Source organism: Colossoma macropomum, unplaced genomic scaffold (assembly GCF_904425465.1).
Source record: "Colossoma macropomum unplaced genomic scaffold, Colossoma_macropomum, whole genome shotgun sequence".
In the NCBI taxonomy this organism is placed as follows: domain Eukaryota; kingdom Metazoa; phylum Chordata; class Actinopteri; order Characiformes; family Serrasalmidae; genus Colossoma; species Colossoma macropomum.
The window spans coordinates 19,620,232-19,764,410 of record NW_023494808.1 but is presented as its reverse complement, the minus strand read 5'-3'; the positions used below and the strand labels follow the sequence as shown (position 1 = coordinate 19,764,410).

Here is a 144,179-nt window from a genome sequence, read left to right as displayed (position 1 = left end):
AGCGTGCACCCTATCCCGTTTTAAGAAGTTATTCCAGAATTTTGTGAGTACACAAATATCCTCATACATTTGCCAGCCAGTGCTCCCCAGATGTTAGTTTGTTGTTGTGACGAGCACGTCACACTACACACGCTGTGATTGGTCATTTTGTCAGTCAAATGGCCCTTTCAGAAACGGCAGTTCTCTAAACCTGCCCAGTCTGGCTTATGGGACTATATTTCAGCACAGTCGTACACAGCTTGCTGTGGAATTGGTTTCATGTAGTATTTCCACATGAACAAACTATTTTGGGCTTTGTGTTTAGCAGACAACATGACTCTTCACTGTTTTTACCAACTGCTGTATTTCAGGCAGTCCTCAACTAGACAACTCGATTAGTGGATTTATTAGTCAACGAGTCAACAAGTCTATACAGCCCCTACTTTGGGGAATGCATTTTTTGTTTCTGAAGAAATTGCTTTGTAAAGTTTGATATGGATTTGTATTCCTTATAGGTCAACCTGTGCCATTATGCTGTACTAGAATTGTTGGAGGATTGTAGAGCAGTAGTTCCCAATCCTGGTCCTGGATTTTTGTGTTCTCCATTCTCTAGTACACCCAACTCAGAAAGGGCTTGTTAATGATTAGTGTTTAGTTGTAACGGGTGTGTTAGAATAGGGAAGCTACCAAAATATGCAGGGCAGGGGTCCTTGCAGACCAGGATTGGGAACCCAGTCTTGCAGGAGTAGGTTACACTGGAGTATCTTTAAAATACAAAGCAACATGACTTCTGGATATAGAATGTAATAATGATTCTTTTGTTTCAGGCTTCTTGTGTGCTGACCTGGAATCCTCATCATGTCCTCCAAGTCGTCCCTGCTGAAGGTGATCCTGCTGGGCGATGGCGGTGTGGGCAAGTCGTCACTCATGAACCGCTACGTCTCCAACAAGTTCGACACACACCTCTTCCACACCATTGGTGTTGAGTTTCTAAACAAGGAGCTCGAGGTGGACGGACGGCTGGTCACTTTACAGATCTGGGACACTGCTGGCCAGGAGCGTTTTCGCAGCCTGCGTACGCCGTTTTATCGTGGGTCCGATTGCTGTTTGTTAACATTTAGCGTGGACGATAGCCAGAGCTTCCTCAACCTCAACCACTGGAGAAAAGAGTTTGCGTATTATGCCGATGTTAAGGAACCTGAGAGCTTTCCCTTCGTCATTCTTGGGAATAAAGTCGATGTGACCGAGCGGCAGGTGACGACAGAGGAAGCACAAAGGTGGTGCCATGAAAATGGAGGGCACCCCTACTTTGAGACCAGTGCGAAAGATGCCACAAACGTTGCAGAGGCTTTCGAGGAGGTGGTGAGGAGCGTACTAGCATCTGAGGATCGGCCTGAGCATATGCTGCCATCAGACACTGTGGATTTGCGTCGGAAACCACGGTCCAGAACTCGCTGCTGTTGATTTTTTATAATGGCAGTGGACATACACTCACTGGCTACTTTATTAGGAACTACTTTGTATCTGCTCTCATTGTCCATTTTATGTACAGTTACAGATTGTAGTACATCGGTTTCTCCGCATTCTTTATTAGCCCCCATTTACCCCATTCATGGGTCAGGACTGTCACAGGGCCACCACAGAGCTGGTATTATTTGGGTGGTAGATCACTTTCAGCACTGCAATGACACTTAAATTTTACTCACTTTTTTAAATAAAAGAGATTAATATATGTGCCTGCATAGCACTGCTATGTCTGATCCACTCATACCAGTGCAACACACATTAACACAACACCACCATGCCAGTGTCACTGCAGTGCTGAGAATGATCCACCATCCAAATAGCACATGCTCTGTGGAGGTCCTGTAGGGATCCTGATCATTGAAGAACAGTGTACAAGGGGGCTAACAAAGTATGTAGAGCAACAGATAAACTACAGTCTGCTGTAATTGTAGAAGTACTGTTACCTGATTGGTAAGAATAGCTGATAAAATAGACAATGAGTTTAGATAAAAAGAGGTGTACCTAAAGGAGTGGCCAGTCAGTGCATGTGCACATCGTAAAGCTGCTTAATGAAGCTTTTGTGCAGCAGGTGGAGCTAGTGAGCAAACAACTTTAGTTCAGAATTTCAACAAGTTTTCAAAAACTCATCTGGAGCAAAGACAAGTGCTTATTATGAGTGAAGTTTATATTGACAACAGTACAGTTGTCTGTGTTCTCCTAGTATTTTATTATGTACAAGCAAATGACTTAACTTTTAATTGAAAATGTAATAAATTGCAATGAAATTATCACCAAAAGTGAAGGGAGTTTAAGTCTGGACTGTCAAGTCTGGAGATTTCCTGTTGAAACTTAATCAGTCAATGAAATCATTAAATAAATAAATCAGTGTCTCATATCTGTAATTATGGTAAAGAGTAACTGTTCAAAGAAATCCAAGATTTTGAGCCAATTTTGTATTTTCTTGAACATTTTTTCCTGTGATTGTTTTGTATTTAGTTGGGATGCACCGATATGGGAATTGTGTGCTGATGCAGATATATATATATATTTTTTTCAGATATTTTTTTTTTTTTCATGTACATATCTGCTGATGCAGATTCCTAAACATCTTTAAAATGGAGAAATTTGGGCTTCATGTACCTGAATTAGCATTACAGAGAAATATATCATTAATGTGTGTGTGTGTGTGTGTGTGTATATATATATATATATCTGTACAGTTATATTATATGCAAAACCTTTAACATTCCTGGTCAAATGACATGTTTTATAGATTTAGTGAAAATAAGTTAACACATTCTCTACGAGTAACAAACTTGCATATTTTATTTTATTTTGCTTTTATTTATTTTTTTGTTGTTTTACTACACAATTTCTGTTAATTTGCTGGCTTTAACATATTGGGGAAAAAATTAAGCAGAAGATTTAGTTTTTTTTCTTCAGTGTATTAAATTCAGCAAATAAACAGTAGTTCTGCATTAAAATGTGCATAAATGTGTTCTCTGTAGATGATGTATTAACCTATGTAACTTTATCTGAACTAAAATGTAATTTGACCAGAGGCGCCCAAACATCAGCAGATATTGATTTGAAATGTCGGTCAAATCTAATCATTTTTCTCTAATCAATTATCTGCCAATCATTGTGGATTCCTAAGCTGCCTTAGAGAATTGTAAATGACATTATCAGTCATGAAAAGGCTAGTAAACTAAAAAACCTTTTGACTAGTGCTTTAAGTACAGACTCTTCAGGGATTTCTTTTTTTCGCTCAGTAGTGCCTTTTCACTCCCGATGGACAAATCTTCAGTTAGGCAGCTGTAATATATATGAACACTACTGAAACACATGGTGCATTGTTGCTAGCATCTTCCTTCTAGTTTGGCTAGACACAGTACATAAATAAAAACATACACACTCATTAATGTGAAATAATAAGAGGTCCAGCTGAGGACAAGTGTCAGACTTAAGAAACGTCCTGCACCAACAGTGCAGATCTTTCTTCATGTCTTATAAATGCATTGAACATCCATTTATCTTTGGACACCCTTAAAGGAAAATTCCACTGATTATTTTTTGTAAAATGTCTGTATATTTCAGTCGTTGAGAGTAAACAGATTTATTCAGAGTGGTTTGATGTGAAATGGTTCACTGTAGAGAAACATAGCAGCTATAATCAGCTTTCTGTACAGTGGTGTGGACAAGAAGCAGAGGTCATGAAAAAAAATCTTTGGGTTCCATTTTGCATTGCATTTGCATTTACTTCTCCACTATGAAGGTATTTTAAAAAGACATTTTAGCCAGAACCTTCTCAAAACTGTCGTAAAACAATCAGAACTTGGCAGCATATTCCCTGTATTTAATGTAATAACATTAAATCAGGAAGCTTTTAGAGGCATTAAAATCTTCAGATGTCTGGTTCCCTTCACCAACACTGTGAACAGTTCTGACTCTAAGTTTCTCTAGAACTGAAAAGTTCATATTGAACCACTCTGAAAGACTTTATGTACATCTTCTCTTGATTAAATTTTGATTACTTTTAAATGATCTTTCTAGCACCTGTTTCTGTAGAGACACTACATATGGCATCTTTTCATCTTAGAACAATTTACTTTTTTTGGTTCTTTTTCTTTTCGTTGCTTCACATATGCATGTGTCTGAACTGTTTCTTAATAAAAGGGCATCAGTTTCATCATAACAGCACATTATAAAAGCTTTTCCTACTTTAAAAAAAGACATGGAATGTAAACACTTTTCACTACTATATCACTAAATGACTTTATGAAAAAGCAATCAGCTTGTAAGGTTAGTGGCTAGAGGCCAAATGTGATCTTCATTTATGATTCATTTTTTTTGTCTTAGCTTGATGACAGAGAAAGTATTTGGTAGACTTTTCTGAATTAACGTATATTTTCTCCGTAGTTCTACTTTTTTCATGGTCATTCCATTTCCAGAGGACATCGAATAGGCTACTGCAGACAGAACTGTTTGTAAAAGTGTAGCATCGAATAGTGGTCATCTTCCACAATGTGCATTAGTCTTAGCACTTTAATAAGCAAAACTGCCATGAATACCGTGAATAGAGATGGGACAGCTGATGGTTTTAATGCTATATAATAGCATATTTTAATATTTTTAATATAATAATCCCCACAACCATTACCAGCATTTTAAAAAGTGGAAGTAAAATACACAACTGCCATTCTTCCACATGCCATACATAGTATAAACTGTAAATAGTAATAAAAGTGATAATAATTTCATATTTATTTGAACTGTAATAGATTTTATGTAAAGACATCAGACGTTCAATAGCTGATCAATGTAATACCTGTAGTGAAATGATTTGAATGTTTAATCCCAAAAACCATGATCATTTTCATCACTGATATAGGAAATTCTCATAACGTCTCATCCCTAGCCATGAATTCATACTGCCATAGGACCCTCTTCATATTTATGCTCCATGATAAAAGGGTAAGCCCTGATAAATGGATGATAATATCAACTGCTTATTGTAATTTACCACTCTGCAGAAAATCCACAGCAAAGCTGACAATGAGGATGTCTACAAGAGAATTTCTGCCACTTTCTCTTTTGTGCGCTGTATAATTTTTAGGCATCTTGTAATAAATTAAGCATTTGTGGAAACAGCTAGTACTGGTGTGGATTTGTCACTCTGAGCGCATGATTGTTATGAATTTTAACATGAAACTCACTTTGGAGGCCCTGTAGAATAAGAAAATATCTAGAAAGCACAGAACTTCAGGACCTGATTTAGATATACAGAGAAAACGTTCAGTAAAGGAAGTTCTGTTCTATATATTCCATACATATTCATATGTATGTTCTATACATGTTGACATTGTCAGTTCCAGTTAATGAATATTTACTTGCCAATAGATTCTGTTTAACTGCTTCTGTTTAACTGTTGGATGAGCAAAGGACACTCAATTCAGGCATGCATCTGTGAGTCAGTTCAACTAATTCTGTGTTACGTGTAATTAATGAATGCTAACGTGAAGTGATTTTGGACCATTTCTGTCGGTCTGTTTATTGTGGAATGAAGACTGATTGAGGGAGGGAGAGAAATCTGAGAACTTGGGCTGGAGTTCCAGGCTGCTTCTGCTTGGAGCTAGAAGGCCAGACCCCCTAGTTTGGGTGGTGTTTTGACTGACATAGGAATAGGGAAGGAGAGGTGGTGGTGCTTGGGATTAGGTAACTTTGTCACAGGAAACAGAAGGTAGAAAATGGCAATTATAGGGCGTTAGGCTGGAAGTAGAAGGGGTTTTTAGATTATCTCCTTTTCACAGTAGCCATTCGCATGTTTTGGAGGTCCCTCACTTGAACTATGCATTTTTTTCTTCAGTGACGTTGATGGAATATACTTCAATAGAAACTGTATTTCTGTCTTCACAGGTGAGCAAACAAGTCAGCAATTTTAAGTGTTTTGACTGTGTTTAAATGCTGTTTATTACTGTCGCAGTGCACATTGAAGCTGCAGTTGTCTGTTTTATTTTTTATTATTTTTTAACCCCTCACTGCTTGCTAGCAGCTCAACACCGAATCACAACATTTTTACACACACAGAGCCAAGAGAGTCTCAGATAACCTGGAAACCGATAGATCTTACTTGTCTTTATTAAAAATATGAGTCGATTTCCATTTCACCGGTGGAATTGGCACTAGGGGGTCTGCACAAAGAGACTACATCACCTAGAAACACATTACACTGAGGGTTATAAGGTTCAGTGAAGGGCAGTTCTGTGATAACTGGCCTTAAAGTTCCAGAGCACCCTAAGGCTGTTAAGAGAAACCATTTTCATTTTGTAATTGCTTTGGTCTCAAAAGCTAAAATGTCCTCTGTAATGGTTCAGTACCTTGACACAAATTCCAGATGATTTAGAACCTTATTATCCTATCATCTCAACCTGAGACTGCAGAAAGGAACCTGGGTGAGATTAAGTAAGTGATAAGAAGGCATTTGTGAAATGGTGTCAGACATGTAGACGTTCTCCACCAGATGGCATCCATGCACTTACTTCTGTTCAATTCTCTTCACGTTTTTGTAGAGGAGCCTTTCTCAACTGTTGCCATTCAGCTCCACTGTTCATGTATTTTAGAGCCACAGAATAGCCTAGGTTTTTATATGACAAACACTTTTTGTATAAAATCAGAATATTATCTTACAAAACACACAATTTTCCACTTAGCCCAAAATGCAGGCGCTCAGCCAAGACATGTTTGGTGCCTGAAGTTTGCCTCTTTAGTTTTACACTGGAGCTTACACCTCATCAGTTAGCATTAGCATTAGCATGGGAAAAAATAAAACTTAATATGTGGCCTGTGAAGATGTTTTGACGCATTTTATATTTTATCTTTGTCCAGCAAATAAATAACAACTGTCCATTAAAATACCATATTTAAGGTTGTTCAATGTAGAGGATGTGTTATTTTCACTTAGATAATCAACAAAATAATAATCAAATTTTGCATACAACTGTACCCGATGAAACAGTCACTGAACTCTTTTCTCAGAGAATATGGAATAAACACAGGAGACAGGCCATGTCGATCATAGAAAATATTATTTTACTAGAGAAGGTTACAAAAATCATCACTATACAGGATTCATAAAACATTTGACTTTTCAAATAAAATGGACTATGAAACATCTAGGACTACAATTTCCATCAACGTACAATGGATTATTATTTTTTTCTTTTAAAGGGAGGGTAGGCGGGGTAAAGGGGGGAAACACTGTCTACCATAGTTCGTCAGAACAGTGGACTACACATCACCTATGGAACCGCGAAAGAAAAAAAAATAGAATATTATCTCTCCTTCATGCAATAACGAGGGAACGATAGAACATTCAGGCACACATCTTCTTATACAAAAACAGGGCAAAAAAAGAAAAATAAAGAAGTAGTGGGCACATCCCTGCAGTCACGTCCCTTTAACAGAACAGAACATACAGCAAGAGAACAGTTTATAATCGGTAGTAAATACCACGGTATGGACAATACTAACATGCTTAAGAGTTCTGAGACGTCAGAAAGAAGAGTTAGTGTTTCAACGTTTTTAAAGCGAGAGCGAAGAAAAAGAGAATTGTGGTGAGAATCCATAGTGAGGAAGAGAGAAAAACCACTAACTATATATACTGTATATATATATATATATATATATATATATATACACACACTGTGAAAACAAGGCTCAGTCATAAAATCATGGAATTCCTGTCATGTCTTTTTTACGTGGCGGTCTCGGGATAACACATATCCACATACTGAAGGAAATCACTGATCAGCTCACAAAAACTCTCGGTAAATATCATCAAGCCAGCCATGAGAAGGTTCCACAAGAAGACAGCAAAAAATAAACCACCAGTATCGAAAGCATGTATATAAACAAAGTTGAATGTATTTTTAATAATCTGTTACAGATCCTTTTTTTGAACAGTTCTGAAAAAATATGCATTGAATTTACTTCTTTCTGTATCATTTCCACAACAAATATACTACATTAAAGTCATATTGGAATGAAAATTGACCTTTTTTAAATCTTCGATTGAATTGTACTGATTTTTGACCCATCTCTAAAACTCCACTGATTTTTGATTGCATCACTGTGCACCAGTGGGCAGAGCAAAAATAATAGAAGCCAATTAACAGCTTAACCTCCCCCAAGAGAAAATGTTTCATGTTGACTTTAACCACGATTTGCCTTTCAGTTCCCTTTGTTTTGGCAATAACTGGTTTAATGTAATAGATTGTATTTGTGTGGAAATGATGTTCACGTCTGAATCAGGTAAATTCAGTGCAGTTTCACTGCTTTAATAATCTGTGTTTGGACCACTAAAAGAAGAAGTGTTCATTGCCCCTCAAAGAACATCTACAATTGAGGAGAAATGAGGAATAGTTAAATGCTCTCTGTGCCTCTAAGTTCTTTTGTTTCCACTGAGAATATAATACTCCATACAGTTCTAAGTAATCAGATTATAACGCTGTTTGTGTAGTTTACGTTATTATTTCTCCTTCCAATTTAATATTAATTACTTTATCAACATAAATTGCAATGTTTTGTCACTATGTTAATACTACTATATTACACAAACAAACCAGTGCCCTCATTTTTTGTGTATATCAGTTTCACATGAATAAAATATATTATATCATTGACTAAACTAAGTAAATACATACAATATTTACTAAAGGTTGGCAATCATTATGTACTATGCAGTGTATAAAGCAATAATAATGATTCTATGTTAGGAGGTGTTGTTAAAATACGATAATTTGACAATTATTAGGTAATTTAATTTAGGCTTCTATTGATATTAATCACAGTAAACAACTCCACTGATAAACAGTACAGATTGCTAAGAGTAGGCTATGGCTGCCAAGCTGTATTCAACTTGCTGCATGAATACAGAATTCAGTTGATGATGTGCAGCCATAGGTGGATGTATTTTACCCCAGCTTCAAACCTGCCTCAGCCAGTCAGATTTTAGAACCAGTTCTATCCAGTTTCATAATAGTGATTTTACTCATGTGCAACTGATGTACAAGCTTCACTCTAGCAAATTCAAAGAACAATTTTTTTTCAATGTAGAATTATTCCGCAGTTCACGTTCCTTTTTCTTGAGTTATAATTAACAACAATTTACCAAGAAATTCACACTTTTTAGAGAAGTGTTTATAGTCTTGCCATTTTAGAATAGTGCAATGTATCAAGTACCAGTATAAAAAAGAAAAAGAAAGAAGGTTAGTAATACAAAAAAAGCAGTTCGGAAAAAAAACAGAAGTCGTGGTAACCAAGAAAGAGAGAGAAAGAGACCAGAGAAATATCATATTAAACCTGGCATACGTTAAGTATTAAAAAAACCAACAACATTCGTACACTTTCACACATTTATATATATTTATATATGTATAAAACACCAAAAAAGGAAGTTCCTGCAAAATGTCTGTATTGTGTTAGTGCAGACAGTAACAGCTGTGAGGTAGTGCTTTACTCCAACAGTGCGTCATGAAGCCAGAGACAACCCAGTTACGAGCACGGCTCAGCACTTTCAATATATTTTTTTAAGACATTAGCAACGAGCACTGAAATAATTACACATGCATTTTCATACAACCTTACCAACATCGAATAAAACACATCTATATCATCATTAACTGCACAATCTGCAAAATGGATTCTGTCATTTCTTATAACTTTTACATAAAACCAATAACCAATGTCATACCGTGGTCGTAACTGCTTATAACTGCATTGTTATAACACACTGTTGTTGCAGCGCACTACTAGGCCATGTTAGTTAGCATTGTATTGTATTTCTGTGTGTGTATGTGTGTGAAGTTGTGGGGTTAAAAGGAGGGTTAAGTCGATCTGCACTGGAAAAAATTATATGTTGGCAAGAGAAAATATCTTGAATGTAGGCCATATATTTGGCATTTCTCATTATGAGATTAGTGTAAAATTATTACAAAATAATTTCACCTACTTAGATCATATTATCGTATTTTAGGCAATCAGGTGAAATTACCCGACTAAACTGCTGTTGAGACAACAAAGCCTTGTATCTCCATTTTTGTCATTTTGAATTTCTTTTACATAATTTGGCAGCTGCATATTACATTATACTCAAATTTGATGCTGAATCGACCAATAGAAATGAATTCCCATTCAAAGGCAAGGTTTTTTCCTTCTGTAAAAGATATGAGGTTTTGTCTGACAGTCACAATTTACTTCCCTCAAACATTATTTCTTAAAATAAGCAAAAGTATCTGGCAGTGCAGTGTGAAAATGTCACTTAAAATAGGTAAAAAATATAGAAATAGACTGAATAATCTGATAATAATCTTACAATAAAGATATAATCAGCAATGGTCAATATTTTGCCTACATTCAAGATGTATTCTCTTGGAAAGATATAATTTTTCGCAGCATGTGGCGTGACTTCGCCTTGTTTATGAGTAAGAATTGAGGCCCTCCTTAGAGCGCGACTGCACATCTTGCAGTTCGGCGTCATCCTTGGTCTTGATGTCCTGGTAGGCATGGGTCTGCTGGCACGCCCCCTTCAGATATGCCCAGTTAGCCGACAGGATCATAAGATAGTGGATCTGTGGAGAAGTAGAAGGGAGAAAAAACAGAGAGAAGAAAAAGAGAGGAGAGAAAGAGGTAGGGAAAGGAGGTGGATTAGCAGTAAGTGGGTTAGTTAGGCAAAGCTAGCTACACTTAGTTAGTTTGCTAGCTTTCAGTTAGCTAGCTTTTTAGACTACAATTAGTGATAAAATCTTAATGAAACCTATTTAATATAATGAATGTTAATTAAAGTATGCAGTAACACATGAAGCATGGTTACGTAACCGATGTAAGATGAGTTAGCAAACAAGGAATGATGAATGGGTAGCTAACCAACAACAGTGCTAAGCGCTAAAGAATGCACGACAATCTGCAATTCGTTTGCTGAAATAACAAGTCAGAGAGTTCTTGTTCTACATATTAAATGTTTATTTTCGCATCATTATGACTTGGAAAAGTGCCTCTACTGGTCTGGAAGCCAAACTACATCTGAACGTCATGAACAAAAAATTGTCAGGCAAAGCCAAACGTCAGTGTTTGAACACCACAATAAAGGCGCTAATAGTAAGATGTGTTTACTAGTCCCAGTTCTGCAAAACATAAAATACTCTCAGGATCAGTGTAAAGTACAATTCATGCCCTTCACAGGTACAATTGACAAAAAGTGAAGATCGAAGTTGAATCATAACACCATAAACGAAACATTCCTATTGCCCTTCCATTCACCTTGTGTTATATACGCTAGATAGACTCTGCACAGCTACAGCACTTGACCTGCCATTTCTACCTGACCATCGCCTTGAATACTGGTGCCTCAGGGCGTGTACTGTATAATCCAATGGACAGAACATGTCCCTGAATACTGATCCTGGGCCTGATACTACTTGCCTGAGCTTAATTCTATTCATTAAATTCTACAGGACAGACGCCATCTAGTGGACTGGCATTGAGTTACACGTTAATACAAGAGGCCTTATGGGACCTAGTTGGCCGGCAAAGCTCTAAGGCGTAAAACTGGTCATCTTGAACACACAAAATGAACAGAGATGAGGATTAACAAAGAAATTCATGGCAGAACACAGGGTCAATGAATTAAATGTGCTTTCTCATCTAGGAACACACCGTTCTTGATTACGACAAGGAAGAAACGAGAAACGATTTACTGCACTACATCATCCTGATGATCAACGTAATCCTCAGTAAGCTACTGTATGGTCCATGGTGTCAGTAGTACTCTTTCTTAACTCTACCTCCCTTTTCTCTCTAACCCTCAACCCATTTCTACCTCCCCCTCTCCTCTCTCTCTCTGTCAGAGCACTTGTCCACACTTTGCGGTTGCCCTCTCGAAAGCTCCGGTTTAAAACTTAGTGGTGTGGGAGTGGTCATGGCTTTTAAACTTCAGCACGGCATAGTTATACGTGGTGGCCATCATGTAGATGAGCTGGGAGGAAGAGAGCAGAGAACAGAGCGAGTGGGTGACATGGATCTTAAAGCGATAGATGGGCAAAGAATCAAATTTACACATTTTCCCCTTATACCTAAAGTTTTTGAGGAGTATTGACTCAAAACATATAGAGTTGTTAGGCCACACATTATTATAGCAATGTGCTTCTAGCCACTAACACTGCGTACATAAAATAATTTAGATTTTTTATAAGCAATCATTTCTTATTGAAAAATAATTATTCTGAATGAAATACTAAACAATAACTGCAGTGTTCTCTCAAGTGGCTACATTATTGACACTTCACATGCTACACACTATATCCATTCCACTTTCGCACAATGTTGCTTTTAGGCAACATATTTAAGCAATTTCTCATGACGAAAAACATTTATATGATGTAAAAGTGAACTTCACACTCCAACATCTTTGTATGGACAAAGAAATGATGAAAATTTGTTTTTCTGAGGAAAACTTTCTGGTACAGAAACGTGTGTCATCTTCAAGCTGCACCATGCCATAAGGTCCTCTCTTCTCTTTTCATTTTTAACCATTTGATTGCCATTAAATATGTATCATGTCACTGTAAAGTGATTTAATTTTGAACTGGAACTATGAGGCTAATATAGCTAAAAAGGAATGGAAGCTTAGGTTCACCAACTATCATCACATTGTGGTGTCCGCCATAGGCCGCGCTGCCATGGGGAGCTTAGGGGGTGTGAAGTGGCTCTCAGGAGGTGGCAAGTTCCCGGTAGAAGAAAGATGGTTGTTGTAGCTGTTGTTGTTGGGTTGTTAAACTGTGTGGAGGGTGGGCTTTGTGTGTGACTTTGTCTACCCTCTATGCATGTTGTGCCATCCCGCGTTACCCCCTACATGGTTTCGTTTTGGGGTAGTGCTGGACTGCACATTTCTAGCGTTTGTAAAGACTCCTTGTTGAAGTGCCTGTTTCAATAAAGAGCATTTGCCCATACGTGCAGTGTTTTTCTGCATCTTCTTCTGCCCTGATGCTCCAACATAAATACATATCTAAGCCATCACACCTGCCTCAAACCATGTTCAGTTGTTAAGTAATCTTAAATAGACTTGCTAATGTAGTTACTGACGCTGTATGACATACTGTTACCAATAAAAATACAAGAGTATGGACAAATTTCTGGCAATGCAATGTATTTATGTCTATTTTTATAGAAACAATATATTATACAGAAGCAAGTCTATTAGAGATTGCATAACAACTCAATATGGTTTGAGGCAAATGTGCTATGACTTAGCAATTTAGCTTCATGCTATTTTAATCCAATGCTAATTACTGGGTTATAAACTTTCATTACTTGTTCGCTACATTAGCCTCGAGGCTCCAGTGTATAACTAACACCAAACATTTTCATAGCTGATCGAGTACATGTGGGGAAAACTGTGTAAATGTGATTTTTCATCAAACTATCCCCTTAAACATAGTCCTGGGTAAATGGGAGTCACATATACTCAAGCACACTGAGCATTATGTAACTATGCAATTACGTCATTGAGATAAACAGGAATGTTCTTAAGCAGAGCTGAATACTGAACTGAATACAACTGAAACATTACAGTAGTCCTAACATGACTCAAAGACCCAAAACACAACACCTAAAATCACAGCAATGTTATGGTATGTAAACATACGTCATGTGGACAAAACAGGTTTAAAAAGAACAAATTCAAATATTGTGTCTTTTGGCTTGTAAATGGACTTATTAAGACTGGAACCTTACCAGTGCAATCACAGTGGCTCCAGCTCCGGCACACGCAACAATGTAGAGATGGTAGGACAAATAGAACTGCAAAGGCAGGAAAGTAAGGAAGGACAGACGTCATGTTGGAGCTTTATTACACTAAAAGATTCAGTCTCTAAAAGGCCCAGGCTGTGCAACATATAAAATGGAGGCAGACGTGTTTTAGTAATTCATTTTTCTAACTGCTCTTTTATTAAATTAAATTTTTCTTCCAATATGTTTAACTATAGAAATTGTACACTAACATTTGCAGAAAAATGCCATATTTGAGTTGCTCCCTAGACAATGTGTTAACTTATTTTCACTTAGAAAATCAACAAAATGTAATTTGACCGGGGGTATTCAGACTCTGGCACATGTCACTTGTTCTGAATGGCTGCTGTGTATTGAGCCTTGTCCAAAAAGCAGTCTGAACTCAAACATGATTGGTGGGCTAACCTGCTGTATGCCACTTGTAAATGTGTTCACTGATGCTTTCAAAACAAGCTGTTTTTGGCACACAGTTTTAATACACTGTATATACTACTGTGACTTCTTATTTCAAAAACAAAAACAACAAAACATCATTTTTACATGATATGGGCCTTTTAATACAACAACTGTACTATAGCTTTACTATAAAGCTTTATACAGTTAAGACAAGGTAAAATGGGTTTAAATTTACCTCACTGGTGTTACAGATGTCAGCCAAGGTTTGTCCACATGCCTTACCAGGATCAGCATTCCAAGGAATGACTCCTGACGCAGGACAAAACAACAAACATTACTTTTCAAGAAAGCATTTCAAAGTTTTGTTTCCAAGGAAAAGAATATAAACCCTTCTGATTTTTCCTGCTCCATTCATCACAACAAATCCAAAACAGGGGCACTGAATAACACATTCTTCTTAAATCTCAACTTAAAGATCTCTAAAGATTTGTCACTTTCAAAAAGCTTTCCTTGTTTTCATTTTTTCCATTCCTTTTAAGAGTTTTTTCCATTACAAAATTGCTGCTCACCACAGAAGCTTTATAAAATGTATAAATAAAAAAACGTGAATTATCCCCCACTGCATAGATTATCCCAATTGGAAATTAGAAAGTGTTTAAATTTCCAAACTGGAACTGTCATATTGTTTTTACCATGGAGAAGCAGTAGATACAATTTCTGTAAATAGAAGCGTTATGATCCTGGATGAACCAATGTATTATTGAGAAGAGATACACACACACACACACACACACACCCACACACACACACACATCATCATCATCATCATCTAAACCGCTTATCTTTCTGGGTTGCAGGGGTGCACTGGTGCCCATGAGAAGAGATAGTCTTATGCAAAAGTTTGAACACCCAACACAAAAGACATGTTTTGTTGACTTTAGAGAAAATAAGTGAACAAATCTTCTAAATCAAAATGAATAAAGCATGTCATTTGACTAGGGGTACCCAAACTTTTGCATAAGACTGTATATTATGGTCCCTCTGCAACAAAGCACAGACTTGAGGGTACAGTCCTTTCCTTGGTTTAGCACTCTATAAGCCATTATACCTCCAGTCATTATACCTCCAGTCATAAATGTCTATTCACTGCAGATGTGGTCAGGTTTGGACATCAATTCTCAGATATTTTCTGAATTCAGGTCAGGATCAAATTCAAGTCCATATTTCTCATAGTCTAGTCTCAACCTCAGACACTCCACAAAGGTAAACGGAGTACCTGATATCTATTATATGCTAAGCTAAAACAAGAGTCTGTGGCTGGTCAGTTTACATGTGAGTCAAGTGGCCCTTTCCGGTTGAAGCAGGCAGTTCTTGGCTACACTGAGCAAGGAAACCCACCAGACTCTCGCACAATAGAAATCTGGAATTTAGCTTGTGTTTATCACTACTTTAATTAAAATGGGTTCACCTTAGAATTTAGAAAGAATTTGGTTGTGGCTACATTCAGGTTTAGATTCTACAGTCAGTGCTGTGGGTTGGGTCAGTCTCAAACAGAAGGTTCTCAGGCTATATTTGGGTTTAGTTGAAAAATTTCAGGCTCATTTAAAATTAGTGTACTTGAACCTTTTAATGCCAAAAAATGCTTTGAGGTCATATTTTGGACTCATGAGGGCACCAAGCTTAGGGATCTTTCTGTACACCACCAACAAATGAAGGCCTTTAATGTCTTTACTGATGATCATTCCAAATCACATTTATGCCACAGCGCTGTAGCTGTATCGCTTTTCACTTCCTCACTTCTCTCCTACTGTAAAATGACCTGCAGTAGAACATTTGGAACTCACTCACCGTACTGCCTCACGTCCACACAGATGTTGTCCACAGAGGTGAGGTTGGCGATGGGAGACTTCATGGCGGCGCATGTGGTCCACATGTTGTAGAAGAGGAAGACAGGCACTGCGGAAAAGCCGAAGATGCCCAGCCAAGCCAAGCCCAGGATGTAGGTCAGGAACACAAACTGAGATAAAAACGGAGAGAATGAGTTTACTGTCCATTCATATGGCCACTACAACTGTCTGAATATATGCACTTTAGCATTTAGGAGGTACAGTTATTACCAGCAACAGCAAAAGCATGTTACAATTTGTACTAACTATTTTTCACCCATAACTCATTGAAGCAAGCAGAGAAATTTTGTGGAAAGTGCTGTTTCTAATTCTTTGGGTTTTTAAGTGAAAGAAGAGATAATCTATTATGATTTGAATTATTACTTTTCAACATCAAAACAAATAGTAAAAAAGTCCATTTCATTGACTTGAAACTGTCAATACAAAATGAAAATGAAATGTAACTATATATCCTTATGTAACTACTTATATTTAATACATAGAGCAAAACAACAGTAATATATCTAGACCTCGATGTGGTCTCAGTAGAGCATCCTTTGTCTGAAATGCGACTGAATTAATGTAAATTGCATTTAAATTTAATAATCCTTACATTAAATGAATGTTAATGACTGGTTTAGCAAACTAACGACTATAGTGTTGTCATGAGCCATCGCTGTCTTAATGCTTATTTGGAATATGACCTAATATGATGGCCTATTTAAGACTAAGGCCTTATCCATGGGATTACAACAGTGGCACATGTGAACTTACACAACCACACACACACACACACACACACTTACACACACACACACACGCACACACATGCCTGCAAGGCTTTAAAGACTGATGTTACTGGACATCTGTAGCAATTAAAGGAATTAGGCTACATAGTACTAACTGTGCCAGAACAGTCCTCCGGGGCTGGGCTTGGCCCGCATGTGTACAGTATGTAGTATGTGTATATGTGTGTGTGTTTGTGTGTGTGCTAGGGGTGTAAAATGCACCAGTGCATCGTGATGCACAAATCTGAAAGTAGCAGTTCAACCACATCAATTTTGTGATGTTATGAGTCGATTATTCCATTATATTTCTTTATAATAATGTTAGAATTATAAGTACACATTCTAATACTAATACTAATAATAATAACAAAAGATTTATGTATTGTTTTGTAGTCTATATTGCACTACTGTGTAAATAGTAGTGTAAACAGCCATTACTGTCTGTGTTGTCTACATTCTATCATTGTATCTATGTCATTACTGTCTGTCGTCTATATTCCATTACTGTCTATGTTGTTTATATTCCATAGCTGTCTATGTTGTCTATATTCAATTACAGTCTATACTCCATTACTGTTTGTGTTGTCTATACTCCAGTACTGTCTATGTTGTCTTTATTCCATTACTGTCTGTCTTCTATATTCCATTACTGTCTATATTCCAGTACTATCTATGTTGTCTATATTCTGTTCCTGTCTATATCGTCTATATTCCATTATTGTCTATATCCCAGCACTGTCTAGGTTATCTATATTCTACTACTGCCTATGTCGTCTATATTCCATTACTATCTATTGTCTATATTCCATTACCATCTATATTCCAGTACAATCTATATTGTCTATATTCCAGTCGTGTCTATATTGTCTATATTCTATTACTGTCTATACTGTGTGCAAATAACTATATTCCGCAACGGTCTATATTGTGAATATTCCAGTACAGTCTATATTGAGCATATTCCACTACTCTGTAAATAGTCCTGCGTAAATAGTTCAGTCCCCATTCCATGACTTACTATATTCTCTATATTCTCTATAGTGTGTAAGCACTACTGTGTATATAGTCCAGTCAGCACTGTGCATTCTGTGTATCTTTAAAAAGAATTCTAATGAAATTTGAGCTTTTATAATGAACTATAATGAACAATATAATGAGCATGTGCATGCTTGTGTGTATCTCCACTCTTACCATGGCACTGATGCAGCGGCCACACACAGTGGTCTTAAATTCGCTGTGCATCTCTTTGACGGCGCTGGTCGTGTAGAAGCCCTCAGCCAACAGGATGATGCCATAGAGGAAGAAGAAAGAGGCGATGCCGTAAATGATGTACTGCAGAATCTGAACACTGCACAGAAAACAAGACAACACAGAAGAGAATGTTATTTAGAGCAACAGTGGGACAGAGAGACAGAGCTGTGTGCTGCATTATGCATAGTCTGTATCCAAAACAAATGCATATAGCCCTGAAGTCAAAAGCAATAACCCATTCCTTCTCTACAGGAACTGAATCTGTCAGGAACAGAAATATCAACACTGTGCTTCAGCAGGGCTGTGATGTCTATATGCTTATATTCAGTGACAATTTTTTGGAGCACATTACTCACTCCAGTCCATTTTTGGCCCTAGTACTTGGTCACACATATACAGGCACGTAAGCAAAGGCTGTAGCAGATGGAGAGGCATGATGACACTTGAGCTCTAAACCCAGAACACAATCTCACTCACTGAGGCGCTCACTTTTCCCTTTCTCGCCTTCTCCTTTGCTTCACCAGTGATTATTAAGTATACTTACATTAAACATAAAGGTACCACTTTAAAATAAGACTACCCTTATAAAGCGTTTATGAATGGTTTAAAAATACTTTGTTAATGGTTATTAGTTAAGTCATAAACGCTTTAAAAAGTATTAATAAGCAGTTATAGTACATTATTAAAAAAGGGCAAAAGTGAGCTGTTATAGCTGATGAATATGAATATGTGATGAAGCTGATGAGTTTAATGCTGACTGTTGGAGAAGACAAAGTAAGATGAGTGAACATCAAATTGTGAGGTTTAACAGTGTAAGTGAATGAGGGTTCACTATTAGCCAAATAACAGGTCACTGTTGCCCTTTTTATCTCTGTGTTGTAACTCTTGTCTTTGGTGTGCTCCGCCGTAAAGTTTTTCTGACTACCTATCCTGGGCATAGTTACAGTTGCTAGGTTATGATGGACCAATCGGGTGAACCAGTTTGCTACAGCGCCACCTTGAGGCACACCAGTGCTGCATCTGTAGTTAGTTAAGAATACCAAAGAGAAGCTCGCCAATTGTGAGTAAAGCATTATATATCTATCTATATATATATATAGATAGTACAAATTCAGGGAAAGGTCACTGTTTAGCTGCTTCACACACAATTGGCGAGCTTCTGTCTTTGGTAATTATATTTATTATATACTATATAATTATAATATAATAATAGTAATATAATACTGTAATTTCCAGGACGCCACAGAAATTTGATTTTGAGACATTCAGGGGTTTCAAGGGATAATTAGGGGATCCCGGATTCCCCCAGGACCCCCTGTATTTCGTACCTTGGTCATTTCCTATCAACCTCTTGGAGCAGGCAGCAATACTTTCCCCCATCACTCACTTCTCAAGCTGTGACATCTCCCACCCCCACTACACACACCCCCACACACTTACACGTTGATGAGGGTGGCGTGGTCTGATGTGATGCGGGAGAAGTGGTTCTCCAGCATAGTCACAGTGCCTGTCAGTGCCACATGCCCACAGCCACAAAACAGCGCCACTCCCGAAAAGCACAGGATGGTGGCCACCAATGAGGCGTACGGCACCCCGCCCAGACACTTAATGCAGCAGTCCAAGCAACCTGCAGCGGGAAAAAAGAAAAGAGTGTGTTAGATTTCACTAGGTGTTAATGTTACTGGGATAATGAAGCCAAATACACTGATGTGGCTAACAACACACCTATTCAGACTGGATTGGTTTATCAAAGGGACACCTGTAATGAAACGTTTACATCTCCTCAGTGAAAAACTACCACATTCCAATGGACGGACGGATGGAGGGCAGGATACGCACATTTCTAATGGGCTGTATTTTCTGTGAATCCAGATGTTTGTGTCACATGTGTTCATATGATCACAGAAAACTAAATCGATGGAGATGAAAAGCAAGTAAATGGTTGAGAAACTCTTGTAAAGCATCCATGGTTATGCAAGAAGTGTTTAACCCCTTAAATGGCATTTAATAATAAGCCTTAGTATGTAGTAAGCCTGGGATTTTAAGGGGTTAATATAGATACGTGTGCTATGAGATGCTCTTCAGGATGTAGGCAAATATATGGTTAGATTATGACAGATATGATTAGCATGAGGAGAGGATCATCACAGCCTCAAAAAGTTCACAACAAGATCCAAAACACCAGTAAACCCCAATGAACAGAACGACATAAGACATTCTCAAATACGACAGCCTGGGACAAAGTTTTGTGGACAAAGACGAAGATTAACCTGTAACAGACTGATAGACGTGGTGACAAAAGGGAACTGCTTACTTCTTTAAAGAACTCTTTTAAAATGGTTCTACATAGTACCAAAAAGGGTTCCATTATTGAAACATGTCAGAGAACCTTTTTTCATTACTATATAGAACCCTTTCTGCTAAGAGTGTACAGACGAATTTTCAACCTAAGCAATTATGGTAAACAAATTTTTTTATGCTATTTTATGTTCATTTTCAAGTTGATTTTGGTTCCTCAAACGTGCTGAACACAAAGGATGAAATTATGAAAATTTCCATATATTCATACAGATTCTGCACTCTTTCATAGTCACTGCTACATTTCCATTCCATTGTGCTGGACTACAGAGCCAAAACAACAACACTGAACAGTTGTTCATGAACTGCACTGTATGTTGAACTCTGAGCCCAGGTCTGGTATCCATATCATTTTCACTGCTACATCAAGCTTTCCTCCACATGGTTTAACAATGTAGGTTAGAAGCATCCAAGCTATTTCTAATTCTCTGGTTGTGGTGGAAAATTCTGGCACCCCCAGAGGTGAAACTCATGTAATCAGTGTCTTGACACCTCATTCTGACAGATTCATGTCAGATCAAATCAGCTGGCTATCCACGAAGAGCAGGACATCACACACTAGTCATGCAGTATTAGGCTGACAATCAGTGCTCTGTAAAATCTCTACAATCATAAGAACTTCTGTCAGTGTGAATCATATTTTTCACATAGACAGACTGCTAATTAGGAACATTGGATGATCTTCAGCCCTTGTTACTTGCAAGCACGGCTGTGCAATAAACCACATAATCATTAGCTTAGCGTTACACGACCTCTGCAGTTTGCTAACTGTGAAAAGTTTCCTTTCAGTAGCATTTACAGTAATACACTAGCTGCAAGGAGAATTCCTAGCAATTGCCAGATATCATCTTTTCTTGACTCATTGCACACTCTGATGAAGGCTTTCAGCAAGCGTAGCACTTAATGGAAACCACTAAACTGGGCCAATGTTTACATTTACGGCATTTAGCAGACGCGCTTCCCCAGAGCAACTTACAAAAGTGCTTTGTTGTCCAGTTCGAGAATGTATACTAGCTAGTACAAACAGTCAAAAGTACTCTTGAGCTAAGATGCTGCCAGAGTCAGTGCTGATACTTAGAAAGACCAGCAAGTAACACTTAACCCGAAAAATGCTTTTTAATACTGTTAAAAAGGTTCTAAATAGCACCAAAGAAGGGTGCTTACTGTAGAACCCTTTTAGCTAAGAGTGGGCAAAGTATTTTTAACCAAAACAAGTTGAGAACACAATTTTGAATATTAGTTTCTGTTACTCTGTCTGCTTGATGTCGGTTCCTTTAAGCCAAATGTGCTGAATAAAAGGAAGAAAGTATTAAAAAATCCTATATTGTTCATACAGATGTGAAAAGCAAATCAGTGCTTTCATTCAGCACTTAAACCTCATAGTCATTGCTTAATTTCCAATCCATTGTGCTGGACTACAGAGCCAAAATAACAAAAACTCTGTCACTGAACAGTTGTTCATGAACTGCACTGTTTGTTATACTCTGAGCATTGGCCTGGTATTCATATCGTGTCTAATTTCTATTCCATAGCTGACTGGCCAAATGAACACGTTCCATACATTTATATTTTAGAGGAGCTCACTGATTGGCAGGGTGGAAGCTCAGCAATAGGTGAAAAGGTTCTATATAAAACCATTTACAGCATACCTCCATCAATCTGAAGAAACACTAAGTATTTCCAGAGTGCTTACATACTACGTGACCTCTTCTGTTGTAATGCAGACCTACCTGCAAGTCCCAAAATACCTAATACTGATCAGGGTTGGTGATATGGTAAAAATATTATATCACGATTCTGTAAGACATTTACATGATATACAACATGCATCATGAGGTATAATAAGTTCCAACAGCCAAAACAGAACCTGTAGTGCCATATACTACAGTATTAAAAATACCTACAACTACATTTTTATTCAATGTTTCACAAACTGCACTTCACTAAATCCAGTTAAACAGGACTCATTACACTCACTTATTGAAATGTGCAGTGAAACATGCAGTTGGGAAGTGTTTTTAAGTACATAATTCATGATGATAATGATAAAAGCATCATATTGCCCACCTTTACTGCAATTAGTTTGTGTATCTTGCAGCTTTGAGTATTTTACAAGGCAAAGCATTTTGCTACATGTGCTGAGAAATAAGATAACACCCTAATAGATATGCATTCTAACCACAATGTGACCACAGTGACACAAAGTATGACCACTGAACAAATCTTTAAACCAAACTGAAGACCACAAAGCCACCTTCTCTCAACCTAATTGGTTCTTGGCTTGAAAGTATGCTTCTAGGAAAACCTTTAATTGGTATAGAATTACTACATTTACATTATGTGGAGGTTCTATGAACTCTAAAAGGAACGAACCATTAAAATGTTTTTCAGGGAGCTACAATGGGTTCTTCTAAGATGTCGCTCTAAAGAACCTTTTTAGTACATTTAGTTTTAAAAGTGTACATTTCTAAAACTTCTCTCTCAGAGAAAAACAGGGAAAGCAAGTTTCTGTTCTCTGTCAACTTTTAAGTCTCACTCAAAACTTTTCAACCTCACACCTGACGGGACCCTGTGGAACGTTAAATATTGAATAAGCGGTGCTGCTTCACTATCGGCCTGTGCTTTTCCCTGCCTTTTATCTTCTACTAGATACTCATGTCCAAAAGAATCAAAACAGCCCTTCTGATTGGTAATTAGTCACCAGTGGAAATTCTTTTTAGTCTTGGCTTAATCTGGGTCTGGGCCATAGTGTACATTAACTAGTCTCCTAGGGCCAGACGTGGTCTCATAACGAGAATACACATCTGCAGAGAACTTATTAAAGTTTTCAGCGCTAACAAAAGTATGCCCACCTCTAAATTCCACCCCAAAAATGCCTGGGTTGTTTTAATGTCCGGAGAACGATTTTCCCTTCCAAGAGGTTTATTTTTACCACATGTAATGTGTTCTCCGCACATACAACACATCTGCTTGCTAAATGAGTTTTTAGGGGAACCTTTCAGTCATGCTAACTTACATTACATCCATGTGCTAACGACAGGGTTGCTGTCTGTTGGACAATGTTAACGAGTGCACCATCGGCCTCAACTTCAACATCGGCCTTCTCAAGGTGCTGGATTGGTTTCCCAGCCACATTTAGCCTGAAATTTCATATGTTTCATCACGAGAACACATCTGGCCCTACATCTTATCCAATGACTCTGGTAATTGATTTTCTCCTTCTTCATAAAAGATGCATAAATCTTTTAACCTTTTGTCATTTCTGGGGCAGAAAGCAGCAGAGTGAAAATCCATTTGCATATGTTCACCAGAAGTGGCCAACAACCCTGGTCCTGTAGATCAACCTACCTGTAAAGTCTAGTTTCAACCACATTCTGCCACACATACTCCAGCTAATTAACTTCTTCAGAAGTCCTTGACTGGCTGGATCAGATGCATTAACTTTAGGCAAAGTGGGCGTGGCATATAAGTTCCAGGTTGGAACTAAAGTCTGCAGAAAAGTAGATCTCCAGGGGGAGATTTGGTGACCACTGCTTTACAGAAACTGGGTCCTGATCCATTACAACACATTGCCATTGCACCCTCAGATGACCACTGTAACAAATTAGGTTAACGACAGCTTACAAAGTAAATTTCAGAAGCACAAAAAGAAGCTTATGCACGTTCTGACGGTAGCAGAAGCTTTACTTTTCCCTTCATACCTTGATGGTAATTCAGAGAGGCCAGTAAGCAGAACAAAGCCGAGAACCATAACTAATCCAGGAGAAAACACAGACGTAAAGGTCAGCCCTTGAAAGCTCCGAGCCCTATGACCCGCTCATCCCATTAGCGATGCTAATTTATTTTTACAGTGGATAGAGCTGCCCTGAATATACATAACCATCTGTTCCCTGATGCTGCCCTTTAATGCATTCTAAAGTGATGTGCTATGCTCAGCACAGGCCATTTACAGACAAAGATAAAACACCATCTGATACATTAACCAGTCGATTTAGGTGATCATTTGACGGCAATTCAAAAGAATAATAGTTTCACATACATCATGACTGGTTGGATTAGGAGTTTGGAGGGATGGAGGGATGTGCACAGAGGATGGTAAACGGTAGAAAGATGACAGGGTGTTTTAGCGTTGGCGGGTGAGCGTTAGGAAAGGTGAGAGGGACAAAATGGAGACAAAAGAGGGGAGATACATCCTCTATGAGCATTTAAAACCTTATATAATAGCTGTTAAAAATAGCTGTTCACATACACACAGTGAGTGAGGGGGAAAAGGGCGTTACGACTGCACGCTCGTGTGTTCCATTTTGCTGTTTCCATGGTAACTCTTTTCAATCGGTATCCTTAGCACTTCCTAATTGCAGCAGTGTGAATGAGCTCTGGAAAGTGGCATTTTCCTTTTGTCAGGAAATCCTTTACTGTACGGTCAAAAAATGATTAGAGGAATGACATTAGCTTTGTGCTTTGGCTAGAAGGTAGCTGAAGTCTTTGTTCAAACAACAAGAATAGCAGAGACTAATGCTGCATCAGGCTAGGGGCAGTATCCAGAGCAACCAAGCCATTCAAATGGTTCTCAGATCCTGAGATTTCAGAGAATTTTGGTAAATAAAACAAGGAACGACATGAACATCAGTGGGGATAAAAAATCTAATTCAATTTCGTACCCTTGTATGTTCGTCAAATATTAAAATATATCGCTGTTGTTGGAACAAAACCTCTCCAAATGATAACTTTACAGGAAAAAGAAAAAAAACTTCTTTACTTTTAATGTAAGTCAGTGGAACCAGACTTTTTTCCAAGTCATTTTTGGCCACATGAAATTTATATACAGTGTAAAGGGCAACAGGCATTTTCAAATTATGTCAAAAACTGAAAAACGCCAAAAATAAAGATACAAGGTTTTGTGGCGACAGCAGTAATATTCAAATTTTAAATACATTATGTCACAAAAAAATAAGTAAGATAAGTAACAGTAGTAAACGTCAGATTTCAATGTCATGTCTCCTACATCCATTAGGGGATAGTGAACATAAATTACCAAAGTCACATGGTATTGCTTGGAACCAGCAAGGCTGTCGTCAAAAAAGGTGCACAGGCCTATTTCAACGTATATCTGAGAATGACTTTTCCATAAATTCCCCTTGCTAGTGACATCCAACGGCAGAGGTAGCTTCGAATGGACACTTTCTGCATTCAAATGTGCATTTTTTTCTTTGAATTTGTCAAATATTTAAATGTCAAATTTTGTTGTGACAGCCCTACTAAGCAATTAATGGCAATAAACTCTTCTTTTTAAAGCTTATATCCTATATTTGTCTTGTATTTTTTCCCTGAGGTCCTCTTACACAGTATGTGTGGTTTTATATATCAAAAATATTAATTGTTCTATGACCACTTTTCAACCTCTCTTTATGTGTTAAATCAAAGAGCCTTTTTTCATAACTGTGCCCTTAAGGCTGATGTATGTAAATGAGCTCTGTAGTGATTGGCTGCCCTCATTACAAAGCACAAGCCCAAGCTAAAATACTCTTTATAACATCAGCAAGAATGGGTGGAGCTAATCTGCTGCGGGCTGTATAGGCAGATATACACATGACAACATAAAAACAATAAATTCAATACAGGCTGTTGACTGTGGAATGAATGGGACATACTACATATGTTTACATACTACATCAAACTCTTTCTTATTTCAAAAATTCTGTTTTCCATGATATGGGTCTGTATACTGTTTATACTGACATGTGTGAATGATCCCCTCGAACTAACACCATAACCGTTTAGTGGAGATTCCAATAGAGTGTAAAGCCAAGTTTAGATTTGCCAAAAAGTCAGAATATCATTCATTTCGAGGCTTGGATAAAGAAAGTATGATAGGAGAGAGTTAAACCTATGAGGCAGTGGGTGCTAAGTGAGGAGCAGAAGCTCTCAGGTGAGCGGTTGCATAAGAGCACAGAGAACATTGCATAATGGATCTATCCCATTAATGCTAATGAAATAATGAGGCAAACACAGAAGTGCCAGGGACATTAGCTGTCTCACTACACACACTCCAGCAGAGGCCTGAGAGCTAGCAGTGGTTGTTGGGGTAGCAATAAGTAACACTGATTCACGCCTCGTCCACACACATCTGGATATCTTTAAAAACATAGTTTTTGTCCTTCGTCTTCAAAAAAACTCTTCATCCACACCAGCACATGGTTTCTGTGTCCACACAGGAACACAACTTGAAAGCGCTCACATGAGTTTGCCAGTCCAGCAGGACGAGATAATACCCCACAACATCTGATATACACCCCAAAAGAACAGCACAATATAATACAGGCAATGGAGTCTAATCAGAGAGATACATGAAGCCCAGAGCCACCATATCAAAATATTTCCAGGAATGCAGTCACATGGTTTTGGTGAGCGGGAGGGGGTATTTATTGAAGACTGTAATGGCTCATATGATAATGAAAACGTGCTAACTTGCTAACTCTGCCCGAGGGTCCTTGGGAAGTGAAATTGGCCTGCAGACCACCAGACTTCCATAATTCGATATTTTACACAGATTCAAAGTCCAATTTTTGCTGGAAAATGATATTGCCATGGCTAGGATTTTTTCTGGATGCAAATTATGAAGTTAGGTTTTATTTGGAATCTGACTTTGATTAATGATCAAGTTAATTTTTGCTGTCAAGGTGACGCTTCATTTACAAGAACTGAGCGCAGTACATTCTAATGTCTCTGTACTGCAGTATAATTAGAAAAATAAAGCCAATATTTACCAATTCTATTACAAATAATAACTCCTAAATAACCCTAAACTGCTGAGCACACAGAAGCAACCCAGTCTTCAATCATATTTCAGACAAAGTAAATGAAAGCAAGTTAACAGTTAAATAGACTAACTGCCAGTCGTAAAGTCCACATTTGCAACCCCTTTTCACAGTAGCCATTAAATGCGACTCCGTCTGTTTGAGAGGTCCCTTAGTTGAATTAATTGTTTCTTGCAATTTTTGTGGCAGTTGTATACGATTTTTTGATATGAAGGCAGCTACAGTTGCGCTGTCTGTTTTTTCTCAGCATGGCTGTCTTCGTGGTGGGTTATGAATTGTTTTTAGAGCAGGTGGGTTCTCTTCCCCCCTCTTCATTCTTTATTGCTCGCTAGCAGCTCATCACAGATTCAAACATTTCACACACAGAGAGCCAAGTGTTTTATTTGATTATATTAATTACAAATATCCAAGTTGATTTCCATTCCGCTGGTGGAATGGCCACTAGGGGGCCTGCAGAAAGAGGCTACTTGGACACTTATGTGACACTTATGGTGAACTGTAAGGCATATACTTGGCCCAATTGTGCTTCAGTGTTGTATTTGGGAAAATGGTACGTTTAGTGTGGTCTTGTTCACTGTGATTTTGCACGTTTGAGAAATGGGACATGCTTGAATGCTTAGCGGAAAGCACATGAATGTACAAACATATACACAAAACCGCAAGTGTGAACTTTGGAATGGGGGTTCCATTCTGTAGACCTCCTTACAAGACCCCTAAAGGGCATCTGTGGAAAAGCCTGCACTATTCCTCATTCATCTGCAATGAAAGTGCATTAATGGGGTGGAGACACGCAGGAGAGGACAGGGCTGCTTCCAGCTGTAAAAGGAAATCAATGAGCTATTCATTAAAGCAGAATTCAGGGTTCAGAGAGTGCCCAACTCATCTCTCTCTCTCTCTCTCTCTCTCTCTCTCTCTCTCTCTCTCTCTCTCTCTCATATATTTATTCCTCTGGGTATTTATTCTCTCAGTCGTGAAATTTTACAACCCCACACAGTCAACACAGTTATGAATAAGGCCCCACAATTCGATGAGCATTGTTACTCTCTGTTAGTCTCTGTTTTATTTTTTTTACACTGGGTTTTCCTGCCTGCTACTGCAAATATGTGTGATGCAAATTGATGGCAGATGTACACTGCAGCACTGGCTGCACCTGAGGGCTCTGTAGGGGAAAATTTTAACCTTTTTTGAAGTGGCTCGCCCTAAAGACATGACCCATACTTAAAAAGCAGGCGCACTAAGCCCCTAAAATGTTACTGCCCCTGCTGATGTAGCTGAGATTAACACCACCATTAACCTGAAGCCTACTATGGGAACGTTCTGGGAAAGCACGGCAAAGCAAATAAAACAGACTAAAGCAGCTTTTAAAATGTCTCTTTGTCTTGCTACGGCTAAAAAGTGTTGGAGCCAATGAGAGTGCAGACTGAGAGATCACGGTGTTCCTGGTTAAGAGACGAGGTCAAGCCTTCAGCTCCAGCCCTCATCCAGCGTGCGCTGCGTTTAATTAGCGTTTAGCCCAGGCCTATGCCAGGCTAGCCAGGTCAGCTCATTCTACACCGGTTAACGTGGGCGCACTAGCAGCAAGGGGAAGCAGGAGGCTTGCGAGCAGAGCAGACCTAGATGGGCAATGATACGGAATTGCTCATTTCCTCCCCCATCACCTCAGTCTCCATTCGACTCGGATGCAGCCACTGCTGTGGTCATTCGCACAAAAGGCCAATGGACTGCAGAACGTATTTTTGATACCTGGCTGTCACTCACTGTAGCCTACGCTGCTTTCAGGATAACATTAATGTTTATTTTGATTCCAGGATCCTATGATAGTTTGCCAGAAGTGCAGAATTAAACTAATCACAAAGAAGCAGTCAGCAGTCAAAGTTCATAATTGCATGTATTGTGATTGAGGCAGAGCCAGTAAGCCTGTAAATTACAATGTATCCCTATGTTCTGGCAACAGAATTAAGGCTAATAAAATCCTTCCAAGAATTCGTGTATACATCTGATGTTCTCAACATACTGTTGTAAGCATGTTCAAGATGTATGTAAGATACATGTAAGATTCTCACTTTAAGATTCTTTAACATTTAAGAACATTTTTTAAACATTTTAAACATTTAAACTTTTTTTTTTACTTGTTTTAAGTAATTTCACATAGTAAACTTGTCTTGTTCCATGCTTTAGTCGAGCAAAATGATCTGCCATTGGAATAATGGTATAAATTTCACTAGATAAAATTTATCTATTTAGACTTAAAACTAGTAAAAACATCTAGAAATCAGTTAGCAAAAATATATCATACTTAAAGACACTTCCACAATATGCAATATGTTTCATTTCATTTTTCTGAGGTTTAATGCACTGGATAGACCCATCATGATCGTTTTAGCTGGTGATTTATAACTGCGATTAACAATTTTATTGTTGTTATAGTTTTCTAAGACCTATGATGTGTTTCCTGCGTTCTTTTATTTACATGTGTTTCCCTCATAAAATGCACCCTGTTCATGTTACTTGCTGGGATGTAAACATAATTGTGAACACTAACAACTGTGGACAATAATTGTAGCCAGTGTAAATAATTATGATTACCTCAAATAATTACTATTAGCCAATTATGTAGTAACTGTTACAGGTCTAGTGCTGAAACAAAAAGGTAGTGTCACATTTAAAATTACCATGAAAATCTATAAATACAATGTTTCAAAATTTCACATCCTGTACTAAACCCATTTAAACAGGACTACTTATGCTGCTATGACCAACACGCAGTTGGTCAGTGTTCTTTAAGTACTGACGATATCCACAGTATGCTCAGAAAAGCATATTGTTACATGATTGATCATGGTAATGGTAAATATAAATATTAAATATCACCTACCACACATTCAATATTCTTACAACAATCTACAATAATATTAGATAGAAATATGTATAGAAATATGTACAGAATATAACAGAAATAACTAACTTAAGATGTTAAGAAGAGTATTTTTGCAGTAAGGGTGCAGTTTCTAACTTAAAGATGAAAAGCTGGACATAAATATGTTTTTTCAGAAATAAATAAAAGGATCCTTTACTTTAAAGGTATACATAGTCAAAATCATCCATAGATTAATCAGACTGCAATTTATTTCTGATTTTTTCTCTGAATTTTGGCTTTCCAATTAGAGCCAAATACATTGCACTTATATGTTTATTGTCCTCTAATCTAGACCCACCCCAATCCTAAACAACTACAAGTCAAGTACCGTCGAGGCAGTACCAGCTGAATTCTGTACTAAAACCAAATTTCATGGAACAATTATCATTGTTGATGTAATTTAGCTCAAGTTTATGCTAATCTGCATATAAAAATTCTCTTTAAAGTGGCCTGGCAACAGTTTGAAAGTGACACAAAAGACTTCCTCTCTACCCAGAGACATACAAGCCTCAGTGTGCTCCTACTGCAGCTTCTTTAAAGGGGTTCAGCATGTTCGGCTTTTGTCTGTGAAGTTCCCCATAAAGCTGAAAAATCTGTTCCCTTAGAGTCTCTTTCAGAGCGGTACAGTAGAGGCGCTGCCAGCAAGTTTGGGCTGAGGTTTAGCGAAATGAAAGCGAGAGGGGAGAGCGAGGGAAAAAAGCACAGGGGAGAGAGAGAGAAAGAGAGCAAAAAGCATTTTCTGGCCTGGGGGGCTGGTGAAAAGCGGTTGTCATGGAAGCGTGTTACCCACGACCCAGTTGAGCGCACCCGCAGCTGACTGTCTTCAGCGTTGCCACAGTTTCCACACACTTCCCACACATACGCTCCCCCAGGGGTGTGTGTGTGTGAGAGAGAGAGAGAGAGACAGAGAGAAAGTGTGAGTGAGGGAAGAGAGTACAATGGAGAGAGAGAGAGAGAGAGAGAGAGACTGAGAAAGAGAGAGAGAGTAAATGTGTGTGTGAACTCGACTTTAACAGAGATTATGGCAAGAAACAGAGGAGGGTCATAGGTCAGCACTCCTGGACACTCACAGTGGCCTTTAGATTTTATGCCAGCGGTGTGACTCCACACAGTGAGCGGGAGGTCATTACCTCCCACAGGCTCTCTCCTTCACCTAGATGTAGTTCACACAGCCAGGTGACTTACTGCTGTGTTTTATTCATAAGCCGTTAGCACTAGGAGCCCATAAGGACAGAGATCATACAGCTGCAGCTAACGATTATTTCTATAATCGGTTTAACCCGTTCATTAATCAAATAGTACACTTACAGCTGTGTTTAATTCCTGAGCAAACAGCACTACGGGGCAATTATTTCGATAATCAGTTTTCGACTAATTTTTTTGATTAATCGATTAGTACACCTACTGCTGTTTTATTCATAAGCAGATATCACCAGGGGTCAATTATTTCTATGATCGGTTTTCTTTTCGACTAATTTTTCTGATCAATCGACTAATAAACTTACTTACGGTTAGGACTGAATTTATAAGGCTTCAGGAAAAGATTATTTCTATAACTGAACCTCTTGACTTGTTTTTCGATTAACTGACTAATCTGGCTAGGAGGTGACATACTGGTGTATTTTAATAATGAGCTAATACCACCAGAAGCTTGAAACAATGTAAATTATATTTGCCTATTTTTTCTTTGATCAATCGATTAATGTAACAAACAAGTGACTTACTATTGTGCTTTATTCATGAGCCAACAGCATCAAACTCTCAGCTAGTTTTTTCCCCTTGATTAATCAACTAATCTAACTAGCAGAACATGTAGGCCATGCTCTATTCATAATATAGTGTATTGTTTTGGGAATTTGAAAGCACAGTGGAGAATATCCAGAGCACTGTTAAAATCTCACAATGCATTGGAATGGATAGTGTGCCAGAAGTGTACCCTAGCAACACCCATAATTTACTGTCACGCAATGTATCATGACAAAACCATGTAATATTTACTCACTAACAATTTATTCACTAATTCTGTTCCCTATATAATTCCCTGTATTATACTCGATATAGTACCCATGATTTCTCAACATAGGGAATCATGATTATGGATATTATTTAATGATATTGCCATCACTAAAACTTCTAAACAGAAAAGGGTTTCTTTGAAATGTATATCATTTGTTATATGAACATACAGTTTTGCAGAGAGGTTTCCATAAACAATGAGGGTTAAAATCTGTGCTGATATTTTTTCATAACCAATGCTAACGACTTTGTCAACCACCTGTGCAAGCCCTAATATTGATTAAGTTACCATATAAACCTTATTTGTTTTCCCAAGTGCTGCTCAAAATTGTCAAGAAATTTCCAGTGCAGAATTGCTAATCTAAAACCAGGTTTAATCTCCATCCAGGACAACCTGTACAGCTTTTGTTCCAGTCATGTCACTGAGGCAGCGACTCACTTTAGTGCTAATGAATCAACTCTCCTTTGTGCAGTGAACAGCAGAGCATAAAAACAGACATATTTATTCAAGCGCCGGTGAATATTTAAAGGGCCTGGCCTCCATATTTCTGCCAAAGGCTATTCCTTTTTGGGAGTCGTGCATATTAATTTGTAGGGCAATTTTCTTCCTGGGAAAGAATTCTCTCTCAAGCGAGAAAAACACTGACGCGCTGTCGAATGCAGTGGAGTCACGGCCGATCTGCTCAAGCTGTTGGAATGTGGCCATGCCTCTTTCTCCTTATGGCTCATGGGTCTGTGGGTTTGTATAATTTGCCTTCAAAGGAATGTTCCCTATCTACAGTTTACAACTTACTACAGAATAAACACCCAAGTCTGATCTCAGATCACACAGATCTTCATAAACACTCTAAATTTTTCCCAACTAAAATTCCTTACTATCTTTATGATCTGTGTGGTTTTTAAGACCCTGAGCTTACTAGATTTGATAGATGTCTTAAACCTACACTATTAAAGACTTGAAAATTTGGGGATTTGAAAACCTCTCTGGTGGAAACGAACATTCAAAAGAACATTCTGTAAAGTTGGTTGTGTTTCGGACCGCTTCCCCAAGAGGATGAATGTGATGACTGCAAGCGCATTGAAAGGGCATTCAAAGAGAACTCAGTCAGAACTTGGTGAAGGATGTGTCTTCGAGTGTGAGAGTGAATTAACTACTGTCATCATAACTTCAATAATGTTGCCTGAAACACATCTGTGAAATCCATCTCAATCAGGCTTCACCGGGCGATTCTCAGCAGTGCACGCACACCATAGTTTAGTACGTATTTTTCCTCCTGACTTAGTTAAGCTACTTCTTTAGATTTCAACAAAAAATCTTACATAGTGCAGCTTTAAGGGAAATAATTAACCCATCATGCTAACATGGCAACAATGAATGGAGGATAGAAGGCACTAGTTAACATGTTTCCATTTGCATCATACTGATTGATGGCATATCAAATAGCAACATAGCTTGTTTGATTGAACTATAAAGTCAACATAAATTGGAAATTAATGTTGACTTTAACACCTTTTTGAACACCATTTTCTTCTATATTGTGACGCATTTCGAGGTGAACTGTGTTATCTGAGCTACCTGGTTATGTTGCTCGATGATAGGTGGGGGTGGTGGGAGGGGAAGGTGATGATTATTATTGGGTAATATTATTTTTCTCCTGTCGGTGCACAATGACAATCAAAAATCTTAGAAGCGGGCAAAGGTCTTCACACTATTCATAATCGTGCTTAAAATAGAAATAGACATAGAAAAGTTTTAATTTCAGGTTGACCTTGATTGCTCAATCATGAATCTTTCACTGTATGTTTCAGTGTATTTTTATTGCAATATCTTTCACTGCATCCAGTCAAAGTGGGGTGTGCTAGAATATGTATTCAACCTGTAACAAATTTGTAAGAACAGAGTCAGACCAGACAGCTGGTGCAACCCATAACAACAATGTAAGGTGAACAGCAATGTAGGCTTACAGTCATGCTCAATTACTGTTCTGCAGACTGTATAAAACATGTTGCCCAGGTTACCCATAACCCTCCGGTGCTGTCAAATCTAATCCCTCTTAAAGCCAGGTATTAAGTCCACCCAGCACTGGGCAACCAATAAAAATGCTACAGCTTTGGACTGATGCTTCCAGATACCAATAAATACAATGAAATATACATAGTACTCAGACAGACTCATGTCAGAAAGACAAAGAGAGCTTAGGACAGTTTTCAGTATACACTCACTGGCCACTTATTAAAAACACCCCCCTTGTAGCTCCACCTTGCTGGTGTAGAGTAGCCCACCTAACCATTTAAACTAGTCATCCTCAGTTTCTGACCACAGAGCTGCTCTTGGCTGGATATTTTTAATGTGTGTACAAACCACACTCACCATTCCATTACCATGTCAGCTGTGTTGAAACTGTTTCACCATGCAAATAATATCTGCTCAACAGCATCCTGTGGTGAGAAACTGACCAGAGTAGATGAGGACAGAGGCAGACTGTTAAATTATGCATCAACAAATGTGCTACACTAATTGAGAGACTCACTTCATTTCTTTATTCTACTGTGTATTCATTCTCAAATCTGTATTCTTTATTTATATTGTTTTTTTGTTGTGTCTTGGTTCCTCTCAAGCTTCCCCCTCTTGCTCTTAGGGAGATTTTCCTTGCCACTGTCTCCCTTGGCTTAACCACACATGGTGCAGAAAGTTGTTTTGTGACAGTGAACACTGTAAAACATGCTCTACTTAAGCTGTGATATGGCAAAAATGTCATTTGCAAGAGGTTTTGACAAGGTTTTCATGTTTTTTTTTTAAATACTGACAATATCCACAATGTGGATAATGTAAAATAATATATCACGATAATGTGTCAATATGAAATATCACGATAACAATAAATATTGTCATATTGCTCAGCTCTATGCACTACAAACACATTTGAATGGAACTGAATGGAATTGAAATTGCACACATATACAGTGGACCTATAAGGTAGGTGGAGCTCAAAACTGGTCAGCGATTGGAAATTAAAGGTAAATGTCTCGAATATAGTGGACAGTGAGTGTATATTCACTCAGCAGAGTCGTGCTGAGGCTTTGCTGATGAGCTGAGGACAGGTCTGCGGTAGGCATCTGCTGATATAAAAATTAAATATCATAATAATTACCTATGTGAAATGGTAATTACCTAGATGTACCATAAAATAGTCATAAAAACTCCATAAAATGGTGCTCAGTGTATCTATAATTATCATACTGCAGTAAGGACTGTGGTTGAGAACCATGCCATAGCAAACATTTCAACTTTTGGAAATCATAAATAAAGCATGGGATACACCAGTCAGTTCTTAAGCTTTAATATTTTAATCATGTAAACATAAATGCGTATCAGCCATGCATATCATAATATAACTAGTTTGCTTATCCACTATTACACCAATGCTATTGATACTACTCAATTTTGGACATTTTACTTCATATACAAAGAATCTGACTGCAAACATACGCGTAGTCACATTTTTCCTAAAAAAATCCTGCATTTCTTTCTTCTCCAATCAGGTGGGACGTTTTCACATTTTATAATGGAAGAAAAAAGATCTCTAGTCCTCCTGCTGTGCTGTGGCTGCACATGATGTGTTTGTTTACCTGTGTCTCTGATTCTCTCAGAGAAGGGACTGTGATGAGAGCATGGCAGTGTAGTGGGAACTTGTGCAAGCAGAGCTGCTTCTAAATCATCTCTGGTGAAACTGCAACTTGTTTGACTAAAATGCAGTATTGTACTGTGCATATACATATTGCGGCATACCAAATTACCAAATACTGGCATACATCTAGTTTGCAGGTTATAAAATGGCTGTAGAAGGTTGGCCAGAGGACCCTGGCCTGAAGCTTATGAGGCCTTCTGAACGACAGAGTGTATTTAGTGGAACTAAGTGACTGTAATCAAGTGAACAGCATTTAAAGTCGACCCCCCTCAGCCCCATCAAGCCAGACTGATCGATGCCCAATCCTGTAGTTTTAGCCCCAGTACTGTGGGTGAGTGTGAATATGTGGATGTGGATGTGTAGCCCCCAGCTCTTCTGTCTACATCCATCAATACAGCCACTCAAACAGCTCCACTTCACTCTTACCCTGCCTTCAACCCTGTGCCTACAAACACGCCCACGGTACTTGCTAGGTGGCCTCTATGCTTGCTTCTTCTTACATTTTGTTTCATTATTTCTCATACAAGTGAGAAGTACACAGGTACAAAACTGAATACCAGACTGACAGTGTCTCAGTGGATAGTACCGTGGACTATGTCTGGGAGTTGATCCCAAAAAGAATCAGTTCCAGGCACTAATATTTTAACGTCTAAGTGTTAAATATAGCTGAACGGCACATACACTATAATATGGAACAACAATGCTTTGAAGTTTGGAATCAATGCTTTCAGTAAAAACCCATATGGATTCAGTTAAACGTATAAAATGGTTCTAATATGTTACAGAGCTGTAGAAGATTCTAAAATGACTGAGAAAGATGAGTAACAGTGAAAAAGAAGTTGTAACCAAATTAATAACCATATTTATTTATATTTATTTATATACAGTTATATAGTATCCAATATTGTATTTCAAAAGTGGACAAAATCTCAAAGAATTCTGGAACTACTGAATAAAACACCCCAAAATAGTGAAATAGCGAATAGTTTGTGATATTTAAATCCACACGGTCAGTTACAGTATATGATGAACACAAATGATTAATTTGGTAAGCATTTCCAAACTTTTGAACAGTAGTGAACGCACACACCCTTTCCATACAGGCTCAGTTTTACAATGTAAGACTGAACCAACAAATACAACAACCGCTTAAATTTTTTCCTTCTATGTACCACTGGCAAAACAACAGATTTAGTCATAACAAACCAAAATGGCTGACTGGGAACAAGGTTTTAAACTGGAATTAAACACAGATTTGTTCCAAGATGGAACCTCTTCACATTGCTGCTGGCCTGAGTTATGGCAAGCATTCAAGCCTTCATGTTACGTAAGAGAGAGCCTATTGCCAGCTACTTTAATTATGCCCAACATGACATAGGCTTGTTTTTCTTCTACAGAAGACTGTTTACATGTAAAAGCACACAGTCACTACTGCATAGGTGTATGGTCTTTATGTTTAATGCATGTTTTATATGAATGGTATAACAGTAACATATTCTACACATTCAACAGACATCCTGACACAGGTTAAAGAAATTAAATGTTGCATTTTTAACCATGTTTTGACTGTGTTGTTGTGTATCTAATATCATCCTTTGGGCCTCAAAAGTGAAATGTGAAGCATCAATTAGTTAAGGAACATTTGTTTGGTGTTTTGTGCTGTGTGACACATCTGCACATCGATGCATTTACATACAGGACCAACAAAATGATCTAGTCCAAAAATGGTGCCAGTTGCAAACTTCAAGGTTTTTTCAGTAATTAAAATCAAATTCATACAATAGCCCACTTACCCAAAATGTAATCAACCAGCTGAGACATTTGGTGTCTGAAGTTTGCTTCTTGATTTTTGCACTGGAGCTACAAGTATGGAAAGCCATCACAGTTTACAAGGTAAACATTTTTATGTTGAAATTTCAATCTAAACAAATAAAAATGTTACTGATACTAGTAAGTAAACATGTTCTACTCTTACAAGAATTAAATTTACACATGTAACAATTTAGCTTTCACTAGTAAGAAATCCATTTGTCTAAAAATCTTTATTTTAGTATGTCAAAATTTCATTTTTCACTTGTGAAAACTGAACTAACCCATGTTAAAGTGTACTTTAGTACTTTAGTAAATTGTCCCATTCAAATTAACTAGGAAAAGCATTGAATTCTTATTTGTCATAACTGAAATCAATGCTAAACTAGAATTACTAACAACATGTGAATCTTCAGTATTTTATATGCCAAACTGAATTGTTTACAAGTGTTATTAACATTTTACTTGTTAATTGCATTTCTGAAATTGTAGATTAAAAGCTAAAGTAGCTTTCCAAACCAAGAGGCTAATGTAGCTAACAAGTAATAGAAGCTTATAGCCAAATAATTAGTCATTAGTCAAAATCATCACCTCAGACCATGTTGAGTTGCTAGATTATCTCAAATACACTTTTGTGTGGTTATTGACAACATGTGCCACACTGTTATCTATAAAAATTGTACAAAGTGCAGACAAACTCAGGGTAAAATGCCTGACGCTTTTGTCATATATATTCAACAAACTTTTGTCCCCTTTTTGGGGGTAAACTGTGTAAAATAGTTTGCTGAAGTATTCTGTTAAATTTGGGTCGACATTAGTCAAGACAAAAGCTGTTTCTTCAGTGAATCACCTCCTCACAGTGTTCAACGGTCGCACAAAGTCTTAAGCTCGAGTAGATACAGGGCCGCTGAAGCATCACACAGAACGCCTGTTCAGCTGTGAGTGGGAGGCCACTGCCATTTTTAGCTCTTTCTTGGCTTAGTATAAGCTCAGCTGCAACAGAGCTTCTCCTCCACAATGACGAGGTGCAATCGCACGAGTGCTGCAAGCCAGGGAACGAGTCCACGCAAGGTCCGACTTTTAGTCTGAAACTTTGTTAAGAACAGAAAGAGACAAATTTGTCTTTATCATCGCTGATTATGAGTTAGTTTTCATAAGAAACTCGAGAAGGCACAGAAGTGCTAGTCTTTTAGCACTGCTTCTTGGTTTCTCCATTAAAGTCAGCTCCAGAAAAGTTGAAATAGTAGTTTGGCAAAAAGTCTGATTTACACAATGCTCTTTCAACATCGCTAACATGTAATGGGGCTATACTCAATTACCAATTAACATTGTGCAAACTGCATGTCTAAATTAAATCTTCTTATGTGGTTTCTGACACTGTATGATGTACTGTTATCTATAAAAGTAGACAAAAACAGCTACTACTGTTTTTACTTGCATTACGTAGCTAAAAACAGTAGTAGCAGCCATCTTGAAACCTGAAATTTGTACTTTTTCCCCATTTTTATAGATAATATCATACAGTCTCAGAATTATGGATGTGCACAAGTACTTGTGTACCTGGTCACCTGGTTATCTGTTTGAGGTGCCACTTGGAGAAAATATACAGCCCAACAATTCAGTAAAACACCAATTTTATGTTTTAACGCAACTCTAAAACGTGGTTTTGTTTGTATTAAAATGTATGCTATGCTATGTTTTGCTAACCCAATAATGCGAGTGCCTTAATGGGTGGACATATTATGATCTGACTGAGAAGGCAGAGATAGCACGGCTTTATTCACTTATCCACGTTAGACTGATGATAGATACAGAAACAATTAAAATATATTTCTCTGACAAACTAACATATCAGCACGTCGTCCACTGAGGAGAAAAAAAGCCTGTAGAGGACGATGAGTCTCCCTCTGCCTCCAGTTTTACTGGTTAGCCGTAGTTTTAGCTCATTTAGCGATTTGCCTCAGCTATTTTTTGAATAATGAAACATCTGTTGAGATATATTCCTTTGTGTGATGCTAAAGACCACTGCTGTCACCTAAAAGGTAAGCCTTTGAGACAAGCGTGTGCTGATTTAGGCATGTAATTTGTACAATGCTAATTGCTGTACACAAGCTTCCATTACCCTTTAGCTACATTAGCCTCCCAGCTTTAGTGCAAAAACTAAAGAAGCAAATTTCAGACACCAAACATGTCTTGGCTAATGAGACGAGGACAACTGTAACATTTGATTTGATTAGATGGTAAAAGGAAAGGGGCAGGTTGAACCCTAATGACATTGACAGCCTGAGAGACTATTTTTTGTCTTTCTCTAACGAAAAGAGACTGAGGGGGAGCAGAAGAGCGAAGATGGCAGATTGTGCACCAGTGGGTACAATGGAGAGAATCCATGAGTGGAAGCAATGGAGAGAATCCATGAGGAGAAGACTGGCATTATACAGGAACTAGGCATGCTGTGCCAACCTGCCCGCTAGTGCTATTCATACCAACACACGAGCATGCGCATATACACAGACGTAGCTAAACACACACATGAGTTTGCAGTGGCAGATGGAGGCTGTCAGCGTGCCCTGAGCGAACTGTTCCAAATTAGAGGCACATGAGGCCTCTCTATCTCTCTTTATCTCTATTTATCTCTCTCTCTCTCTCTCTCTCTCTCTCTCTCTCTCTCTCTCTCTCTCTCTCTTTCTCCCGTTTGAGTGATCACTCTCACATGCTTATGGAATCCCACACACACCTTCAGACAGAGTGAAAAGCAAGAGCTGGAAAGAAAGGCAGCAAAAGAAAAAAAGAAAAAAAAGCCACGAACAGACTGGAAGAAAAACATGTTTTGTTTGTCAAGAGTTCAATTTAAGAGGCAGGAAAATGCAAGAGTGGTTGAGAAAGAGTCTGAAAGAATGACAGAGTGAGCACGACAGAGAGAGAGAAAGAGACAGCAGGAGAGGAACATAAAAGTAGGCACAGAGAAAGAGCGATCAGGGAAGCTGATATGGGGTAATGAAAAGCTTGGTGTGCAGACGGAGCATGTTGGTAAGCGCAGATTTAATACAGCAAAAGCACTCAGGGCCCACGCCACATGGACAGTTAGCATGGCGCTTATCACTCACTGAGAGAGTCTGTGTGGGTAAAAGCATGGGCAAGTACTGATATCAACAGGGTCTTTAGTTATGCTGATAAAAAAAGAGATTCAACTTGAAAATGAAAAAAAATCCCAAAAATTGCATTTGAATGACTGATCATTTTGTCAGGTCTATTAATTGGCGAGTACGTATCACTAGAATTTGGCCAAAATATTGTAGGTACAACTGTTTTTGGTGGTCCCTCAGCTTGTCCATGCAAGCAAAGGAACCCTTTTGGTGTTTTGATTGCCTTTGATGGTGTTTTGAGTGAGGGACTGTAAAGAACCATCAAAGAACAGCTGCAGCTGTGCCATGGGGCTTTCATTGGTAGCATGACACCTTTTAAAAGACCTTTTAAAAGTTGAGTGCTCCTCTCATACGCATACACATAATAAACACACACACACACACACACACACATATATATATATATATATATATATATATATATATATATATATATATATATATATGTAGTATAACAGCTTGTAATCTGTTACTGTTATTAAATACACCCACTTCCTGCACTTCACACTCAATCTGTGGACATTACTTTTCTTACACTGTTCACAGAATCCAAATAAGTCACACTTACTTTGGAGAACTTTTACAAATTCCTTGTGAAATCATGTTATAGCACCAGAGTTCTTTACATAAAGCTGTTACTGTTTCTGTGTTGGCATGGTTCGTCAGATTGCATTATGCTTAACACCTTTTTCACATTAGACATAAAATGCCATTTCCACCTGTTTTGGAGGAGGTCCCTCAGTCTTTTCTTCTTTAATGTTCATGGAACATATTTCAATGGAAATGAACTTGCAGAATTGGATTTTGCGCTTTTTATTGCTGCAGTTGTACAGGATTGTTTGATATAAAGAAAGCTGCAGTTGTGCTGTCCATTTTATCTCTGCACATCTGTCTTTGTGGAGAGGTGTTAATTGCTTTCACAGCAAGGAGTTCTCACCCCACTCCTTTCACCTCTCATTGCTCACTAGCAGCTCAACACAGAGTCATCAACATTTCAAACACATAAAGCCAAAAGTGTCCTAAATAATCAGAAGTTATGTGGGAAAATATTTTATTTGGTGATATTAACTGAAAACCTCCAAGTCAATTTACACTAGGGCCACTAGGAGGGTTATGGAAAAGGATACATGCTGGCATTAAAACATCTTTTTCACTTTTATTTCTACTGTATCTCAAATTTCTTCAAATATTATATGCTAACATTACATCAATGCCACTTTTGGCAAAACCCAAGGTGTTGGCTGTCTCCATATGAAGAATGGGCTGGTCCACTACAAGCACAGAGTACTTTTTTGTCAGTTTGAGTAGGGAAGATGTCATCGAACTGGCAAGATGACCTTCAGCAAAGTAATTTGGTATAATGGCTCTGCTGAATGACGGCCAGATGATAGTTCTGCTCTTCTTGTCACAGCTTGGTGACTTTTGGTGCAGTGGCCAGATAATACAGAGCAGCATATAGTAAGATCAAACATTACAAGCCATTTCTTTTCACTAGAGATATAACAATTCATTATTTTACTTTACATTAAAATCTATATGCATGTTAAAGTTTATAATTCTTTCTCCTCACATTTAAAATAAGTGTTTCAAGGAAAGTAAGTTGAAAGGGGCCATATATGTGGGCCTGTTTACTAAGGTTGTATTTGTTGCTGTGTCTTTAAGACTGATATATGTAAATAAACTCTGTTCTGATTGACTGCCTTTTATAACATTGATGTAAACTGGTGGACATAAACTGCCATAGGCTAAATAAAAAGGTCCACATAAGTAAATTTATTGGTATTTTTTACATAATAGGCTGTTTCCACATATGGAGTTATCAGTGCATTTTGAAACGTGGGTTAAAAATGTTTACATACCATATCAAACACTTTTTTTCAAAGCAAGGACAATTCAATTTGATGAAATTGTGGAAAATATAACAACTACAATGAAATCAAAGCACAGGATTCAAAATCAAAAAGCAAAGATAATTGCTCTTGAATAGAATCACCTACAAATGGATTGTAAGTGGACGCAAGTCAGTGTCATCCTGTCCACTTCTACTGATTATTTATCACTGAACAGTCAGTGGAGGACTCAACCGACTGTCAAGATATGACCACTAAATAGGGGTGTAAAAACACATCAATGCATTGACCCAAAGGTGGCAATTTAACTGTACTGCTTTTAGAACGTTATAATAGATTATAGTAAATCATAATAGTATTCAATAAAGACTAAGAAAGATTCAAGAAAGATTAAGTTAACTGAATGTAGGTGAAATTTGAGACTGAATAATTTCCTAAAGATTTGAATCGAATCGTTATCAGATCTGGGTTTTACACTCCTACCACTAAGTGGTTAGTCTTTTTTCATAAACCTGACTAAAGTTATAGTCAACAGCCATGACAACAAACACAATGCCTGTCACTTTCTCATCCTCCTCTGCAGCATCTTCCTCCTTTTCTCCATCCCTACAGACCCTCTTCCTTGATCACAGCGATGATGTAATAGGTGCAACGAATTTGATGGTGAATCGCTCCAATCCTCCTGTGCTGTGTCTCCTCCCTCGCCTCCCTCTCCTCGCTCTACCTTTCCATCCATCATAGCGATGATGTAATCCCTCTCATCTCAAGGCCTACTCTAGCAAGGAAGCGGCTGCGAACGAGTAAACGTGAGTTATGTAAGAGAAGGAAGAACGCGCTCATTTTTTCCCTGAGTGGGAGAGAGAGGGACGGAAGGAGCATGAAAGACTTGAGGATTCCAAGACAATAAAAGCTAGAGATGCTTTGAATTTCAACTAAAGCAAAAACAGAAGACAAAGCAAAATTAGCACAGAATGATAAAGAGTGATGGAGGGTATAATGAGATACCATGAGGGAGACAAAGAGATGGACGTGCAAGAGCCCTTCCCACTTTTTCTCATGCCACCCTCATGTTCTCACACCATAGACTGACCATGTGTGACCATGTGCTGGTTCTGCTCTCAAACGTGACAATTATCCTAGGCTCTTCACACAAGGCTAACCGTCAAAGATTATCTTCCAGATTATGTGACTTCCTCTTTAATGTTATAGCTTGCCTGATGCTGTGTAAGGCTTAAATGTGTAGAGTTGGACAAGGCACCTGATCTGTTCATTCGTGTGTAGATTTATGCAGGCAATCCAAAATGATGTCTAAATTCCAGATTAGCAAGCAATCAGGACAAATATCAATCCTATGTCTGGGATTATACATTTCCCCCACTGTACAGCTCTCATCCATTTTATATAATGCTCAAGGGATTCAAAGAGTATTGTCATGCTCTGATGGTTCACTGTTCAGGCCATAAAATCATTCATCGATTTCATTTCCATGGCAACTACTACAAAACGGACTTATTTCTTGCCTCGAAATGTAATGCATTTTAACTATTTTTGCTACTTGAATATCCACAAGTTTAAACTAAAGAAACTGGAACTTTCCAGCATGAAAATCTTTCATACTGTTATGAATGTAGAACAAATAGAGAGAAGGTTAAGCATTCATTTATTGCTAGTAGCTTACATAAGAGGTGATTTCCCTGCTTGTTCAAGTGATTTAGTGATTTATCACTTTATATTTAATTATTTATTTGCATTTTAAGTATATGTGATTTAACACAATATGTGATGATCTACAGAACAATAATTAACAATACAAATTAACCATACAAATTAATAATTTTTTTGCTGTCACCAATTAATTTAAAGCTACACTATGTAAGATCTGAGTATTTTGGAAACCTCTATGGTGGAAAGGCATAATTCCAAGCATGTTTCTGTGAAAGAACATTTTATACCATCGGCGGTGCTTCGTACCCCTTCCCCAAGCAGATGAATCTGATGGTTGCAAGTGATTACTGAATGAGAACTCAGTCAAAACTTGGTGAACAACATGTCTGCAGACAATGCGGGGGAATTATCTAGTATTGCCATCATATCTTTACTAGTATAATGTTGAGTTTGTGTTTGAGACCTAAATATTGGGCCAGACTATCTTTCTGAGGCTGTGCAAGTAACATTAACATGTAAAGACATATGACGTGGTTTGGAAAACCCTTGCAAAATTCAACTTGACACCTCTGACATTTAAATTATTATTTCAAGCTTTACATGGTGTCTCACAGCAGTGCCTGGACATCATATTTTAGTGTGTTTATTTTCCCCTAACTCAGTAAAGCTAGTGTAGCTTTAATATGACACATAATATCAGCTGCTTGCATCCTAAATTCTCTGTGGTTCTGTGTCACACATCTCTTTTTTTAATTCCAAATTCTCAAGAATGTAAACAAATATAACTCAGATATTGCGTATTTAAAGCACCACACCCTTCCCTGATCATCATTCATGCAAAACTGCTCTGCACAACCAACATCTGATCTAAAATTAAAATCCTATCTCTAAAGTGATCACAACATCAGATCTCAAAACAGCTCCAATCCCAACAAGGGCAGCCAACCCCCAGCCCTTATGAGGTGCTCGCTTGCCAGAATCGTCTTACGCAAAGTATTTAAGCGCCTGATTCAAATAATTGCTGGCGTAAGTGAACCAATTAAGTGAGCCTGACTGCAGTTCATCCTAGACGAGAGAATTTGCAAGAAAACCATGTCAAAGCAAACACACCACATCTTCATTCAAACCTTACTGATTCAAACATTAGGTGGCTGCACCACAGGCCAATCTGTCCTATAGCTCATTAAAAACTAATCATGCTGATGGTATATTTCACCACATAGGAGGAACCATCTAATATTCATAAGAAGGGGAGAGTCACTTCTTAACAACACACCAGGACTCCGGTCCTCCTGGTGTAAGGATTTTTGGGCTTTCTATTAACTCATTTGTTGATTTTGTAATGTCACTAGAAGTGTAAAAACATCGGTGTATCCTGGTGCATTGAAGGTGGAGATTCAACTGCAAAAATGTTGGAATGTTTGAATCCAGTGTAATTGATTATAATAATATTCAATAAGGTATGGGCTTAATTTTTTACCAAAATAAAAATTTAGGCTATTTTCACATGTGAAAAAGCAAAAAAACAAAAAAAATGTGTTTAATTATTTATATTACACTACTCAAGATACATTTGCATATTGTGTATACTTTAAAATGATTCTATATCAGACCAAAATACCTGAACGCAATCACAGTGAAATTATTAAAATGATCCAAAACAAACCTGGTTGCTTGAATTTACTCAAAAGGTATTTGTGCGATTCACGCCATTTTCTCCCAGGAGGCACAATCAAATGAAGTAAGCACAGCGAGTGCATCATCATTTTCCACACTAGCAAAAAATTCAATAGCTAATGTTTCCAGTGCGCTGTTGAGGGCCGCACTGTAAGTGATAGTGTTAACTGAAGGGTGAGGCTGAGGAGCAGCCCATTTACCACCGTTCATCTGTCCATTATGCCTGGGAAACACTCGAGAGAATCCCTCACAATGGCCGTTTCATATCTGTTTCTCAGCACAGTGGACTTGAACGAGTAACAAAAGAGGGACTAATATGTTCAGTATTGAACCAAACCGCTCAAGTAGAATTAATAGAGGCTGGAGGTGAAGGGGCAGGGATACTCCAGTGCTCTTGAGACCATAAGGTTGTGATGTATGCCATTGCATCAGTTCAAGTAAACAAACACACAAACAAATGTTCCTGCAGCTTTCTTCACTATTATCCTGATCAAAATTCAGCCCATAAATATTAGAAATATCAATCTCAAAAGACACTTAACACATACATCCACACCCTATACATACACCCACACACACACTCAGAGAGAGAGACAGAGAGAGAGAGAGACACATACAGAAATTCTCCTTTCTGTTATGGACGTGTTCAGTCAAGGCATTTTGTTTTAGCTTGACAAGATGAACAACTATCATTTTCATCAAAATCTCGACGCCTACATGTTTATGGTGGGTAATTCGGTCAGTATAGGTGTCACTAGATTATGAAAGAGCGCGTCGACCAACACACAGCCAGTGTAAATCTCAGGTTATCCCGCTTTAATCCAGCCACAGCATAACAATAGACCGCTGAGAGGAGAAGCGATTTAGCAGGAGCCTCCAACACTTCACAATGTAAACACCACCTCCAGTAAAATGCGACACCACAGAGCCAAGCCTCAAAGAACAACGAGCAGCTCCACAGAGAAACATTTCTCTTTATCACGGGTCCAACCTCATTAACGTCGACGCGATTTAAATCGTCTGAATGGCTTCATCTGATGGAGAAAACATCAGTATCCTTGGATACATCCTTTAGACAAATCAGCCCCACTTACAGCGCTGACAGGCAGGGTGATTTTCACACATGCTGAATAAAATAAACCGAGCGTTTTAACGCATTTCTCTGACAGATGAACCGAGCCCAGGTAAACTGATCATAACTGAGTAACTGAGATGAGAAACGCGTCGAATCTTCAGTCGACAAAACGCGCCAAAATGAAGCACATCGTCGAAGGGCGCGCGGGCTTTTGTGACGCGGGAATCGAAGCCGTCGCGCGCCGAAGGACCGTTACAAAGAGCGACGACGAAAACGGAGCGGAACCGTTAAAAACCGTTAAAACAGACTGAAGGTACCTTTGCTCTCTTCCCTCTCATCAGGGTTCTCCTCGGCCGTCGACTCCATGGCTGGTTTCATCCCATCCATTTGGAATTCCTTTCCAAGAATACTTTCTCCTGCTCGGTGGATTCGCGTCTCTCTCTCTCTCTCTCTCTCTCTCTCTCTCTCTCTCTCTCCTTCTCTGTACCCGTCTCTCTCCCTCTCTCTCTCCCCCCTTCTCTGTAGACGCGTCTCTCTCTCCTTCTCTGTATACGCGTATCTCTCTCTCCCCTTCTCTGTTTATGCGTCTCTCTCTCCTCTATCTCTCCTTCCCTGTATATGCGTCTCTCTATCTCTTCTCTCTCCTCTCTATACACGTCTCTTCTGTCTATTCGTCTCTCTCTCTCTCCTTCTCTGAATATGCGTCTCTCTATCTCTTCTCTCTCTGCTTTTCTCACTCTCCTCTATACACGTCTCTCTGCCTCAGTCTACCTCTCTTCTGTCTATTCGTCTCTCTCTCTCTCTTCTCTGTATACATGTCTCACTCCTCACAATTCACCCTTAAAAAGTGGTTCTTCAGTGGTTCTTTAGTACAGACAAAGGTTATACACAGAACTGTGAACACTTGAACCTAGAAATAGTTTTTTGCATGATTAAATGGTTCTTGTCTGAAAAATGGTTCTAAACCCAAGAGGGTTCCACTGGATTTTGAACAACTATTAAAAGCAATAGTGAGAATGAAACCTGGTATTTAATATTGAATGCTGTGTAATGACCCAGGGGGAGACTTGGTTATTACATATTTAATAAGAGGCTGGTAACCAAACAGGTAAGACTAATTGTTAAACTAGTCTCAAACACACATGGCTTTTAAGTTTTTAAGCATGTTGTAAAATGTTTAAAAATAGAGAGCCATTAGGCTTTTCTGTCTAAAAGGAGAGGAACTACATACTGAGATGTCAGGCTTTAGGGTAAATGTGCACAGTCTAGTGGGAAGAAAACTAGAAGTGACTCTTCATGACTGAACGACTGGAGAGAAAGTCTTGGAAAGGAGATGCATTCGTGAGAGTTTGTGTCATGTCCAAATATTTCCAGCGGTATGTGCCATTTGCAAAACAAACTAGAACGGCATTTCTGTCCTCACTTCAGCGCACCTCTGTTCTCTAATAATAAAACCCACACTCAAACAAAAGGATGCCATCTGCCTCGAATCCTCTTAAATAGTATTAAATCTCATGCACGTGGCCTTATGCTGCCTCAGATGCATCAAGCCGTACTCAGGCGTACATCTGAGCACAACTGTCCAGAACGAAAAAAAAGACCTCACCGAATCCCTCAACATCATCATTACCATTTAAGGTGCCTGATAGGCTCTGAGAGAGTACGTGAGCCCATATTTCACCAGGCTCAGGCAGTCTAGACAGGAGGAGGCCGTGCTTTCATGGTTGTACACAACACTGACCCTGAATCTGTTACTAGCCATTAGACTGTAATACCAAGTTTATGTTTGGGATGGACAGCATTGATCTCAGGTCAGCACTAACGCATTATTCCATTCTTGGGTCAGATGCAGGGTAGAGAGAGAAGTGCTTAGGAGTTAAGCCTTTTTTAAAACACAGTAATAAATCTTAATCATTTTGTTTCATAGATCCTTTCGTATACAAAAAGGCTTTAAACACAGTACCAGCTGCAAGTGCTGTTACTGGGACGTGTTTAAAGGGGATGACGACTACATCTATGAGAGCAGTAAAGCAATTTAGTGTGTGCAAATAGACAACTAAAGGCTATATGTATTAATTAAATCCTGTTAAACGCTGTGAACTGTAACTGTTGGCACAAAAACTCAGATCTCCAAAAAAGTGACTTTACTGGAGAGGCAAAAAACACTGCATATATTTAGTGATGTGTGTTGTTTATAGGCGCATGCAGAGTTGTCTGTTGCATTTCACAGCTCATTTGAGGATGAGATGAATACTTTGCTTTAGCCTGTGTGATTATTAAAGTTTTTCCTCCTAAATGGTCTCAGCTGGAAGAAAAGTGTCCGCTTTTGCAGGTTTAAAAGTAAAATTTGACGCTTAAAGGGTTCTTTGCATGGTAAAATGGTTCTTCAGATTGATGAAGAATGTGTTGTATAGGGCCTGTGGTCCCAAATAGAACCTTTTTGAAAATGGTTCTATATAGCACCAAAAAGGGTTCTTCTATTGTTACAAGCTTGACATCAAAACTATAGAAGAGCCCTTTTTGGTGCTATATAGAACTCTTCACCATGCAAGTGCAAAGCACTCTTTAAGCATGCAAACGGTTCTTTGAGTGTTCACGGTTCTATATAGAACCACTGTCTTTACTAACGAACCCTTGAAGAGTGTAGGGGTGTGATGATGTGCAAAATTTCAAAATTAGACTCTGTCTATACACTGTGTTGGTGTGTTGATGCTGTATATTTTTCGATATAGTAGAAATAAGGAGTGCCTGAATATGTGCCTTGTGTTCACATTAACAGTTAATATATTAATGTTGCTTCATGCATGCAGCTTACATGCAGATGTGCGCAAGGAGCATAACAATTTAAATATTTTCAGGTTCAATATGATTTTCAACTCTGAGGACATTCATAGTCATTTATCTATGATGGATGAATTCCATACAAACGTCAGTAATGTGTATCATTATTAACCTCTCATTCTCCAGGGTATATTTTGGTTTTTCCATCTGAATTTACATGACCAAATCGTAAGGCAAATTATTCAGTAACTGCATGAAATAAATGTAAATTTTATTTATTTATTTATTGTTTAAAAGCTCTTCTGAAATTAACAGAACGTGTTTTATGATCATACACGTTACTATATGCTTACAATTTACTGCTGAAAGCCAAAAATCTTAGACGCTCTTTGTAATACTTTATAAAAATAATTTTTACAGAGCAGATCACTGAAGAGACACCATCTGTTTATAGTTTATAGCCCAGATTTGTGGAAAAATGGGTCAACTTTCAGTAGGCAAAGAAATTGAGTTCAGCTTCTTCTATGATAAGGGTTTAAAATTGCATTACCCATCTATTTGACTGGAAAGAAGACAGTTACAGCTCTCATATCACACCCACCTTTTGAACGTAGCTTATGAAAAATGAAAGTTATGAAGAATATAACGAAGTGCGTTTCGGAACCACCGGTGGTCTCAAGGAGTTGAAAAGGTTAAAATTGTTGGGTAAAAAAAAAATATAACTGTCAGTGGCCCCCTAGCAGTACCACCACAGCCTAGTCACAGGCTGAAAACAGGTTGAAAACCACTGCCATAGAATTTAATTGCTTTCATTGAATGTAAATTGACTGGAAAAATTCCAGTTTTTTCTGAATGGGCTTGTGCATCACGTATCACGCTCATCAAATTTTTCACCTTGTTTGGTTGTATTAGGTCAAAAAGATCTTGTATCACATTAACTTTGCAGCGCTTATACAATTTAATTTGTATGTAACCTTTGTACATCATAGTGCCATCATGGAATCGGAAAATATTGTGATATAAATTCCAGTTCGTTTTGCCAACCTGTAACAGATATAGAGTTGTATTACAAAGCAGATACCAGATACCAGTGCTTTTCACTCAGTATGGACCTATTTTGATAAATCAGATGCACCAAAGGAACCACCCCTTTCTGTTTGAGATGGAGGAGGGACCTCCGCGAATCAGGGGCCAATGAGATGTATGGGAATTGATTTGACAAAGCAGGTCTCCTCTGAGGATCCCGTGGATGGTTGTGCAGTGACATACCAGAATAATCTCTAAATTTGTGGGTCGTGATTGCAGATTAAGCCCTTGTCTAGTAGCTGAGGGACAGCGGTGCCTGGCACAGTTTCTGTTCTCATTTGAAAAAAAAAGGCCTCAGCAGTTAGTGTACATACACACACATAAACACACACAACCATGAACACTCATGTAGGGATATTCTTCCTTTGGACACAATCATATGCACATTGTCATTATCATATAATCTTGTATATTTGTAACACCATTTGAAAGCACCATCTGCCCTTGCTTTATATTGTGTGAATAATAAGGAATGGATTAATAGAATTGGTCCAAAAGGGCTTGGAATAAAATCTTGTTATATTAATGAACATTACAGGAAATAATCATCTTTCTTTGTCCTGTAATACATGGTTCTGTTACAGCAAAGCTCATGAAAGACCTCAGGTTCCAGTTCTCTAAAATTTCCCATGCGAGTGCCCTGTTGACCACCAAACCGCAGACTCTAGGGAGCAACCACATCTTTTCTAATAGAAGGAAGCAAATCTGTTCCATTTGCGGATACATCCTGAGAAAGAGGTAGAGATAATTAGCTAATTTCCACCCCCTGCCAAGTTCTCACTACAAACCCAGAAGTCTTTACACACATCCTTTTTCAGGTCATGGAATTGTTCTCTCTTGCTTCAGTAAAGGGTGGGACTTTGAGGTAACCTTAATAACGGGGACTTCCCAAACCCTCCTACTGTGAATCCTTTCCTCCAAAACACTTAACTCTATTTGGCTTTCTGACTAAGCCTACACCAAGGCTGTACAATACATGAGGACTGCAATATCGGCCTTACCAATATCAATTTGGTGATTTTCGCAATACTCATATAACAGGAGGCTGCAATGTGCAAAAGAGCCCTTTAACCAGTCGTGTAGTGAGCATTTTACCCAGTCACCAGATAATTGTTTCTGAGGATGAGGATGTTGTTCATGTAATCCAACAAAAGTAAGTTATTTTGGTCGACATGATGCAAACTGATCTTTACATGTGTTTTAATATATATTGCATGGTGTACGACAATCATATGTAGCAATTAGAGATGGCATGTTGGTACTGGGCTTATAATAAAAAGTCCTGTAACAAAGCTATCCTGAAACAGCACACACAGTGATGAAGCATACTTTTAGATGCTCGTCTCAAGTGAAAAGTGCATCAATTCAAAACAGCTCATTAGGTGGTTTAGTGGTATTTTGAGAAAAGAAAAAGTGGTATTTGTCCCATTTTTAGTAGAATTTAAATTGCAATGGTAGTATTTTGTCATATCATGCAGCCCTAGCCTTCACCATGCAGATACACTGTGAACTGTACTTTAGCATGGACAGTAGGTCAAGCTAAGGTCTAGACACTGGTAATAAGCAATTACTGAGAGTCAGTAGAAGCCAGTATAAACTGAAGAGGGATGAGCTGAACTTAATGTCAAACCGCCCTGATAATGCTTGCAAAATGGCAGACAATAAAAGTGGCTAATGGTGTTGAATGGAGGAAGAGTCTATGGGCCCCCAGGGCCTAGTAGTCATTTAAAACAACAGAGTCAGCAGCTGGTAAATCAACGGATAATCAGTTATTGAACTCTGTAATGGGTTCGTTTGGCCCTACTGAGGATACTCTATAAATAGGTCTAAGTGCCCTGTCAAAGTTATACGTGAATTGGTGTAGGCATTCTTTAATTTATAAATCCCGGCACATGTGGAACATGTCATATTAATAAGTTATATAAGACTCAGACTAAATCATTTATTGTTACGTTAATCATGATTTAGATGCCGTACGTAGTTCTTTATTTCCTGGAGATGATATTTTGTTTTGGTGTCAGCACAAAATCATACATGTCACAAGATGTGCAATAACTAGGAATTGCTTGAATAACGGAGCCGAATAAACCCGTTATAAAAGACTAGTTGATGTCAGGTCACTGTCACTATCAACACAATGCAGGAAGAGCAAACCCAAGAATAGCGGTTTATAAATGCTCACAGTCTTCATCACATGCTATATATAGCAAACTTATGAATCTTTTATAATGCCTTAAGTGGTCACCTGTTGAAAGAAACAGGTCTTCTGGGGGAAAAAGCCCACTCTCTCGCTCTTTCACTCACACACAGTCCGTTTCACCTACATTCTGCTATGGAACGCTGTAGAGCTTCAAAAAAGCTCCAGAAGTCTACTTCTCTCCAAATCTGAAGGCCATGCCAGGACAAACCACTGATTCATATAACTAATAAAACCGTACTTTGGTAATAAACATGTCTGTTCTCTAACAATATTGTCCCAAGCTCTGGGTGTTTGTTGAGAAAGCAAACAAGCTGGATTTTCAGACATACTGATGGCTGTGTTTGGTTAATGTGGAACAGACAGACACGACGGACACATCTCCCCCAGTAACGAGGCCATTACGCCTCTTTCATGTGCTCCAAACTGAGTTAATGTGGAAAAAAAATGGGATACAGAACGCAGCAAGGTCCTCTTTTGAAGTCCCTATAAAGAACAACAGAAAAGCTATTAAAGTCCACAGTCAGTTCCCGGCCCTGCCCCATTTAAAGGCCCAAACTGGCAAGTCATGCTTGAATGCTTCAAGAACTTTCAATATAACTTCAGTAATGATAATTGATAAAGGTAAATGGTAATGCTAGTTGTAAAAATGCAGCAAACTTACCCACTAATCTGATATTTGCATTTATCAATTTATTTTTATGGAAACTTGGATCTGGGCACGTAGGCCATGGTACTGTTTGGACTACTTGTAGCCAAAGCCCTGATGACTAACAGGGATGGCATGCCACTGCAAAACGCGCACACTGATCAACCCAACAGGGATCTCATCTAGATGCGTTAGAAATGTAACACAATTTAAACTAATGAATGGTGGCTGTACAGTTCGGTTTCTAATACGAAAATATGTTTAGTTCCTTAAATCTGCACATTTTTGTTTTCCTTTAAAACACGTTTCACATCAGCACAACAAAAGTTTAGGCACCCCTGGTCAAATGACGTTTTGTTGATTTTCTAAGTGAAAGTAAGTTAACACATCCTCTACAGAGAACACACTCCTGCACATTTTAATGCACAATTAACTACTGTTATTTGCTGATTTTAACATAAAAAATGTGGCCTTTACAAGGTTATGGAACATTTTGTGCTGTATGCCTTTTTTCCTAATATGTTAAGCTTAGCAAATAAATAGAAATTGTGCACTAAAAAATGCAGAGAAATGCCATATTTGAGTGTGTTCCCTGTAGAGGATGTGTTTATTTATAACTTATTTTCACTTTACTGGGGTGTTCAAACTTTTGCATACAACTGTAACAAGGCTTTCATGAGTAAAACAGTGCTTTTCAGCCTAATCTCTGTCTGCTGAATCTGTAGCATACAATCGATTGCCACAGAAAATCATTTAATGCGTTTCCCTGTGCTTGGAGAAGAACAGAAAACCTTATTTATATAAATTACACATTTATAATTGAAGCCAGTGGCCAAAAAAAAAGGGTAACACAAGGGTTTCCCTAGACTAGGGGTCGGCTCCGGAGCCGCATGCGGGGTTTTTTTTGTGTCCTTTTGTGGCTCCACAAAATTTAGATTTTTAAGTAAAAATAAAATAATCCCCTGCTGACTGTTCTAACACAGTTTTAACAATACATGGTTTTAAACACTGAAGTTAATGTATAACTGCTAATTCTCCAACCTTTTAACCCTGAAGATTGGCACACAGACTGCTGGCCACCATAGCAACACAGATAACGATCTCACCTAGCTAGTAGCTATCAGCTACTTGTTCATTGGCCAGCTTCTTGTTCAAATTGTAACGTTCCACCTTAAAAGGTGCAGTAGTTGCATTCTAGCACCTCAGGTCCATTTAAGGTGGACGGGAAAATTAGAACAAGAAGCTGGCCGATGAGAAGCTGACTTCAGCCTCATAAAAAATCAAATGTTAAGAAACTATTCTACTTTTCAGGAAAGGTTTCCTGCCGGAGATGCGAGAAAAGTGGTTATAGCTAATCTAAAGCTTTAAGCAAAGCAAAGCAAGTCTGTGTTTTTGTTTATATAATATGTTTTAGTCTATACTAGGACATTAACTGGTACATATTAAGACATATTTTTAGTCAAGATGGAAGAACATTACCTCATTAAGATGGACATAAAATGTGGTTCCCAGGGTGGTTTGATTTTTGTTGAAAGGACAAAATGGCTTAACATTTGGGTTGTTGACCGCTGCCCTAGATGTAGACTGGGAACCACTGTCTTAATGCTTTCTAAGAACTGGGTTCACAATAAAAAGTCACCAACTTCATTCATTCGCCACTAGCTTACATACACAGTCTGGGATTCTGTCTTATGGGTTAGGACGCATGACCCTGTTGCCATGGGAACGCTACACTAGACAAGGTCACAAGGGGGTCGTTGTCGCGGGGGCCACTGCGTGTAAATGTTGTGACACTAGTGCTGCCCTATGAACTTGGCTTTGATTTAACTCTGGTGTTTTGTGGTCTGACGGGGGTTGCTATGGCTACATCTGGTCATGTCCATGTATGAAATGTGTACACTCATTTCTGTTAAGATGAATAAGTGTTGTCCTGTGTGTTAGCAACGTGTTAGTGTGAAAGCTACCACAAACAAGCATTGTTCACAAAACTACATGTACATATCATGATGTGACATTATAAGCAAAAGCAGACAACAAAATAATTCCTATTTTAGTTGTACTCAACTGCCCTGTATCAAGAAATACACATGCCCACAAGGGATGTCCACTACAATATGAACATGTAAATCCAGGCTAATTCTGGAGGTTTTAATGCGCTGCATTTCCCTCCAAAAAAAAAGACAGTTTTGGCTAGCAGACATGAAACTACAGCATGTCCTAACCCATCCACTCAGCATAATCTGAGAAGCTATTAAAAGTCTGTCAGAGATGGGGGGCTGACGTAAATCCTGAACTCTGGACATACTCTTTGTTTTGACAAAACAGGGAACAAACGGGCAACAGACTGCCACAGTGACCCACTTAAGACTCTGCATGCCCTCTTGTGCCCCGCCCCCCTCATAACCCCACCCCAACCTCAGCTATCAGTAACTACATCACCGTGGTGACGCCTCAACAGGAGCTCTATCTGCTGTTGGATTTAGGTAATCCCACTACCCCATTTTCAACACTGGATTTGGGTGTCCTTTGGGACGCCCTAACTAAAATCCATCAGTAGCACAGGCCTTGTGACTTGAGGTGAGCGTCAAGAAAGCCAAAGACTGAGGGCTGGTATTTAGGGATGCACAATTATATCGGGATCATATCAGTGTCAGCAGGTATTTGCTGTAAAAATAACAGCATAGGATAGATGTTTGGATTTGGCTGATACTTCAAACCAATATTTGATGACACATTAATTGTATTGCAGAAGAGCAGGACGTTTAGGTGAAGCTGGGCTGGCCAGGTGGTTCCAGTTCCAATTTCTATATTTTATAAATGTTTTTGTACTGGCATCTGTGCTGACATCATCAAATATGAATGTGAAAAATATGGCATATTGGCATCAGCCCACAGTTCCCATATTGGTGCATTCCGACTAAGAGTACATTTACATTTATACACTAGCAAACAGTCTTAATCTACAGTCACACTAGACTAGCCACACCATTAGTAGTTTGTATCTCATTGCAAATTAGGTGTGACCAAAGTGAAACTGGAAAAAAGCAATAAAATATCATTTTGGTGCAAGTAGCAATTTATCAACAACTTAGCAGCTGTGGCTAGTGATATTGCGGCGAGAATGGGGAACATGTCCAAGGTGGTTTCTAGCAAGCTAGTTAACTCAGCAACCATAAATAGTAAAACCATACCATGCCACTTATCATTATGCATTAATTTATAGTTGGGATTGAGAATGTCATAATTAACATCTCCTACATCTTCAGTGTTGTTATATGAAGAACGACCCCTGCAGATGTCAGCACAGCCAAAGCAGTGCTATTGGTTGACAGTGTTAATTTGTGTATCGGAATACACCAAAGTTCACTAAAGTCTTTTTTTTCGCAATGAAAGTCTGTAAAACTTCTATGTTTTGGAGAGATTTCCACTGAAATCAGTGTAACTTTTACTACCAGAATGCTAATTTAACTAAATGTGGAAGCCAAAACAAAGCAAAATTCCAGTCCAGAGAGTCCAGATAGTTTTGTTAATTGAAAATAAGTTCACATCCTCTACAGACAACACATTTCTGCACATTTTAATTCACAACTACACAATAACACATAAAATGTGGCCTGTGCAATAATATTTTATTTTTTCCAATATATTAAACAAATAAATAGAAATTGTTCACTAAAATTCTCTATAGAGGACATGTTCACTCATTTGCACTTAGAAAATCAACAAAACATGTCATTTAACCAGGACTGATAGGACCTTTGCATATGACTGTATAAAAATATATTAATGCTATGGCAAAGCCTACTGAGAACTAGAGTCACACTACAGCTGACCGCACAAAGGTGGTACTCTTATTGCCTAGGAAATTTATTTGTTAGCTTGAAGTATGGCTAAGAGAAGTGTCCTCAGTGACTGGAAGCTACATGTAATCGTAGGCTTAGTAACTAAGAGAGGTTTTGGAGTGGGCAAGTATAAAGCTGCTTTCCCTGAGTTTGGTTCAATACACTTTCCTTTTCTCTTCCTCGCACTCTCTCTCACAAACACACACACACACACACTCTCTCAGCTGCTCATGGGATTCCTCGGACGCTTTTGTTTTTGTTTAGTAAGCCGCATCATTTGAAGGGGGGGGCCCAAGCCTGGAGCGAACAGGGGGTGACAAACACACAAAGAAAGGATGGGTGAACTAGAACATGGGCAACACGCCAGGGGGCCAAACTCCCCTTATCCCCAAACACCCCAATCACTGGCTCTCACAAGTACCATTTGTGTATCGCAATGAATCCACCCTTCTTTTGGCCCATTAGTAAAAATCTGAGTATTATTTCAGAAAGACTAAAGAAAGAACAGCATTTGTCTATACAAGTTATACCTCATCCATTTACACACTACAAATAAAAGTCTATAAAGGTTTTTTGGCTTGGATGTATGATTGTAATTAAGACTTTTAATTGAACTTTTACATTACGTGAAGGTGCTTTAAACCCCTTTCTAAATCTCTTGTTTTTTAGCATTTTTATTTTGCGTGTATGAGAAATTTACATCAGAGTTGCAGTGATATTGGAAGTTCCATTTACAGCAATCGAATTAGTTCTACTGATTGTTATGTAACTTTATTCTTTCAGTAACATGTTCTAATGCTGTTAAAAAGACAGTAGTACTACTACATCCCTGAAGTTCCCATTAGCAGCACAGAATTTGCAGTTGGATGCATTCAGCTGCCTTTCACTGGACTTGATGGAAAAGCTTCTGTGCTTCACACACATGCGCCCACGAGCACACTCACACAGGGTCAACAGACATGATTGACCTCATATTCCCGCAACAAGGTGCAATCTATTTCTCTCTTCAAAAGACACGAACAGAACTGCCGTGAAAAGTGAGGGAGGCCGTGAATCTTTCTCTTTTCTGACTCCTCTGTGCCTCCTCTCTAAATTATCTTTGTTGTCGGGTTTAAATCCCTCCCCGTTAGCCTATAATCCTTTGGCCCAGATTTGCTGGGTCTGGAGAGCTCGTTATGACATCAGAAGAGTGGGCGTGTCCACATCCTTAAATATTCCAGCGTTGCAGTCTTATGCAAAGTATGACATCCTGCATTGTGTGCAATGAAGCCTTGATTACAATATGTACCTTTGCAGATATGCCAGTAAATCCCATTCATTGTTGCTGAAAAGGAAACTGAGCATGTCAATCAAACAAGATAAATGAATCTGCATCAGGGGGTGTATGACAGAAACATCCTAACTCTAATCTTATCTGTTTAGTCACCATGGCAACAGTAGCTATTACAGAACAACAGTTCCTAACTTCATATTATTATCCTAACTCCAGATAAGACAACACTGTTACAGAAACATCCTAGACTAGACTAAGTTTCCTAAATACTGACCTAACTTTAGAACAACTCCAGCTGTGTCCTAACTTCTGTTTTAACTTTTCATTTCTAATGTTTGCCATTTTAGCATACCAAATTCACTATAACTGGCCTAATGCATTATATTTATACATATTGCAAAATGTTGGTTTTACGATGGTTTGTGATGTTTTTTCCCTAAATCTGCAGCTTAAAAAGTTTCCAGACACCAAAGACATGTTTTCCACCATTCCTTCTTATTACCTGCATGTGTTAATGTTGGTGAATAATTGTCTAATAAAACCCTGCAGTGATGGTGGTGAATAATGAGAAGAGTTGAATGCGTGCTTATTTAGAAATCACAATAGCGCGGCTAACAAGGCAGCTAAAGCTTTGGGAAATGGAAACTGAAACTGGGATCGACGACACCATGTTAAACAGCAGGATGTACTCAACCTTTAATAAACTTTTAATAACTTTTTCAAACTTCCAGTTAATCACACTTTAGTTTTGTTTTGACATGTTTATACATTGGCAGCTGTCTAGCTATTTACCATTCTTTACGTTATTTTTGATTACATGTTTTATAGCTATGCCTGAAACTGTGTTTTGTTCATTATATAGTGCACTATTTTGGGGTTTCTGCAATTTTGTAGAGAAGTCCGAAAATGTAGTGCAGAAGATCCAGTGCACTCAAACAATCCCAGAACACACCACAATGAGTAGTGTACAACCAATGTACCCTAGCGGATAGAGTATATCTATAATACACTGCGTTATTTGTAAGTAATGAGCAAATCTATATAATGTTAGTGTCTGAAGTTGTTTACTACTACCACAAACTCTGATCCTTGTTATAGAGTTCTCGAATGTAGGGTATACTGATTAGGGGACCATTTCAGACATGGCATCTGTTTCAGCTGTCTGCATATCGCCGGTTGCTTGATAACAGACATAACAGTTGATTATTGACCTCAATCAAGGAGTTTAAGGTTTCCTAACTTAAAATAAGATGCTGTAAGATAATATATGTTTCCTATATTAAGACAGGGTTTATTTCTGTAATTTGTGAAATATATTATCTTGACCTTGAATAGGAAGTCTTTGTTATACGGCCCCTGGACTGTGACCAGCTGTTTTGTCAGTTGTGATGTCACATTAGATACTGAGACAGATTTTTCATAACAAACGACACACGATGGCATGCAAATTATGAGGTAACATCATCTGTTTTTAATTACTGCTTTGCTGAGACTCATGCAATAGCAAAAGACAAAATGTATGTGAGTACTGAGAACGTGTTCAATATAATCCTAAGCCTTTCTTAGCGAAAGTGCATGTAGAACAATATGCTTTTTCTCAATCTGGTACATGGGCAGTAATTAATCAGTTTAAACAGCGGCCCAGAGAAAACAATTAGCAAACAAATGAAGCGTTCCTTGAATGCTTCAGTGCACATGTACAGAACTCCACAGTTTACAGCTCAGTTGGACAAAGGTTAGCTCACTCTGTACAGGGAAATGGACCACACCATTCAGCACTGAGACTGCAGATCTTTTATGCCAAAGGACCATCTCTTCCCACCAGTATCCTTCTTTTTAGAGGAATAGTTCGACTAATTACTACGTTTCTGTGGTTTTTTCCCCGTTGGTTCTAAATTCATATTTGGGTTCTTTGGATTTGCACCAGGTCCATGAGGCTAATTTTGCTAACAAGTAGCCAAAGTTAATAACAATAAGCATGATGCAAATTATGAATCAAATTCATCACAGAATCACTTAAAACACAGTGATGTCAAGTAATATAATTCAATTCTAAAAGCAGAAAGTAAAAAGAAGTATTATATTAATATTATTTATTATTTATATTTCACAATACAAAAAGCATGAGTAGTGGCACATTTATAAACTGCCATTAAAACTATGAATTCAATGATTATTATTTAACATTTTACATACAGTGCTACTCTAAATCCACTTAAACATGATTGCTGTCTTTGTGATGTAGTTACCATGTAGTTAATTTGGTGATCTTTAACTACTGATGATATCTACATTATGCTCAGAAAAGGGTACTGAGCAAAATTATCACGATAATGCTAAAATATCATCCACCTCTATATTATTAAGCATCAATTTCAAAGGTATCTACATGGCTGCCACAGTTATTAAATACAAAACCAAACAAGACTATCAGGTGTCTTCTACAGTGTCAGAAACTACAAGGAAAGTAGTGAAAAATTATTAAATGATGAGGTCTGAGACAAAGTTTAGTATCATTGTAATGCTAATTGTGGCTATTGGGCTCCAGATCTCATGCTCTATAGAATTAGTCAATTTTCATTTTTGGTCAAATTAATCCTTTTCACCAAGTATTTTATCAAAACAAGGTAGACGTCTCAACCTTGGCCCTAGAGGCCCACTGCCCTGCACATTTAAGTGCTTTTCCTGCTTTGACACACCTACTTCAGCTCAATAATGGGGTGTTAATGAGCTGATCAGTTGGATCAGGTGTGTTGGGAGCAGAGAAACACTAAAAAGTGCAGGGCATTGGGCCTCCAGGACCAGAGTCGGGGAACACTGATCTATATGATAGAATATCAGTAGCATAAACTTCATAGTACTCCATGATAACCCAAAATACCAGCCAAGACTTGATTGATTGTCCACATAAAATGATAACTGTGAGCCAGGGCACTATCCTGCATACTGGTCACTGCGCACAGCTCGTATATACAGTAATCATGTTTAATGTGATAACAACTGCATTTTGTGGCAGCATGGTGCCGTCCAAAAGACTTCAGGTTTAAAAACAGCTCCGTATAAGAATGACTGGGAATTGTGCCACAATATGCATCAGTGTTTCTCCAGACCCCCTAGTGGTCAGCTATATGTCCGCAGCCTAGCAGGCCTGAAAAACAACTGGATCAGGCTTCTGCTTTATAGCACCACACCGTTTGAATGTTCCTGTAGTAACACTTTTGGCAAGCAGCATACAGAAGATAACATTCAAAAACATGGCTGGCAGAGCTGCATTCTTTCCAGCCATCATGATTCAGTCTCTGTTTAATGCCAGAGAGCGAGTCGAGGTGAAGGCAGTGTGTGAGGGAACATTAGGAGGGGGCAGGTGGGCCAGCTGTTGCTAAGTAACTGACGCTGCTAGAGGTGGTAAAGGAGGTAAATGGAAAGTGAATGGGTCTTTTATTGCCACTACAACTGGCAATGGCTGTCAAAAGTTTGGGGAAACACAGCTTTTCAAAATGTTGAGCATGTTTCCTCGGTCAGTTTGCAGTGACATATTAAAGGGGAATTCCACCAATTTTTCTAAATTTCTGAAAAATTTAGCACTTGAGATGTAAAGAGTGGTTCAATGTAGAGAAACTTACACACTCAGATTTCTTTACAGTGGTGGTGATACAAATCAGGGGTCACAAAGTCTACAACACATATATAGCAATTTTCTTTACTATCCAAACCCACCAGTGAACCTACATGTGTTTTCTGAGGTTTTATATGTAATGTTGTTGATGTAAACTAGTCATAAATTCAAAACAATAAGTTTCCTTTGGGGACTATTTTGCCTTACACCACCCTGCATGTGCCTATCCACCATGAATGGGTTAAAATAAATGGATTCAAATACATTTTAAGCTGAAACTTTATCACAAAACAATCACAAAACAATGTGTCAGGCAGCGTTTTTATAATTATTTCATGTATTCACTTTCTGAGAGAGCTCCTCTCACCACCCCTGTGAACAGTTCTGACTCTGTAAGTTTCTCTACACTGTTAAAAAATATAGGTTCTTTAGTAAAGACAATGGTTCAATACAGAACCATGAACATTCATGAACAAGAACCATTTTATCCTTCTATTGTTATGTCAGCACTCAAAACGTCCAGGTGGTTAAACCTCCTCTGGGCCAAAAGATTTTCAGCCTGTGCTTTTAACAAGCAAGGTATTTTGTTAAACATGAAGCAAAATTTACCCAAAGTAGCAAAAAGCTGATGCATGTGGACAAAACCTTTGCAGGCATTTTCTTTCTTATTGAAAGAAAAAAAAATTCTCTTTGACTTCAAACATTACAAAAGACGTCAGGTTCTCCTAATCCTAACCAGAATAAGAAAGCTGATGCCAAGCTGATGTTGGTGGGAAAAGGTCATTGTCTTCTTCTTTTAAATGTAAGTTGAACTGCTTTTTTCCTTAGAACATTGGTATAAAACTAGTATTGACATTTGAAGCACTTAAATGCCACTTATAAATTACTTTCCTTATAATTTACGTTCCTTCCCACACAGCACAAACAAGCAAACTACTAAACAATTTAGGTCAGTTTTTCCACAGGAGAGAAAAAAGAGGCAAACGAGTGATGGAAAAAAGGGGGAATGCTTAGACTGATTGTTTGGTGAAAAATCTAATTGACACAATTTTCCCATTTACCCCAAATGTCAATAAACTAAACCATGCTTGATGTCCAAAGTTTACATTTTTTCTCCCAGTTTTGTACAAGTAGGCAACAAACAGTGGACGCTTATATCTCACCATCATCTGTATAAAATTCAGGCTTCAAAATGTCTGCGGCTATTATTAGCTATGTAAGTTATTTTGTCCATATATAATACAGTGTCAGAAACCACATAAGTAAGACAATTAGAGATTATGTAATAACTCTACATGGTTCAAGGCAAGTGTTTTAAGACATGTTTGTATCTCAACAAACCTCATCTGTAGTATTATAAAGAGAAAAAAAAGACAGATCATACTTGACTTCATGGATCCAAGCTATAACAAAGCAAGTGAACATTCAAATACTGTAGATTCTCTTCACATTACAAACCACAGAAGAAGCTTTACAGGCTTTATCACAGCTCATGATAAGTAAGTTCAAGCCAGCTATCGTGATAAAATTAAACAAGCCTATGGGGCTAATCCAACTTAGGTAAAACCCCAAATCAGGACAGACCCCTGTCTTAACACTTGGACATGGAGTAGACGTAGATCTCATTGGAGATTTCAGGCCATAATCCAATTTGGCAGCAGCCCAAATCTGGATGCTTGACCCACATGGTTAACGTGCAGGAGTCTAGATTTGACATTCCTTAATATGTCTAAAAGAACATCACCTGCAACCATGCTTGGCCCAAATGTGTTTCTCAGGCAACGTTTGGGCCTCTGTAGTTTTGCACTGGAGCTATGAGCTTAATGTGGCTAACAAATAATGAAGCCTAGGTATCAGGTTAGCATTATGCATGCCTCAATCATCACACATCTGCTTTATTTTCACTCTTTTAAAAGATTTAAAAGTTCTTTAAGGGTTCTTTAGTAAAGGAAATGGTTCTAATTAGAACCAGGTGTTCTATATAGAACCATTTACAACAAAGCTTGTAACAATAGAAGAACACTTTTTGGTGCCATATAGAACCATTTTCATTTTTAGAACCATTCTCTTTACTAAAGAAACCTAGAAGAACCATGTTTTTTAAGAGCGCACATTCCTGTTAGTAGCAGCAGCCGTCTTAAAATCAGAATTTTACTATACTGTAGTCCATTTTTCTAGATAACATTCTCAAAAACCACATGCGCAAGGCAATCTTAGATTACTTAACTCGAAACAATTTAAGGCAAGCGTGTGATGATTTAAGTATGTAGTTTGGACGATGCTAACCTTGTAGCTATAGGCTTCTTTTGCCTGTTAGCTACATTAGCCTTGTAGCTTAAAAGCAAAACTGAATAAACAAATTTCAGACACCAAACATGTTTTGGTTGATCAGCTACATTTGTATATTTGCATGTTATACATTTGGTCATAGCTTTAAGGCATTCTAAACTGAGACTGGTCATGTGAGATCCATCCTCAAAGCAGCTAGCGTCAGATGAGTGTGGCCAAAAGCCGTCAAGCCTCAGCAGACTGCTGGCGGAGGACAGGTGGTGAGAAAACTAGCATTCCAAAGACCAAGGAGGACAAATGGTGCAAAAATTCTTTCCAATAATTTCACTTCATTTAATGTAGAGTTAAGGCCAGCGCACATAAAAATGCACACCAAGATACACACCTACACACTTACTCCTACCTTGGTCTAATGATGTGGTTAGCACATTAAAGCAATACTTTTGCAAAAAAATTATAACCATTCAATTGTAATCTTAACCCTCATCCTAACCCCAAAACAAAACCCAATTTCCCCCTTACTACAAATCTGTACTACAAAGACAGGGGTGGCGAAACTGTGGTCCTAGAGGGTCAGGGTCCAACACAGCTTGGTGATTTTCCTAATCTAACTCTCCTACTAAACTTGGCAATTAGCTGCTGATTTGAATCAGGTGTGTTTGAGTAGGAAAATCACTGAAGTGTGCTGTCCTGAACTGGAGTTCACCACCCTTGAGCTAAGACAAGTTTGTTTCTTTAGTTTTGCACTGAAGCTACGAAGCTATTGTAGCTAACAAGTAATGGAATACCCCACCAGTTAGCATCAGGCAAAATGTATGCCTACCATTCACTTGTCTTAAACCACATTGTGTTAAGTAATCTCAGACTTGCTTATGTGGTTTGTGACACTGGAAGTCATGCAGCTAAATGCAGTGATAGTTATTATCTTAAAGCCTGAATTTCATACTTTTGTCCATTTTAGAGACCACACATGCAAGCTATTTTATGTGACATTACTTTTGAGGCAAATTTGTGACTATTTAGGCTTGCACTGTGCACAGCGATGATTGGCAGGCTAGCTTTTGTTACTCAGCTACTTTAGCCTTGTGGTTCCAATGCAAAATTAAAGAAGAAATTTTATACACCAAACATGCATTGGCTGATGGACTACATTGGGGGTAAGGGGAAAATTGTGTGAATTTGATCTTCTTTGCTGAACTATTGCTTTAAGTGGAAGCACAAATATTCCACTTAGCTGAGCAAAATTTTAAAAAATGAGGTGGAAATCACAAAAAATGTCAAGACCAGCCAAATAAAGTCTTTGAAGGCAGACACTGGGACATACTTTTACTTTTGTGCTAAACAGTTAATTTTACAAAGATGTAAGGGTGAGATATTTATCTTGCATCAGAAAAAAAGTTTGGAAACTGTATTTATATCCATATAAAACTGATACTGTTGTCAGTCCTGTGACAATGACATGAAAGACAAAACCCGTGGGAAAGAGGCTTAGCTAACATGCTACACAAGTTGAAAAGACCATACAAATGCAACAGGCAATCCATTTACATTGACCTTTAATCCTATCAAACGATTTTGTCGAATTATCCAGCCTAACCAAAACACTTCAGTGGAAGGAATGCAGCCTACAGGAGCAAACCTCAGTAATGCAGACAAGTAGCCAAAAAATACAAATATAGTCAATTCTAATTTCCTTTTCTTTTCATAAATCTTTGGTTATGGGGAGCCATTTGATTAAAGAGGAAGGAACTTTGTATTAGATGTGCAAATATATAAAAAAAAACTTACCCATTTTATTGAGTTTTGCAGAGTCTGGGCAGCTGGTGCTTTAGTCAAGTGAATGGAAAGGGGGGCAAGCCAGTCCTGCAAAACTAAACAAAAGTGTGTGTGTGCACCCACTGTCCCATTTCGGGTCACTTCGATGACGTCACTGCTTGGGGGACCCACATGGGGCCCCTTTATCCAAAGTCTGCACAAAGGGGGTGGTAGATGGGGGTTGTTATTGGATGTAAGGGTCATTTTGAAGTGGTATTCAGCTTTAGCCCTTTAAAATAGAGGCTTATTATCCAGTTATTAATCTTAACACCAATCTTGAAAGTAATGACCATATATGAGCCCTTAGAGTTTTAGAGGTTAAAAATGCATATCATCAACATTAGCACATTAAACCTGACAGAAGAATCTGTTAAACTGATTAAGGTTCTAGTGTGCATTCAAATCAACTGAAGAACTACTGAAACTACTGCAATGAATGGGATTTGCAATGTCAAATGAATTTCAATTGTGCTATTACTCACATTATATGAAAGCCAAAAGTAGTTTCTGTGTATAAAACAGCCACTGTGTCTACAAACCTGGTCATTTTAATACTTCAATATGTATTCTTTGCAAATGTTTGATGGATTCCCCTGGCAACCATTAACAAAAATGAAATAGAAACTTGAGTTGACCTCAGTAAAGCCTTCTGTAGAAGCCTGAAACACTCAGGACAAATTAAACATCACGTTTATAAGCCAAACACAACTTATCTAGCCTTGAGCAGTGCAAACTTAAGCACTGAAATTGTACAGGGTAAGAATGACTGCTCAGAGAAGGGCGAAGGAATATAAATTGCCGGATGCTCGGAGAAAAGTAGCCATGACAACCAGAATCCGGGCTGGCTGGGAACTCTATTCAAGTTTGGGCCGTTTGGCATGATGCCAAAGTTCCCCCGAGTGGGCAAACACACAGAAGAGCCAAGAGCTGCTGCCTGTGGAAGCCAATGGTGAAACTTCTATGCGCCTACACTTGAGTTCAGCAGTTTTTGATGTGTTTGAAGGGACCTACCATTTCTCTTCATTTAAAGGAGGAAACTCATAAAATAATGAACGGATATTCCAGTCAGGGAACGGTTTGAAGAGGAGGAAATTCAGCTGATGGCACAGCAAATTCGATTAAACATTATAAAAGAGATTGTTCCGGGTCTAAAATCTGATTGGCTGGTCCACGTTGTAAAAAACTCACTGTAAAAAAATATACACACACATACACTGCATGTCCGAATGTTTGTACACAACTGTACAAGCTTGTATAATCAGATGCTCTGGAGTAGCCAGGTGCGTCCTAGGTCACCATGCCCAATGCCGATTGTTGGCAAGAGAGGTAAAAAGTCCTCCAGCACTGGGCTGTGAAGCAGTTGAATGTGTTCTTTGGAGTGATGGAGCTCCATCCAGTAGCTTTGGGATGAGTTGGGGTAGCATTTGTGGTCCAGAAGTGATGATCCAACTTCAGTACATGACCTCACTAATTAGTGTATGACTGTTATGTTGCTCAAATAGTCTATTCTAGTAATTGGCCAGAAGAGGCTTTGTGCAGCGGCCCTGATTTGTGGTAAAATTGCTGAAAAGCACAGGTTCAAGTGGCTGATTACTTTTATAAAACAGCGAAAAAATACAACATGGCCTGTGACATATTTTATGTTTCATGTTTTATTTTTTTCCATCAGGTTAAACTCAGCAAAAAAAGTTGAAACTGCACTAAAATCAGCAGAAAAATGCCACATTTAGGTTCCCTGTAGAGGATGTGTTATTAAATTATTCATTTAGACAATCAACAAAAATTTTATCGGGAGTATTCAAACCTTTGCAATGCCGTGACAAAATCACATTATTGTGATTAAGATTGAGGTATTGCTTTTAATTCACTGCTTTTATACAAAAACAGTTTTGTAAAGTAAAGAAAAAAGCATGGCAAAGTGTCCCGAACATTGTTTTAAATGTTTTTAAATTAGCCATTTCTTCCACCAAATTATTTCCAGCAGCTTAGAGTAAAGCGAGTTGTTGTTTTGTATCCGGTGATCAGTGAAAGGGTACATTTATGGTGCAAAAGCAACCAGTCGTAAGATCTAACACCAGGAGCTATGGCATTTATAAACTAATCAGAGCCTGAAAGCACCTCAGTGATGAGATCTTTTTATTAGAGTTTTCAGTGTGAAGCTCGATCTATGATCTTTGTGCTAGGATGCTCTTGGGAAACTCCAGACTGTGGAATTGGAATTAACTGTTTTAAAATCCCATTGAGAACTATGGATGGGAAGAACTCATTGAAAAGTTTCTTTAGATCATTTATTTAAAGAAAGTGTGTTAAAGAGGTCTGCAGCAGTCATTAAGGCTGGATTAGGATCCATAACCCATAACAAAATTCCTGTATAATTTAACTGTTGGAATGTAAACAAAGTCATTCAGAGTCTGTGATGTGAAATAGTTCATCATAGAGAAACTGATTTTCTTTAAAGTGGTCGTGATAGGAACCAGGTTGCAAAGACAAATGTAGTCATTTTATTTACTATCCAAAACAACCAGTGAACCACACGTCTTCTGGGTTTTTATAATGTGATGTAGATGGAAAAAAGTGACTGAAAAATATTTTTTCTCACAGCATGTTCCTCTCTACCAAATCGGAATTGTATGGTCAGACTGTCGCATTTGCTCACATATCCACAATGGTAGCCATAGTAACAACGCACACGTGTGTACGCTGACCCGCTGAAAAACTTAGCAAACCTAACAATGATAATTAGCAAATGGAACGATCACACTATATTTTCACTTTTTAACTACAGCATGAACAGAATATGACATTTGAGTAGGTTGACCTGGTCACCAGACTGTTAGTAAGCTACAGGCTGTATTTTATATTCAGAGACAGATAGACAGTTCAAATCTTTTAATGAAGCAGTCACTGTAAACTGCAACATACAAAGAAAATATGTTATCTAAATGTCTGTTAGAATCTTCTCTGTGTTTAAGCTGTAATATGTGACTATTCACGCCTGCCTTTCTTGTCGCACATTCCAACATCATGAAATGCCAAAAAATGGCAAAACAAGAAAAAAAACATGAAACTAAACCAGATATCTAGAAATTCAATCTGAATCAGATTAGAGACCACCTACAAATGTGGCTTGAATCTGACTGGAATAACTTAGGTTAAATGAGCTTTTTTGCCATTCAGAGTTAACACAAAATCTTTCCTGCTCAAATTGGATATGCCAAAAAATTGGATTTGAGCTCCCTGTTTGAACAAGGCCTTATAAGCATTACACACTTCCTATCACCACTACTGTGAACAATTCTAAGTAGGTAAGTCTTTAAAGGTTCTTTAAGGAACCAAAAGTGGTTCTCTACGCTCCAAGAACCCTTGTAAGATATAAGAGCATACAACTCTAAATCCATCTTACAAAGTGCAATAAATACATCTGCAAATCATGTTTTAATTTCAACCTAATGCATTTTATTTGAAAACTCTCTCCATCCAAACACACACAAAAAAGAACATGTTCATACAAAAACTGAGCCAGAAAGTGCAAAGCATTCCAAACTCTCTTCACAGCAGAGGAAATGCGGAGGACAGAGGATGCAGACAACCCGCGTTGGGATGAAAATGTGGGGGAGGCACTGACCTAGTTAGTGAGAACGGGTGCCGTGAAAAAGAGTTGTGCTGCGATGCATGCGGCATCTGCATCATTCATGGACTTGGAGGAGGAAAAAATTTCAGAGTGATGAACAGCAAAGTGTGAAATTAAAAAGGTAGCAGGACAGACACGTTCAGTGAAAAGGAGGAGAATTAGCTAACTAGCTTCTTGATACAGCCCTTGAATGACATCTTGGCTATAAATGCATGGTTTGTGAGTTTACTGCTGTACTACTTACATAGGCAGGACATGTGATTTTACGTGGGAGCACAACAGCAACAGTAAAGAATACTATTAAAGGAATACTTCAGCATTTTTCAATGTCATTTCTATCTTCTGCAACTGTAGCATAGGGCTGATTACCACAGAAAATAATTTTGACATGTTTCCCTGAACAGAACCTGTTCACTCCAAAAACTCATAATAATGGAATATAATGGATCAACGTTCAGATAAACATTGGCTTCTACAAAACTGTGTTTTAAGCCAACATACAGGAAAATTATTGTCTGTGGTAATCGTTCAAATGCAACAGATGCGGCATAAAGAATATAAGTTTGAAAAATTCTGGTGTATTCCTTTAACGTGTTGCTATATAGAAATTAAGAGCCGTATCTTATCAAGCTGACAATTGTTTGAAAAAAACAGAACTGGAAGGCCACCAACTAGGAGACCGAGTCAAGTATCTACCTGTAATATTTATGCTTAAAGTGCTTCCTGAGCTGAACTGATGAAACACTGGATTAAAATATACAGTTTCAGCACAGTGAGTCCATACATTTTGTCCAGCCACTACTTAGCAGTAGCACTGATTACCAGTTAAAAGAATACTCCAGCATGGTTTAACCTAATGTGCTGCATCATTTAATTAACATGGACAATAATTCCACACACTTTGGAAAAGAACTGAAAACACATTGACTTAGAACAATGCCTAAAATAGAAGTCAATGGACCTGTGCTGAAGCAGCTGCCCATTGACTTCTATTATAAGCATTTTCTGAGTAAAGTTTTCTGCTTACAGGAAAACATCCATCTGAATCAACTGTACACTACAGATATGGCAGATAACAATCAGGCTGAAAAATGTTGGAGTATTCTTAACTCCTGAAGGGAGAGGTTAAGTGACTGTAGCTTGAGTCCCTGCTACAGGTTTAATGGTATAACCGGCCAGTACTTGGGCTGCTTGCGGTCACAGTTGCGGTCGAAGGTGAGCTGCATGGCCGCCTCCATGCCCTGGATCTTGGCGGCATCCTTGCCGTACAGCTTCTTCATCTCAGCACTCCTCCTTTCACCCGGCCGCTCGGTGGGGGGCTGGGCGCTGCGCCAGGAAACCCGGTGTAGGTCCTGGTCGGCCAACACATAAGCTTCCTGCCGCTCTGCCTCCATCTGCTGTTGCTTCTCTGTAGAGGGAAAAAATAGCAAGAACAGATACATGAACACAGGTACAATATAGACCAAAATCTTAAGTTTTTCTGAAATATCCCACTCGTTTGAAGTAATGTGCTCTTATTCTAAAATATAATGGGAAAAGCCTTTAGCCTCTTTGTTGATAACTGCCCCTTATCAATTCTTTACAAACACACCTGATTCAGTTCATCAAGGCTTTAGGGGGCCTCTAAATGGGAGAACTAGGCAGATCTTACTATTAGAGATTACCATGAAAATAGTTCTGAGCTACACCTCGACCTAGATTCAAATAAGGTATTATCATCAGTAACACACAGCACCGGCTTCTTACCTTCCCTGCAAAATAAAGAACAGAAACCTGTTCACTTGAAACACACATTAAGGCAGGTTTTATTATAAGCATGTTCTGAAGCAACAGGTTTCATGTTCCTTTCTAATTACGTGGAAATTTTTGTCTGTGGAAACTGGCAGTACGCCACAGATGTAGCTGATTACATCTGGTTTGAAAAATGCTGAAGTGCTCCTTTAAAAACCAGGGCAAATAAATAAACACATATCACTGTTATCACATATTCAAGTTAAAATTCTGTTAGAACAACTCGATTCTCAAAGGTCATATGAAACTATTAACCACTTTGTAACGATCTAGTGATCATCCTTGTGTCTCATTTTCAAAAGAAGGACAGGATGTGCTAAGATATTTGTGGCATCACATTGGGCTAAAACTTAAAGAGAGGCTGTCAGCCTTTTTGTTACTTTAAATCGTGCTACTTCAATGTATGTTATTAATCTGTTATTTTTTAATGGCTTTTAACTGTGCTTTTTAAAGTGTGATAAATAATTACAATTTCCAATTCTTCTTATTGTTACTAATCAAATTTAATATTCTTGTAGGCTAAACTGTTTACAATGTCAAAGTGTTCTGTTAATGCCACTCTTCTGATGGATCACGAACATTTTGCGCTCTTGTCCTGCTAGACTGGACCTAAATTTTACTACATGTCCCCCCACTAAATATGACCGATGATGTGACAATACAGCGCCCAAAATATTCTAAGAAACAACAGAGCAGCCAGTTAAGACTGCGGCTCAGAAGATATGAAGGTCCAACTAGGTTATGAATGTCCTGTATTCTGACAATCCAGCACCAGTGCTAAACTTTGGAGACAATAGAGAAAGAAATCGGCAAGACCATAAGGCCTTTCTTCCACTGTAGAACCAAACGCTAAATGCTACAAAACACATTCGATTCTGGCTGTCACTCCAACAACAGCCACTCAATTCTGTGCACTCTGAGTCTTTTTCCTCTAAACTAGCGTTTTGAGTATTAGTGGGAATTGCGGTGGGTTAGATCTTTAGCCTGCTAACTAAAAGCAAAAGCATCAGTAAAAGCAGAGCACCAGTTTGACTGAATCAAATCCGTACCTGTAGGCCACAAGGTAAGCTAACTAGGCTACAGGAGCCGGTTAGCATTAGCCTAGCTATGAGGCTACAGATCCAAACACCACAGAACAGGTTTAATTTCTGCTTTTGTTCCTCCAACACCAGCTACTCGACTTAGGAATTGAACCTGTTCTGTGGTGAGCAGTGCTGGTATGCTAGTTTGGCTAATGTTAACCTGGTTAGCAGCGCCGTTTTACATTTAGCAATTTTTGCTAGATGGATGGTATGAAATGTATTCAAATGGTTAAAATCGTGCACTGCTTTCATTCAGTTTTAAACTTATTTCATTGTTTTTCTGTTTTGGCAAGATGTAAACGTACAACCAATCTGAGAATAGGTACATGTAGCATCACAGAACGGTTCTATGGCTCTGAGCACGGTTAGCTAACCATATCAGGAAAAAATGCACAGAGCACAATCTGTAAGCGTTCCTTGGCAAACCGCGTCGGTGTGGAAACGCCGCTGGAACGGTTACTCTGTGCTCAGACATGTTTGTCCCTACTGTGAAAAAGAACCTAAGTGACTCCCAGGTTAGAGGTAACGGCCCCCCCATATCAGCCACTTCCATGTATTGCATATTTCCCTACAAAACACACAGCACTACTTCCATTTCATTTCAATTTTTTTTTTGTTGTAGAAGTCTTACAAGTTAGCTTTCTTCGCTTTCCTTGGTACCCTAGAGGACAAACTTAACCACACTGTATAAACAATACGCTGTTTTAAAGCAGAAAGATAATTTGTTATCTCTTGTGAAAAAAAAAAAATGATTTAGGTGAGTAAAGTGCTTTCATTTATTTACAGTTAGTTTAAATTATGAATTTTTCAGTTTGAGGTGGCTGATAATAGGGCTACCTACACTAAGTAAGTAGAACTGAACTTGAACAGAATATAGAATAGGCAATATGGTCTATTATTTCCTGATTAGGGCTGTGTTACTGCTTCATCAGCATCCTGTTTCTGATATTCTCTGCTCTGAGGTTTAACCTCACACCAACACAGCCTAATCAACAAGTCATCTTGGCAGCACAATGCCAGTATGGCACTTAACAAGCATTTGAGTACGGTTAAAAAGCTCAGAAATAGAAAATAATGGGCCGAAAAGCAAGAAGACAAACACACTGCTGGTTATTGTGTTCCTCTGACATCCAGGACAGTCTGAACTGAGTGAACAGCAGGCCAGTCAGCAGCTCTATGTGACAGTGAGGACACTCATGAGGATAATGAGCGTCCCTCATTCTGCCTCTTATCTAATAGGTTTCAGCATAAAGGACTCATCTGTGCAAAACAAATTGGGCACGACTTTCTGTGCTAGATTTGATGTGCCTTGGAATAATGACTTTAAGCTGGCCCATATGAGCCACCATTACCTTGCTAGGGAGGACAAATGAAAAATGAAAAAGTCAGGATGCTTGATTCAAGCAGAACATCTTTTGAGTTTCAGCATCGTTTTTGGAACGACAAAAAAGAAGCGCATTGGAAAATGGGCCAAACGACTCCAAAAAATAAATGAACAGTCAGCAAAGGATTAGCAAATAGCACAAGTATTTTCCACAAAACTGCAAACTGCTCCTGTTTCATGCACTCACTCAGCTCCTCCCTGTGCCGCTCCGTCTGAGCGAAGAACTGCCGTAGTTCAGCTGAGATGTCCATGTTGCTGACGTTGCATTCAATCTCGCTTTCTTCTGAACTCTCTGACTCTTCCTCCTCCTCCTTCTCACTCTCTGGGTCATCTTGCTCTAGGACAGCAACAATTAGTCAACAGGGTCGAACAGTCGTCATCAACACACAACAAAGTTTCCTTGAAGTCAAAAGTGCTCTACAATGCTGTATGACAGTGCCCGCAAAATCTCGTCAAAATGTGTTCCAATTACATTTTTATAAAAATTAAGAAAGCTAATATTTTACAGAAAAAATAAATTATTGAACCCAAACCTTAATTTGATTTGACAAGACAAGGTAACTGCTCTTTATATAACACTGACGCTTCAGTATTAGCTAGGAAACAGTCGCTAATAGCACTGGATATTGCATTTCAATACTTTTATAGTACTAACTGAATTACTATTTTGTGTATTGAAAAAATATTTTGTGTCATTCAGTGGCAATTTTAATACCATTATTCAAGTATTCAGTCTTAACGTGAGCCAATATGCATGCTTGTTTCAAAATCTAGATGGGTGACTCACTGCTTAAATTACATTACATAAGCTTGTTACTAGTACCAGCCCTTCTTGACTGCAAACCATTGCAGTCTAGGAGTGTCATTATATGCTATTAACATTCATTTTTCTGTCCACACATCGTTGCATTTGAAAGTGCATCACGATGCAATTTACAATGCAACACAAGCGCAAGCTGCATTCTGAGCATTACAGCAAGGGGCGCTATAACAAGAGTCAGCTTTCCCTTGGTCAACTGTCATAGCAGATGAGCAGCTGGAGGAGTCAAACAAAAATGCTGGTATAAACATACATTATATATCACCCCTTTATTCTGATAGAACAGGTAAAGCAGCTCACGAGAGCTAGTTTAAGGGGAGCCTGGCCACTTCCTATTTCTTCCATTATATCAGTAATATGAGGGTGCCTGTGAGCGAGTCCCCAGTGAACAGATTTGAATGGAGCTAAAAAAACAAAAAATTAAACAATGAAATGAAACCATTTGTGCAGGATCTTTAATTTTTTCTTTAATTCTTACTTTAATTTTGGAAAGTATGATGTATTCATTTACCAAAAAAAACAAAGAAAACTCACTCATATGGGTTTACGCGGTTTACACGGCTGACGTCATAAACGTACATGAGGCACTGTTAGAAAGTCCTATAACTTGAGTTCAAAAGTACTCTGTAACATAACAGCAGCGTTGAAATATTGTATGCTCCTCTGTAAACAGAAAGTTACTGAATGTTCTATATAAAAAGCATTACACATTAGCAAACTATAACTTTACTAAAAAGCTTTGAAGGAACCCATTCGTGTTGTACTCACTCAGGACCACCCTCTAGCAAACCCAGAAGACAAAATTGAGAGGCAGCAGTTTTCTCTGAACGCAAGCTCCTCTACTGTCTACATGTTTAGTTGTTGTGCCTGTTAAAATGACAGCAGATCCTGTTCTGATCTGTCCTATACTGCCCCTTTGAGTACTGAGTGTTTTAACCGCCACAGTAACATAAGAACATACGCTGAGTTTGTACAGAAGAACTGTGTGTTTGCTGTATTTTGGTAGAGTGTTGTCATTCCTGTCTGTGTATGTTCCAAGTATATTTCAGTTCATGCTATAAAATGCATGACACAAAGAATAATTTCTATAGTTTTTTTTTTCATTATATTATCAATAATTGCAATTTATTAACTAGAAAATATTGTGCTATTTCTTTTTAGATAAGGCCTGAACAAAGCCCACAGGGTTCAAGCAGTTGCTCAGTGTCAATTCTTAACCTCTGAAACAATTCACTAGCAGCAGTCCTACCTTCCTCTTTCTCTCTGCCCCACCTCCTCAATCGTCCATGGGTTCTGTCATTGCTCTCCTCACCGTGCCAGTCTGCATAGCGGGGCGTGGCAGTGGGGAACACAGGGTGTAGCGCAGGTCCATAAGCAGCCTGCAAGGCCTTGCTGTATGCCCGCCGGTGCCTGTGGTGCCAGTTCATGGCCTGCTGGTAATGCTGCCAGTAGCGAGCATAGATAGGGTGGGCATACCATGCATCCATGTCCCACTGGTTGGCCTGTGGAGGAAGATATGTACACTTGAGAAGCTATTCAGACACTGGGACTACTTGAAAGATAAAAGTCAAACTTTTAAATGGTGCAGCAGTAACACAGTGGAAAAGGTGCCAGAATGAAACTGCCTCACCACTTAAGGTGGAACTGTAACTTCTATTAAGAAACTGGTGAACGGGAAGCCCACTTCAGCTTCGTTGCAGCATTTGACAACATTTCTCAAAGCAGGATTTCTCATTTAGCTGGAAAGGTGAAGACTGTCCGACAAAAATGCCCCTAAACACCTGGACAGGCTTGACTTTGGGGCTCAGGTAGGTAAGTCAGCGTTATCTCGGTACGTTAGCTAGGTTAACTGAGGAATCCTCCTTTGAGAACTGCCCCTTGTTCTGCACCTCCGGCTCTCAGTCTTGGTCCTGGAGCGCCGCCGCTCTCATGTGGGCAGTGGTCCTCCAGGACTGAGAGACTGAGACCCCCACATCAGCTAAACGGGGAGACTGAGAGAAGCGCAGCTCTCACTCACTCAGGACTGTCCGTCAGAGCAGGGAGCTACACCAGACCTCACCCTCTCTCACTCCTCACCCCGGAGGAGGAGTGTCCTCACCACAGCGCAGCCTCGGCTCTATCAGAGCGAACTCAGCCAAGACAAACAGGTGTTAAAGTCAGCATCATGGCGAAATAAGACAGAAACACGAGTTCATCCCGCGAAACACAAACAGCTCTCTACTCTCCTCTCAGCACCGCGTGTGTTTCCTGTGCGGTGGGATTGTGGGAAAATACCCGTCAAAGTAAAAGACGTTTGACGCTGTGGCCGCTTTGCACCGTGTAAACTAGCCTTTATTTAAGAGGAGCTGTTTTAAAGATCAGCAGACCACATGCAGTCGGCTTGACTGTGGCACGTTGTTGTAGTATTTTAATGAGTGGTGTATAACGCCACCTAGCAGCGATATTAAAGTATCACTTAGAGTATCATGGGGGTCTAATTATATGCAAACAAAAAATATACATATAACAGTGCACATGTACATGAATAAATTTCCTATCATTGATATCAAATATCATTACAATGGATCATGGTACAAATATGTTCCCTGACTAAAGGTACTGAGAGGGTACCTATGAGGGTACCACCCCGGTGACAGCTTTGTACCTTGTTCCTGAGAGTGTAGAGTAGATGTAGTGCTGCACAGACTGGCCTTCATAATCAATTCAACATTTTCGGAAAACAGTGAGTTTTCCTAAGCCATTCATTGGGATGCCATGCTCTGCACATTTTTGTGTTTTCCCTACTTTAAAGGCGAACTCCACCGATTTTTTGACAAATAATTAAATGATTGAGACGTTAACAAAATAACTCAGGGTGCTTTGGTGTGAAATGCTCTGTTTTAGAGAAACTTACAGAGTCAGAATTGTTCACAGTGGTTGTGAGGAGCCAGACATTCACCTCTTAAAACTTCCTCACAGAAAGTTATTACATGAAGTGGTTATGAATGTAATGCGTAATGTCTGAGAAACTGTTTTACGTATTGTTACGTAATTCACATTTTTCCCATTATCAGAAATATCAACTCCATTAACTGTACCTATTAGGCAGCTTTAAAATATAGATGCATGCACATTTAGTCACTGAAAGAGACAAACAAATATAACATAAGGAATACATTTGCATTTGGCAACCTAGTCTGCCTGGCAGGATGATAGCAGGTCACATTTGTAGCATCCTCAGAAGTAACTCCATCAATGACTGCTGCAGATTACCCCTTTTGACCAACCTTGAAGGCAAGATGCATTTACATCAGCCTTTGAGGCAGCTCTACAGGATCTGGTATATTTCCAGCTTATGAAGCCGTTTGCTGTACTTCCATGTTGAAATGTATTTGTCTTTGATTGTTTAAAATGTTAAGGAGAATAATTAACTATTTAACCAAAAAAAAACAAAAAAAAACAAGTAGCATTAATGCAATGTACTAAAATCCAAACACAGATATACACATAGTATGTATATATATGTGACCTAAAGCACAAACACTAGATCCGCAGTTAATGTGTTTTAACTAACATTTGCATTATGCAGGAATACATTTCACATATTTACTAAATCACTGTAGAAAAAACAGCATGCAAAGCATGTTATGTGCGTGTCGTACAAGCTTCAGTCGTTAGTGTTTAAGGTACAGCTGCCTAATATTAGCACCACTGTGAAAAGTGAGTGTGCACTGCGCTTAGCTTGGCGCTATTAAAACACAGAAAGGCCGAGCAGTGTTGTGACAATGGTCACAGTTACCTCAGCAATATAGTTCAGTAGCCTATATTGTTCCTTGTTTAGTTTGCCTGCAGACCTTGTTGCATATAAAACAGGTTTACAGCATCATTTTCACACTACATTAGTTGGATGTGGTTATTAAGATTGTAGAATAATATTGTGGTGCTCGCGACTGCGATTAACGTCTACAACTACCTCAGCAGAGCCGCGTTTTGTCCGGCCAATCAGACGGCGTTGTTTGTGGAGCCAATCAGGCGGCGTTCTGTGCGACGTATAATGAATATTCATAATTGCGTTTTTTCAATTAATGTATTTATGTTCTTGTTTACCCCGTGGTTAGTTTTATGTAACTTCTCATTCTGTTATTAAGATTGAACGGATTGATGATGCTCTGTTAATCGAAATCGCTGCACAAAATGTGTTTGTAAAGCCTTTTTTTTAATATTAATTGAATAAAAAAAACGCGCGTCTTCTACGTTGCCGGAAGTGCTTGGCATTACTTGATGACGGAGCGCACAGGCGGACTGACGGGCAGAAGATGGCGGAGTATCTGGCATCCATTTTCGGCACAGAAAAAGACAAGTGAGTGAAACAGAGTGATTTCTTCGTTAAAGTCGCGCCGCCTGAGTCTTATTAAACGTGTCAGTGTGTGGGGAGGAGCTGAGCTGAGCTGTGAGAGAGAGAGAGAGAGAGCGAGCGAGCGCTCTGTTTACAGCGCTCTCTGAGGAGAAACACAAACAGACGAGTAGTAGAAAAACGCAGTACTTACAATAAAACCTAGTTTTCCCCATGTGCAGTGATTTGTTTATAATATGCAAGACTGCTGAACGTCGTCCAGATGTTTTGTTTGTTGTTTCTCTTCTCTTTGTTTATTCGAGCTCGCAGCTGTGCTTTTAATTTGCTTGCAGGTCCATTCGGACTTCCTCCACAACCCACTGTTCAAGAGCAAGAGCAGTGAAATACTCCTTAATAAATATATAACGTTCAGTTTAATTAACAGTCTCTAAAATGTCCACATTAAATGGTCTTAAACCGAAGCGGTGAGAGGTCCAGGTGAATTGATGAAGGGGAATGAGACACACTAAGGTTTCTGCATAGATCAGTGGCTGAGATGTAGACAGAGTCAGAGAGGTTTGATGTGAAATGCTTCATTGTAGAGAAACGTACTCACTCAGATTTCTTTACAGTGGTGGTGATAGGAACCGGGGGGCGCGATGTCCACAACATAAATATGGATAGCGATGTTTATTTGCTCTCCAAAAGAACCAGTGACCAGTGAACCTACACGTGTCATGTGAGTTTTTACATGAAATGTTGATCATGATGAAATAATAGTAAGTTTTATCTATTTTTTTTTTTACCTTTAACACTTTTTTCATATACCTCTTTGTCATCAGCGGATTTAAAAAATGTGTTGTTGTTGTTGTTGTTGTTGTTGTTGTTATTTTGGTTAAGTGTGCTTTTTAGAAAGTTTTTAAATCTTGTCTCAACCCTGTTGTAAAACAGTCTCTCAGACATTACAGTACACATGTAATCACTAACAATAAAAGCTTCAACAACTTAGAGGCCTTTTAAGATGTGTGGTTCCTGTCATCACCACTGTGAACAGTTCTGATTCAGTAAGCTTCTCTAGAACAAATCATTTCACATCAGACTACTCTAAATGCCTCTGTTTACATCTTAATCATTTAATGCTAGAGGAAATTTGAAGCATCTGCATAAATTCCCTTTAAGCATCCTGTATGAAAGAAATCTAGAGTAATACTACAGTTTATTTCTACAGAAGTCCTGTAAGAATCTTATAGTAAATTCAGACAATTACTGTAATTGTGTGTACACACCTTAACAGATATTGTTGAATACTGTAAAACAGAACTCCATGATTACTATGTAGTGGCAAGATTATTATAGAAGTACTGTACAAACCTGTTTCTTATGGTATGTCTGCAGTTCTTTTTTGTGAAGGGATGAGCAAAAATAACACACTTTTTTGCTATTTTCTGCATGTTTTTTTTCCGTCTTCTATTTCCAGAGTCAATTGCTCTTTCTACTTTAAAATTGGAGCATGTCGCCATGGAGATCGCTGCTCTAGACTACACAATAAACCAACCTTCAGCCAGGTATGTTTCCTTAATGCAGGTTGAAAGCTTTGCTTGGCTTAGTTTCAGAAGAGTTACCAGATGTTGAAGGTCCCCTTTCCAGCGTGTTTGTCTTTTTCTTATTTAATTTCATCATGATCTCTGAAGATGTTCTCCTGCCACCCATGTGCTGTTTTCACAGCTAAGTTGAAGAGAGTTTGTATCTGAGGTCCCTGATACTTATAAGTTTTTTCTATGTGTGTGATGATGAGAGGAGTCTTGGTTTAAAGACGGTTTCAAAGTGAAGCAAAATGTACAATTCTTTGCATTTAGCAGTTTTTCTGCTGACAGTAGTTATTTGAAATTCCCTCAGATCTGTGAAAAATATCACTGAATCTTATGTAAAATAGAATGATGCTGCTAGACATGCTCCTTTGCCAGCCTGCCTGCCTGTGGTGAATCAGTTAGTCTTTGATGCCTGTAAACCAGGTCAAATAACAGATGTTATTATATGTAATGTATATGTATATTATATGTAAACACAGCAAGTAGAACAATCCAGGTGCTGTGCTCTTGACCTTGAACCAAGCTGTTGAGTGTAGTTTTAAAACTATAAAGGTAAATATGAGTCTTTCCACTATTAGTAAAAGTATGTGGTGTTATGTCTTTTAAAATGAAAATTTCTGCACAAGGAACATTTAAAAATATCAGACACTGGGGGATCTGATCATAAGTGGAAAGCATTCAGGCATGAACAGGATCCAGTGCGTCTTGAAATTGCACTGTGATCTGGTCATTCAAACTACCTTCAGAGGTGGCCAGGAAACCACATAACATTTGTAGTGTGAATGCTGAAGCCTCTAAATGTGTCCCTGACGGCAACGAAGGACTCCCTAATCGACTGCGCCATCACAGCAGAGACCAAAACAACTGCATAGTTTTTTTCTTTGTCTTGTGTCAGCAGTGCATGTGGTCCAAACATTTGCAACAGCCTGTACATTTACACAAACGCAAACTCAGGTCATTTTTGTTTGATAGAAAATGCAGCGAGAGACGTAATTTGAGACACATTGAAATGTCAGGTGTAAATGTCTGCTTGTGATCGGATCACTGGAGAAGGGTGTTAATCCCAGGTGTGTACAGGGCCTCAGTCTCAGTTTTTTGGGTTCTCCCCAGTGCTTTTACTCTCATCACTGGCATCTGTAATGGGCTTTTTGTTATAATTTGCTCTGTTTATTTTTCAGATTTTTTTTTTTTCCATTTATTTTTTATATAGACCATCTTGATTCAAAACATCTACCGGAACCCCCAGAACAGCGCTCAGACGGCCGACGCCTCTCGCTGTAAGTCTGTTTACTTCGTACGTAATGCTAGCCTGGAGCTGCTGCTGTAGAGTTAAAGAGAAGCAGGCTGAGGTAGTGGTCTGAACCATTCCACAGCACACAAAGTAGATACGCTAAAGGCCATTATAATGCAAATAAACGACATGAAAATGAGAAATATTCAGACATGATTCTGACACAAGTTTGCTCTAAAACTATAGACACCAGACATGGTTCAGTTTTTTTAGGGAATATTTCTGTTTGCACCATGACTATCTGTCTGTCAAAAGGTAGACAACATATCTGTCAAAAGGTTATTTTCTTCTTGTAAAATGGACAAACTAACACAGTGCTGGATGCTTTCAAGTTTGGAAATGTTAAAAAGGAGCAGAGAGTTTCTCCTCACTTAGAAGCTAAAACTTTGAGCACTTTAGCGTATAGCATGTGTCTCAATAACTCAGTCTTGCTGCTTTTGGAGATGCAGCTCCACATGTGACGAACCACAAAACAAACAGGCGGAATATTCTTTGTTCCACACAGAAAGAGCAAATGGTGACATTAAGGCTAGCTACTGTCACTTTACCAAAATGGAAAGTAGCGTTTAGAGCTTCACGAGTGCGTCTTCATATAGTTCGAATGAGTTATATTTGAACCTGGTTTAAATTGATTTTTAAGATTTTTTTTGGTGTTTTTGTAAAAAAAAAAATAAATAAATAAATAAATGAAAAATTTCTAATTGCTGGGATACAGCCAAACTGTCGTCTTAGTTGTCGCCATGCCAACAGCAGAGACTACAGTGGTTGGTCAGACAATTCATGGCGCTCAAAATGGAACACAGGGTGAAAAATAACATTGTGCTTAAAAAGGCCTTACAGCTTTATCACTCGTACTAAATGTTATCATAATTGTTAAATATCTCCATTACTCAAACTTTTTTTTTTTTAGACTGCAGGCCCCTCTTTCCACTGTGCAATTGAACTTTTTTATTATTATTATTATTATTATTATTTTTGTTATTTCCAACCTTATGTGTTGGATACCACAGGAAAAGGTTTGGCAAATAAAAAATAACAGGCTAAGATTGGAAGTGGCTTTCTGCCACACATCAAACCAAATGAAATAAAAAAATAAATAAATAAATTTTCACACCTCATAATGAAGGAAGTGTGTCTGACACTGTTTTGTTTATTGTGTGGCCTTGACTTAAAGAGCTTTTGGCTTGATGTTAGCCAAGGTAAGTACAGAAGCTGATGGATGTGGATGTGTTCAGTCACTGGAATAATGCCGCTCTCCCCATTAAAGCAGTACTATGGTGAAAAATAAAATTTACAGTTTTACAATTACCCATATATAGTCGATCAGCCAAAACGTTTAGAGCCAAATTTTGCTTTCCTGGTTTAGAACTGGAGCTATGAGGCTAATGTTGATAACAAACACTAGAATGCATTAGTCATCCAAATAGCCCAAACTGTTTCCATAAAAGTACAGTAAAGTGTGTTAGTGGGTGTGATCTGGGACACAGTATGACTTGTATGACTGTGGACTATAAAAATGGACAACTTCCGCTAAAGGCAGCTATTTCAGACAATACTAGGGATGGTATTCGCAAAAAAGCATTTCTGAACTAAAGCCAAATTTAGACTTCACATGTGTCATGGCTGATGGACTTTATATAGGGCAAGTGGAAAACTGTCAATATGAATTTGTCAAACTTTCTTTAACATGTAGTTGGCAGTTTTTAATTTTTTTAATATTACCTACAAAGTGATTAATTTTTAGAGTCTTGGAAAGGGATTCAGTTTTGGGGTCTAATTGGTCACATGGTTTATTAAGATGACATCTTATTTCTTCCAGGCCCAGCTCTTCCTGGTGTAACTGAACTGTTTATATTACAGCACTTCTAAGCTTTTGTTGCAGTCATAGAGTTTACTTTACAAAAATGTACGTTTTGTATTTCAGACCATTGTCCTCTTGAACATATTCCGTAACCCTCAAAACTCTGCCCAGTCTGCTGATGCTGTAAGTTGCCCCTTCACTTGCTTTCAGGACCCCTGCAACATTGACCCAAACATTAGGGCTTAGAAGGCCCTCACTCCAAAATATCTTCTCACAAGGTTCCATAGTAGCATTGCTACTGAGCCTTTCAGTGGCTTCTTCTCTAAAAAAAAATTCTCTTTAATTTGGACTGATATGGCATATACAGTTTGCCTTTCTAGCTCATTTACAGTCCTTTAAGGCTCTCTCAGTGTAGACTTACTGGGCTGGCTAATGTCTTGTGTTTTTTGTTTCTCATTTCACAACCACACAAAACAATATTGTTTATGTACTGGGAGGCCATGTGTTATTGGTTTCCATGATTTACCTGTCTGTTAAATGCAACTGTTCAGTGGTGGTCACTTGGCTGTCTTAAGAATGGTTGTTCACATAACCAGCATTTTCTTACCTGCTTGATTTGTTTTAGTATTCTGGTGGTGGTTAAATTCAATATAACCTGCTTTGCTAATATTGGTGGAGTAAAAAATGTTGCATGCTCTCTCAAGAACACCAAAAATGTAGGTAGACTGTTCAAAGAATTTCACTTTTATGTTTACTGCTTCTTTTCCCTGCTTTTGTTCACAGGTGCCGTCAGTGATGTGGAAATGCAGGAGCATTACGATGAATTTTTTGAGGTCAGTTCCATACACTGGCTTTCTAAAACGGAGACCAAGCCTGGATTCACAAAAACAGTACAAATACTGATCTTGGAACAGGACCCTAAAATACTTTGCTCATCTTAATGACTACTTGCCACCTACAGGGCCAGTATCATAGAAAACATGCCAATCTTGCCACTGTTTATATGGTCCAGCTATGAAAACCAAGCTGCAAAAAACACATGACAGAGGTCATTCACATATGTCTACAAAAGTTTCAGCACCCCTGGTCAAATGACTTGCTTTGTTTATTTTCTAAGTAAAAAAAAAAAAAATCATCAGTACTTAAAGAACTTTGACTAACTGCTTTTTTCATTGCAAAGACAGTATGATTCATTAGATTTAGTGCAATGCAGTTTGTAAAACATTTATTACGAAGCATTATAGTTGTAAGTTTATTATTATTATTTCCTTTTATAATTTTTTTTTGTGGCACTACAGGTTCTATTTCGCCTGTTTCAACTTATTGAATCTCAGAAAAACAATAATGCATTGTGAAAATATTGTGATATATTTTTTGCCATGTTGCCCACCCCTAGTCTGCACTATTTTAGCTCCACTCATAAGTTCCGACTCGGCACGCTTCGTATTCCAACAGGAAGGGTTACTAAATTCAGCGCAAGTACGTGGGTGTGGTACGGTATGGTTTACTTGGCGATGGAAATAATGACAAAATTCATGATAACGGATTTGTAACAGTACCACCTGGATTATTTCACTGCCTAGTGGAATAAACAGCATAATCGTTGAGCAGCTTGAAAAACTAAGATTTGGCTACCCTTTTCTGTAGCTGGTGGGATGTTATAATTGATACCAAAAATGTTTTTCTTTGGCAGAATTTTTTTTTCTCACAAATTGTTATTTTCATATAGATGATTGTGAGAAAACATCTCTGTCTAGTAACACAGAGGCTTTGTGTTGTTAGGAAGTCTTCACGGAAATGGAGGAGAAGTATGGAGAGGTGGAGGAGATGAATGTGTGTGATAACCTGGGTGATCACCTGGTTGGCAATGTTTACGTGAAGGTAAGTTCCACCCAATCACACAACAGATCCTGCTCACATGATGAATAGCTCATATTGAACTGCTGTATACTGCTTGAAACATGCATTGTACCTGCAGCATTTTAGTTGTTCAAACGGCAAGTAATCTACTTGCAACAGATTCTCCAGCTGTGCTGCTCTATTTACAGCCAGGTTTTTCAACTATTTACGGAATCAAAAAGTCAAAACTTAGTCCAGAGAAGCTTGATGAGGTTAAGTTTTTTATTTATTGAATTTCGAAACAGCTTCTGATCTAAACTTAAAGCTATAGTGTAGCAAAACAATCATAATTAGTTGTGTGTTTTTTTTTTGTTTTTTTTTGTTTTTTTTTGGATCAGCCAAGACCTGTTTGGTGTCTGCAGTTTACTACTTTAGAGTTGCATTGGGGTTATGAGGATCATGCAGCCACAAGTAATGGAAGTTTATAAAGTTGACAGAAGTACATTGCAAGGCTAAAACAGTAAAGTACTAGCCATCTTGAATTCTGTCTGCTTTTTTGCTATTTTTATAGATAAGTGTCAGACACAGTATTACAGTTTGAGGTAAGTGTTGGATGATTTAGGTATGCAGTCATGTGACGCTAACTACTGGGTATAAGCTTCTATTATCTGTCAGCTACATTAGCCTCTCAGCTTCAGTGCAAAAATAAAGCTGCACAATTCAGACACCAAACATGTCTTGGCTGATCTACTATATTTGCTGTAAGGGGAAAAAATGTGTAAATTTGATATTTCACTAAACTATTCCTTCCAAAGTTTTATGATCATGACCTTCAGGGCTTGCACTGAACTCTGTTGATGTTTGAACAGTTCCGGTACGAGGAGGATGCAGAAAAGGCTGTTCTCGACCTGAACAACCGCTGGTTCAACGGCCAACCCATTCATGCTGAGCTTTCCCCTGTGACCGACTTCAGAGAAGCCTGCTGCAGGCAATATGAAATGGGGTCTGTCTGTCTGTCTGTCTTGCTCTGCCTCACTCCTTCTGTTCTAGTATACACTGTACAACCTATTAGGGCTGCACGATGTGGTCATAAAATGCAATGTTTGATTAAAGTTGTAGGATATTTTGATGATATGAAAAGCAAAATATGATTAAAATAGTTTGTCTGACTGGGTCTGTAGTGTGTACAGCCTTTTTGTATATAGAGCTACCAAAAAAACCTCTGTAGATCACACTGTTTGTAGTTATTAGGGATAGATTCGCTTTTGAGCTGCATATATGTGTGTGCTTGGTAATTAGCTCTATGGCAGAGTGGTTAAGTCACTCACTCTACACTCACAGCTCCTAATGCTACATTTCCTGGCACTCTACCACAACACGTGTCATGTATCCAGTCATCATAGCCTTTAAAAATTTATTGATCACGTAAACTAATATATCAATAACAATAAAAAAAGATTAATCATATATCTCATATAAAGTACACAGTGTATTCCAGTGTCCCTTCAATTGTAGTCCTAAAATATAACTTGAGCTAGTTGTTGTGAGTTGAGTAAGCTCTGCTGCATACTGTGTATTGGTTACACATACATAAAAGCTGATGCTGGAAACTGTAAAGTAGAGGTCTCAAACTATTAGCCCACAGGCCATATCCCGTCCGGGAGACAGCTTCATATGACCATCACATATTTCAAGTGTAACCTTAAATCTTGAATCCGGCCTGCATACATTTTCTTTTTTTTTCCCCTCCCACCCTTGTTTTTTGCGGCTAAATATTTACATCTAACAAGTAGTTTTACGTAAGCCATACAAAAGGGACCATTTGAGCAAAAACCCTAGCGCAACCTGCACGCTGAGCTGGCGCGACTGTAATTTAGCTATAACTAATGAAGCTGTTGTTCTAATTTAGGCTGATTAGTTAGTGGTAGATACATCGTTGTGCTTAAATGAGTGCGTAAGTCATATAATTAAAACTCCACCCCCCTTGGGAAATACCACCTAGCTTGTGGTATTCAGGTAATTTGAGTTTGGTACCTCTGCCATAATGTCTTTATCATTGTGATACGTTTGAGAGATTCTATCTGCATTTTCTTCTTGAGAATTTTCAACTGTCGGATGATTACGTGCAGTTTGAAGCGCTGGCACCTTACGTTTTATATTTGGCAGGGAAAGTAGCGAAGTAATCTCTGCTCAGTCAGACTGACTGTGTAAGGTGCAGCAGTGGGTGCAGCTGCTGGGCAGATAACATTTCTCACAGTCTGTTTTCAAAGGTACTTGATATGAGCTGATGTGAATACTTCTGTTTTGATGTTACTGCTGTGATGTTTGACTGCAGTGTCTTGTCTTACCACAGGGAGTGCACAAGAGGCGGCTTCTGTAACTTCATGCACCTAAAGCCCATTTCTCGAGAGCTGAGGAGGGAACTGTACGGACGGCGTAGGAAAAGGTATGGAAAACTCTGGGAATTAATAAGTTGGACTTGTGAAATGTAGAAATGTTTAATTTCTTTAAAATGTTTTTGCTGTTCTCCATACTGCCCATTATTGGCCCTTCAGGCATCGCTCTCGTTCAAGGTCTCGAGAACGGCGCTCTCGTTCGCGTGACCGAGGCCGGCGAGATCGCGAGAGGAGGAGATCAAGAGAACGTGAACGTTCTGGACGGTTTTGAGCCAACATTCGAACCCTTTTGCTTTTTACCCCTCTGTGTTGTTTTCTGTTTTTCTTGGATGCCTGTTTTCTCAATAAAAGTACATTGTTATAAATTCCTTAATGTCTGTCTTTTTAAGACTTTCTTGTGGCTGTGACTGGGTGTGGTTATGGTTTCCCTTATCTGGGGTATAGCTAGTGTTTTATATAGTACCAGTCATCATGACTTGCACTATAGACAATAAAATGGAATGACATACAATTTCTCCCACCACTGTTTATGCAGTGATTTCAGGCTCACTTGGAAATGAAAATGGTCGTTGCCTAAGTGTCTAGTATTGTGTTGTAGTTAATGTAGGTTTATTCAAGCTTATTCATTAGACTTACTTCCTACATCAAACACTAAGTGCTTGACTGTTAACCCCTATTCTATTGATAGCTCTGAAAAAAAACCTGTTTGGCCAATATTTAAAATGTTAAAGGTAGCCTCTACCTGTTTTGTTATAGTTGAAATGGCGGGAAAGGCATTTTTGGGTACAAATTAATCTCAGTTCTGACCTAAGTTCAGGTTGTTAGTTATTAATGCTGACTTTGCCACAAATAATGTTACTGATACTTGGCTGAGGATAATAGGCCAGGGCACTTTTAATAGTAAAGAAACAAGTGCCTGAGGAACTGGCAAAGGGCCAACATCACGAATGATATGATGTAGTATGAAATGGATAATTGATTCCCATTTTTTAAGCAAGAGTTTAAAGGGGAACTCCACCAATTTTAAATTTTCTGCATGATTAAATGGTTGAAATGTTAACAAAATCAGAATTATAGTTGGATATGGTGAACGATTTACGGTGTTATATTTCACAATGTTTGATTTTTGGACGAGTTGAAATAGCCAAATATACAACATAGTTTTTAAAAGTTATGAATCCACTGATTTGTATTGAACATTCCAAGTGCTGCACTAAATGTAATTAAACAGGACTAATTATGCTCTCTATTTAATCAAACATGCAGTTCGATCACAGTGGAAGTGTTCTTTAAGTTCTGACAACACAGTATGCTCAGGAAATATCACGTTGTTGATACATATTGCCATATTGCCCAGTCCTATTCAGGATGGTTTGATGTGAAATGGTTCATTTAGGGAAACAAACCAACAGATTTCTTTACTGTGGTGGTGTTAGGAATCAGGGCTTACAATGTATATGAGACAAAAATAACCATTTTCTTTAGTATCCAAAACCGCCAGTGAACCTACATGTGTCTTTTAAATTTTATATGCGATGTTGATGATGGTACCAATGTGGTAAATCTGAATGTATCTTCCTACCTTTTAGGTCAAAATATCTCAAAACTATAGTAAAGCAATGTGTCCTTCATCAGTCGACATATACATCACCAGTTCATGTAACAACTTTCTGTGAGGTTTTTAGAAGCATTAAGCTCTTTAGATGTCTGGTTCCCATCACCACCATTGTGAAAAATTGTGAGTCAGCTTTCTAGAATGGCACATTTCATACCAAACCACGCTGGAAGACTTTTACATCTTAATGATTAAATTATGCAGAATATTCGAACAGTCTTGGGAATTTCACTTTAAAAGTAAATTAGTTTCAAAATACAGTCCATATAAAGTAACTAAAAGCCCATTTTGAAGTGATTGTTTTTATGTCATGAAAACCCATTTACATACATCCCTCTAATCCACATACAGCAGTTCAGCCCTCTCATTCAGGATGAAATCATAAGGAGTGTTTCAGCTTTTTGAAAAGAGCACAAAACAGGGCAACCAATCAGAACAGAGCTCTATAACATGTATCAGTAAAATAAAAGGATTGCAACAAAAACAGCCTGTTTAATTGTAAAGGATAGAGTTTGGAAAATGGGCATGTAAAAACGGGGTGTGACTGTTTCGATACCCGCACCACACTATGCTACATGTGGACCTCAGGGGAAAAAATAAAATAGAAAAATGCAGGGTATGGGCTCTTTAAATGTGATTGGCTGACAGCTGAGAATACCATAACCTCACTTGGCCACTGCATCATGATGTAGGATTTTGTTGCTGTCCAAATCAAAACAAACAGAAAACACCTCCAGCTCCCCTTTACTTTCCCATACTGTGAAAACCTTCTGAGGAATGGACCAATAGAAATACTCCATTATCACTTAGAAACTCACCTCTTTACCTTATTTCATTAAAGTTTCATTAAAAGTTTAGAACATGTTTGTCTTCTTCTGTAAAGTTATTACTTTGGAGTTTGGTTTTTTGTAATCACTGATTGGGATTTTGTAGCTCTGCACTGGATAGAACTGGATGTACACATGCCAGAATTCACTGTCTAGGATTTTACATGATTGTGTGCGACTCAGCAGGCTTTCCAGATGGATGTTCAGTGTTCCTGATCGGGTCGGTTACAAGATAATAATTCACTAAGTATTAAACTAATGGATTACGCAATTCGGTCACCAAACCGCAGTGCTGTTACATAAGAGGTAAATATCTACTTCGTCTAAACAGCGTAAGCAGTTTTCAGTCTCGTAGTTTGGGACTCGAACTCGGGGCCCCTTTCGTGTGAAACCCCCCTTTCCTGTCTTCTTTCGGTGGTTTTCCATCATCTGGTTCGGTCCAGATCAGGGAAGGGGTTTCATCAGAGAGGACACCTTTGGACGTCACCTTTCTCACCCGGTTGCTTGGATACACCTGCCGGTTGTGGGTAAGTATGTAAATACCCGCCCCCGCTCTAGCCAATCACAGCGCGCTCCCAAACGGGGCCGATTCCCAAATGGCGATCAGCTCCCTTCCCTTTAAAACTGGAGCTGCTGCGCACTCTGTTCACTCTGCTCACTCCGATCGGACCTGTGGAGAGTTCGGCAGGTTTCCAGTCAGCCGCCTCTGAAGAGAACCTCTCAGTGTCGACACACAGGTGGGCCGGTTTCTCTTCATCAGCACCGCTGCAGAAAATTAATGGACTGTTTATTTATTTCAGGCGTGGAAAGACTAAAGTTAGTAGCTAGAATAAGAGAATGAAAATGTTCAGAGAAAACGAGGCTGAATTTGGCTTCATATTCACCGGCTTCTCATGAACTTCTCAAAATATTTTGACTGTTAGCAGCAGAAATCTGTGAACCGTTGTTATAATGTTGGAGAGGAGACTGAAAATATCGAATAAAGTAGATCACATCGAAGTTCTAACCTTAAAGTACTTTAGTCAAGTAAACAACAGAGCTGAATGACTTCTTACTATGAAGAGTTACATCATCATCATCACCACCATCCTCCTCCTCCTCCTGTAAGCCGCGATGTGTATCAGAGTAAATGGGCTTTTCAACACGTGGCTGCTGTCGGTCGGTCATATCCAGTCAAATCTTTCTTGATTAAATATGTGTCTCACGCTTCTGAGCTGCTTTATGTGCCGTCGAAGTCAGTGGCTTTGGGATAAAGCAGTGTAAGTGGGAATTTTCATAAGAATTCCTGTTTTTCCCCGCTTTGGGAAGCACATGGCCCTCCATCTCTCTTCCCTCTTTTCTGGGTCCTAGAGTCCGTTGGATTTTAGGACCTCCACATAGGAGAAGGCTTTTGGGATGGATGAATTTTGTCATGCTGGTCTGTTTTTTTTTAGTAGTGTTGTCATATTATATAGCACAGCATGACGTCCCTCAGCCTTATCGGTTTAACAGGATTCATGATTTTATATCTTTTATTTAAGTTATATTTTCATGTTTACTTTCATCAGTGCTCTTTAACCACGATACCTAGCATGCATTATGCAAATACATCATACAACCGTTGGGGAGTTTTTTGTTTTTTGGGAAAAAAATTAATAAATGAACAATTCTGTAGTTTAAATCCTGCTTTGTGTTAACTGGGAATAAATGCCGTTTGGTGAAGTTACTTACAGTAAGCCTGATTGCCATGACTGCCATCTTATTTCTGCAGAGAATACTGTATTTGTGAATAGACTATGCTAAACATTGGATGTCAGTTTGCCTTGACGGAACTGTGTGGGTGAGAGTGGGACAAAACGTTTTGGTTGCAGGCGGGAACGGGACTATAATTCAGATTTTCTGCGGGAGTGGGCAGGACTGAAAAAACCTCTGTACTAAGGCACTGTTTTATTATGAGAGTAAGCTTGTTTACAACAGCATTTTTTTCAATTTGGCCAGAGTGTCCCTTTAAAAACCCCATGTGTCAAACACTGTGTCACAATCCTATTGGGCCCACAAAATTATTTTAACTATTATTAGCCCATTTCACCATGAGCTGCACTACAGTCCCCAGCATGCGCTGTAACGTAATGTGCGCTCCCATCCCCTCCCCAACAACGATCTACAGAACAGCACCACAAAAAAAAGATGCCAGGTGTTTAGTTCAAGCGAATGCTTAGGTTTTAAAACCTACTGTGCATTGGGGACATTTAAAGAGGTTTAACAGTTATCTGCAGCTAATGTAGTCTATTAGTTTATAGAAAACAATCTGTTTTTATTTGAAATTGTGTATTCAATGCCTGTTTTTTGCCTTGTAGTTTTGGCGTATTTTGAACAAACAATGGTCAGTTGGGGTCATGACAACATGTTAAGTAAAAATAAAATGAAACACAGCTGGCCCACAGATTTTTTGAAATTCTTTAATATGGCCCTTTTAGTGGTTGAGTTTGACACCCCTGCTTTAAACTAAGCAGTTTAGCTCTAGTCCAGCAGAGCATTGGGAAACCATGTTTCCTACTGAACAATACACTCGCCTTATTTAATCTGTACTGTTTTTGCCACAAGACAAAGATTAGATAAGCCCTGCATATGTGCTGAAAACACGTTTGGTTGCTTATTTCTTAAGCAGAGCCAGTCATGCCTGTCTTAAGGTATAATAATGCAGTGAGTAATTGTTTGAACCTACAGATACCCAGACTTTTAAGAACTCATTAAAGTGTACTTCTTAATAACTAGATACTGAGTCAGAATCCAGAATTCAACAAAATAAAATCCCAAAACAAAAACATCTAATAATTAAAATTAACATGAAGTATAAAATATATCGTAAGTATTAACTTCAGCATGAACACCTTTTATAAAAGCTTCTCATTGCTTTCCGAGGCTCTCAGAAATCTGCAAGCTGGGTTTAATGTCCTTCATTTTTACAGTATTTTGGGTAACTGGTTGTCCAGTTAAGAAAAGTGCTCAGCCTTCTTGGCCTGCTCTTCTGAAAGGACCTATGCGATGCTGCGGCATGATGGCACATGTTACCATGTGCTTGTTTTGGGTTTTAGCCAAGGCCATTCATGACGCAAGAGTCCCTCTACACATTTAAACCTTTAAAGGTCTTTACAGCTCCTCCCTTATTCGCCTCCAGTTACTGCTCCGGTTACTTTAGGACACTAAATAGGGTACAAGTGTGTAAGTGCTAACAAACTTGTATTCTGTGTAGTGCGTCATGTTCCAGATGGGGACTGAGCCAATGTGTCTTGAGTTTCTTCACAGTCCTAGAGTCTCCAAGTACAGCATTAAATTGCTTACATGAAGCCAGCATGTGGTGAGCGCCTAGGCTGTTGCAAAGAAGCCCTGTAGCTACAGTGTCGCTGTGAGGCACACATGTCAAGCTCCAGTCCTCACAAGCCAAAACACTGTAGATCTCAGCACTGCCCATTAAACACACCTGATTCAGCTCATCAGCTAATTAGCAAGGCCTTCATGAACTGAATTCAGAGCATTAGATGATGGTAAATGCTAATCTCTGCAGCACTTTGGCTTGGAAGGTCCCCAGTTTGACATGCCTGCTGTAAGGAATGACCACTGCTTTAACTTTGTGACCAAATTCAAAAGGCGAAGGTTGAGCTAAAAACCTTTTTTTGTTTTTAAGTTTTATCTCTTGTCCCAAATATGATTGATCAATGTCTGAAATGTTTCCTTTTTAGCTTTTTGCTAGAGCTACAAGGCTAATGTAGCTAACAAGTAATGGAAGCTTATGTAGACTAATTAGCATTGTGCACACTGCTTGCCAAAATCATCACACATTACCCCAAATAGGAAATTAAGTAATTTATAATTTATAATAAAAAGAGTTCATTATGTTGTTTCTGATTAACACTGACTATTCAAAATAATGGACAAACTGGAAAAAGTATGGAAAATATTTAGTGTCAACATGGACACTATTGGTGTTTTTAGCTATGCAATGTACTGTTGTGTTGTAGATAGTATATATGCACTAGTATAGCTAGGGCTGCAAGGGAGTTACGGTATTAGATATTTATCATGTACATATCTACCAGTGCCGACACTAAAACGTTTATGAAATGTAGAAATTGTAGTAAATCCACTTGGATAAGCATCACAGAGAAATAAACCTTCATTTGTGTAGGGTTACAAATGCAGTAAAACTAATAAAATGCAGGTATTTCATATCATTGGCTAAACATTCTACTCCTCCAGATAATTAACCAAAAATGAATATATTTAAAAAAAAGAATTGTCAATGTCATTATGCATCCCTAATTTTAGCATATATCAATGATGAGTTTTTATTGTTCACCATTTGTCACAACTTTGATTTAGCCATAATTAAATCACGCCATAAATAACCACCGAGTGTTATTTCTAAGGAAACAAAAGCATGCTAGACCCGTGCTGGCCACTGGTTATTTCGCATTAAGGCAGCCGAGCGAGATGTGTAGTTTCAGAGCAGCTCCAGGAAGGTTTTGTTTGAACAGCTGCTGTGTAGCTTTACCATTTCCACCTGAACCTGCTGTATTTATCCCAGCCAGCACAGCTATTCAGAGGAGAGGAGGATACCAGGAATTGGTGACTGATTAATTCTTGCCCAGGTAGCATCCTCAGCAGACATGGCACAAATGCACTTTTTCCTTTCATTTAGGTATCAGCCAGTACCAAAACTGATCTCATACATTTTTTTAATCTACTGTGTTTTAAAACAAGCTATTTCTAACTGAAGCATTTCACTCAAGATGGCTGTCATCTGTCATGTATTCAGATAAAGTCAACCAGAAATCAAAATGTACAGCCTTTACCTTGTTAATTAATGCTCCTGGTCTTATTGAGCACTGTTTATCATATCAGATCATTTAAAGCAGGACAGTAATTTGGGTGGTCCAATCAAAACTTTCACGTTTTACAGTCTTCTTAAAACATAAACTCAGCGTGATTTGTTGTTGGCAGCCGGGCACTTTTAAGACCTGTTCTTGTACCGTCATAGTAAAAATCCACAGTCCTCATCAGTTTAACTGGTAGATTCAGTGCTGTGTGCCAGCTGTCCGGCTGGGACAAGTTTTGGCTGTAATCCCTTTGGCATGAGTCCAGTGAGAGCCTGTTGGCCAGTATACATAAGACACAGTTCTTAGGCCTGGACAGACTGTCCTCTCTCAGAGCTGTGGTGAACTAAATGTGGCTTGAACAAATAACATTAAGTGACCAAGAGGATCTTTATCAGTTGTTTTCACTAAAACAAAAACTCAAGGTCCAACTTTTTAGATTTATTGTCTTATGTAATAAGTGTGGTTATAGGTGCAAATGACTTTATTTGCACAGGTGTGCCAGTCAGGAAATAATCAATATCATATCATAAAACAGACAGACAACATAAACACCACAGTCAGACATGCTGTTGTGGTCTCTGACACCACATGAAATGCTGTTGTCTATAAAAATGGCTGTTACTGCAGTTTTTATCTACACTACCATTCAAAAGTTTGGAATTAGTTTTTCAGTAATACATTATATTATATATAATTTTCATTTCTAGTGAATGCCATTCTTCAAGCTGAAAAAAAAGCATTAAAAATTTAACTTGGTTAGTTTTTACACACTTTGTTCAAATTTGAGATCATTTGAGGGAGAATTGGCTACGTTATTAGACCACGAAATGATGTCAATTTTTTTGGGGGACACCCTGTATAACATTTGTTGTTGTGTTTTCTTTCTAATTAGGTAAATCTTGTTCTTACAGGCAAACAGTAAATATGTGCTAAGTAAACCGCCTGAATAATGTTCCAATGACCAATAAATGACTGATACATTTCACCATATTTCTCAAACTGGGTGGTCCTAATCTTGGGTAACACTTCTGTAAGCATTTCCTAACCAATCACAAGGCTGACGTCTCTTGCCCACACAAAACAGAGTTAAAGAAACTTAGGCCGCTTTTCCACTGTCGGGCCAAATGGTTCTCGGGGCCGGACTGGGCCGTTCTGCGCTGGTCCAGACTTGTGAGACCGGTTACGGTTTCTGTTTCTGTTGTCACAACTACTTTTGGGGTAAGAGGGAAAACTGTGTAAATTCGATTTTTATTTTTTTTGCCTAAATTTCAAAGTAAGACTTTTTTCCTACCTTTTACTAAATGTTACAGCAAAGTGAGTAATGGCTCCTAATTCATATTCCAAGTTCACAGTTTTCTGTAGTGCCTTTCAGTGTGATGTTAATCCTTGTTTCAGTGAAAGTGACCTTGCCCTTTGCCTCTGTCCAGTCAAGCATGCCTTCAGTGCCCTCCACCAAAGACAGCGGAACCTCCAGCCTAGTCTGCCCCTTCGCTGGCAAAAAGGGCTCAAGCGATGGACCCCTCCAGATAAACCATCCGGAAAGCAGTGAGAAAGACAAACTGAGCTTTACTGGTGACAAGGATGGAGCCGCCCAACTGACCAGGGAGAAGGGGGCCATCGAGAGGAAGTGGATCCGTCCTGACCTGAGAAGCAAGTGCACCTGGAGCCTTGGAGCGCCACATGCTGATTCCCCCCACACGCACCCACCCGTGTAAGTGGATAAACATGCCTTGTATGGAGATGACTGTTTCAGTACACTGCTGGTCTTTACCAAGGGTTTCTCCTGTCTCTCATGGAAACCATAGATCAAAACTAGACATCTGGGGTAGTGGTGAGTCAGAATTTTCGAACGTTCAAATCGTCATGAAAGTTAAAAAAAAAATGTAATTAAATTAGGATTTTTGAAATGCAAATTAGCTTCTCCCTAACATCATACATTCTCATATTGAAGAATAATTAGATGTCTGAAGAAGCAAAAAAAAAACCACTGTAGCAAAAAGCAGACAAAGTGTTGCGCATCATCACCACAAGGTCTCTGGCGCCCGGTATCAGAATGTACAAAGCCCAGCTTTAACGTTAACGTTAGCTGAGTTGAAAACAGATTTGTCTGACTTTACGTTAATATAGCCGGGAGAAAAGTGACCTATCTACCATTGTACAACAGAAAATCCAGGCTTAGATGGAACTAAGTTTGAAGTTAGCTGGCTAAGCAAGAAATTCTGCTTTGTGGGAGAGGATACACGCATGGGTCAATCTTTTTTTGAGCCAAATACATAAAATATGGAAAATAGAATCAAATCTTGATTTCATTATCAAAATTGAAACTGTGTGTATCATTACACCTCTAATTCTTTAGTTTCTACGTCAGATCAGTATCTGGGCAATTCTGAATTGGAAGCTAAAGGTTTTTAAGAATCTAGAAACATGGAGAACATTCAGTCAACAATCAGCTGACCAACAGACACTTAAGGGCTGACACGTGCCAAACATTTTTACCAGTTGTTCTACCAGAAGGGTATTTGGCGAAGCGTTATATTATCAGCCCCTTAAAATCACAGTCTATACCAAGACATAGTAGGTTTGGTGATCACGTGATTGTCTAGATATGTGTCATTGGGGATCGCAAATCATTTTTGGTATGTTGCAGCAGAGGAGAAGTTGTCTCCAGAAGTATAACTGTTCTTTTATGCCACTTTATTTTAAAGCGTGCTTTTTATGAAAGTACATCCTCATTATCAGGTTAGCCAACTACTGATGCAATAATTTATAGCCTATAAACCCAAGGCACATCATAAACTCCCGAATTTTATGACGTTGCATTTGCATTTGGTGCAAAATAAGCTCCATAGGAACTACATTAATGGTGTTTGAATTTGAGCACAATGCTGAGCTAGCTAAGACGAGCACACAATATAAATTGTGGCCTGGAGTTATACCAAAATCATTCTTTCACTGCTAGTTTTACTTCTACAGTCACTGAACTCACATTATGAATATTAAACAGTTGAAATGCATCTGCATAGACCTGTTGGCATGCCCAAGCATGTTGACTCTTCTAAATCCAGCTGGAACCAGTTCCAGATTTACATTTTGTTGACATGCAAGTTTTGCATGTAGGCTCTCTGTACTTACATAACTTGTGCTTCTGCATGTTGTAACTGATTCTGTTGTTTGTTCAGGTTCTAGTAGACTGTGCAGCTGTATTTATGACCGCATTGATATGAAAATTTTCAGACCCATACAAATTTAAGGGTTTAAAGTTGATAATATTGGCTGATAAAATTTTATACTATCAAAAATCAAACAGACTCCAATAGTTTTGGATTTAATTGTCAGTTCTTAATTATCCAATTTCCCAAACAGCAGAAACTCTTAAATAAAAGTCTTAAATAATATAAATATTGTTTAAGTCTTAGTTATGAGGGAGGGGGACCTACTGCTCTTTAGTAATTGGAGTAAAAGCAACCTCGTTGAGTCTAATGAGCATTGTGGGCACGTAAAAAGTGTGTGCTTTCTAGGACCTTTAAAGTACTACGTGCTGAAGCTTCAAGTCAGTGACACTTTGTGTCCTTGCTGTTAATTAGATCTTATTTTTCATGGGTTGTTCATGGTTTCATGGGACTTTCACATTGTTTGTGTTATGACATCATTTTATTACATAATAAAGTAAAGTAACTTATAAATGTTGCGTTATTGGTGGGATTTTTCCCTTTATAAGTCTGTGGAATCTTAATAATGGACAATATCATTGGCCTACCAATATACTGGTCAGGCCTGGTCTAGTACATCAGGGTTTTATAACATCGCAAACCCTTCGGTTTTCATAGTGGCATTGCAGAGAGTTAATGGGACTGTGATAGAAACGTCACTATTAAGTTAAAATATTTTCTTACAAGCAAAAAAAAATAAAACACAAAACAAACTGTAACAATTGTGATCTCAAGTTTAAAACTGACAGTTGTTTGTATTTCCATTCAGTAATGATGTACCCAGTTCATAGTGAACGGATCATGTTAAATAATGATAAATAATGATAAATGTTGTAAGTAATAGCTAGCTAGCGAAATCATTCTTTGTGGCTAACACATCTGAATCTGAAGTGGTGATACGTTTGGAGTCAAAGAATGAAACTTCACATGGGAACTGGCACTCTTAAAAAAAAAGGCTCCAAGAAAGAGTTCTTTGCAAAGATAGAATAGAATAGATAGAATAACCTTTTTTTGTTTTGTTTTTTAAAGAAACCATGAACCGTTAAGGTTTACGTCTTTAAAGTTTAACCCCAGGCTTGTTACATACTAAGGCTTATTATTCAGTAATTGTACAATTAATTCTAATTCTAGTAATTCTGCAATGCAAACTGGTTGAGTCATTCTCAGGTTTACAAACATGGTTCTTTAGGGAACCAAAAAGGTCCTTCTATATGCATTGTTCAAAAAACCGAGGCAAGGGGTACTTAAGGCAACAAAATGAGGTTAAAGGGGTTCAGCTGACACAACATTTTTGAAACCCTTGCTGTAAATAAATTGGTTTTCTCCACTTTTGAAGGACAAATGCTCCGAGCATCTTGCCCAACATCCTTAGACGAATCGGAGACACACCGCTGGTTCGCATCAACAAGATCAACAAGATGTTCGGACTCAAGTGTGAGCTGTGTGAGTACGCAGACAATACTTTCAGTCACAAAAACAGCCTATTGAGCTTTAATCGTGTAACTATGCAGTTAAACATTGCTTTAATAATATGCGCTTAAATTGTGTGTGTGTGTGTGTGTGTGTGTGTGTGTGTGTGTGTGTGTGTGTGTGTGTGTGCGTGTAGTGGCAAAATGTGAGTTCTTCAATGCGGGCGGCAGTGTGAAGGACAGGATCAGTCTGCGGATGGTGGAGGACGCAGAGAGAGCGGGTGTCCTCAAACCCGGAGACACTATTATAGAACCCACATCTGGAAACACTGGTAATCAGAGTGTGTGTGGGGGGAGGCCGGGGGGGTTGTTTGTCTGCGTGTGGGACATGATTTCTCACATACACTGTGTTTTGTGTAAAATGTCTGCTGTACTCATGATAGGCGTTATTGTCACTGTTGTTTTAGTCAGTAATCAATTTATCAAGTGATTATTTTGACAATTTGCTGTGTTTTTAAAAAGGCCAAAACTAGAAATCCTGTAAAAAGACTTAAAATATGAAGAAAATATTTGGGATGAGCCATATTTGATATTTTTCATGTACATAATCTCAGGATTGCCAGAACAAACATTTGTAAAATTTAGAAACTAGGTCCATCACCAGCATTATGAAGAAACATAAGACTTATTTAGGGTTGCAAATGCAGTAAAATGAATAAAATGCAGATTTTAGTTTAGTACATTCAGCACAGTGCATGCCAGCTCTTGTGTCTTTTGACAGTTTAGAAGTGGATTCCTACTGTATCAGACCTTAAATACACAAGAGATGACGATGCCTTTGATTAAAGATCCCAACCTAGCTGACCATAGGATACTGTTAAGCTGAATCAACATGGCTAAAATAAAGTTAAGCTCACTGAAAAAAAAACAAAACAACCTAAATAAAAATAAATTAAACTTTCAGAACTATAGTAACCCTTTATGAGGCTGTAAATTATGCATTATGATATGACAATTACTGCCAAATTATCATTGACGTAAATCTTTTATAGTATGACAATTAAAACACTGAACTCATTGTATAACATATAAAATTATTTACATGCAACAGTTGTGCTTACCTTCACATTAGATGTGACTAGTTCTGATGCCAGCATGTTATCTAATACATTGACTTTGATTGATGCTCTTGATAATTGGCCAAAACCACAGCATGAAGTCTGAAGTCTGGATTGTCAGTCAAAATGGTTTGTCACTGGATATGATTGCCTTAGGTTCACACGCAGCTGCTCCAGAGTGTCTCATTCTACTGGCAATGCTTTATATCTAGATCAGTGGAGATTATCTAAGCAATTGGACGCCTGTGACAGCAATGAATTCACTAATTAGAGGGGGTGTCTGGATGCTTTTGGATGATCAGGGTATATCATAGAGATTTAATGTGTTGCTGTTGATTTTCAGATGCTGGTCTAATACATAGACTTTTTGAAACTCTTTGTATCAGGTATTGGTCTTGCTCTGGCTGCTGCTGTTAAAGGCTACCGCTGTATCATTGTCATGCCTGAGAAGATGAGTTTGGAGAAGGTAAAGCATTATACTCTCCTATAACTATTGATATAATGATGGTGTTTGTTAAAATGAATAAAGTTTAAGTACAAAAAGATTTTCCACGGCTCTCTTCTAGAACTTAAGGAGACTTTATTGTATTGTGGCTAGATACGAAAGGTTAAAAAGCCTTTAGACACATGACGTCCCCTTTTGGTGGCTTTTTTACTCTGAATTGTATTCAAGTTGGAGAATAACCAGTAAGTTTGTGTTCAGGTGGACGTGTTGAGAGCTCTGGGAGCTGAGATTGTCCGAACTCCCACCAGCGCCCGTTTTGATTCGCCCGAGTCCCATGTGGGCGTGGCCTGGCGCCTGAAGAACGAAATCCCCAACTCACACATCCTGGATCAGTACCGCAACCCCAGCAACCCCCTGGCTCACTATGACACCACCGCCGAGGAGATACTGGAACAGTGCGATGGTTAGGACTTGTTTTCCCTCTAACTTTGTCTCTTACTCTATTCGAGAATTTGTTAGGCAATCTGCACAATTTTCTTCGATCAGACTAAAGTAGCCAACAAGTAACTGAAACTTATACCCCACCTGCATGCCTCAAATTGACTTGCTTTTGTGGTTTCTGACACTGTAAGACACACTGTACAAAGCTTAAGTTTCAATAATTGCTTCAGGTGCTGTTTTTAGCTATGTGATGTACTTTTGTTCATTTTTATAGACAACAGTACTTTGCACAGTGTCAGAAACAACATAAGCAAATCGATTTGATATTCTTAACAACACAACCCTTGATGATTTAGTAGCGTGACCATGTGTCCTTTTCTCCAGGAAATGTCCTGTTTTTGGGCTTTGTAATTTGCCTTATTTATTTACTTCTGACTTTCGGCACTTTTTAACAGGGTGTGGGTCTTAGAAGGGGCCGTTCACCTGCACTCTCTATTAGATTTGATTTAACTCTCATTGTTTGTGTTTGCAGAATATTTTGGAGATTTTAATACTCAATATTTTGCACAAAATTTGTCAGCCACATTAGCCTCAAAGCCTCAGTGCAAAACTAAAGAACCAAAGTTGTGGCTAATCGATTACAATGCGGTAAGAGGAAAATTGTGTAAACTTTTCCTTTATTTAAGCCAGTAACTAAATTATTTTTACTTTGTCTTTCATTACCTTGTGTCAGACTCACTCCTATTACCCCATTATCTTTACTCAGGGAAAGTGGACATGGTGGTAGCAGGAGCTGGCACAGGAGGCACGATCACCGGCATCGCCCGCAAACTGAAAGAAAAATGCCCAAATGTTAAGGTGAAGACCAGTGCCTACACCAGCTTCTAGACTTGACACGTGATACTTGATCGATAATTGTTTTGTGATAGGAAATGTTCGTGAAATTGCAAAAAAAGCACGGGGCCTCATTCACCAATATCTTCCCAAGTTTTTCCTTAAATTTGTTCTTGAGAAACTCTGATGGGCTGGCGACCTGTCCAGGGTGTTTCCTGCCTTCTGCCCAGTGAACCCCTGCGACCCAGGAGGATAAGTGGCTTAGATGAGTGCGTGAGTGAGTGATGGACTGACAAAAAGTCTATGTCCGAAACATGCAGGTTCTTAAATTGCAGAATTGTTCACACCTTTGTGCTCTTGAGTGTGTAGATTCTGTTCTTACCTGAGAACAAATTCCAAATAAGAAAACACTGGTGAATGTCAGAATCACCAAGAAAACTGCATAAGTGGGTTTTAAGAAGAAATTTCTTCCTGAGAACGGTTGGTGAATGAGGCCCCCTTTTAGTACTGTTCATTTACAGTTTGAAAGTATTTCATGTTTATCTTGAAGAACTTGTCTTACTAATGATTAATCATTTCATTATTTTATTGCTTCTTACTAATTAATTGAAGCCTGTCAAATTGCACAATAACAGGACCACATTAGAATACATTTAGACACGTATCTCCAATAACATTTTATTTTATTGCGAACACTGATCCCAAAGTTTTGAATGATAATGTGTTTGCACATACAGTCATATGCAGAAGTTTGGGTGCACCTGGTCAAATGACATGTTTAGATTTTCTAAGTAAAACATTCTCTACAGAGAACACACTTCTACACATTTTAATGAACAATTACAGTTTATTTGCTAAATTGAACATATTGTGGGAAAATATAAAATGTGGTCTGTGCAGACATTATGGCAAACTGTATATTGTATGCTTTATTTTTTACCAATATGTCAAACTCAGCAAATTAATAGAAACTGTGCAGTAAAAATTGCCCTATTTAGGGGGGGCAGGCGTGTTCACATGTTTGTATATGACTGTATATTCCACACTTATTTACTTACTTATTCATTTGCTTGTTTGTTTGAGGTTTTTGGGGTCTTTTGCCCTTTCGTCTAAATCTAAGCTGCCCCAGAGCTGTGGAGCTTGATTTTATTTTTGAATAACTGGATCGTTCCAAGCAAAGACTCATTCCTCCACTACTGCAAAGGGCAGCTGTAGTTTATATTGCAATGATAAAATATACAGACCACAAAAACATGGAAGCTGCTGTAAAGGGAAGAGGGTGGTGGGTAATTAAATAAAAATGACAGTGCAGTATGTTTGCTGTGTCAGATCATTGGTGTGGATCCAGAGGGGTCGATCCTGGCTGAGCCGGAGGAGCTGAATCAGACAGATAAGACGCAGTACGAGGTGGAGGGCATTGGCTATGATTTCATCCCAACTGTGCTGGACAGATCGGTGAGTGATCCCAGACAGCATCCCAAAGCACACAGTATACAATATAACATACAAATATTTTTTGTCAAACAAATCAAACGTTCTTTTGGCTGCACTAAACTATACTGCATCTGTTCACTATTTACGTCCTGTTTTTTCATTGGCCTTGTGGTGCTAAGTGCGTGACACTAATTTACGCCTCTTTAGCCTGGTAACGTGAACGTAGCCAGTTGTGGCCATCCCGTTAATATGAGATGCAATATCAGCTGCCTATGTGCCGAATGTCCCTGCGGTTCTACATCAAATGCTCAGTCAAGAACATATTTATAAATAACAAGATAATACATAATCAAACGTAATTAGGTAATATATGAATATATATGTATATATTAATATCTATGTATTTTAATTAAACCCATTCCTAATAACCCTAGAGCTTGGTGATGTTCTTTTTTTCTTTTTTTTTAAATTCTAAGTTTGTTGTACTTTTAAATCACCACTAGATGTCAGTGCTAGTGCAAATACAGTCTGTTAGTCAGCACATGGACTGATTTTCTCCAGCGGTCTGTTTCCCTAAGTTTGGAAATATGTGCCATGCATGATTACTTCTTTCATTTCTCCATCTATTTATCTTTTTCTTTGATTTCCTCTTTTAAGCACACAATTTCGACTGAAAGATTAGCACAAAACACCATACTGCTATATAAAAGACCAAATACAAATATGATTATTTGTGCCCAAAATTTCAAGATCTCAACCAACATCACTTTTGTTTCTCTGTATTTTTGTTACTCTTTAAGGTTGTGGACCGCTGGTACAAGTCCAACGATGAAGAGTCTTTTGCTATGGCTCGCATGCTCATCAGAGACGAGGGGCTGCTATGTGGTACGATGTGCTAATTTCAGTTCCTCTAAAACATGTTATCAGTGTTTTTATACTCTAATACCTGAAGAAATGAGGAAAATAAAAAAACGGTATCCCATGTCAAGGCATATTGCGAAAGTAAAGGCTGTTTGTTATCCTTTGCATAATGTTTAAGCAGAATATGTTAAATATGGAAAGGGTTCATTTTCAGGCACCAAGCTTATCTTTCTCATCACCAAGCATGACTTGATTGCTTGACTTTGGGGTACGAATGAAAATGTGTAAATCGTTTCTTTCGCCCATTCCTTTAGTGTACAGAATGGCTGCTCTAATTTAATCTGTATTGGATGAACTATATGGGAAGGGCAGCCCTTTTTATACTCAGCCTCCTTATATGAGGGAGATTATAAGTAACTCACATAATCTCCTATAAAATCGTCATGTTTTGTATTTGGTTGGAAATTAAACAGCCTCTAAAAAGTCTGCCACCCAGAGACACTATAAATCTTCCCCTATAATATTCAGCTAGGCCTGAAAAGCAGACATTCATTTTGGCATTTTTGCCTTCAGTCTTCATTATTCATTTAACTGCATCTGAGCAGTTAAGATCAAAGTCCTTTTAGAAAAGTCTGAACCCAAGGCGGCCAGCTTGTCAACACTGCCGGACAGGTTAACGACCATATAAGACCAAACTCCTCTCTCTTTGAATGGGGATAGACCAAAACACTCGAAACTGATGGTCAGATTACTGTTTAAAAACATAATTTGAAATCACTGGTAAAATCTGACAAAATCTCATGAATAGTTTTTTACTGTTTGGCTCAATAAATGCATATTTTTCGGGTTGTTCTGGCTGCACTGGCAGAGATCTCCAAAACTGAGGGGGTGCTTTCCTGCTAGTGGTGTAACCAGCAAGCCAACTAGCTCTTTTTATTGAAGGGCAGGACTTTAACAGCCCACAGATGCCATGTTGAGCGTCACAAGCTTTCCCATTCCTTCTCCAGCCAGTGACCTGTCTCTTCCTTTATAGCTTCTCTATTAAGATGCTTCTGTGCACTTCAGAACATTTACAGACTAATAATCTTTTGCACAATATTTGAGTAGAATAAATTAAATAAGGAAACTCTAGACCCTCCAGCTTGTTGTCAAATTTACAGTAAATTAAAGAAGTATAAATATTAGCATGCTAGCTGAGAAAGTATTAGCATAACTAATTATAAACAGAAATGTATTGCTCAGCTAACTTGGCTCCCATAGGCATTGTTGTCCAGACTGTGAGTCTGATTTAATGCAGTAGTTTGGTAGTTTTGAAGTGTTTTTCTTTTCTTTTTATTTATGTGTCCAAAGTTTGCTTCCATAGCTATAAGGCTAATGTAGCTAGGTAACAAGCAATAGAAGGTTCTCCCTGTTATTACTGTTGAAACTTGTCAGTAACACATCGCAAATCTAACAACAGCCATTTGAAAGCTTTAATTTTTTTTATAATTTTCCATTTTTATAGATAACAGCATGTCATACAGTGTCAGAAGGCACAGTTGTGATTATTGGGGCAGTATTAGCTTCCATTGCTTGTTAGCTGCGTTAGCCGTGTAGCTCAAAACTGAGGACGCAAACTTCAGACACCAAACTGACCGACCACATTCGGTTAAAGGGAAACTGTGTAAATATAAGCTTTGCACGGACTACAGCTTTAAGGTCTCTTCTTACTCTCTTTAGGTGGTAGCTCAGGCACAGCCATGGCGGCAGCAGTGAAGGTGGCCAAGGAGCTGAAGGAGGGTCAGCGCTGCGTGGTCATCCTCCCTGACTCCATCCGCAACTACATGTAAGGAGAACATGAGAGAGAAACGGGTGGATTAGGGTGGAGTGCCCCCCCCCAGTGAAACCTATACTGTAGAAGAAATGTTGTGAAACACTTGCGGCTTCAGAGGCTTTGTTTATATCACTTGTTTTTGTGTGTGTGTGTGTGTGTGTGTGTGTGTGTGTGTGTGTGTGTGTGTGTGTGTGGTGTGTGGTGTGTTTTGTGGTTGTGATAAGATGAGGGCAACTATTTATTTTGTCCCTTTCTTCTCCAGGTCCAAGTTCCTGAGCGACAAATGGATGTTCCAGAAAGGCTTTCTCACAGAAGAAGACTTCATGGTTACCAAGCCCTGGTGAGACCTTTTTATTTTTATTTATTTATTTATTTATCTATTTATTTTTAATTCCTTTTATATGTGTATTTTATTTTTTAGAATTCGATTGACAAAGACATTTGTTTACTTCTTTAGTTTAGCACTGGAGCTACAAGGCTACTTCGGTTTTTGAGCTTTATTTACACGACAAGAAAAAGTGTGTAAATTTTGGTTTTTCAGTGAACCTTTTTAACGTACGGGATGTCTGCTTTAACCTATATTGGATGAACTGTATGGGAGTGTCACACCTTTTTATACACCGTGCCCTCATATCAGGGAGATTATGAGTTACTTATAATCTTAAATAAAATTGTCATGTTTATCACTTGGTTGCAATTTCGAATCCTCTAAAACGTCTATCCCCCATGGTCACTATACATCTTCCTCTATAATGCTCTGCTAGGCCTGAAAAGCAGACTTTCATTGTGTGCTTTATTAGGAGGCTTTTTGCCTTCAGTCTTAAGTAAGGGAATTGCATTTAACTGCATCTGAGCAGTTAAGATGCTTCTGTACACTTCAGAACCAGCTGCTGACATTCACATACACATAATCATTAAAGGCAAGTGATAGGAGCCATGCATGAAGTACTGTCCAGAATTACTAGTGAACCTACATAGTAGTAAATCTGTAGGTTTTTTGTACTATTTTTCCATTTAACACCTTGTGTGTACCTCTCTGTTATGAATGGATTTTAAAAATATACATTTTAGCCCAAAGCCTTATCTCAAAAATATCATGAAACAGTGTCTCAGGCATCAGACCGCAAATTTGCACTTTGCATGTCTAGTTCCTGTCATTACTGTTGCAAGCAATTCTTTCTAGAACAAAGCATTTTACATCAAACCACTCTGAATGACTTTGTTTACGTCTTACTAATTGAATTATGCAGAAATACTGAAAAAATCAGTGGAGTTCCCCTTTAACCTCATAGTCATGATGTACCACTGCCAAAAAATGGCTGATGTCCAGTTACCTGAGCGCTGCATTGTAGTGATGAATAGTGCCAGTCGTTGTGAGAGAGTTGTAGGTTTAGCTCTAGCGTAATGATAATGCCATGAAGCTGTTTCACATTGTTTCATTTTCTTACTTCCTTTCTGTCTGTCTGTCTTTTAGGTGGTGGAATCTCAGGTTGCAGAGTTTGAACCTCTCTGCTCCTCTCACAGTTCTGCCCACAGTAACCTGTCAAAAAACAATCAAGATCCTGAAAGAAAAGGGTTTTGACCAAGCGCCAGTCGTGGATGAGTCTGGGTGAGTCTCACACAATGATAAACACACAATGTTCTGAGCTCTTCCATTATGATTTTCACTTTGTTTAGGTTATTGTTTGTGTATATTGTAATAAATTGCAATTACAGCGAAGCCTTCATTTCAAAAAATTGGTCAAAAATGAGACCCAACTCTATGACAATGTTTTTTTTCTGTTATGCAACCTTTATGGGATTTGTAATAGTATGTTAGCAGTAAGCAATTTTTTTTGTAATAGTGATTCATTGTTTTATTTTAAGTTAATAACAAACTCATTAACATATATTCAACTGTGTAGCAGTTTAATTGTGACTTTTTCACTGAAGAGCTCTTATATAGAGCTGCCACTGTTTTCCATTTCTAACAACTAATTAAATCCTGGCTGGACTACAGTTCTTGTTCACCGTCAATGATGCATCTAAAACTTCTAGAAGGTCTAGAGTGACTTCTTTCTACCAGTAAATCAAAATGTGATTGGTTGATTAAATATCATTTCCTAATTTTGTTGGTAGTTAATCTGATGTGTAAAGCCATCAGATCAGCTCCTGAATTCGCTAGGCTGTATCTGTCTGCATGCCACAGCAAAAAAGCGACTGGACATTTCTCTGGGTATTTCAAAGGTTTAACCATTTTATTTCAAACCAAAGCTCAATAACTGAATAGAATTATTTCTACAGTACTTTGTAAATAATACATTTAAACAAAACAATAGGTTTAAATAAACAAGCATGATGACTCTATTAAATAAAACTATGAATTACAGACAAATACATTTTTTTACTTCCCAGAAATTATTAGGCCGTCTCCGAAGACCTAGAAGTGTCTGAAGGTTTGCCACTGATGTTTATAAGCAGACACATCTTTCATTATGTTATCATTTAACCTCTTATGATCTCCGAAAGCTGCATATTTGCTCACATTTCAGTTCCTTACTTTAAACTATGTAATTTGTGTGTTAGTTTCAAAGTCAGTACTCAATCATTTATAGTAGTTTGGGAATAATAAGTCTTAAGGTCATTTACTGAACAATAAACCTACAGTATAAGGAACTGAGAATAGCACAGCTAAGCCTCACTCTCTCTTTAATTAGATACTTGAAAAGGTAAAAGTGCCTTTGATTCATTTAGTATTGTCTCTGCTGTGTGTTTAGGGTGATTCTTGGTATGGTGACTCTGGGGAACATGTTGGCGTCAGTGCTGGCTGGAAAAGTCAAGCCCTCTGACCCTGTCAGCAAAGTGCTCTACAAGCAGTTCAAACAGGTGAGTCACACGCACCCACTCAGCTGTGGTCAGTATATGATTATCTGCCAGCACTGTGCTCTTAAAGTTAAAGGTTCCTAAATGGCTCTTAGCCTGGACGTGCAGTTCTGGGGAAAGCTTTTAATTAGTATAAAACCTTGGCATGGAAGTTTTTAAACAGTAAAAAAGTTCTTCACACTCACACATCTACACATCATTTACAAAACCATGTCTTCAAAGAACCATCTACCGCTGGGGAGGTCTTATCCGCAAAGGGCCGTTGTGGCTGCGGGTTTTCACACCAAACAAGCTGGAGCACACCTGATTCTACTTGTTTAATCAGTTGGTTTCAGTCTTCAAACAGCTGCTGCTTTGTTGGAGTGAAAACCTGCAGCCTTTGTGGCTAAGATTGGACACCCTTGATCTACTAAAAGGTTTCTTAGGGAGCTAAAAGAAGGATTGCTATATATTTTGGCGCCTTTATTTTTTAAATTATATATCGTCACTGTAAAAAAACAAGTGTCTCCAAAATGATGACTCTACAGGAGAACACAAAAATGCTCTTTACTTTAAATGTAAGTCAATGAAATGAGGTTTTTTCCTTGTAATTTTGGAACATGTTTATTGGTCCATTCATAACAAAATTTTGACAGAAAAATGGAAGGATTTTTTTTGACTGTGACAGTATTTATGTACAATGGTTCTGCAGAAAATATAGTTGTTTGAAATTACAGCTAACAAGTTCTTTCTCTCAGATACGTCTGACTGATAACCTGGGGAAGCTCTCTCGGATCCTGGAGACGGATCACTTCGCCCTGGTGGTGCATGAACAGATTCAGTGTGAGTAGAGATGGAACAATAACTTTCTTTCTATACCAACATTGACACTTTTGAGGATATTTCTTCTTAAAAACTTCTAAGCTTTAAAAGGAGTTGTTTTATTTGAAGCACTTCTCTTAAGATCTTCTCTTAAGCATCTAAAAGTAGGCTATCATGTCCAAACTACTCGACTACTTGACCACCCAACAGGAAGAAATACACTGCTAACTCCATCACATCTAACAGTGCGTGCTCTTTCAAGGGGAGATTTCTGCTCAGAACTTGATCATCAGATTCATTCTTTTTTATATAATCACCAAATGTGAGTGATCTTTCTTAGAAAATCCTCACTACTAGGGCTGCACAGTATTTTTTTGTGAATCATTGTCATGCTACTGGCCTTTACAGTACTCCAATCACAGAATGCTGCAATATGCCTCTCAAGAAAGCAAATCAACATGATATTTTCATTTATTTTCTCAAAGACCTCAAGATGTGTTTGTCATTATCATGACATAATGGATGTTATCTCAATAAAACAGTGTCCATAATGCCATGACTAATAATATAAATGACTTGAAAACTCTATAAATTAACATGCAATTTGCCATAATAATGACATAAATATCATTAGATTTCAAGAAAAGTAAATAACTCACTATCATGTAAAAAAAAATCATGTATCATGAAATGTTTTTCCATATCACTCACACCTACTGATTCACCAGAGCATTTTTAATATATTGCAAAGCGTTACAGATTTACATAGCAATATAATAGAAATACAAGAACTTCGTCTATCAGCTGTAGCCAACACTCATCCATTCACTGCATTAGTATCATAACTGAACTGAAGTATCTTCTCCACAGATAAGCATGTTTGTTCAAACTGAAGCTGCAGTTAGACTGTTATTTCTAATGCCTGTGCAAGCCACCGTGCTTTTACGTCAGTGTTGCATAAGTAAGGATGTCATCTTACCCTTTTAAACAAACACTCCTTATTCGAGTGAATGAGCGAATGTTCTTATGGAGGTAAATGTGTCAACTGGATGTTCTGTTTAGATCCAGTGAGCTCTTTTAATTGGCTCCTGTAGTTCTTAACCCAGTTTGTGTCTCTCCTCGCCTGGCCAATCACTGTGATCTAAAAAGTTGTTTTCCCCTCTTTTGCGATGTGGAGTTTTCAGTTACAACCGTCCTGAACGTCCTGTGCTTTAACTTAGCTGTACATAATTCCTCCATTTTTTTTGCTGTCTGTTCCTGTTTACACCTCCATCTACTAACTCATACAGGACTGTGCAAAAGTAATAGATCACCTTTCATTTATTTAATTTCCAGCCATGGCCAGTTATTTTTCTTTCGCCATGTATTTAGAAACATATATTGAACAGGATGTTACACTGCAGCCACAACAACTAATATATATATATATATATATATATATATATATATATATGTATGTATGTATGTATGTATGTATGTATGTATGTATGTACAGTGTATGATTTGAGTATTTAATGTGTTCACTTTTTGACTTTATTACAGCTTCAGTTCTTTTCAGAAGAAGACTTATTTTCAGTTTTTCAAAGCAATCTACAGGGATATTTTTCCACACTTCTAAGGTTCAGTCTTAGAAGTTCTTTGCATTTTCTGCTTTTCAAGATCTAAGTAATCACAAACACATTCAGTGATGTTAAGGTCTGGACTCTGAGGTGGTCAGTCCACTGTTCTGAGAACACCAGCAGCTTCTTTGTTTGATTTGCAACTACTATGTGTTCTGCTATTTTGGAAATTTACATATTTTAGTAATGGCTTTTTGACAGCTACACATCCTTTCAGACTCATAGTGTTGAGTTGTCTTCTCACAATGGGAGGATGAACAGAAACACCTGTGTTTTTGTTTGTCCATATCTTTTTAAACTTCTGATGCTGCTAGACTTTCCCCTTCCTTTTGCAAGTGGATCACCTTATATCTAATCTCTTCAGAAGTATCACCTGGAAAATAAATAACTTGTACTTAATGGTTGTTTTGACTGGAAAGTAAATAAATGACGGGGGGTCTCTGACTTTGGCCCTGTACTATATGGCTGTTTAGAATAGGGGTGGCGAACTGCGGCCCTGGAGGAGCACAGTTCGGTGATTTTCCTGCTCTTAACACGCCTACTAAATCCTGCAGGTAGCTGCTCAATCAAGTGTGTTTGAGTAGGAAGACCACCAAACTGTGCAGGACTTCGGCTTTCCAGGACTGGAGTTTGCCAACTCTAGTTTAGAGGAATGGTTTGGAACAAATTGCAAGCATTTCTAATATTTCTAATTTATGCAGATAAGGTCAAACTAACTGATCCTCTACTAACGTTTCATTCATTGTTTGCACATCTTATCCTTCTGGGGATAGTTTATTAAGCTCCTCCTGGATCTGATGTCCATGCTCCTTTATCTGTGACAGTATTTGTGTTCTGACTGTCTCTGTTCTTCTCAGATTTGACAGACGGGTCCACCAGTCTGAGGCAGATGGTGTTTGGAGTAGTGACGGCCATAGACCTGCTCAACTTCGTCACCGCCCGCGAGAGACGAGAGAGATCGTTGTCTGAATCCACAGACGAACTGTGATTAGCCCTCTGTTTGAACACTTCCTGCCTCTTAACCAGTGACTACGTGTGGTATGATGCCTTATGAGTCCCCTGATATAATTTTTATATTCAGAGAACTCCTCTATAAATTCTTCCAGGTTTTAATTTTGAAAATGCAAGAACTGGAATCTAGGAGAGGCAAATGTTTTGCGCGGCATCAGCATGTGGACATGCGGTTACATATCTTGTGTAAAAAATTTATGCTTGATGTAAGAGGATCTGGTCACAACCATATGTCTGAAATGAATTAAGACACCATATAGGTAAAAAAATAAATACAGTAAATATATGCATTCCCTTATTTCAGTTCCTCTGACTCATCTAATGAGTCTATATGAGGAAAATAAGAGATGCAGGTTGCGGAGGGGATATATAATGATGTGCCACACCGGCTATAGCTCGTCTATGGGTTAAGAGTCATGAGTCAAAATTATTCTGTGAACCCAGAATTTACAACATTCTGTAGAGCAAGTTTTTTCTCACATTACTTGGCACCATCTGCCATGATGGCAAACATCTTCCAAAGGACTTTTAAACACCTAAGAAGCTTAAAGAAGCCAGACTAAATTTCTCAGATCAGGGCCTCACTTTTTTTTTTTTTTAAGCAGTATTGGATTGTTTATTATTGTTGCCTTCATTTTCCAGATCAGGTGTGTTGGATCAGGGTTGGAGTTAAATTCTGAATGATGGTAGATCTCCAGGACCAGGATTGGGCACCCCCAATATCCCTGTTGTATACTTAATCTCAATTCTTCTTTTCGTCCCTTTCCATTTATTTGAAAGTCTAGAGGCAGTGTTCCATAAATACTAGTAAATGTCAGCTAAGGTTACAGTGTTATCTGCCTCTGCTAAGAAAAAAAAAGCCAAAAGCTCTTCAGATGCACTTATCTGCTCATGAAAGATGCAGCTGTGCAGAATGTTAAATTTTTTTCTCTCAATAAAATAGCCTTATCTGTTTTTTTTTCCTTTTTTATTTATTATAAGGAAATTCCCCTACAGCTAGCTGGGATGTTTTACCCTTCCCTTTGTGGCTGTCAAAGGTCAAACATATTGGTTTGATAAGTGCACCACAGAACGGATTTTGTAGGAGGCTGTTGTAAGAAAACTCTTGTAAAGAGACAATCAATAAAGAGTAAATAAAGTTATTTGTGTTTGAACCTCATTGCAGATAGATTTAGAGCCTGGATATCTACTCCAATAAAAATGTACACTGTCAAAATACTTTCCATATACAGTAAGGTCCAAAAGTCTGAGACTACACTGGTGGATTTCCACTTTGAAATGTCCCCCCTTTTGCTTTAAAGACCCTCTCCAGGCATCAATGGAACCCCTAAAAATCCATCTCGTGTTCATCAAAATGACATTTTGAAGTTATTTCCATTAAAAAAGTCCCTTAATGCCTTAAAAGTTGCTTAGATGGAACTCCACACCTTTGCCTTCGTTCAGTATGTGTAGATCTATGAATATGCAAATTCATAAGTTGTGTTTTGCTAGTCTCTATTTTTTGAGTGAAACTGACAAAACAGTCTTGGCTACTGCAAATCCCAGGTTGCTCTCGAAGTTTGGGACAGTCCGATTTTTCCGAATAAACTGCACCCGGTTTTTATTTTTAGATTCTTTGGTAACATATGAAGGCTCACAGAACCTGTCACTGCCATCATTTTGAAAAAATGTAAAACTTAATACAGCATGTAGCTACACCTGACTCTGATAAACCTCGTTCTACCTTATTATTATGCAAATTTTTTTTAAAGGCTCACCCGCCCCTGGACGGGATGGGTTCCTTAGGGTTATGACATGCGAAACCTGACTGCCTGAATCTGCCTCTTTGAGACTGTCACTGGTGCACTGCAGTTTCAAAGCAGAAATACTCAACCATGGCACTGACTACTTATTTCACTCATGATGTGTCTTCTAGCATATAAAAGACACCACGTGGACTTGCTAACAAGTTTGAAAGCTTGATTTTCACCAGAGCGCGTCTTTAATGACAGCATGCACTCGTGCTGCATGGACTCCAAGTTTGTGCAAAAGCCTAGAGTAGATCCTACTGGGAATCATCTGAACACAAACTTCAGTGCAAGAGATTAATCAATCTGACCTTTTTGTGCCAAGGCCTTAACATGGTCAACACCACAAATGTACTTAAATTTGAACAGTGACCTAGTAAAAGTGCAGAATACTGAATATTTCTTAATTTAATTTGTCATAACTTTTCCTTGGGTTAAATTTTTCACACTTCAAAATCTTTGTCCTTTTTTGGGTTTAAAAGAAAAAAAATCTAACTTTTGGACCCCATTTTGTGCATACGTGTGTGTGTGTGTGTGTGTGTGTATGTGTATATATATATATATATATATATATATATATATATATATATATATATGTATGTATGTATGTATGTATGTTATGCCGATCAGGCATAACTATACTTTGTAGTCCATCTGTTTCTCTGCATATTTTGTTACATATATATACACACATACGGTTGGCTGATATATTGATAACGGTCAGATTCAAACTTGTGATTCAAAAGTATTCAAAGTCCTGATGTCACACTGATAGGACAAAAACCTTAAGATGCATGCTCCAATGCAGAACAATTCAGAAAATGTAACCCCTTAAAGTTGGTATTGCAATTCACCACAACATTTGCATATCGATTAGGACCTAATATTAACCAACACAATAATAGACAAACCAAGACGCCTCTGGGAGAACGGAGGAAACATAACCAGTGCTAAAATTTGTAAAAGATACGGTGGACCACCAATTTTGTTGGGCATATGTTAGATGTGAAACCTGGTAGAAAGAAGTTCAACAAGCAAAATCAGCCCTTTGAAAGAGACAGATATCATACACCAGTCTGCCTGTACACACCAGTTCCAATCAGCCCTCTAGCGAGACTGACAGTCTCATGTTGTGGCCCATTGAGAAAAAGCTACAACCGATCAAAAAGCTGCTGAGTGAGCTAAAACGAGGCCAGAGCTTAACTGCCCGTAACATCCGGCCCCTGACCACCCCTGTGGAAAACACCCCAGCCAAGCAACCAAGCCTCCGTCCTCTTGGCCCACACACCCCTCCCTCAGCTGCCTCATGTTTGCCGTGGCCCTGGGCTCTCTGGGCTGGAAAAAGGGCCTCGCTGGTGCTTTTCGGTTAAGCCTCTCCAGCGTGTCAAGCAAAAGCCCCTGGGGATTACCTTAATGCTGCCCCACATGGCCCAGAGGGGAAGTCATCAGATGTGGGATCAGGCTGATGGGAGAGTCCTGGGCCGACCGTTCTGAACATAAGCTAGATAGACACCCAGACCACACATATACGCTGAACGTGTGTTTGTTAAGGTCTGTTAAGGTCTACAGTAAGCCGATTGTGCTGTGATGCAATGTTTTGGCGGTGGTTTCAGAGCGTCCTACCTGACAAACACAGAGTCTCACGTGAGACAAGTTGTTATAGGAAGTTCACATTTTAGTGCCCTGTGAAACCATCAATATAGAACATAAACTGAATGTAAATAGAATTAATTGCATAACTTACAATGTAATTAATATGTAATTACATAGTTACATATGCTAGTATGTAGTAATAATGATAGTAATAACTCAACCTCTGAGGGTTATTTGGGAGGTGAGGTGACTTTATTTTAACTACTCTGTCTTTTGTTAATGTGGGCCAATCTCATACCTTTGACTCTCTGTTCCTTGTAATGTTCTCCCTCATCTCAGGACATAATTAGCTTTTTAGCTAATATTTAGCAAATTATTTTTGGTTAAGTAAGCATATTTTTTGGCATGTTATCACCATCATGAAAATTACATATAAAAACTCATTGATTATTTTGGATAGAAAATAAACTGGCAATATTCACAACCCCTGGTTCGTGTCACCATCACTCTGAAGAAATCTGAGTGGGTAAGTGTCTCTACAACTACCCACTTCACATTAAAACATTCTGAATGACATTGTTTACCACACTCATTGAATTTTGCAAAAGAATCAGTTGAATTTCCATAGTAAGTGATGCTGTGGTTACAATATGTACAGTGAAGGACATTAGAGTGGTAAAAAAATAAAGATATTGCCAGTATACGTGTTATATACAGAGTGAATGTAGAGAATAGCATATGTAAAATAAGAATGCAGAGTAAAAACATGTACAGTAACTGTCTGTGCAATGTTATAAATTGAGCTATTTTTAATTGAAGTGCTTCAGTTAAGTTGAGCATTTAAAAGTAAGGCAGCATGTTCTGCTAATATCACACCGAAACCAACCTGGTACCTGGTATCAGACTGGAACAATTTCTTCTTTCCATGTTTTGCTCTTTCTGTATACATGTGAAGTTCAGAACGTATAGTTGCTTTTAATGTAGTGCTTAAGGCTGGAAATCTGTGGCCTACCTGTTTACTCTGTGCCTTTTGAATAGATACAGGAACCCCATTGATGGTGAGTGGCCTTCTGTGCAGTATAGGAATGTGTAACATTCACCTCCTAATCCCTGCTCTTTATCAGCATCAGGCCCCTGCAGTTGTGCTGGTCCAGGCATTATGTAATCTGTATAATGTATGTCAATATATGTATTTAGTGGTGTATAAGGGTTGTTTTTTGGTGTGATCATCTGTATAGACAACTGTTCAGAGCATCTCCACCCAAACCACCATGCACAGCAATAGGAAGTGGCCTTTATGGCAGTGATACTCTTCAGTTGACAGACCATGACCCACTCCTGAATCCCCCTCCACCCCTCCAAGCTTGAGGTCCAGTTTGTTTTGGCAGCTGCTCACTTTCCGGCGGTGGCATAGGCTGGCAACCGTGCCACTGCCTGGAGCCGTCCAGGGCCAGACTGTCGTCCGCAGGTCAGTGATTCTGCTGACACCGGCGTTCCCACCATGAGCTAATGCCATTCCAGAGAGATCCCAGTGTAAGCCCCTCTTTCTGCCACTCACCTATATAAAGGCCGGGGGTGGCCACGGCTGAAGGTAGCACGCACCGTTCGTGGATCCCTGCCCACTTGCACAGCCTTCCACAGCCTCCTTACATCTCCCTCCAGTGGTCTTGTTCTTCTCAGTCAAATCCCAGTTCAAAGACTACACCAAGGGTGTCCCAGGCAGAGAGGCCGAGACTCGCCAAGACCTGCTAAGCAACTCCAGTCCAAGTTAAGCCAAGCCAAGTCATTATGGATATTGCCATTCAGTACCCCTGGTTCCGACGCGCCCTGGGCTACCCCTCCCGACTCTTTGACCAGTTCTTCGGGGAGGGCCTGTTCGACTTCGACCTCTTCCCTTATGCCACCTCCACCATCAGCCCTTACTACCGGTACTCGCTCTTCCGCAACTTCCTGGAGTCCTCCAACTCTGGCATCTCTGAGGTAAGCAGCTGGTTGGCTTTGTGACCATGTTGGTTGTACGTGTATTCCAAGGGTTGCTCATGGAGCCTTTGCAGCAGTTAAAGAGGTTTTTGATGCTGAGACGTTCAATGACTTGCTTAAGGTTGTAGTGGAGCTGAGGGAAGAAATGAAGTAGGCTATCCAACCGAAAGTGCATTTGAATGTGAATAACTCATATAAAAGGTGGCTGTATCATGACAGTATTGCTGATGACCGACAAAAGATTACAGGTTGTATAAGACAAATATGTTGTGTTACCTGTCATTCAGAGTGAAGTTCTGCCTTTAAGCACCTCACATGACATCGCATTGTCATTTGTTGAATGGCTACATTTGAAAACACTCAAACGTCTTTCTATTTCACAGACCAAAAGAAGTTCTTGTGCTCCACTGAAGTAGTTTGACATTTTGTACTATCCTAACTGTCATAAGGGCTTGTGTCCACTGTATAGTTCAAGCTTTTTGCTTTTCTCCAAAATTCTGGAGATCTGCAAAAATGTCTTCTGCTTTGATTCCTTCGTATCAAAGCTTCCTTTGGTTCTTCTCTAGGTGAGGTCTGACAGAGAGAAGTTCACAGTCTACCTGGATGTGAAGCACTTCTCCCCGGAGGAGCTTGATGTGAAGGTGGCAGACGACTACTTGGAGATCCATGGCAAGCATGGGGAGAGACAGGTGAGCCGTCAGGTGACCTTTACAGTAAGTCTAATGTTTGTTTAGAACTTGGCTTCAGGAAGAATTTCCACTCAAACCACAGTGCAAGTGGCTGCAAGTTGGTATTTAATTCAGTACTCTAACAGACATGTTTCCCCTTTTATTTGCAAACATCACTTGTACATTTTAACAAATGGCTCTTCAGTCTTCCATCTGAGCCATAGTTTTTTGTGCATAGCTCTTCCATTTATTTTGTACCTCTGCCTACATGGCAAAAAATATCTTGGCAAGTGAAAAACAACATAAATCTAGTCAATAACAGGACTAATTATGCTCTCTTTGTAATGAAACATGCAGTTGGAAAGTGTTTTTATGTACTAATGATAACGACAATATGCTCAGGAAAGCATATTATTACATATGTGATGTAATTTCTCACAATAACGATGCATATTGTCGTATTGCCCAGGCCTAAATGAAATGATCATATGCCATTGGCAGAGAATTGTGCTTGTTTCATGAAATAAATGAAATGTTTTGTCCTGTCCAGTTAGTTATATGGTCAAGGCACTTACAAAGTGAGTTAAGGGGACCATTGTTGTTTGGGGAGAGGGCCAAGTAAATCTGAGTATCATCTGCATAGTTGTGATATCTCATAGTCTTGTAGTATTTAGCCAAGACAGCATGTATAAATTGAATAAGAGTGGCTCAAGAATTGAACCCTGTGGGACACCACAAGTCACTGGCACTCTCTCAGAAATATTATTTTCAAGTTCCACAAAGTAGTCCCTTCCTTGCAGGTAGGAACTCAACAATTTTAGGACAGTTCCTGAGAGCCCGACCCAGTTCTCAAGACTAACTATAAGAATTTTATGGTCAGTGATGTCAAGGGAACACTGAGATCGAGCAGTAATAGAAAAGATATTTTTCCAGAGTCTGTATTTAAGTGAATGTCATTAATAACTTTAATTAGAGTGCTAGGATTAGGCCAAAAACCTGACTGAAATTTGTCTAGACAGCTATTTAAGGACAGAAACTCAGTAAGTTGCTTGAGGACGATTTTCTCAATATTTTTTCCAATGAAAGGTAGATTTAAAATCGGCCTGTAATTACTCAATAGTGTTGCTTCTAGATTTTTCTTTTTTAAGAGAAGTCTCAGGCAAGATATGGACCAGCAGCATTTAAAAAGAATAGAGTTTTGTGGACCTATATTATGAGTGCTGTGCAACCTGTGTATAAGAGAGAGGGAAAGAGTCATAGACAGCCAGCTGTCTGTTTGACAGACAGGCCTGTAGGGCTGAGTGACATAACAATTGCAGCGTCCTGTAATTTGCTCTCAGATCAGCGGACCAGCTTTCACAAGACATGTCTATATGCCATATCTGAAGGGCAGACAAGTCTCCAGTAGTCACATTCTTCATGATGGCCAATTGCTCCTCATCCTTCAGGGTTTTTTTTCTAAGTCAGAACGAATTTAACCAGACAGACTGAAAGATGGCATTATGATGACAGTGTGTCATGGTTGTGGATCTCTAATTGCCCTAGTAATGCTTCACTGCACTCATTCCTTGCTATTCAAGTTGCTGCTGGTGCATAGTGTAGCCCCAATAGTAGAAGTTCACTAGGTCAAATAGTTCTAGATCTCAGTCTTAGCAGCTACGGTTTCCAAAACTGAGAGCAGTATCCACTTGCTTTCCCAGAGAAAGCTCTTCCTGGATAATGGCTCTGTACTAAGTGTTTTTTCGTATTACGTTTTTACACGATACCATATACAGTCATTTGATTTTCCGTACTACAGAGGACTCAATGAAACCAATCAGACTTTTTATAAATCCATGACATGACTCATCCTTCAAACCTCATCATCATCGAATTCTTCCCTGCTGCTAAGACCTCAGTCTTTTTTCTACCTCGTTCCTTCTATAATTTGCTTTCCCGTCCCCTCCTCCCTTCCAACTCACCCCACCAACAGTTTATGCACATGGTTTAGCCTTAAGGGAGAGTGCAGATGAGGGAAAATCTCTTGGAATGTTTTCGGCGGATTGACGTCTTCTCTGCGTCACAGGCAGCCATCCTGTGGGACTCTGCAGGCTTGTGAATAATCTTTACAGGCTAAACTGCCTTTACCCTAAATCTGTCTCAGAGTGTGACCCACTCCATTGCAGATGCGTGCTGTTCATCAGGCAATCACTTAAATCTTGCTTGTTGTCTGTTGTCCAGTACAGTACTTAGTGCATGTGCAGAGATAAAAGGGTTTCAGCAACATTTTAAAGACATAATGAATGAATGTCTTTCAGATACAAGCATAACATGTAAACCTATGTGGCCACATGCCGTGGCCTTTAGTTGTTTTTCAATGTAAAGGTAAAAGCAGCTTTGTAAGTATGTCTATATCTTATGGTATCAGACCAGGGCATATCTACTGGTGAAAGGACAACAGACTCGCACTCCAACATGGTGTGTCTGTAGGGTTTTTAGTGTTGTATGAATGTGCCTGGCATCCAATAGTCTTGTAGGATGTGATCTCATAACGGAAACGTCTAGGGACAACCAGGAGAATTTTTGAGTGAAATGTGGGTGGGAACATAAACTTGTTAGGGCATAAATAAACTGAGTCGCCTTGTGAAGCTGGAGCTGACAGCTAGCCTGTTGTTAGCCCATGAATGTAACGTAAGCTAGCGAGGCTTAAAGCCTCCCCAAAAGCTCCAAATAATCACATAGATGTGAGTCATATGTGTGGAGGACACACTGCGTACAGGCAAAATAAATATTACCTCTGGAAAGGGAAAATAGCTCTGTTAGCTAATGATAGTGTGTCGCTAGTTAGCTTGTTTTACTTGTGTTATTGATTTGCGCTCCAGATGTTAAAAGAATATGGACTCGTGGAATGGACTCCTTGGCATGTCTGGACTAGGCATCTGTTAAATCCCCCTATTTCACCTCAAACAATCACTTTAGAGCCAAACTCTCCAACATCTTCTTCTTTATACCCGCGCCACTCTCCTCCTTTCCGCAGGATGACCACGGCTACATCTCCCGTGAGTTCCACCGCCGCTACCGCCTGCCCTCCAACGTGGACCAGTCGGCCGTCACCTGCACCCTGTCTCGCGACGGCCTGCTCACTGTCTACGGGCCCAAGACAGAGGGCTCAGAGACCGGCCGCGGAGATCGCAACATTCAAGTCACCCGTGATGACAAGACCAACGCTGCCCCCTCCTCTTAGGCAGTCTTAAATGGCTGGCGGAAAAGGGGGAGCAAGTGGGGGCTCAGCTGGGGGCCTTGGCTTCAAGCAAGGGGGTACCTCACAAGTAGGTTTGGCGGTTAGGTTATAAATGATCTAACCCCTTGCAGTTACTAAACCCTCTCCCCACTTTGCCCCTAAAGGTATCAATGTACATCTAGCCTAATACCCTCTTCTAGATCTTAGCTAAAAACTATGATTGTTAAGATGTTTGATTATCATACTAATGTGAGGAACAGATAAAGAGGAATGGTTGGGGTCTGGAAAGTTTGAGACAACCATTTGAAAGCTTCCCTTAATCCAAACCCCTCACCTTCTGGTCAATGACAGTCTCGTCTCAATCTTTTCTCATCTTCTCTACAGGATCACATGAACAAATCCAAAAAGGCCTTTTTGGCAGATTTCAGAAATGTGTTTGGCTACTCTTGCTAAACAGGAGTATGATGTCCTGCTCTGAGAGAGTACGTCAAAGCAGAGTGTAGAGGGTTTGGTTAAGGTTAAGTCTTGTTCTCCTCAAGGGGGTTTTGATCTGTAAGAGGCTCCAACACTGGGACCATCCAGCCGTCTGGCTAGTCTTCCTCACCTGTGTCCACTCTCTTCTCGCCCTATCTCTTTTGTCCCACTGACTTTTCTCTCCCTGTCTTGTAGCCTCTAGTTCTGCTTATAACAGCCCCTTTCCTGAGGGGTCTACTAAAAAAAAAAAATGATCACAATAAAGTTGTATCATTAACCAAGAGGCAAAAAATCTTGTCTTTTTATTCTATTACACCATACATGCCATGCTACTCCTATATCACAGGACAGGTCTTCAGAGAGCATTTCATTTAGTGAGCATAATTTAGTTAGAAACAAAATACTATGCATTACACCTGTAGTCTAGATAGATAAATTAAGATCAAATTATATTAGTTCAAGGGTCCACTGATGTACATCTTCACACTACAGTCCTCAAGAAAGGTTTACTTTGAGTTAAAGCACACTTTGACTTAGAACAGGTTTTCACAGTTAATTTAAGTCTGATGTTTGATGTACTAGATCGTTATCAGATAGTACTGCTACACTCTCAGTTTTCTAGGATAACTTTCCTATCTTGAAAAAAATTCTGCTAAGCAATGAGGCAAGTAGAAGAAGCCTCTGCGGAGGTGGTTCAGTCTGGGGTGTCACATCATTTAATGGACCAGGAACCCCTAGCATGACAGGAGACACGTGAAGACTTGGTAAACCTGGCTGACCAATCTCAGGATCTTAAAAGGGCCCACAAACTGTGCCTAAACCTTCGACAGGGAAGCCTTAGTCAGATGGGTATGCATAGCCTCCTATGCCCATTCACTCTAGTGGAACCAGCTGTCCACTGCAGGTAGAGTTGAATCAGGTCCCAGGGATACAAGGGATCCCAGACAACCTGAAAAGATGATTTAACAAAGCTTCAGCTGGTTGAAATGCTATGCTATCAGTCAACTGCTATTAGGATTTTGGAATGACCGTTAGCCTAGAGTGAGTTAGTTATACAGTCTACAGAAGGCCAGGGCCACAGCATCCAAGTTCCACTTTACTGGTTAAGACCATGCATGGGTTTTTACTCTGGGCACAGACGGAACAAGACTGAATTCTGAACAGCGTACACTGTATATCCAAAAGTATTCAGACACTTCTTCTAATTAGTGAATTCAGCTACTTTAATGTGAACCTATTGCTGGCACAGGCATCCAACTGAGCTCCATCCAAATACGTTTGGGATGAGTTGGAATGGAATTTGAGATCCAGAACAAATCAAAGCCTTACCAGAACAGGTGTTACTGCAGGAAAGGGTGGGGGGCAATTATTTTAATAGCCTTGGTTTCAGAAGAAATGTTGGGTGACCTGTTTTTGGACAGGTAATGTATGTGATTCAATAAATGCAAATATAATGTGCCAATGACAAAATAGTCAACAGGTTCTTATAACACTTTATACTATATTTGGTCATTCATAAAATACAATAGGAAGCATGCTTAGAGTGATTAAACACACAATATGTATAAATACAAGCATGGAAATTTCCCTTGTTATGAATAATAGTACTGATCAATCAGTCTGTCATTCATCATCAATCCAGTCCAACTAAAATACTTTCATATCAGGCAAAGCATGTAACACACATAGAATATTTTTGCTTATTCAAACAAACAAAAAAGAACCATATATATATGTGATATAGAACCTGTTTTTATTTTTTGCTGTTGTTACTTTTGCTTAATACTATTACTTGTTGAATATTCTCATGCATAAAATGAAAAATAAATAACTTTGGAAAAATATAAAAGTAAAATAATAATGGAAGACAGATTGTGTGCACTCATCTTCACTGAATTGATTGTCAGGATGCAAAATGTTTTTGACAAACTAATCTATAATGTGACAATCAGTGATAGACTTCTTTAAATATGTTGTTTAAGAAAAAAAAGAGGCCAATGTTGTTCCCCCGTTAGCAAGTTTGCATACTTGATAGCCATGTTCCTCTTTTCTCCCACAAAGCTCTGAACTGTCCAAATAGTGGCCCAAACAGACATGAGTGTCCATAATTACACCTGGTTGAACCTTTGTGATCACAGCCTTTATGTTTTATGTGGCCAGTTCACCAATATCGTCAGATTTACACAAATTACCCCTTATATCGTCACTGTCAAAAAACAAAAACAAACCAACAAAAAAGTATCTCTATTTTTTCCATTTGAGCACAGCAGCTGTCCTTTGCACTGTGCAAATGTTTCATGATGATAAGAGCAACATAAATGCTCCAAAACTGCTTGTAATAAAATCCCTTCACATTAACACTGAAACCCTGATAGTAAAAAACATTTTTGCCTTTTCCTGTAACATTGTTATTTTGGAGATACTTGTTTTTCTTTAGACAGCAACGATAAGTAGTCAGTCAGCCAAGGCAAATGTTGGTTTCCAAAGTTTGCTTCTTTAGCTTTGCACTAGAGTTATGAGGCTAATGTAGCTAACAAGTAATGGATACATACATGCCACCAATTAGCATCAGGCAAACTGAAGGCTAAATCATCACACACTTGGCTCAAACTGCATTGAGTCATTAACCCCTTACATGGCCATGAGTCTGCCGGCGGGCCCAAAGTTTACTTACACACTTCTGTAACCTAACAATAGCTTAACCCGTTGTATTGAAGTCCCTGTAGTTACTGAATAATAAGCCTTACTTTGTAATAAGCCTGGGATTTTGAGGGGTTAAGTCATCTTAGATTTACTCAGGTGTTTTCTGACGTTTCATGACATACTATAAAAAGAACAAAAGTATTTTTGCATAGTTAAAAACTGCAGTAGCAGTCGAGGTGAAGCCTAATTTTTTTCTTTACTTTTGTATCTTCCATTATTTGTTGTCTACCTTAGCCTCATACCTCCAGCGCAAAAGTAAACAACCTAAAACACCAAACATGTCATAGCTGATCTAATACATTTCAAGTAAGTGGATAATTGTGTAAAATTGATTTTTCACCAAGCTGTTGATTTTAATGCAGCCTTCCAGCACTGTCAGTGTGGGCAGCAAGGAGCCCCATTCTCCAACTGAATGCGAGACTGAAGCTGGGGCTGGGAGCTGGGGCTGATCTGCAGCTGGCTCTCCAGGAGCAGTGCGGCAGAATCCACCATGTTTGAAGATGAAGAGCTAGAAAAGGAGCACCAAGAGCTCGCCAGAGCTGACAGACAGGAAGAGTGTTGAGGGGGTGGTTCTTGTTGAGGGCAGAGCTGGCCAGGAGGAGGCTGAAGGTGACATGTCGGGTTAAGGTAGTGCCCCTGGTGTTCAGGGAGTGGTAGAGGAGGAGTCAAGAGATTCCCAAAGCCTAGGAATGGAGGAGCTGGGGACTGCCAGATGTGCTGCTGCTGAACGGCTGCAGTGGGAGGTGGATGAGAAGCGGGCACTTGTAGCAGCTGCTGATGACTGGGTTGATGAAGATGAAGATGAGTCATTCTGTATGAAGACAAAATAATAGTGCACTCTAAGAATGATCCATTAAAAGTTGCAGGAATTTCATTTCAGGAGACTTGCTTTCAGCTTACAAGTTTTCTGCTTCTCACAATCCAAGTAATCCCAAACAGATTCATGGATGTTGAGATCTGGACTCTAGTGGGCCCAGTCCACTGTTCTTAGAACACCACCAGCTTCTCTGTTTGATTTGCAAATTTCTTGTCTATTTTTTGTCTATTTTCTTTTCTCAGTAATGGCTTCTCGACAGCTACACATCTTTTCAGTGTCTTCTCACAGTGGAAGGATGGACAGAAACACTTGTGGATTGTTTCAGATCTGAATCAAGAGTGGAGCTTGATTTTCTCCTCTCTCAAAGATGAGTTTTAAGTTTTAAGTACTGTTTATCTGATGGTGACTGTTTTAGAGGTCTGCTAGGTCTTGCATGGTTGTCTATTAACCATCCTTCTCTGTTTTTACAATTCCTTTTCCTTTTGCATGTGGATTATTTTATATCTGCAAAATAGCGTCTGAAAAGTAACAATAACTTGTACTTAATGGCTGTATTGACTAGAAATTCCATAAATGAATGGTGGTCTCGAACTTTTGCACAGTACTGTAGGTCTATAGGGCCAAGGCTGGTGACCACTGGTCTAAAATGTACAAGCTTTCTTGAAGATATTTTAGTTTATGACAGCATGCTAACTGACAACATCAACTTTTATTTACTGTGAGCGTCACAGGAATGTTTGATTGAAGGCTTTGGGAGAATTAGGTCTAAACTCTCACCTCTGATGGTCCTGAAAGCTCCTTACTGGATTCCGAAGATGGTCCCGTGAATGAGTGTGAGTTGGAGAGCATGGTGATACTACAGAAACATTAGTGTCCTGTAGACTATGGAATGGGGGCCATGCATACTGTGGAGGTCGTTTGACTTTATTCAAGCCTTTTGTGAGAATGTTCTTCCTCAGCTGCTGGTGGAAGGCCCTCAGACCTACAAGAGGTGGGGGAGATCAAGAGTCACTGAACATTCCTTTGGTTAGAGTTTCCAATACTGAATATTAGGGGCGGATTTGCTAAGAAAGGTGCTAATTACAGACAGTTTACCAACACAATGTGCCAGTGGGAGCAGAGACTATAGCAGGTTATTTTGCATATGACTGTACGTGGATGAACTTCAGCGCCTCAAGAAAGTGGCTTTTCATGTTTTCATGGGGCTTTTCATGCTGGCGTGCATGTAAATTGGACTACCAATTTATATATCTGTTGTAAACATCTTGGTACAGTCTAGCTTCTTAGACTAACTACACTGTCAGAGAAAGGATACTTTACTAGTACATTTTTGTTTATCAAAGTATAAACAATGTAAACGTACCCTTGAAGGTACAACAGTCTTAAGGTCCCCATGGCACTGGGGGAAATGAGTAACTGCATGCACATGGAAGAACATTTTGTAGCATCTGTTGTGCTTTGCTCCCACTTCCCTGAATCTGATGATTGTCAGGCGTGTTAAAAGAGAATTTGAAAATAATAATTGAGCAGTCAATAATTGGTGAAGAATGTGTATTCCGAGGATGTAAGTGAATTATCTACTATTGTCATTATATCTTTATCAGTACTACGTTGATTTTGCGTTTGAGACCTAAACATCGAGCCAGAGTCTGTGCGTCTGACGTTAATACGTAAAGACTTATGACGCTGTCCGAAAAAAGCCTGCAAATTCCCTCCCGGCTCCTCTGACATTTTAGTTATTATTTCAGGATGACTTGCACAGCGCACACACACCGTATTTTAATGAGTTTTTTCTCCTGACTTAGTGATGCTTCTTCTTTCAGATTTATCGAAAAATAATATGTAGTGTAGCTTTAAAATAATGTACTCACAATGGAATACGGTACAATTATGTTGTCTAGCTAGAAGTACTGAAGATGTATAATAGAGGGTACCAACCAGTGAAGTGAGTGACAGTTTTCTGGTGTAAAAACTTTTTTTTTGTGTGTATAAAAAAAGTCAGCTGTCATGTAAATGTAGTTACTGATGTCAATATTAGGCTCTTTACGCAGACTCTGAAAACTTCTGACAGATGTTCCACATCAGTGTCCATCTGCCACTCCTAACTGTGGTTCTTTTAAATCAGTGGTCACCAATCCTGGCCCTGGAGATCTACCTTCCAGCAGAATGTTGTCCCAATCTGCCACACCTACTTCAGCTAACGAACTTCTTCAGAAGTCCTTGGCTGTATCAGATACATTAGTGGTTTAGGTGAGGAGGAGGCAGCATTTTAGATGCAAGCTGGAACTAAATTCTGCTAGATCTCCAAGAGTAAGGTTTGAGACCGCTGATCATAATGCTTACTGTTTGAAATACATCTGTGCAACTAAACACTTTAGTTATAGCAAGAATATCAGTTTTAATAATAACAGTCCATTTTTGACAGTATATTTGTGCAGTGTCTCGGACAGGGTTATGTAAATGTCTCTGAGCACATATGTAGTGTCAGTAAAGCCCAGTCTGATCTCACCTGGAGTAAGAGACGTGTCTGAGGCTCTTCTGCCCTCCTGGAAGCTGGGAACCTGCAGACTGTTCTGGAACCCCAGGACTGATGACTGAGTGAGAGGGGCTCTTACTGAGTTCTGTGAGAACGGGTGCAGCCCCTGGGGTTGGTGGGCAAAGAGATGTGTGCCTGCTTCTAAAATGGCACCGGCGGAAGTGAGAGAGGAGCTGGAGGCACTGGAGGAAGAGCAGAGTCTGGGACTGCCAGCTGAGGCAGCATCATCCACAAGGTCTACAACAATACCTAGAAACAGAAACAGAATGTAAGGGTTATTGTGAGATGTTACAGACCTCAGGTCATTAGTGACCCACCACTTCTATCTTCTATCTATCACAACTTTATCTACAAGGTGCTATGATTAGAGCTGTGTACTGTACAAAAATGTTTTAATACTCATACCAATACCATACCATACCAATAATTTGATAACCTCTTCAAGGATACTTTTTTGATCCCTTCTTTTATGTACAAAAACATTATACACAAATATGAAAAATACATAAAACATTAAATCTATACAGACCAATAGTGTCAGGCAATACTGATAACCTGTGGATTTACTGGTATAGGTGAAAATTATTGCCAGTAACTCTAAGTTGCTCCACCCACAGTGCCACAAAGAAATATGATTCAATAAAAAAAAAAACCTAAAAATTAAAATAAAAAAAAAACTAAAAATTACTGACATGCATTATTTATTCCACTGAAATCATTAGGCCTTCTCTAAATGCTTGCTGGGTTAGTGATAATGATAAAAGTGACTACTTAGGTTTTCAATACCAATGACCAGCACAAGCACTCCACCATGGTACGCATGTAAGGGTTTCATGGGTTTCTAGAAGTTCTTTTCTCTATGTAAGTGGGCTACAGTGCATAAAATAAGTACTCCATAAATCAATACATGACTCCTTACTTTGGACCTTTGTGATATTCAGCTCTTGTAACTGTACAGTACATAACAAGCTACTCACTTGGTGGGTGGCATGAGTGTTTGGAGGATGAAACTTCTGAGACAGTGTGTCGGCGTGTTGTGTTTCTGGATTCGGTGGTAAGATCAAGAGGCAATCCCTCTTCCACTTCCACAAAGTCTTTAGCTGGGGCCTTCTTGCTGACAGTAGTGTCCAACTGGATGCCTGGAGAGGCAGCGTTTCTGTACTCCACCTCTCCTGAAAGCTCTGCTCCTCGAAGCGTGTAACCAGACTCTTTCAGCCAGTCCCGGTCCTGTCGAATTTGCTGCTGGTCCCGGTGCTCTCTCAATCTCTCCAGTAGGAGCCAGTAGATGGCAGAGAAGTGGTTGTAGCTGCCATTCTGTAAAGACTATGGAGAGAGATGGAGGTTAGGACAGTGTTTCAATACCAAAACAGTAACACTTTATTTGGATAGCCCGCTGTGAATGCTTAGCTTGTATTTAACTTACAATCAACTAAATATCTATTCAGTTTCGCTTTATTGTCCCAAACCCCTAAGTTTGGTACTGATCCTAACCATATTTTTAACATTGTTGAGGATCACCAAGAGCTTCACCAGTTTGGTAAAAGTTTTTTTTTAACACACTTTGTACAGATAAACTGTTTGGGGCCATCCAAATAAACTGGGACCAATAAAAATCTTGGCTTTAAGATTGCTGCTACCACTGTTTTTTAACTATGTGACATACTTTTGTCCATTTTTTATAGATAATAGCATGTGCAATAATTTAAGCATGCAGTTCTCATGATGATAATTGGTGTACATAAGCTTACATTACTTGGTAGCGACATTAGTCTCGCAGCGCCAGTGCAAACCTGGGATTGTGTGCTGGTGCACACTCATGTTATTAAAAAGTCTTTACACCTTAATGGGAGTTTATGAGAAAACAAGACGTTTGTCTTTTAAACAAGATGATATGACAATACTTATTTTAGGTTGACTCTAAATTTAATCAAATTCAGCTACCAATGCGATAGTTTTACTGTTTTATTGCTATTCTAGAACCAAAACTGACATGTGGTCAAAATGAAAGCACATACAAAACGACCTAAGTCTTGCTCACTTCAATCGTCCTCTGCTTGTCGATGCCCAGCGCTTGCATTAGACTGAGGACTGGCTCGCTGTAGCTCTCTGGCTGGAGTAGGCCATCAGTGCAATGAGAGGCAGAAGTGGCCTGGCAGGAATCTGTGGGGTCAGCTTGCATCCAGCGATGCTGCTTTATCTGGGCCACACTGATGCGCCTGGCAGGGTCCACCGCCAACATCCTCCGTATCAGGTTTTCACATTCTGTGGAAGAAAAGATTGAGATATATAGACCCTGGCCCTCATTTATCAAGCTCTTCGGTGTAGGAACACTGGTCTAAGCTCAGGCCTCATAAGTCCAGTCTTATTCAATTCTATGTAAAAGGCATAAACTGACAGTTCAGCATTATGAATCTGAGCTGTTTAAAACAAATATGGGCCATTGTAAGTACATCCTGAAGTTATATGTGTAAATTGTGTGTTTCCAATGGTATTTTTGATTTTGTCTAGTTTAAAGGTAATGTTTGTTGTCTTTGTTATTATATATCAAACACCACAATGGACTTAAGTCCGTCATTAATTGTCTTATCCTTGAAAATCATTGATGGGTTTTCTAACTTCTTCGAAACAGAGGCTCAGAAATTAAATGAATGTGTTCTGTAGCAGGGTTCACAATTTTCCCTTTGCCTGCAGCAACTGCCAATCATGTTGAAAGAGTTGGTGTGTTGGCGCTCTACACACCCTGTGACATGAAATAGGGCACTCTGAAGCGTCCCTCTGTAACACGCTGTTTCAGGGCAGGGAGAGTAGCACCGTCAAATGGCAGAGAACCACACACCAGCACATACAGGACCACTCCCAGACTCTGAAAATCAGAACAGAAGAGTTAAAAATCAGAGATTTGGTAGCTCTTAAAAAAAAAAAATAGAGCAATGATATTGGAATTAAATTAAGCCGATATTTGATAATGTATTGATTAGACTCCAGAAGAGCAGAATGTTTATGTGAAGCTGGGCTACAGTGCTGTAATGTCTGCATGTGATTCAATTTACTGTATTTGTAACTCTATGCTATATTTCTTTGTAACGCCAATCCAGATGGATTTAGTCCCAATGATTACATTTTAAAAATGTTTACTTATTGGCATTGACACTGGTGTCAGCAGATATGTGCATGAAAAATACTGCCATGAGCCCCCAATTCCCATATTCCTACCACCTGCTGTTATCTACACTGTCTCTGATTGTTTGAACAATTCAGAACTGCCTTTACAGCATATTAGATACACAAGTTAGCTATGTACTAGGCCTGAGTGAAAGAGTAAAACATCCCATGTGAGATATTTTCAATAAAAACCCTTATGCTGATCTGTTTTTCAAGCATGTATTAGAATGACATCTGGCTTTCACTCATAACAGCATAAAACAGCATCAAACTAATGAGTCACCTGTCTTTACCACGACTCCACTGACGTCAAACAAGGCGGATAACAAGCAGAGCAGTTGGACTAACGTTCTTCAGAGGAACCTACCCAGATGTCTAGCTGTGGTCCCTCATACTCCTTCCCTTCAAAGACTTCTGGAGCTGCATAAGGGGGACTTCCACACCAGGTAGACAGAGGTTCACCGGGCACATAGAAGTTTCCGAATCCAAAGTCTGATGAAGGCAGAAAGGAAAGAAATGAAGTAAATCTATTTGGAAATTCTCATAAATATGCAATACCTTGCAATATGTAAAGCTATATATCTGGGCTGTAAGTATTATTTGCTAATAAAAAAAAAATATAAAAAAAACACTCAATATTGTGCTTTTATGTGTGACTGTGATATCTTAACTATTTCCAAAACTCCCCTTGAGAAAGTCTGCATTTACAGTTACTACTCAATACCTACTTAATCTAATCAATCCTTCAATAAATTAAATCAGGTGAGCTGCTGATGATCAAATTCAAGCAATGATAGAAGCGCAGTGAGAAGTCAGGAACTAAACCTGTGTTCTTTTAACTGTATTAATTTACCAACACAGTAATAACTTTTTTTGAAAATGTAATTATGTTCACTTTTATTTATTCTGATATTATATAGTGTTTTTGCACAAAAAACATACAGAACATCAGCTGATAATCACTTCACTCAAGATGGTCATCTCACTCTCACTCTACTAGGCTATAAGAGGACTTATGTAGCCAACAACAAATTAGGCTACATATGGCTATTTTAACGTTAGGTTGTGATACAAGCAGTTCTTCACTTGCAGCTCAGTGCATTCAAATACAAAAATGTTGTCATATGTTGTGTATATTTGCATTATAATTGATTACTTTCAGTATACTGTAGTTTTTATGATAGGCCTGGTGTCTCACCTGCCAATTTGATGTTCATGTTGTCGTCTAGCAGTAAGTTTTCAGCTTTGAGGTCTCTATGTACAATACGGTGTCTGTGGCAGTACTCCACAGCTGTGAGGATCTGCCAGAACGTTCTGCGAGCTTCTTCTTCACTGAGACGGCCGTTGGAAGCAAGATAATCTTTAGGAAGGAAAAAGACACAGAGAAGAGAAATTCAGATTAAAAGGGACTGAATTGTGTTTGAAAGGTTTTGAAGAAATTTGACATTCTAGAAGTCCCGATATCAAAAGCCTGTTAATCATTTCTCACTTGTAGCTCATAGAAATGAGTGGAGAAATTCTGTCAAAAGGGAGAATTGTAAACTTTCAAATAATACCACATTTGTGAGTGTACGTAAAAGAGAAACTGCAAGCTGATGAATTATTGGTCTGCATACAGTATTCTTTTGTGGAAAGTAAAAAATATTTTTTTATGTTTTTGTCACATTTTTGTCATTTCTTGACATCAAAACAAAAAGAAAAAATGTTAATTAGTTATTTAAATTAGGTAATTATGTAATTACATCACAGCATAATTGCAATTTTTGGTGGTTTCAGTACGAATCACGAAATACATATATTTTTTAAATAAAAATATTTCAGATGCTTATGTAAACCTATTTTTGTAGATGAACAGTGGCTTTTATTAGTCCCTTCACTTTTTCATAACAAGCATTTTTAACGGCCAAAGCAAATCTGAAATGTTTTTATTGCACAAAACAGTGAAAACAAAATTGAACAACATATACGCACTTAAAAAATATGCTTTTTCAAGGGTTCTTTAGTAAAGAAATGGTTCTATATAGAACAATTTGTGTGATTAAAGTGTTCAGATTGATGTAAAATGTGCTGTAGATGGTTCTATTTAGAACCTTTTTAAAAGGTTCTATATAAAACCCTAGGGTTTTATATAGCACCAAAAAGGGTTCTTCTATTGTTACAGGCTTGACATCGTACAATAGAAGAACCCTTTTTGGTGCTATATAGAACCCTTTTCAAAAAGATTCTATATAGAACCATCTACAGCACATTCTCCATCAATCTGAAGAACCATTTAACAATGCAAAGAACCATTTAATCATGCAAAGGGTTCCCTGTGTGTTCATGGTTCTATACAGAACCATTTTCTTTACTAAAGAACCTGAAAAGAACCATAATTTTATGTCAATATTGCTTTCTGGCAAAAAAGGTGCTAAATGTTGAGTCGCGTCTGATTTCTACAAAACTGGAGCTGGCTTTTTATTTGGCATTTTTGATAAATTTTCTGTTTCACCTTAAACTCACACCAGAGGAAAAGTTTCAACTGCTATACTGGATAAACTGGAATAACACACAGTACTAATGTAACTAATTATGTAATTACATGTCAGTAGATAAACAAAACAACAGTAATAACTGTAGACTTCTAGAGTTAAAGCTACTGACAAGCTTCTTTTCAAAAATATGGCATTAAACTGAATTGAAGGTTCATGATCACACTCACCAAACATCTCCCCATTCTTTGCAAACTCTGTTACTATGTACAGCATGTCTTTGGTTTCCATAACCTGCAATTCAAACAAAGGGCAAATACCCAAAAGCTGGTAAGCAATACCTCACATTTTCAAAGCAGAACATCAGTTTGAATGACAGGTTCATATATCCTGTCTGAGATCATTTCCCAGACATGGTTCCCCTGTATCAATACACAACTCAGTCCTTTTCCTGTTTATCTTTCTAATATAGGGCATGGTCATAAATATGCCCCAGACTCACGGATATTGAGAAAGGAGAAAACAGTTGTGCCGTGACTGAAATTGAGGTCATTTGTTTCCCCTCCTGTAAACCTCAAGAGTCTTTTAGTCACCATAAAAATAATATGAGGCAGCAGTCGTGGGAAAGTACAGCTGAATCAGTTGATCGTTAAGATGACTGAAAGACTCTGACTAAGCTCTTTACAATTATTACATAATCAAATGATCGCAATTATCTGAGCTGATCACAGTATGTGAGCCAACCGCAATTATTTTCCACACTTAGCTTTCACAGTCATATGTTCATGTCAACAAACAGCGTGTGAAATGGGTGTGTTTTAATCAGCTGGTTTAAAGCAAACACATGTAAAGAAAGCAGAAAGCACATTTATAGGAACGCGACGTACATCTTAAGAAAACAACACGTCAAACTTCTGACTCAAGCTATAACCGTTAGAGGGCAGTAATGAGTAAGGGTGTAACAATACATTGAGAGATCGTGATATCACAATGAAAACTGTGACAGTGTGCATCGTGGAGATGTGACAATGCATTGTAAAGAATGGATGCTCTATTATGCCTGTATCTAATTCCACTGCACTGTTTAAACACCAGATGATCAGCACCAATCAGCAGCTTACACCAGGACTTCTCTTAGGAGTGGGCAATATAACAATATTTTACCATTTTGTAAATAATTTACTTACAGCAAGTCTTGTTTGATTGGATTTAGTGCAGCACAATATGTGAAATACTGAATAAACTTCATTGTATTTATAGTTTTTGATAGTATTTTTGATGTGGCACAACTTCTCAAATTTTAAGTAAATACCATGATACATAATGTGAAAGTATCTTGATACTGTGTTTTGGTGCTATCCCCCAGCCTCAACTCCTCCTGCCTCCTTGCTCAGGGTCATTAGTGCAACTATATGATAATAGTCATTTATCCTCGTTCAAATTTTGTTCAAAATATCACTACAATATTGAAATGTAGACACAGTGTCATGAATTGAATCGAGTTGTAGGCTTAGTGTACCAATACACCTCTAATGATAAGTAATGTTTGTTTATTTGAGCTTTGGGAGTGTTGGGAGCTACTATATATTGACAGACGTGAAGTATGAGAGCTAATCAGCTAACTTGGCCTCTTTAGGCTTGTACTGTAACATTTACATTCAGTGACCAAAAAAAAAAATTAAATTGTCAACTTAATTGATAATATTAAAAAAGTTTATGATTGTGTCTTAAGTCTGACGTTAGTATGTGAGCAGACTTCTGACGATGAGGGCTGGGTATCATTAAAAAATGCTCAATACTGACAATATTGATACTAATACTGATTCCTGAATGGCACTTTTTAAGACCTTTTCTCAATTTACAAACTGAAAGTGTGTGTGGCTTAAATCAGACATGAGGTGCTGGAAGTGGGTTTATTCACTGACCACAATGGACTGCAAAGTAGTTAAGAAGCACTGACCTTAATAATTTGCATGTGGAATGTAATTTAGACAGCCAATCAGCAGTCTAGATTTTGGAACAAGCATGCTTATGGGCTTGCTGATAATAAGACTGATTACAAAGGTACTAAAATTTGGTATTAAATGACACTGATTTTTTCAATATTTGGTAGTACTAAATGTGTGTATGTGTGTGTGTGTGTGTGTGTGTGTGTATTAGTATATATATATATATATATATATATATATATGATACAATACCAATTTTCTGATATTGATCTTTTTATCTTTAAAACTACTGAGCTTTAAAATAAATATTCTACAAAACATTTATATTTTTTCATATCACATGAAACATCCTTAATGTTTTCATATGACATTATCATATAGTTATTGATCTTATAGTTTGATACAGTATCAGACTCATTCCGTTTTCCTCCGATATCCGATCCAGCATTTTCTACTGATACAGGTCTGATACTGATACCCAGTATCAATTTGGAGCCATCTCTACATAAGACCTTGCTAAAATAATACACACAAACCAGCAAACTTATGTTAAGTGTGGTGTTCAAGCAGTTTTGCCACTAGCAGTTACAATTTAAGTAGCTGGCTTTAAGAAAAAGTGATATAGTGTTCAGTTATAGTTTCACATAACTTGACATCTATTAAATGCGCAGGAGTGACAGCTTGCTTGTGGCATGTATGTAGCAATATGGGAACTCACAGACCTGGTAGAGTTTGATGATGTGCGGGTGGTTCAGAAGCTTCATAATTTTAACTTCTCTGTTGAGTTTCTCCAAATCTGAAGCATCCAAACGAGTTTTGTCAATGATTTTAATGGCAACCTGTGAGAATTGATTACAGATCATTAATTAGAACAAACTGCTTTCAAGCAACAAAAAGCCAATCACTGTAATCACACAACTATTGTGAAAATTGCTTTTGCCTGAAGTCCATTTATATTTGTGTAGGATCATGTTCTGGATTTTTTTAGAGAAGTGATTAGTTGTTATATGACCACTTCCTTTTTTAGAATTATCCTTTAGAATTAGGGCTGTTTTTGTTACTGTGCACTTGAGGCTTCACACTGTTTTCAGTAACTTCAGCGTTAGTGGGTAGTTTACACTGCTGTAGGCTGAATGGGTGGTCATATTTAAGTGTGTTTATGGCCGTGACATCACAACCATGTTGAATTCAAAACTGACATTTTTTGCAGCTTACTTTGCATATTGTCACTATCCAGAATTATTATTTTTTTTCCATTTTTTGTTTTTCATCTTTTGTATTTAATTTGAGCTCAGCAACTGCCTTTTACGTTGTGTGAAAATTTCATGACCGAGAGAAATGCTCCAAAATTACTTGGAATATAATCACATTACATTAACTTACATTCAAATTTTGTTCTTCCTATGAAGTTGCCTTTTGGGGATACTTGTTTGTCTTTGGACAGAGATGATATAGCGACTGTATGGACTGAGGACTGAGTGTCACGTTTTGAAACGTATAATGCTACTTATAATACTACATCAAACAGTTTTATTTAAAAAAGGTAAAGGTAAAAAAAGGGGAAAAAAGCTTTCTAAGCTATGAACCCTTTAAAGGGCACATATTATGGAAATCACTGTTACAGGTACCCAATCTATATAGACCTTATATAGAAACTAAACTGCAAAAATGGCTGATTTAAAATTTACTGTTTCTGTGGTGTCACAAAAACCAGCACATTTATATCCACCTATTCAGCCTACGGTGGTTTAGCTCCACCCATTCTGCCCATTTTAGCCTGGACTGTTTTTTTGAGGCACAATACCGAGCAGCCAATAAGAACAGATTTTAACTTCTCATTTATGTTATATATTTATGTCTTATAGGCACAGTAACAAAAACAACTTGCTTAAGTCTAAGGGATAAAGAGAAGTGGGAAATGGTCATGTGAAAATGAATTATTCAGTTCATAACCACACTAATAGTGGCCTTTATACAAAAAAAATAATAAAATACAAGACCAATGTATGATATAGGCTCTTTAGCATCCAGTGAATGTCCAAAGGTATTAAGACATGCCTTGTACATAGTGAACCCCTGCTGATACAGGTGTTCAATTTCGCACACACAGCTTTATAATTTCCACAGCCAATTGAATTGGAACCTCTGGAACAACTGCACATGAGCCTAATATTTTCATGCTCAATGACAGCCATTGACTTGAGGGGTATAAAGCCCCCCAGCACTGGGCTCTGAAGCAGTGGAACTGCATTCTTGGGAGTGATGGAGCTCCATCCGATAGCTTTGGGATGAGCTGAAGTTTTTGTGATCCAGAACTATTCATCCAACATCAGTACCTGACCTCAATAATGCTGCTGTGGCTGAATGCAATCAAAACCTTACAGCAATGTTCCAACATCTAGTGTAAAGCCTTCCTAGAAGACAACAGGTTGTTTCTGCAGCAAAGGGGGAACAAACTCCCTATTAATACTCTTGAGTTAACATTGTGGAGCAGATGTCTATAAACTTTTGGACACACAATGAATAATTAAGCATGTAGTGGTTGTGTAAAATGTAGATCACCTGTGTTTTGGTGACTTTGTGTCTGGCCAGTTTCACCACAGCAAAGTTTGCCCTTCCCCAGCGTACGGATAATCTCGTAGAAGCCAACCTGCAGTGGTCTGCCAGGCTGGCTCGAGGGAGACCCCAGCCCATCGTCTGATAACACCACCATGGCCAGTGTCATTAACCAATAGCTGTTTAAATATTGAACAGGAGACACAACATCAGCAAGTGGCTTTTTGGTAGCAAATTACACTGATGAATAGGACTGAAATTAATAACATCCCCACTGAAGAAACCATTTAAGAGACCTGGAAACGTGTTCTGTCAGATATGTACATTATACTGGCTATTATAGTGATGGGAAGGTTTTCAGTTTTAGTGATATAGTGCAGTATAAAACACAATAATAATCATACTATTTCAAATTTTAATAATTCTAAAAGTGAAAGTAAATGATATACTCATAAATAAATCCAGCACCAGGACAATGGATTTTCAAATAAACAGCTATAGTCAGAACAGCAGGCAGTAACAGTGCTGGTGATGTTATATTTATTCAAATTGCAGATGATTCTTGGTGTTACGTAAATGAGAGGTTCAATAAAAAGTCAATCAATATAATAACTGTACTTTTATTTTGACAATACCTCAATAATTCTTATCGTATAAATATAATCAATGATATTGTCAGTCTCCCCCTTTTTTTCTCTGCCCCAGTCTCGCCTTACTTCTTTTTCTCTAGCTCTGTCTCCTATTTTCCACTATCCATATCCATATCCACTAGAGATGTGCACTCTGACTCATTTTGACATGATAGTCAATTATCCATAATAGTTAATGACTGGATATTTGCTCAAGCATATAGAAGGTATAACAGACTTTGGCCAAAATTAACGCAGGGCTGTAATCCTCCTTTTCAGGCAATACCACTGGTGTTAAATGCTAAAATATTCAGTCTCACAAAAGAGAGCAGGAATACATTTGAAAATTGGTAGGTTTTTGTATCGGATGAGTAATGAAGGATGCCTATTTAGAGCAAAGCTCATTTCTGCATAATTAAAAAATTCGGGTGTAAACAAAGTCATTCACAGTGGTTTGATGTGAACAGCAACTTACTGAGTCAGAATTGTTCACAGTGGTGATGTGGGAACCATTTAACCCTTTAAATGGTCAGGGTCTGCCGACAGGCCCAAAACTTTATTACACACTTCTATAACCTAAGAATACCTCAAGCAGTTTGCACTGAAGTCCGTGTAGTTACTGCATAATAAATCTTAGTATGTAATAAGTCTGAGATTTTAAAGGGTTAATGCCTCCAAAAACTCCCTCACAGAAAGTTTGTAAATGAAATGGTTATGAATACGCTGCTAAACACGATAGTCTTGAGAGAGACTATTGACCTTATTCATATTTTTAAAAAACATTTTTGGAAGAGGGGTACATGCAGGGCGTTATATGGCAAACTAGTCCCCATAGGAAACATATTTTTTTCAGAATTACCATTATTTACACTATTCAACCACTAAATTATTCAGAAATTCCCAAAAAATCTGAAAATGTTTCCTTTAACAAAGTATAATAAAAAAAACAAAGTATAATTAAAGTATAATATAATACACTTATTCACTCCTAAACACGAGCAAAACTAAGTCACTGAATTGTTAACCAATACATACATCCCTAGTATCCACCTGTGTTTTGTTTGTAATCCTGCTCTGTAATCAGTGTTCCCAGCTGTCTCATCACTTTTCTGTTTATTTATAGTCCTTTGCTTGATATTGTTCCCAGCTGTGCATTGTTGTTACACCACTGTTTTGTTCTATATGTTGTTTTTCTTAGTTATTCTGCCAGTTCTTTCTTTGTGCTTTGTTAGTTTCTTGCGTTAGTTTGTGTTATTTTCCTAGCTTTGTGTTTTTCTTTGAATGTTTTTCTCTTTGGATGTTTTTCTGTCATGGATTCCCCTGTCCTCCCCATGTGTGCCAGCTCTGTGTTTCCTGCTAATATAAACTCTGACTCTAATAGACAGACTTTGACACTGAAAAAAGTTATGTTTTTCTCTCTCTTTTTTTCCCATCCTCGGGCCACACTGCCACAGTTAGTGCTGTTAACTGATAGCTTTTTAATTATTAAACACAGCATCAGACTGTGGCCACCCGATAGCAAACTATCACAGCCAATCATGAATGTGTAAAAAGTAGCTTGAACAACGTTTTAACCTCACAAAAAGTATAAGATCACTGCTATTATTCATGTAAAGCTACCTAGTGCTCAAAGACTGACAATTTCTGTTAATATTTTGTACACTACACACTAGCACAACCGTTATCTGGTATTGGTATCAGCCTAATATCAGTATGAAATGAAACTAATACAATCCTGTGAGTGTTTGAGTAGTTTGAACATAATAGCCTGCTTTTTGACGTTTATCTTAATCTTAAGTGTATATATATATATATATATATATAGATAGATAGATAGATAGATAGATATTTATAAGGGCAACAGGCATTTTCAAATTATGTCAAAAACTGAACAATGACAAAAATGGAGATATGAGGTTTTGTCCCGACAGCAGCGAGATAAATATGTATATATATACATATATGTACACACACACACACACACACACACACACACACACACACACACACACACACACTTTCTAAACCGCTTATCCTTCTGGGTCGCGGTGATATACTTACAGGGTTACCGCTCAATTTTAAAATTGGATAAAGTGTTTTTTGATACTTTTAAGACCTTAACAAAAGGAACACAAACAAACTTAAATATGGCATGTATTAATGTGGCATGGCATGTATTAATTGTTCAAACTGATTGGTTGAAAATCAAAAAATGACTTTTTGTGTTAGATTTTTGTTACCAATTGCCTACATCAGTGGTCAGTTTCTGACCAAAGGACCGCTGTCGACTGCATTTTTTGGTAGATGGACTATTCTGAATTAGTTTAGTATACACAATGGTATCCGAAACATATCAATATTGGCAGATATTTGATTTAAAAAAATATCAGCATCAGTCCGATGTTTAGATTTGACTGATAAATCAAACCGATATTTGATTATGTATTTGTTGTAGTCTTGAAGAGCTGGTCTGGGTGATGCTGGGTTATTGTGCTAAAATATCTGTGTTTTATTAACTGTACTGCAGTCATGCTCCTCTACACATGAATGTTACATTTCTCTGTAATACTAATCCAGTAGATCAAGTCCCAATTTCTCCATTTTACAGATGTTAATGTATCCACGTCAGCAGATGTGTATGTGAAAATATCAGCATCAGCCCACAATAACCACATCAGTGCATCCCTGCTTCTCAACCCATTCTTTAGGCAGCATCTTATATTGGAAAGTCTTCAACAGTAAGAAATAAGACAGCTTCACACGTTTCATGATCTTAAACACTGTTAATTTATTTAAAGTGTTAGTAAGATTTGATAAGAATCTACGGGAACTCCAGTTTTAGAAGAATACAGACACCTCTACACTGATTTAAAAAGGATCGTTGGTGCTGCCAGGTTCTCCTTCGTAATTGCTTGAGGAGTTAAAGTGATGTTGGTGTTACAGCAGCGCCACCTACAGGCAGATGCCCTCTAAACAGTTTAAGCTGCCAGTGTCAGAGTCCTGTAGGCCACTCCTGTCTCTATCAGCTTTCACTGGACAAAATGCTCCATAATAATAATAATAATAATAATAATAATAATAATAATAATAATTAAACGACCAATAACTTATATAAAACAAAAATATAAAGTACAGTATTTTTAGCAAATATATTATAAAAACAGGATTAATACATATATAATTATTTTTCTTATCATTAAAATTCTATAAAATGTTCTTCTTTGTTATTATTATTATTATTATTATTATTATTATTATTATTATTATTATTGTCATCCCATATATGTTGTGTCTCGCCCTGAGAGTGGACACGTGATTTGATACAAACCAAAGCGTTCCCAATGAACACCCTAATCCAAATAGCACACATAAGTACAGACTATATGTACCACCTTTAAAGTTGCTAAATCCAGCCAAGTTTGCCTCTCAGAACCATATTTGAAGAACAAATCTGTTCATTATATGGAAGCAGTTCAAGAAGGCAAGAAGAAGAAAACGCACATAGACGACTGCAGTACACATATAATACTCTACTAATGAACGCGCTGCTAATGGTGGTGCACTATTTAGACATGAATCTCTAATGTCTCCCCACTTCCTATATAGTGCTCTATATCAGCCACAAAGCGTGGCTTTTACAATCACACAGTGCACTAAATGTCCAGTAGGGTGACATGACATAAGTCTTGGATATTTAATGTATTATTTGGAGGTAAAAGCTATAATTTCGTGACCTATGCAGTGCACTATATAGGAAGCATGGAGCATTTGGATTCAGCCTCACTATTCAATATGTTAAAGAGTATTATGCTGTGTCTCAAACCACATAA

At 38.5% G+C, this 144,179-nt stretch overlaps 6 protein-coding genes and 1 pseudogene across 16 annotated transcripts in view; 4 read left to right on the top strand and 3 right to left on the bottom strand.

The window, feature by feature from the left end:
• LOC118798356 (ras-related protein Rab-9A-like) overlaps positions 1-2,750 on the top strand; it is a 5,614-nt gene extending 2,864 nt beyond the window's left edge. Inside the window, exon 2 of the mRNA XM_036557788.1 lies at positions 807-2,750. Coding sequence (XP_036413681.1) covers positions 838-1,443 — 606 coding nt within the window. The 5' untranslated portion in view covers positions 807-837 and the 3' untranslated portion in view covers positions 1,444-2,750. The remainder of the gene's footprint in view (positions 1-806) is intronic.
• A 4,301-nt stretch (positions 2,751-7,051) lies between these two features.
• gpm6ba (glycoprotein M6Ba) lies at positions 7,052-66,786 on the bottom strand. Of its 3 annotated transcripts, none has more exons than XM_036557166.1 (7): positions 66,687-66,786; positions 19,589-19,775; positions 18,089-18,245; positions 16,072-16,240; positions 14,459-14,532; positions 13,774-13,839; positions 7,052-10,613 (listed from the first exon to the last, which is right to left on the bottom strand). In XM_036557166.1, the coding sequence occupies exons 1-7, from the start codon at positions 66,688-66,690 to the stop codon at positions 10,461-10,463; spliced, it is 810 nt and encodes a 269-aa protein (XP_036413059.1). In that variant the 5' UTR covers positions 66,691-66,786; the 3' UTR covers positions 7,052-10,460. The 3 variants fall into 3 exon arrangements, with proteins under 3 accessions (XP_036413059.1, XP_036413057.1, XP_036413060.1); XM_036557164.1 differs by lacking the exon at positions 66,687-66,786 and adding an exon at positions 47,483-47,665; XM_036557167.1 differs by lacking the exons at positions 7,052-10,613; positions 66,687-66,786 and adding exons at positions 10,987-12,016; positions 47,483-47,665.
• A 3,268-nt stretch (positions 66,787-70,054) lies between these two features.
• Positions 70,055-77,669, bottom strand: gemin8 (gem (nuclear organelle) associated protein 8). Of its 3 annotated transcripts, none has more exons than XM_036557734.1 (4): positions 77,481-77,669; positions 76,671-76,923; positions 74,789-74,938; positions 70,055-71,752 (listed from the first exon to the last, which is right to left on the bottom strand). In XM_036557734.1, exons 2-4 carry the CDS (start codon positions 76,906-76,908, stop codon positions 71,496-71,498), a joined length of 645 nt encoding a protein of 214 aa, XP_036413627.1. In that variant the 5' UTR covers positions 76,909-76,923; positions 77,481-77,669; the 3' UTR covers positions 70,055-71,495. The 3 variants fall into 3 exon arrangements, with proteins under 3 accessions (XP_036413627.1, XP_036413628.1, XP_036413626.1); XM_036557735.1 differs by lacking the exon at positions 77,481-77,669 and adding an exon at positions 77,052-77,412; XM_036557733.1 differs by having other exon boundaries at positions 70,056-71,752; positions 77,439-77,669.
• A 2,016-nt stretch (positions 77,670-79,685) lies between these two features.
• Positions 79,686-89,022, top strand: LOC118798173 (splicing factor U2AF 35 kDa subunit-like). 7 transcript variants are annotated; one of them, XM_036557539.1, is made up of 9 exons: positions 79,686-79,760; positions 80,366-80,472; positions 81,211-81,298; positions 82,533-82,599; positions 85,198-85,247; positions 86,197-86,295; positions 87,123-87,244; positions 88,607-88,699; positions 88,827-89,022. In XM_036557539.1, the coding sequence occupies exons 2-9, from the start codon at positions 80,420-80,422 to the stop codon at positions 88,918-88,920; spliced, it is 666 nt and encodes a 221-aa protein (XP_036413432.1). In that variant the 5' UTR covers positions 79,686-79,760; positions 80,366-80,419; the 3' UTR covers positions 88,921-89,022. The 7 variants fall into 7 exon arrangements, with proteins under 7 accessions (XP_036413432.1, XP_036413429.1, XP_036413430.1 ...); XM_036557536.1 differs by having other exon boundaries at positions 88,809-89,022; XM_036557537.1 differs by having other exon boundaries at positions 87,123-87,256.
• Positions 89,023-91,684: 2,662 nt separating this feature from the next.
• Positions 91,685-114,946, top strand: cbsa (cystathionine beta-synthase a). The gene is made up of 15 exons (XM_036557203.1): positions 91,685-91,828; positions 97,375-97,658; positions 100,493-100,599; positions 100,763-100,897; positions 102,070-102,149; positions 102,387-102,591; positions 103,336-103,427; positions 104,733-104,858; positions 105,638-105,722; positions 107,418-107,523; positions 107,774-107,851; positions 108,986-109,120; positions 110,268-110,376; positions 111,111-111,195; positions 113,651-114,946. The coding sequence occupies exons 2-15, from the start codon at positions 97,381-97,383 to the stop codon at positions 113,779-113,781; spliced, it is 1,752 nt and encodes a 583-aa protein (XP_036413096.1). The 5' UTR covers positions 91,685-91,828; positions 97,375-97,380; the 3' UTR covers positions 113,782-114,946.
• A 1,262-nt stretch (positions 114,947-116,208) lies between these two features.
• cryaa (crystallin, alpha A) lies at positions 116,209-125,753 on the top strand. The gene is made up of 3 exons (XM_036557202.1): positions 116,209-119,164; positions 119,731-119,853; positions 122,849-125,753. Exons 1-3 carry the CDS (start codon positions 118,973-118,975, stop codon positions 123,053-123,055), a joined length of 522 nt encoding a protein of 173 aa, XP_036413095.1. The 5' UTR covers positions 116,209-118,972; the 3' UTR covers positions 123,056-125,753.
• A 424-nt stretch (positions 125,754-126,177) lies between these two features.
• LOC118797903 lies at positions 126,178-139,877 on the bottom strand (annotated as a pseudogene).
• Positions 139,878-144,179: the final 4,302 nt, after the last annotated feature.

Bases quoted from the DNA above. Each gene is read 5' to 3' on its own strand.
- gpm6ba (XM_036557164.1), bottom strand. From the start codon at position 47,552: ATGGATGGGATGAAACCAGCCATGGAGTCGACGGCCGAGGAGAACCCT. The intron at 19,776-47,482 runs GTACCTTCAGTC...TTCCCGCTGCAG, and splicing joins TGAGAGGGAAGAGAGCAAAG to GTTGCTTGGACTGCTGCATT. The intron at 13,840-14,458 runs GTAAATTTAAAC...CTGCCTTTGCAG, and splicing joins ACATCTGTAACACCAGTGAG to TTCTATTTGTCCTACCATCT.
- cbsa (XM_036557203.1), top strand. From the start codon at position 97,381: ATGCCTTCAGTGCCCTCCACCAAAGACAGCGGAACCTCCAGCCTAGTC. The intron at 97,659-100,492 runs GTAAGTGGATAA...CCACTTTTGAAG, and splicing joins CCCCACACGCACCCACCCGT to GACAAATGCTCCGAGCATCT. The intron at 105,723-107,417 runs GTACGATGTGCT...TACTCTCTTTAG, and splicing joins AGACGAGGGGCTGCTATGTG to GTGGTAGCTCAGGCACAGCC.
- LOC118798173 (XM_036557534.1), top strand. From the start codon at position 80,420: ATGTTTATTTGCTCTCCAAAAGAACCAGTGACCAGTGAACCTACACGT. The intron at 80,473-81,210 runs GTGAGTTTTTAC...TTCTATTTCCAG, and splicing joins AGTGAACCTACACGTGTCAT to AGTCAATTGCTCTTTCTACT. The intron at 86,296-87,122 runs GTAAGTTCCACC...ATGTTTGAACAG, and splicing joins TTGGCAATGTTTACGTGAAG to TTCCGGTACGAGGAGGATGC.
- cryaa (XM_036557202.1), top strand. From the start codon at position 118,973: ATGGATATTGCCATTCAGTACCCCTGGTTCCGACGCGCCCTGGGCTAC. The intron at 119,165-119,730 runs GTAAGCAGCTGG...GTTCTTCTCTAG, and splicing joins CCAACTCTGGCATCTCTGAG to GTGAGGTCTGACAGAGAGAA. The intron at 119,854-122,848 runs GTGAGCCGTCAG...TCCTTTCCGCAG, and splicing joins GCAAGCATGGGGAGAGACAG to GATGACCACGGCTACATCTC.
- gemin8 (XM_036557734.1), bottom strand. From the start codon at position 76,908: ATGGATGCATGGTATGCCCACCCTATCTATGCTCGCTACTGGCAGCAT. The intron at 74,939-76,670 runs GTAGGACTGCTG...TTGCTGTCCTAG, and splicing joins GGGCAGAGAGAAAGAGGAAG to AGCAAGATGACCCAGAGAGT. The intron at 71,753-74,788 runs GTGAGTGCATGA...TTCCCTCTACAG, and splicing joins GCGGCACAGGGAGGAGCTGA to AGAAGCAACAGCAGATGGAG.